The sequence below is a fragment of the Telmatherina bonti genome, assembly GCF_933228915.1.
Source record: "Telmatherina bonti genome assembly, chromosome: 9".
NCBI lineage: Eukaryota > Metazoa > Chordata > Actinopteri > Atheriniformes > Telmatherinidae > Telmatherina > Telmatherina bonti.
In genome coordinates, this window is record NC_136627.1 from 30,165,778 (window position 1) to 30,307,579 (window position 141,802).

Sequence of the window (141,802 nt, forward strand, 5' to 3'; positions counted from 1 at the left end):
AGACCACAAATAAACTGACAGGGCAATTAAAGAATCGTAAATCCCACACGGGATTGTTGGCATTTTCAGTGAAGTGTTAAAGTAGCAGTTATTTGTTTTCAGGAATGCCACCTTTGGTTGGAGCCCAGAGGCTGTGGCAAAGATATGCACGGAAGGCCATGTTTACTTTCTTTAAACTGTTTACTTTCTCATGCAATTTTTTTATGCAAGCTTCCAATTTTGCAAGGCCATTCATTTGTCATATTTGCTCTTTTTTTTCTGCTAGTGAATGAAGAATTCTAAAGAAAGATTTAAAATTTCATTTCATGTATAAATTCATATACTGCTGGCAAATATATATGCATAAAGATATTCCACAGTATAGCTCCAGTTCTGTAGGAAATTCATCTTTTTTCCCCCTTGAGGATCAAAAAAGGTGCTTCTGAGCAAACTTTAAATTATTCTCTGCAGCATTTCCTGGGCCATGCTGAGTTTCCATTTTGCTGTGTTAGTCCCAAATGAAGTGTTTTCATTGTGCTGACAAGGAGGTCTCTTCCACTTCAGACAAATGGCAACATAATCATCATGAATCCTGTGTATAAAATGCATAGGAAATTAATAAAAATAAAGTACACATTGAAATAAGGTCCTTAATTCCCCACTTCACAAGATAAAAGTCAAGTGTTATAATTCCAGGCTACTTAAGTCAGAATAAATAATTCTTAGTTTTTCCCAAAGATGCTTTATGTTCACACAGAGATAAATTATCATAATGCATCTGAGTGAGAGTTTAACGCGTAGCCTTAAAAAAAGTTAGGGGACAAATACTCTGCCTTTGTTAGAAGTCAGATTAAAATTTTACCATTCTGTAATTTTAAAGTCATCCAAATGTTCTTTTTAGGCCTAAAAATGTGTTTAACTTTAAATTCTATAATTTACAAAACAATTTTAATCTAGTTTTTGATCAACATTGATCATTTGAGGATTTCAATATTACATTACAGTGAAAATGTGGTTTCATGCAATGTGTTTTCTGACTTTCTTTCTTTTTTTCTTTCCTTATCATCTAAAGTATATTATTTTCAGCATGCAGTAAATAGATAACATATTTTGGAAGCCTACTCTCAAAATTAAAGCAACAGGCAGAATATGTAAAGCAGCTGGTTGAGCAAATGAAATTACTCTCCAACACCGCAAACTCACACCCCTTGAAATTTGCCTCATGTTCAAAATAATACACATAGTTTAACTAAAACTCATTGTGATACAGCTTGCTTCCTTGATGTGTATCTTTTGGAGAATAACTGACTCTAAGAGCATATCTGAACCTTTTCACAGCTCTTTCCATCTTTTATGAGGTACAGTATATTATGATGATTCATCAAATGATATGCAAATCGGTTTGAAATTAAGAATCTGACGCCTGATTATATTAAGAGTGACTCTGATGCAGACAAACACATTTAATCCAAAGGAAAATAAATATAATGGGTTATTTATCATGTGCACAAAGAGACTCTGATTCTGTCCTGTCATGTTAAAGACTCAGCATCCAACAAAATAAGTAAAGCCAAAGTCTCACATGTGCCATTTGTTGATAGATTTTGTATATTTAATGTACCCAAATGACAATGTTTAAGATTTAGTCATAATAAAATAAAATATTTTATGTTATATTGTCATCAACAGTAATATGAAAGTTATTGAGGGGCAGCTGTGCAGCAACTTATGATAGTTGTGTTGAGCTATTTCAATTGCTATTGTTTGTTTATTGCAAATTTGACTTGTAAGTGAGCCAATAGCTCAGGAGGAAGAGTTGTCTTCCAATCAGAAAGCTGCAGGTTCAATTTCAGGCTTCACCTGGCGACATGCCTAAGCATCATTGGACAAGATACTGAACTTTGCATCACCCCCCTGATGTGCCTATGATGGCATTGGTGTGTGTGTGTGAATCGATGACTGTGTGTGAGTGTTAAATTTGTCAATGGATAGAGAGAGAGAGAGAGAGAGAGACAGACAGACAGACAGACGGACGGACGGACGGATAATAAACATTTTTTAGGATTCTCCAAAAATTAACTAATATTGTTAAACATTTTCTAACTATTAACTCATGGAAAATTAAAAATGAGTAAAATATTGGAAAGGGAACAATGTCTTTATACATTTTCACTTCATTATCTTAAAGTGAAAAATCATGATTCTCTTTCTTCTCTCTGAATACTAAAGTATACACTTTGAAGTCTTAAACCACACTTGCAAATTAGAGCCCTACTTTTTCATCAGCATAATTCAAGACTGAGGTCTTTAACAACTTTAGGGAAGTCCAACAGATTCCTGGAGTGTGGGCTGCTATACCAGACAGATTCAAATGTTCATATTCACTTTCTATTCCTTTTTTTTTTTTTTCAATAAAGCAAGAGAGTCTAGATGACTTTTTTTTTTTTTTTAATTCTCTAAGTAATCTGTGTGTGAATTATTTTGCTGGGTTCTGGCAACCCCTTCCACCAATAATCTCTGCAGTAATGTGCAGTAAAGATGTTGTAACAAAACTGGTTTTCCTTTAAATTTTTAATAAAAAGAGTTTTATATAATTTAAAATGCAATTATTTTGCTCAGATATTTTTTTGAACTGTCTCTTGAAATATAACTTTAATAGGTATATATTCGATACATAATTTTTAATCTGGGACGGCTTGAATGGTGGTCTTTCAGTGTGGAGTTTGCATGTTCTCCCCATGTATGGGTGGGTTCTCTTCAGGTACTCCGGCTTCCTCCCACCGTCCAAAAACAAACATGTTAGGTTAATTGGTTACTCTAAATTACCCATATGAGTAAGTGTGAGTGGTTGTTGTTTGTGTTGACCTTGAGATGGACTGGCGACCTGTCCAGGGTGTACCACGCCTCTTGCCTGAAGGCTGCTGGGATAGGCTCCAGCTCCCCCACAACCCTTCATTGGACTAACGGATAACGGACTGGATAATGAATGAATGAATGCATGAATTTTTAATCTGAATAAATAAAAGTAACTGACTTTCTTGTCGCTCTGCTATCTATTATATGAAGTAGCTAGAATTGATGTCAGTATAGCACAGTGAATGACCTAATATAAGAATTGCACAGAAAAGAGGTACATTTCAGCCAGGACTAGCTTTAGAATTACATAACAGGTCACTAAACATGGACCTTTTAATGGGAATGAATGACTGAAGGAAAGACAGAATCTCTCAAGATAGATTATATTATTGCAGAATAATCAGTGACAAACAATTGCAAACAATTCATGCAGACATGAACATGGAGGGGCATCATCACTTGCAGTGTCAACAGGTTACATAGTCAGATAACATTGATGAAAAATTCAATCAGCTGCACTAACATGGACTGTCGAGTGTGATTGGTTAACCTTCATAGCACATGTTAAAAATGGCAAAAATCATTCCAGCAGCACAACAATTAAGCTAGGTTAGACATTTATTTTTTTATGTTTTCTCAGAAATTCTTCTCCTTACAAATTACCATGACCAAGCTCCATTGTCCATAAAAGATCTCATAATTCCAAATATTCCAAATAGAGCACTTCGCTCTCAGACTGCAGGTTTACTGGTGGTGAAAAACCTTTAGCTATCAGGCTCCTCTCTTATGGAACCAGCTCCCACTGTGGGTTTGGGAGGCAAATCCCCTCTACACCTTTAAGATCAAGCTGATAACCTTCCTTTTTCATAATTCTTATAGTTAGGATATGAGCATCTCCTGAGTTGGAGTCTGCATGTACGGGACCCAACTGTCCAGGTTATGCTCATTGCTCTGATAGTTATGGGTAGTCTAGCCAACCTTTACTTATGTAGCAATGGGGAAGTCACGTGATACACTAAGAAGTACCTCGCTCTATTTCTCTAACGTATGGGCAGCTGTAGCTCAGGAGGAAGAGCAGTCAGCTTGTAACTGGGAAGTTGGGAGTTTGATTCCAGGCTTCCCCTGACTATGTGCTGAAGTGTCCTTGGGCAAAACACTGAAACCTAAGTTGTACCCCAATGTGCCTATCGTGGTATTAGCGTGTATCTAAGTCGCTTTGGATAAAAGCATCAGCTAAATGACTGTAGAATAGAATTAATCTATAAATATATGACAATATTGCCGTCTCTAACTTATTTCTCCTTTTTCCGTAGGTCTTCCTGAATAAGTGCAGGTGTGCATGTTGTTCTGTCTTTCCTGTCGTCTCCACCCCAACCAGTCGAGGCAGATGGCTGCCCTCCTTGAGCCGGGTTCTGCCGGAGGTTTTCTTCCTGTTAAAAGGGAGTTTTTTCCTTCCAACTGTTGCTGCGTGCATGCTCAGGATGGGGGATTGGATCGAAGTCATGATTTGATGCAATCAGTTGGTTTCTATGCTAAGCAATGTATGAACTGGCTTGAAATGATGTATATATAAAGTGCCCTGTGAAGCTGAACTGATTTGAATTTAATTGAATTTAACTGACCAAAAATGATCACCTGTGGAGCTTTCACTTCTGCAAAGCCGCAGATCCCATTTGCACAACAGCTGTTTGCAAAATTGACGTTATATAATTATCTTTACTTAGAGGTAATGAAGTTGGAATATTTAGATAGATTTGAATTTATAAGCAATGAGAATAAAATTAATAATATTTAGGAGGGATTAAATGAACAGTAGGCAGAAGGAAGGCAGAAAGAATTCTTTGTTTGAAACTAAAATACTGACAAGATATTTCTATATGCATTTTAAATGATTAAGAGGTGGATATATGAGCAAATTGTGTGTGAAATTAAAATGAACTACTTATGTATCAGTCTTCCAGAAACATATTTATTATAACTCAGTCTTTCAGGGGATCAGTTACACACTTTTCTTATAGTGTCAAACTTAATAGTTTCCTACAAACGGTAAAAAGTTTTGCAATTATGAGCCATAACTTTCATAAGGTGCTGAGTGTGCGGCTCTAGCATCCAAGCAGAGGGTGTACATTGAATTATTTATAATAACGAGAGAAAATCTCCTGAACATCAATGCTTTTGAAGTGAACAACAGTAAGTCATTGGAGCTTTTATGAAGATGGAGAATCAAAATTATACGAATGGAACTGAATGCTTAAATTCTTTCCACTTGAAGCTGGACACTTGTTTTGGCTCAACCAAAACAAGTGGCTGGTGTTATTCAAAACATGACAAGAAAAGTGATGTTCATACTGCATAGATTTCATCATATTGTAATTTGGAAGTGTTGATTTGCGAATAAAGTTGAGAGAGATGAACCCTAAAGGAGAGATTAATACAGGCACCCATGAATTGTGCTGTCCGGGTACTCCTCCCACCGTCCAAAGACGTGCATGTTAGGTTAATTGGTTACTCTAAATTACCCATAGGAGTGAGTGTGGTTGTTTGTCTTTGTGTGGCCCTGCGATGGACTGTGGGCTGTTCAGGGTGTACCCTGCCTTTTGCCCAAAGACTGCTGGGATCAGCACCAGCTTCCCAGAGACCCTTCATCGGATTAAGCGGTTGGGAAAATGAATGAATGAGTTAAAGCTTGTTAAATCAACATATTGCTGAGCTACAACCTCAATTTTGATGAAGCAGATTCTCCTCTAATTTTCTTTGACAATGACAGCTTTAAATAAATAAATCCAACTACAGAGCACTGCTTAAGAAGCTTTATCTGAGCATCTACGCTACCTTTGGTCAAGACTGTAAAAAAGCAATCAAAGATTGAAAGCTTGGAAAATGTTAACTAATTTATCGGATATACTTTTAGGGAGTCTGACATCATCGGATGCTTTCACTTAAAGGTTGTGATAGTTTCTTTAACCCAAAATACCTTTGTCTTCATAACCTGAACTATACCCAGAAGAGCCTCTCTCCCACTGTAAGCCTACCGCTGTTTTGTCAGCATCATCCACAATCTAATTGTTTCTTCCTTCAAAAACTTTAATTAAATTCAGTTTAAATGTTTTGAGACTGTTTGCTAGAAGATAAACTGAAGAACTGAAATATTACCATTCTGCAAGGTAATGACATTTTCCAACAGGTTGAAGCATGACGATGTAGAGCAAATATTGTTTATAGGACTTTGCACCTTAAGCCTAAGGCTATTTTGAAATTTCTCTGAAAACATCCTCAGATTAACTACGTAACAACTTCACAGTTTTAAGTCAAAATTCAACAACCTCAGGCTCCATGAATAAGCAAGACCTGAGGAAATTCTGAAATACACAAAATCCACTTATTCTCATCCTCAGGTTGGAGTGAGATCTGATTATTCTGCAACAGAAGGTGACATTTATTCTCACTTACCTCACCAACCCTTGTAAACAAACAAATAACCTCATGATAATGATTCAGTTATGCTAATGTTGTTGAACCTATAAAAAGTTGCATAAAACCAGATTTATGCAGCAAAAATTGACCACAACAAATGCACACTGAATGAATTTTAAAGTTTAAGGAAGCGTTTTAAATGTTTCTGTCATGCTTGAAAGCTTTTGAAAAATTGCAAAATACACCTGCCACAGAGATTTTTAGTTTTGAAGATCACAGAACAGTAGTATTGTTGTCACTTTATACATACATATATATATATATATATATATATATATATATATATATATATATATATATATATATATATATATATATATATATATATATATATATATATATATATATGTGTGTGTGTGTGTGTGTGTGTGTGTGTGTGTGTGTGTGTGTGTGTGTTTCTGTGATTTTCATAATTTTTTAGCAGAACTATAAATAATCTGATTATCAGGACTTTCAAAACTGAAAGAAATCTGAACAGTGTTGCTGTATAACACATTTAGGAGTTTATTTCTAACAGGGATTTTGATGCAGCAACGTCATCATTGTTTTGTAGTCACAACAAGGGCTTCAAAAACATTGAACTATTTCAAACCTCTGATTTCAGTTAAATGCACATTATTTAGAGCCATTGTAAATCTATATTATAAACATGTGTCTTTGAAATCAAGTCAAAACAGCACAGACTATTTTCAAATATGTTAACCAATAAACACGTCATGCGCAATTTCTTGCATTCCTATCTCATCATCTCTGTCTTCCCTAAATCCCAGTACACAAGAAAAAACAAGAAAGTCATGAGGAGAGACTGGAATTTAACTATGGCGTGTGTTGTAACACATCCTTCTGCAAAGTGTCTGTTAAACACTGCTTGATGAAAATGAATTAACATGGGAGATGAGTTTAAATGCAATGATTTATGATTAATTCAAGACAAGCTAAAAAGAGTTGAAAGAAATCAAAACAAAGTAATGCTTGGAACATAAGCAGATGGCATTGTAATGGGAAGCAGGTTGGGTTTGTTGCTAAGTGACAAAGGCTAAGATGAGGGTCCGTAGTTTTTGGCTGTGGTTTTACAGAAAAAACACTTCTCCGCCCTAGTCTGAGCCACCCTCTATCCCGAGTGCTGTGGTTGTGACGCTTGTGGGGAAGGACAGAAGGCAGGCCTGGCCAAATGAAAAACAGACCCCCTTCACCCCAGTATTGCCTATTTCTCCCTGTGGCTTTTTTGTTTTCAAAGAAAAAAAATGCTCTCCCAAAAATAGATTTGGAGCTCGCGTGCCAATGGGTTTTGAAACCTTTTTTTTTTTCCACTCTTTCTAGTCACGCAAGTAGCCTGGCAAGACCTTGAAGAGAGAACAGGGGAAAAAAACAGAACTCATGAGAGACAAGAGAAACTGAGAAGAGAAAAAATAAAAAAAGTCTCTTTGTAGAGTTTGGAGTGAGGATCATGGTAAGCTGTGGATGGAGCATCCCTGGACTCCAGCCCTCAGCTGAAGGAACAAGAAGCAGAGACTTCCGTGCAAGCTCCAGGTATGAGGGGCTTATTGGTAATCCAAGCATGAGCAAAGACATTGCTCTGGTCTGGCCTTGTTTTTAACCGGTTGGGAGTGTGGGCTTTTCCAGAGAAGAGTCTGATCCTTACCAAAGGGCCTGCAGACAAAGCAGCTCATGCTCAAATGCAAAGATTCCCATTCCCTCATTTTACTCTGGACTGATCCATGCAGCTGGTATTTTTACCTGTCACATCATATAATGCAATACGTCATGAACATGAGATCACGAGAAAGAAAAGGAAACACCATTTAGCCTTGTTTAACTACCTTTGAAAGTCTGCCTATTTTGGCAGCTTTGTTGGAGAAAATGGTTTTGAACATCTGACAGTGAGAAGGAATCACAGCACAAGCTTTTCTGCAGAAGCAAAGCAAAAACTATTACATCCTCCAGTTGTTAAAGTCATTATTCCTCCAGAACTATTTAAGCCACTGCTAAAGAACAAATGGATGTTCCTTAGAAGATCTGAGTTAGAGTTCAATTTTCTTTTTTTTTCTTCTTTATTTTCTATTATGAGTAACTGATATACAACTCCCAAAATACACAAAGAACTTTTTACACTGAGAACTATATAATATGTAAGAAACACCAAAGTCAATCATTCTGCAAACCATACTGGTAAAATATTATAATCTGCTGGGTAGCATCAGACATAACATGGCTCAAACCATGAATAACGAATTGTGTCAATAATTTCTATCATTGTGCAGTAAGATTACATATGTAACAATTCTTTAAAAATAAGTATTGTGTAGTAATACAAATTAATATGTAGATGTACAATAAATTAGATGTTAAATATGGTGGAAGTATCATACTCTGTGGCTGTTTATTGAATTTGCAGTTGATATACTTAAAAAAAGAAGTGAGAATTTTTTAAACGATCAATTAGACAACTGAAACAGACAGGAGGCGCTCCAATCGGATAATAGATCATAATACTTAAAAAAAAAAAAAAAATGAGGCGATTAGCATAGTTTTTGATGAAAATATGTAGCTGATCAATATGAAAAACACTATGTATTGTTTTACAGCTAGTTTAAAGATTTCAAAGGCAGGATGTTTACTCTGTGGAGAAACAGCTTTAAGCTTGAACATCATGTACACATAAGTTAATAAATAGGCTCTGCTTAAGGGAATTTGTGGCATTTGTCATTTGAAGGATTATTCTCATACACCCGCATTGTATGACTGTATCATTGACTCTCTTGATGACATGACCTTGTTTGAAAAGATTTGCTTAACAAAAATGACAAGAATATAAATAATCATAGCAAAATTAACAACCTGTTTATGCAGCAAACTGCAAAGCATAACAGATCTTGTTTTTTGATAACTTGCTGGCGTAGGCATATATTACATTCTTTCTGCTTTATTTACATCAGTGTGAGTCTGTAGTTTACTTCTGGCTAATTTCTTGCAAACTAAATTGAGGAGAGTTAAAAGCCACTGGGAGAAAACAGCTGACTGAATAACATCAAATAATACCATTCAGTGCATTTCAGAGCAGTTATTGCTTTCAGTGTTTTGCTTTCAATAGATAACACATTTCTAGCTGCAGCTCACCTTAACTTACCTAAATACTTAAGTACGAAATGAAGTAACTGATTAATTCTCCAAAAACAATGTGGTAAAGATTTCAATGACAAGTAGTGAAGAAATAGCAACTCTACGAAACTAAGGGTAAGGATGTCAATAAGGGGAAAAGGGCAGAATAGTAAGCTCCTGTGTATTCATGTTGTGTTGACGGGAAAATGATAGATTTCATTTGGTCTGCGCAGAAGCCTTTAATTTAAGCCTGAGTAATGACTTGGCTTTTGCCCTCTTACTCTTATGATCTGAGCTCCGCTGTGTATATACTGGCCACTGAGCCTGTTTGGTTTGGGTCACAGCATTTATCTCATAACCTGAGTCTGCTATGACACTCAGACTTAAATGTATCATCAGTGTGCAGTGCAGTTCAGCTGGATCTGTCTGTGTCGAGTCCAGAGCCCAAACACACACTCTCTCTCACACACACACACAAGCACATTCACACGGATTCTCTTTTATGTGTGAGTGCAATTTCTAAGAATACCACAAGGTTTAGGTTCCAGCTCAGTAACCAGTCAGAGGCAGGCCTTGGCACGGACAAACAGCACTGGCCAGTTTCAGCTCTGTTTCACAGAGCCTGCTATTTAGCCTCTGGTAATGTAAGGCAGACTATTTACTTGCATTTACATTCATTCATTCTGAAACATGAAAGATTATGGGTGCTTACGTTTTACATTTTTGGCCACTCAAAAGGAAGTTCCCTCTCAGCATGGCAACTGCATTTCCAGCATCAGTTTGATAGGTTAAATGTCAGACAACTGATTTGTACAATATTTGATTTGTTCAACAAGTCAGACATGTCAGAGATGTTACATATGATACAAAAGAGAAAAAAATGAGTGGCAATTACTTGAAACAGTTATATAGACTCAATTTTTGACAAGTGAAGTGAAAATAACAGAGAAATAATAATTGGAAAAACTGTCGAGACACCATGACAGCTGCCATCAGCAAAAAATGATGGGATATATGAAATAATATTTCATAACATGTTATGAAATTGTCAGTGTGTTACATCATATATGCCAATCAAGCTCTAAATGACATATAATAGGTATCATTAAACCAAATATTGCTAAATAAAAAAAAGAAAGAAATTCTCTTTGAGATTGGGACAATACTTGGAAAAAAATGGGAAATTTAAAACCCATAAATTTGATTCATTCTTTTGACTTTTGAGAAAATGGTGAACTTTAAGATGGACTATTACACAAGCTTTTGTCATATTTTCATGAGGTCTGGGACATATTTCAACATTTGCTTTGATGCAGTATAAAACATCTAAACAGCAGTGTTAAAAGGATTTTTAACACTTTTTTTTAACACTTTTTTTAACTTTTAAGAATATGACATGTCATATTTTCTGAAACTGAAACAAGTTATATACAAGACATTTACTTAATATCATTCTTAGCTGACAAATGTTACAGAGGCAACAAGGTGATCACAAGTACTTTAATCAGGCACTTTTTGCTCCAAACATTTTTCTGGACAAGCGCAGAATGATACGTGTGAACATTTGGGGGGATTTTTCATCTGATTAATCTTCAGTCATAAGAAAAATAACAGGTAAGCAGCAAGGTACATCTTAACAGTTGCTGTGTACAAAACAATACAAACATGGTTGTTTTTCATGTTTATTCTAGTTGCTAGTTGTTATAAATAACCTTCCAAGCTTCTCTGCCTTAAAGGAATTACTGTAGAATGCTGGGTAAACTCTATTAGTCTGAAAGTCTGCAGTAAACAAGATTAATAGGTGGTTATTGTTGCAAATGGACACATTACTTTATTTTTAACATCCTATGATGGAGGCATTAGGGTGAAAGCACAGCATGGGAAACATTCTCAGGTGTTTAACATTAGGTAATATTCACTTTTTCATCACCAATATAACATCAAACCATCAACATAGTTGATGCTGAAATGTTGTCCAAAACTTGTTTAAACCTGTTCAGTAAATGTATATCAGACATTTTATCTTGACAGAAATGAGCTGAGCCTGCTGCGCATTTCTGTATTGCAATCATGCTAAACTATGGCTTATGTTGTTATTCTCTTTTATGTAACTGCGCAACAATAAACAATATATTTGTCACATAGAGACTTTTTTTTTTAACAATGCAAGATGAAAAAAACACAAGGCTTGTTGATAGAAATGACAGCAAATGCATATGACAGACAATATATGATAACAAGGTTCATTTTCCTCTGCACAGTTAAAAGGAATGTATGTTAAGGACAACTTTTAGCATTTCACATTCATTATTACCTTTTGATGAGAGATCAAAAACTGATTCTAGGAACACAATACTCTATTCTGACTGATGTTTCATTGTTAAAGCAAATACGTCTCTGCTTTTATTAATATTTACAATTATTTCATACAAAAATCCCAATTCATAAAAGCTTGATGAGGAGCTGAGTTTAAAACCGCAAGGCTGAGAATGAGCAGAAAAACTACAAACACACAGTACAAACAAGTATACAGTAAACGCTACAAATATACAAATATAGATTTATTGAGGTTTTTGCAACCCACTGACACCTAAATGTAATGTTTCTGTCAGAAACCACACTGAAGTATAAAAATATAGACAATGACTTTGTACAAAATATTGACATCATGTATTCATTTGAATGTGCAAATTAACAGTAATTAATACAAAAAGTTTTTGCCACACATATACAAACACACAGGGAGGCGTAGTCCTTTTTTTGGCCCGTAAATGATGCAGTTTCTCTTCAGAAAGCACCACAGCTTCAGCTGTTTAGACTTTGTGTGTGCTTGACTGTGCGCTTGTTCTCTTTAGAGATTAGCGCTCATTTCAAGTTGCAGCCTGTGGTCATACAGTAGAAAAAGTTTGGGACAGCAGTTATTCACTTTAAATCCACCGCATCAAGAGTTTAAATTCTCAACTCTGCCTCCTCGCTGTGCTCCAGATTGTGTTCGGTTGTGCTAATCATGGAGGCAGAGGGGCCCTGTGAGACACTGAAGGGCGTAATTGCAGGAGAACGTGCTGCCAGTGGCGAGAGAGACGGGGAGAAACTTGGAGACATTGCTACTGAGGAGATAGAGCCCTCAGCACTGATGGGAGATCTTCGTAAAGACGCCAACTGAGGGAATGTTCTTGATACGGCAGGCTTTGGAGGTACAGTTTTGGCCCCTGGGTGGGCCACAGAGGTAATGAGAGGTGGTGGGTCAATTCTTGACTCTGCTTTTGCTTTGTGATGAAATGATCTGCGAGGATGAGACGGGGCAGATTCATCTTTTAAACGTGCTATCTCAGTAAAAACATTAGCTAACGGCTGGAACTGGGGGCACCAGTTCAGGAGGTAGTCCCAGTTATAGCTGCCCCTTAGCTCTTCATCACTGGCTACAATAGCTGTAAGGGAGCCATCTACGGCGGGCTTTCCATTTTCAGGAAAAGTATAGTCTTTAGGATGGGAGATGCTGAGTCCCCGTCCCACACCGACATACCCGCCTCCTTCATCCCTGTACACTGGCACCTGGCCAGCCAATAAGGTCCCATTTAAACTGCCCATTTTCTTCCCTTTGAACCAGTCTAAGGAGGGCTCACAGGACACATCTGATAACTGATCTGCATCCTGCTGGATTCCAGAGTCTGGACCTCTGGCAGAGATTCGTTCCTGCATAGAGGAAGAGATACTTGACACGCGGGGATATTCATTAATCATTCTGATCTCATCATCCTCTGCTGCCTCTGCCGAGCCACGGCCACTGGAGTGGGAGGGATCCAGGGATCCTCCACGAGTGAAGGGACCCCCACTGTTCCCACTCTGATCAGCTGCATATCCAGGAAGAGCCTGGTGGTAAATTATCTCACTGGCTTTTAGTTTTGTTTCATCTAGGTTGTGAAGCAGGGTGCCCGACATTGGTGCGCGTTTATGTGCTTTTTGCTCCCTTTTGTGGCGTCTTAGTTTAACAAAAAATAGAGCAACAGCAATCACTATTAGCAGGACTATAGTTCCCAGTGAAACTGCGATGACGCTGATAAGCAGCAGATTCATGTCTGTGGTGAGACCAAAAGATGTGTGGCTCACATCTATGGTAACTTTGGTCACTGCTTTCCGAGAGGTCTCCAGAGGACTGTGAGCAGTCACATCCAGTGTAACCAGACGCACCTCTCTCTTAGAATGACTCACATGTCTGCTATTACTGTCCATCTTCAAAGTAATTGCTCCAGTTGATTTATTAACCTCAAAATAAGGCGATTGATCTGATAATGAGTAAAGCACAACACCGTCCACTCCTCCGTCCTCATCTCTGGCTTGTACCTTGCCGATGATCTGACCTTTCGTTGCTCTCTCAGGCACTTTAAATGAGAATTCTGGAGAGGTGAAGACGGGATCATATTCATCTTCCCCTGTCACATAGACTTGCAATGTTACAGTGGCAGAATAGTTGCCTGCGTCCATGGCAACAGCCTCCAAGTGGAAGGAGTTTACTTTTTCAAAGTCAAACGTGGAACGGGTACGCACTTCACCTGATGTCTGGTTGATGAAAAAGCCCTCTCTTCCCTCTCTAGATGTGTCTAACATGTAGTACTTCAGCTGTCCAAAAGCCCCCCTGTCATGGTCGATTGCATGCAGCTTGGTGACTAAGGCATTCTGGGGTTGGTTTTCCCTGACGCTCACTGTTACTAGCTTCAGGGGAAAGAAAGGCTTGTTATCATTGATGTCCTTGACTTCAATGCTGACTGGAGCCAAAGCATAATGTCCTTGACCATCAGTAGCCTGGACCACAATCATGTGGAAAAATTGTGTCTTGGCATCCAGAGGTTTCTGCAGCCTCAAAGCTCCAGTCCAACGATCCACCTGGAAGAGGTGGGCCTCATCTCCTGAGCTTATGAAGTACTGCACCTCTCCATTCGGGGCAGAGTCCAGGTCTGTGGCAGATAAATGTAAGATCTCTGTCCCTGCTGCAGTGCCCTCATTCAACGTGACACTGTAATCTGTTCGGCTAAAGGCTGGAGCATTGTCGTTCGCGTCTGTAACACTGATAAGGATGGGTACGCTGGAACTGCGCTGAGGGACTCCACGATCTGAAACCACAACTGTCAGGTTATAACTCGGAACAGCTTCAAAGTCCAGCTTCTCCACCAGCATCAGGCTGCCAACTGTCTGGAAGCCCTGCCCCTCTATGAAGCGCACACTGCTCTCAATCTGGAAGGCATTACCAGAATTACCACTGGCAATGGCAAAATCAAAACCACAGTTGTCCCGAAACAGGTCTCCATCCACAGCTTCTAACGTCAGAACAGTTGATCCAGGAAGCCTGTCTTCAGGCACAGAGGCTCTGTACTCTGACTGGTGGAAGATGGGAGCATTGTCATTGACATCAGATACTTGTAACTGGACAGTGGTCATGGAGGACAAGGATGGGCTACCCTGGTCATGTGCCTCAATAACCACCAGAATAGAAGGATGATCAATATCAAACTCTATCTTTTCTCTGATGAAGAGTGTGCCTGTGAAAAGATAAACAACACAGTCACATAAAAATATGATTTCTTATGAAACCATCAAATTAATTGCTGAAATAGTCAAATACACAGAGTGTTTAGGTATTAAATACGCCATTAGTGGGGACATTTTAGGTGTACTAATTAATCTGAAAACACTAGAAATTTTTTAGACAAAAGCAATCTCCTGTTACAGTCCATCTGAAAGCAAAAGAAAATGACATAAAAACTAGTTTTCAATTAGCTTTAAAAACAACTTGCTCAAACAGGATTACATTACTAGTTGAATATATGCCCCAAAACCCAAATAAGCATCTAAGGACAGACTTTAGAAGTAAAATCTTTTACCAAAGTTAAATTTCTATAAGCAGCCCGAAATATGCACATAGTAATCTCACCGTTGCTTGGATCAACGTCAAAAACACCCTTGGATGATGACATTACTTTATAGGTGATTTTTCCATTCTCCCCTGAGTCACGGTCAGTAGCTGTTACAGTGATGACTATACTGCCTGCGGGGAGTTGCTCTGATACGGTCACCTGATAAGAAACACAATGTAGAACTTTATGTCTATTATATATTATATCTATATAAATTATAGATACTTCTAAAAATGTTATTAAAATTACGGAGCTAAAGATGTGATGACATGCTGGCGTGATGGCAGGTATTCAAAGATAAATGTACCTGATACAAGTCTTGAGTAAAGATTGGGGCATTATCATTCACATCGTCCACCAACACAGTGAGGTTGGCCTCGCTTTGATGTTTAGAGTCAGATGAACGGACTGTCAGCGTGTACCATGTCCTTTCTTCATAGTCGAGTGGGCCTGTCAAGGACACCCCTCCTCCATAATGATGAATCCCAAACATGCCTTGGCTGTTAACATCCAGATGTAGTGTGTAGGAGAGTGGTGGCCCTGAGTCCACATCATTTCCTGTCACTTGGGTGATAACTGTGCCAATGAGAGTATCTATGTATGAAGACAGTAAAGAAAAGAGGGGAGAGAAGAAGAGCAGATGTTTAGATTGAAGTTGATATGAAGCAGTGTGTCTCAGTGATGAAAAAAAAAATCTGCTCTTCATGAAGAAATATCCTGTTCTTCAAAGCCTTGACCTAACAGACAGGAAATGAGCAGAGAAACGTTGGCAATAACAAGTTTCATAAAAAGGTCAGACTTTTCTCGCTAAGCCCCGCTGAGTGAACTGCCAGCCAGAGTGATGTGAGGCTTTATGATAATATCACTGGACTAACTTCCGCAGTGTAGCTTACCCTCAGGCACCCGGATCTCCCGAGGCAGAGGAATCATGGGACTGTTGTCATTCAGGTCAGTGATGATCACAGTCAGAGTGGCAGAGCCAGCCAGCCGTGGGGTTCCCCGGTCTGTTGCCGTAACAACAAGCCTAGTGCCACAAAATGAATATCAGTATCTGAACTTTTTTCTTTTTTTTAACTCAGCGGCATAATGTTTCATCCTCAATCCAATCAAGAAAAACAATTTGAACATTGTTTATTTAAAAACCTGATTGTCCAGTAATGCAAGGAGATTTCTTTTAAAATAACAACAGTCACAACGTGTGTGAATGAAAGGCAGAGATGATCTGATGAAGGTCATTTCTGACTCACTTTGTTTGGGTCCAGATCTCTCTGTCCATTATGGCAGCAGTGGTGATGCTTCCAGTCAAAGGGTCTATCTTAAACAGGCCACTCATGGATGATGACCTGATAGAGTAGGTCACCTGACCATTTTGACCCTGGTCCAGGTCATCTGCAGCAACCTGGAGAAATTACCACCACATTTTGGAAACAAAAACACAGACATATTTGCAACAGCTGTTTTAAGGTAATTTAAACTAGTGAGCAATATTGAACTTGGAAGTCAAGAGTTCATAAAAAAGAAAAAAAAAAAGAATAAGTATGTGGACCTGGCTTTAAGACCCTCATGAACATAAACTACTCAGTTAGGCCATTTAGAATACATGTAGTTGAGCAGAGTAATTTCACTGAAAAATATCCAGGGTTTCTGAGGCTTGAGTGTGTTATTTTAATTCTATAACCTCACTTTAAAAACAAATTATTCATAATAAACATGTGGATGAGAGGCTACTGCACCTGGATAATGGGAAAATCATAGCCCTGTGCTTCCCTAATGTATGCCACATAGTTCTGGAGCTGGAAGCGGGGCAAGTTGTCATTTACGTCCTGCAGGATTACGTTGACGGCCATGTAAGAGCTGGAGGACGCAGTCTCAGCTTTCACCACTAGGCGGAGTTTTGGCGTCTCCTCATAGTCAATTCCTTCGGATTTCTGAACCCGTATTTCCCCTAATTCACAAAAAACATCAGAGTAACTTTGCAGGATTGGAAAATATTATCTTGGAGTTTGTGCAGCAATCGGTGTGCTTACCAGTAATTATGTTTATTCCAAAAGACTGCATTCTATTTCCACTGAAAATGCTGTAGCTAATCCCAGTTTTGGAGCCATCAGGATATTGGGCCTGTGTCTGTGTTACCACTGTGCCTGTAGGGCAAAAAATTATACAGTATTGAAACTATTTCAGTTCAATTCATTATTTACATCATATATACAAAAAGAAATGTAGTGAAAAGTTTAAAAAAAAAAAAAAAATGCAAGTCAAACCTTTAGCGGCGTTCTCCTGTAGACTCACATCCCTTGCTGTGCGTGAGAAGCGAATGCCCATGTAACTCTGTTCCTTAATATAAATAATAACCACACCAAGAGAAGACTGAGCTGGGTTTCCTTGGTCCATAGCCTGAACTATCAAAGTCCGCTGGCTTTGGGTCAGAGTCTGCAGATTCTCTGTGGCTTGGATGTCTCCTGTTAGGGAATTAATAGTAAAGCCCCTCACAGGGTTGGCAAAACGGTAAAAAACTGAGCCATTAGCCCCAAAGTCCTTGTCCTCTGCCCTCATAGTTGCCAACACTCGCCGGCTAGACACACCACTGGCAGAGATGTTCACAATAAGTGGGTCTTGAATGAAGAAGGGGGCATTGTCGTTCACATCCTGAATGTAGATAGTTACCTGAGCAGTAGCGTTATGAGGGTCTGCAGGGGCGTAGTCAGTGGCACACACCTCAAATGTGTAAGAGGCTGTCCTCTCTCTGTCAAGGGGGGCTGCTGTGATAATACGGCCTGTGTTCTGATCTATTATGAACATGCTTTGAGAGCCGTGGCTCAGAAAGTACATGACCTGACTGTTGAGTCCATAGTCCAAATCTATGGCTTTCACCTCAAGAACCAGTGAGCCAATGGGAACATCTTCAGAAATGTCTGCAGTATAGCTGCTGCTCTGAAACTGCGGACTGTGGTCATTGATGTCTAGAACTGTCACCTCTACCGTGGCAGTGCTGCTGAGGGGAGGGTTGCCTTGATCCTGAGCAATGACTGTTAGAGTATATCCAGCTTTCTTTTCCCGATCCAGAGGCCTTGACGTATACAGGACGCCTGACTGTCTGTCCAGGTGAAAGTCTCCGGATGGATCTCCAGCTGCCAGGGAAAAAATAGTGAACAGCTGTTTGAGCATCATCACCTCCACACAATAACAATGTGTAAGCAGCAGTTTTACTGAACAATTGGAAGATATGGCAAATAAAAACAAGTTCATACATGCGATTCTATAGTTTATCTCCCCATTGTTTCCCACATCTGGGTCAGTGGCTCTGAGGGTGAAGAGAGGTAATGCCTCCATGTTTTCAGGCACCTCAATGTTGTAATAGACACGTCCAAAGACAGGGGCATTGTCATTGACATCAAGCACCTTGATCCTCACTGTTGCTTTGGCGTAGTTGGGTGGAAGGCCTCCATCTTTTGCATAAACTGCCAAATGATGAAAAAACAGAAGAGATTAACTATTAATCTCACATAATGAATTAAACACATTCAATGCAAATAACAGTAAACAACTCCTAATATTATGTAATACAGTATAAAACAGCAATCTTTAAAGGGGTGCTATTATGGTATTTCAAGTTTTCTGAGCTTTCTACAGTGTTAACAGTGTTGAATCCTCATCAGACATGTGAACGGCACTGGTTTTTATCACCTAAACGCATGTTTGAGTTTGAGTTTGAGTTCCAGCACGCTCTCCGTTCGGTTTCCATGGCGACAAAAAATGCGTTGTTTTAGAGAGTTTTTTTCTACTTGGAAATCCTTGTGTCCCGGGGATAAGGTTCGGTGATTGGTTACCTTCTACTGGTTAACAAGGGCATGTACAAATACATCAGGCGGGTGGAAAACATGGGATAAAGTTATTTCCAACGATGGCTGGTGAGTTTACCAAAGAGAGACATCCTGCTGCATTCGTTGCTGTGGGTTGCTGTTTTCCACTTCGTTTTCAGGGTCTGATTCAGGTTCCAACATGTAGGGCTGTATGCTATGTGTTGACATTGTATTTTGTTTTTTTTTTATTGAGTTCATATTAGCCTAATCCTTCTGTTTATGAGATGTTACAATGGCAGTGAAAGCAGGTGCGGTGCGCGCTCCCGATGTAGCGCAGTGGCGGGAGGCGGGGCTTAATGCGGAAGAGTCTCAATCCACTCGTTTTGCCCACAGGCTGATCTGACAGCCTACGGAGAGGGTTGGTCTCAAGTAAATAAAGCGATTTGTGACAATAACTCGATCAATCCCAGCCCTTCTGGTCTCAGAAATAAAAATAAATTAGCCTGAAATGCTCATAATAGTTCCACTTTGATCTGACGATAAAAGGGTAATTACCTGTCACAGAATAGTAGTCCTGAGACTCTCTGTCCAAAGTCTTGCTGGTTGTAATAATGCCTGTGAATGGGTTGATACTGAAACTTCCTTGTGAAATGCCGCCATATGTCACATGACCATTGGTTCCTACAGAGACAGACATAGTTTAAAGATTCCAGTCCAACAAAAGTTTGATTCTCATAACCTGCAAATCCAAGAGAGCAGAACTGAATTTTCACCCCATAGCTTGTTTTCTTGTTTGTTTGTTCAGTGTGAACTTTGCTGTCTAAGTATTTGGCAATGATGGACCTCCCTCAGGTGTCTGAATTTTCAGATTGCGTGCTAAAAGCAAGCGGTTTGGCAACCTCACCTGTTGACTTCGACAAATTGCTTTTGAGTAGAAAGTTTATTATCCTCCTGTTTTATGTGCTTCTGACTAACTCCAAGGGAATGCATCCTTTGTGTGTCTCTATCCCCCACCCTCCTGTGTAGCCTGTGACACCTCCTGAGTATAATGGCTCTAGGCAACTTGGATTCCTAAAACATTGTTTTGTTTAAAATAGTAACATTTTCTTCTACAAATGACCAAATAATAAATTTTAATTCAATTATAGGATTGCTTTTTTTTTTTTTTTTTAAATCAACAAAGTGCATCATTTACCTTGGTCTAGATCAGAAGCAGACACAGTCAAAACACTAGTTCCTGGAGGCTGATTCTCAGAGACTTGGGTTTCATAGTGGCTCTCCTCAAACCAGGGCACTTCATCATTGACATCAATCACATGGATGCACAGCATTTGGCTGGATGAGTGCTGAGGTATCCCATGATCTTCAGCGATTACTGTGAGGTTAAAGATGTCCTGCTCCTCACGATCCAGAGGTTTGAAAATAGACAGTGAGCCTGTGAGGAGATGAATCAAAGACAAAATGCAACAAAAGATTTTTTTTATGTGTGCATGCACTGTACTACTGTTTGCTTCATGGAGTCAGCTGCATACAAAAACTACAGCAGGTTATCAGTGCAGTAAAACCAACCGCATTCCAGGATTGTGTGTCTTTAGCTCGTTTAAAAGTAAGTGTGAAAGGTTGACGTGTGAGGGCCAAATCAAAGCTAATATCCTTCCCACATACATCTTTGCCTACCTGAGTGCTACCACCAAAACTGCTGTAAGAGCCCAAATGGTCTGGCCACAGTTTACGAGATTTTCCGCTGGAGAATGCCGCAGCCATCAAGAAAGAAGCAGTAAACACACATTCTAGACACGCAACAGCCAGGCCTGCCGTGCTCTGTAGGAATTAGGGGCGCCCTAGCCTTTTCATTATCCCGCCCTAAGAGGGTAGAGCTTGCATTGATTCAATTTCAATTTCATGCTTTAAAATGAGATGCAACTGTTAAAGACAGAGAGGGTCAAGGCTGCTCTGCTTTTAACTTCGTTGTGTATATTTTTCACTTTGTGTCTTGCAAGGACTGAGATAACTTGCCCCAAAGCTTTAATCTGGTAGAAGTTAAGAGCTGGAATTTTTTCACCTAAATTTGATTCCTCTGTGATCCTTCCATATCCCCAGTCACTGATAACATATGGGTCGAAAGAAAAAACAGACAGTGGGATATTGAGAAAAGTTTTTGTTTTAGATGCTTTCAATTCCAACATCTTAATCCGGTGTAGGGTTTGAGGCACCAACACTTTGGATCGGGAGATATTGTTTTGACAACACTTTCTTTTTATCTTATTTTATGCAGCTATCTATCAATATTTGATGTGTTAATCCCAAATTCTGTTGCCTTTTGCAGAGAAGCTATTCTCGTTATCACCAGGACACTCTTCCTTTGCTTCTAAAGTTAAATGAATGATCTCCTTTCTTACCATGAATGGTGAAAAAAAGTTTCGCTCTGTGACTTTAGAGATTCCTAATAATGGCTTGATAGTCTTCTTTATTATGGATAACAGTGACACCAAAGTAATAAAAACAGTGTGCAGACTTGGTCTCAGGTCTCCAGTAACTGACCCCAAAACAGGAGCTGACCAGGTGCTCAGTGGATTAACTCTGTCATTATTCTAACAAATAACCAGTGCGCATTAAAGCACTTCAAGATGACTACACACCGGGTTGAGGAAGAAGTGACATGCATGACAGACCCTGAATGTTTCCATCCTTGAGGTGCTCCAGGGGGCATCCTGGTTGGGACTTGAAGCGGGCAGCGGAGCAAATGTTGACACGCGTCTCAAACACAACAACAAAGCCCACAGGACCAAATAGCCCAAAGTCAGTGTTGACTAAGTGACAGTCTAATGCAAGTACACACACGAGCATGTGCATGCCTATATAGATGCGCACACACACACACACACACACACACACACACACATACAAACATGCGTAACTGATCCCTTCTCTAATGGTTCCCAGAAGCACGAGCAGGAGGTTCTTTGGTCTTTCATGGGAATAGATCCACAATAACAGATGATGGGTTGTTGTGTGTGCGTGCACGTGTGCTTGCACATTCTCAAGTGAGTGTGTTTAATATTTGGCAGGGTGCTCTGTCTGGCTTTCAACCGAGAGAAATAAGTCATGAAAGGTGGAGCAAAAGGGTTTTGTGTGTAGTAATAAGCAGCATTTTAACAGTCTGTGGATGAAAGGAATGGTTTGGTGAATACAGTTGGTGTGCAGTAAGCATGTGAAGCAAAATTAGATTTAGAAATTCCATAAATGCTATAAAAGTGTATTTAGGGAAACAGTTGAAGAAACACAGATTATCTTGAAATATTTTAACTTAAGTTGGAGATTCCTGTGAGGCAGCGGTGGCTTTGCAAATATAAGTTCCTATAATATGCCTCAAATTAACTGCACTTGTATGTTTTTGCAGGACTAAAAATGCAGATATTTTATGTAAATATGAGCTTTATTCATTTGATATGTTAACGACTTGGGTCCCATAGGGGAAAATCCTAAATACTGTATGCTAGATAAGACAGCCTTTGGTAAAACTTAGGACAGTTAAAGGCATTTCGGAGGTCATAATAAAACTGTACGCAGCATCTGATCACACACTGAACAACGGAAGTTATGGTATTTAAATTATCATGAAATTCATGTAAATAGTTCCCTCGGATGTGGTACTTAAACAATTTTCTAACCGGTTTGAGCAAGAACTGTGAATAACCCCAAATTATATGTAATGATATAATCTTTTTAAATGGGTTGAATAAGCAGATAGTTATGGGAGGCAAAATATTGCAGTTGTGGTCATACATACAGTAGAAAATGACTAAATTGTCAGAAATGAAGACTGATATACAGTAAGTAAGTATTTTATAGAACAAAGATGCTTTTCTTGCCTTGTGGTCATTTTTGTACTTATTTTGAGAGGCATGACAATCAAATCACTTCCTAAACTGAGACTGAGTTGGACTCACCTGTACTAGGATTCAAGCTGAATGTCCCCCCAGTGTTGCCTGACTGGATTCTGTAGGTCACTCTACCATTCTCCCCTTGGTCTGCATCTCTGGCCATGACAAAGAGCACCACAAAGCCCACCGGCTGGTCTTCCATCACACTGACAGCTGTTGGCGATATGAACACCGGAGGATTGTCGTTCTCGTCGGTTACGTACACCCTTGCTGTGACAGAACTCCAGCGCCTCTGACTGGCATCAAGTGCAGAATCAGTTGCTTTTACAACAAGGAGTAGCGTGGAAGTGACTTCATGGTCCAGCTCACAGCCCAAAGAGAGAACACCGGTGACTGGGTTGAGGGTTAAAAGGCCAGGTGTGTTTGGCCACTGGTGGAGAATGGAATACGTCAGCTCGCTGTTGGGCCCACTTCCATCTTTATCTGTGGCTTGGAAAGTATAAACTGATGAGCCTGCCTCCATGCTCTCAGAGATCACAATAGTGATGGGGTCCTCCATGAACTCAGGGCTGTGCTCATTGCTGTCCTCTACGTCAATGTCCAAGTGGACAAGGATGCTGCTGGGAGGGACCTGGGAGAAGTCATACACCTCTATTTTCAGATTGTACCGTGTGTCTCGTTCATAATCAAGTTGACGAGCCAGGTAGACATCCCCAGTTAGCCGGTCCACAACAAAGGTTCCATCTCGATCTGTACCCCCGACTATTGTGTAGGTCACCTTGCCTTCCTCTAAGTTTCCTTTGTCATGAAGACGAACTGAGCCAATGATGGAGCCGGGACTGGCCTCTTCCACAGAGTTGAAAGATAGGGAGTGAGAACTGGTCTGGGTGGTAGGCCTGTTAATGCTTATGACCTACAAAGAAGAAACACACACACACACATGTATTTATGAAGAGAAAATCCAAAAATGCTTCTCTTAGATGCCTTAGATGGCAGCTCAAGTTTACAATTTTCAATGTGGAGTGAAATAATTTAATGGATTTCAGGCAAAGCGACAACAGATTTTGTCCTCTCCTCTTACTTGTGTTGTATGTGTGTTCTGGGAGTATATGAAACCATTTATGAGAGGTTTTATAGACTTGAATAACAGGGGTTCTAACATTAATCAAGCTTAATCTGATACCCATGTCGCTGCCAGCAAAAATAATAGATGACAAAAGTAACACAATCGGGAGGAAATGGTAAAAGGATTTGCATTAAGCAGTGGGCATAAATTTAGAGCTTCACACTTCTTTTGATAAGCTGTTTCAGCGTCTTCGAGTACTAGAACACTGTATGGAAACAGCACATGACACTGATTAATAAAAGGAACACAGTAGTAAACAGGAATGAACAAGTGAGAGTTTTCAAGTTTTCAGCAAAAACTACAATCTTATATCATCATAAATAATAATGTGGATGCTTATTAATTCCTACAATATGACTTGCTCAGTTGATAAGGATAAAAAAAAAAAAAAGAATTGTTGACAAGCTGTAAATTGGTTCCACATTAGATGGGAAAGAAGGGATCCAAAATTAAATTGTATAGTCACATGATTTTACTGACAGACAGACAAAAATCAATCTGAAAAGATGATTAGAGGAAATTACATAAATATGTTGGTGGACAAGAACAACACAGAGCTGTTTATTCCAATTAACTAATAATTATTCCTTTTTTTTGTTACTGGAAGGGAGGAAAAACTGAAGTGGTGCTTACTGCAGCTATTTATATGTCATTCTTATTTTCCTGGAACTTACAAATCAGCATTCCCTTCAGTTTTCGTCCACTGTGTCCACTTCTGTTCTATATTAAATATTAACTATAATTACCTTATAGGCTGCGTTTTACATTCAGTGAAAGTAAAGCCCTGCTACTCTTTGAAAAAGGGCTACTGTATTAAAAAAGTGTTGAAGTCATTGAGTATGACCTTGATCAGAGCAGTCTACAGCTGGCCCTCATCATAAGCCAGCTGGGAGTATTTGATTCAGACCCACTTTTCCATTTCAGATAGAAATTTCCCTTTTGAAAATTCACAGGGGAAGAAAAGGGAGGGAATGGGAGGGGACCTTGTCAGAAGTGAGGCTGATATGTCGGCAGCTAGTCTGAGGGGCCCAGACACATGAATCCTCTCAGCCCGAAGACTATTCTTTGATATTAAATAGGTGTGTAGTGAGGGTGTTTGCGCTGGCTGGGATCCAATGGGAGTCTGACCTGAATGGTGAGGGAGCAGGAGGTGCTGCGAGGGGGCAGTCCTCTGTCAGTAGCTGTCACCGTCAGAGAGTACTCGGCTCGCTCAGAGTGGCTAAGAGGGGATGATAAACGCAGCTCCCCGGTGATTGCATTCAAAGAGAAACGCTCAGCCCTCGGACCTTTAGGAGACACAAAGTCCAAACTTAGGTGGAAAGATGAAATGTGTAGGAGTGTCATACACAAACCCCAAATCCTATGCATAGCACGTCATAAATCACAGCAACCATGGTGTCCTTTGTTGCATTTAAATATGTTCTATTAATAAAGTTTGTGAATCCCATTTACAAAAGTTGGAAAACAAAATGCGAAGTACAGAGTAAAGCAGTAAAAGCAATGTTAAAAAGTCTTTTCTCCCAGTGTGCTGAGATGTACTGCTCCTTTCAGACCATTTTGCTCAAAAATACAGCTATATACAATACTACATACATACAAATATCCGCACTACATGAAGCTAACAAGCAATTAATTACACAGATAAAAAAATATATGCAACTTTTGTCTGTGTTTTATTTATAAAAGTTAATAATAAATACTAAAAGATAATCATCTTGCGCAGATTGCTTTATTTACATCTTGTGTGTAATTGTACCTGACAGAGAATAGATTATGGTGCCATTCTCCCCTTCATCTGGGTCTTTGGCCTGCAACATCCCCAGCATGACTCCTGGAGTCTGACCCTCTGTCACCTACAGAAAGACACACACACACACACACACACACACACACACACACACACACACACACACACAAAAACAGTCACTAAAAACATGAACATATTCACTTCCTTCTACATGTGGTCTTGTGCCGTCACCTGTATGATGATGTTTTTGTCTGAGTGACTGTGGCTAAAAGCAGGAGCATTGTCATTGTCATCAAGGACAGTGATGAAGACGGTCCCTGTTGCAGTGCGAGGAGGTGAACCGCCATCCTGTGCCACAACCACCAGCTGGTAACTTGACTGTTGTTCTCTGTCAAGAGTCATTCTTGTGCTGATTTCGCCTGAGGAGAAAAGGGGATGAATGAGAGAGAGTGTATGCAGAGATACTGGTCCACCAGAACAATGATGAGCGTCTCAGAAGCCAACAGGCTTTGATCAACAACAGAAGTCATAGACATGCACAGTGTGCAGGTTTATGCTTTCATATGCACACACACTCACGCATAAATAGATGAATTTTGGAGGGTTGGCAGATGCTGTATAGTTTCACAACTCAGCCAGACACTGATCACAAAACAGAACATGTGTCCCCACCCACAGGCTAACAAGAGCAGCGGGCCAATTAAGAGCCCAGCAAGACTCGGAGTGCTGCTCTCACCATTATCTGCCTTATTTATAGCACTGAAGATGAGGCAAAATTTCAGTCTAGTGTCATCTTTAGGACATGAGTCAGTGAGTTGACGAAACAGTGATCTCCAACATGTAATTTCTATTTTTATGTAACTGGAAACCAGTGAAATGGAAAATTACAGGTGAATCTTAAGTTGTGTGGTTTAAAGCTCATGTATAAACAACTGATTGTTCAGGTTTTTTAAGTTTAGTTTTGGTTTACATACTAACTTTTGTAATAAAAATATTATGAGATGACAACCTGTTGTGTCAGTATCCAGAAAGGATAAAAAAAAAAAAACGCTTCTAAAATTTAACATTTGTTTAACTCCAACAATTGTAATATTTCAATGTGCATACATGTTTTTATTTTGTTCATATTTTTATTTCCTGTAATCTTCTTCTTAGTTTTAAGACTCATCTAACTCACTACTATCTATTAATAAAATTTCAAATTAACCTGTGTTAACAGGTGCTAACTCACTAACCTGTGTGGGAGTTTATCTGAAAGTGGCGATCTGAATGCAGGAAACGGTAGCTGAGGCGTCCATTGGAACCGCTGTCTCTATCAGTGGCCAACACGTGACCAAATCCTGTTCCTGCAGGCAGGTTCTCTCTCACAGCCATGAAAACCCTCTCCTGTGTGAGCCGTGGAGAGTTGTCGTTCTCATCAGTCACAGAAATCCGCACCGTGGCGCTACCTGTCTTCTTTAAATGTCCGTGGCCGACACTGGCCAGCACTGTTAGCAGGTACATGTCCTTCACTTCCCTGTCCAGAGCGCTCTTCACAAACAGCCAGCCACTTTCAGCAGCAATGCCAAACCCTGCAGCATCTCCGTCTGGACGCAGGTGATACGTCAGGGGTCCGAACTGACCAGAGCCTGGGATCTCTCTGTTCAATGCCCTGACTTGCAGGAAGCGTGTGTTTATTGGTGTTCCTTCTTTGAGTTCTACCCGATAGGTGAGTGTATCAAAGACAGGTCCCTGATCATTCTCTGCCTGGACATGGACTCCAAGCATGAGTGTTGCACTAAGCTGAGGAACTCCACTATCCTTTGCAACCACCTGGAGGTCATAACGGGGGTTAGTTTCATAGCACAGGCTGCCAACCAATCGTATCTCTCCAGTGCTGCGCTCTATGCTGAAGATCCTTTGGAGACCATTTGGAGAGGAAAGATCAAAGCTGAGCTGTCCATTTACTCCTGAGTCTCTGTCCTCAGCTTGAACCCGATACACCACTGTTCCCAACTCTGTGCCCTCAAGTAGCAGTAAGGATTCTGATGAAGAGGGCAGAAAAACAGGTGGGTTATCATTGATGTCTGCAATGGCGATATGGACACGGGTGTGGCCAAAGGCGGGAGGATTGCCACTACGGGCTTGCACCTCCACATCGAGAGCTGATTGGGATTCATGATCAAGAGGCAGGCTAGTCCTTAGGACTCCAGTGTCAGGATCCACAGTTAGGTAGCCTGCAGGGTCACCTGAGCTGATGGTGTAGGTAATATCTGTGGAGGAGCCTGGGAAATGGGAGGAAAGACCAGAAAACCAGATAAGCATAACTGAAAGCCCAGGAGTCAGAGCTAACATGTTTACATTTTATTTTATTTAAAGTCAAATCAGTTGAACATGCTGATATGTAAAATGATCCAACTCCAGTCAGATCAGAAAACAGACTGTCAGTCTAATCCAACGAGAAAAATGCCTCCTTTGTCCTCACCTGTCTTACTGCTGGCCTGGACAACGCCAATAACTGTCCCCCGCAGGGCATCTTCTGATACCGTGAAGTAGTACTGGGTCTGCTCAAACACAGGCGGTGCCACCAGCCCTGCCACCACACTGATATTCACCTTAGCATTAACTAAGGCGAACAGACCACCACCATCTTGAGCGGAGATGACCATAGGAATGATGGAGTTGGCCTTCCCATAGACTGACCGAGACAGGGAGATTACTCCTATGCAAAGGTTGCAAAGGACAAGAAAAACACAGGCTATTTTATATAATTCATCTTTATAATTATCTATTAAATTACAACTACATGTGACTATATGAAATATGCCAGGGTGTGTGCAGGAAGACGGTACATTCTTGTGCCAACCTGTGTCTTTGTTGAGGGTAAAGTATGGAGAGGCCCCTCCAGGTACTATTTTATACGTAATTCTGCCATTCTCGCCTGAGTCTGGGTCGTAGGCCGTCACTCTGACAACAGATGTCCCAGGGGCACTTTGTGTACTCAGACTAACAGCATAGGTGAGTGGGTAAAAGGTGGGCCTGTTATCATTAATGTCGACCAGGTCTACCCTCACATAGGCTACTGAGCTCAGTCCACCCTGCAGAGAAAACACAAAGCTCTTCTGTTATACATTCACAAACATTAAATCATGAACAGGGGAAAAAAAACAAGTGAGAGCAGGATTTAGGCCACATTATTGGTGCATGTGCGCAACAGTAATGGTGAAAGAAAAAACCAGCAGTAAACCAGGTTAAAATTTCTGTGTGGCACAGCCGCTAAAATATAGTCCCAGCAGGTTTGTGCACAAGCACAGATTGATAGTTTCCCTTGGGAAAGAGCAATATGTCATGACCCATGTGGGGTGAGAGGGCTTGCCGCAACCCAAGTCTGTTTCATAGGCTTTTCATTTGCAGAGAACACAGTGCAGGCTTTTCATTTGGACCAGGTGGCAAAAACGAGGGAGGCGGGAGACCAGCTTGTTAAAATATTACAGCCTGACAGTTGAGGTATTTCTCCATTTGATTACTTTAACATACCCCAAGTAATTTTCTTTCATTTTTAACCTTTTATTCTTTAAGTATTTTTTGGCAGCCAGTGAACGGGTTGGTTGAGTAAGTCTACCTACCATGGAGAGCAATTCAAACTTTTTATTTTCTACTTGGCTATTTGATTCAAAGTTGTTGTTTTTTTTTTTTTGGAAAGTTGGCTCTGTATTTTCTTTCCTGTCAGTAGGGAAAGCATTGCTGCTGTGTTTATAGGATTACATTGTGGCTCAATGGATTCATATTAAGCAGGATTTCAAAAGACACTGGCTTACCCCATCCATGGCAGTAACAGTAAAGTCGAAACTGGCCGGCCCTTGATCCCTGTCTAGAACAGCACTAGTGCAGATCTGGCCAGTCTCCTTGCCAATGGTGAACTGAGAGGGAACAGCGTTGTTACTGCCAGAGCCAAGGGAGTAGGTAATGGAGCCAAAGGAACCATCATCAGCATCTGTCGCAGTCACCTACAGACATGAAGACATGGTATTTAATAAACATTCCAACATTGCACTAACTAATTTCAATAAACACAACAGTTTCTACAGTTGATAATCTCTAAAGTGGTAACAAATCTAATTTATATTCAACAAAAGACACATAAGAGTGATGGCCCTCCACAAACTGAAACAAGAACTGCACACCAGGTGGCTTTGAGAGCATCTTTGGACCTGTTCTTTGTTGTTTATCTCAGCCAGTACATGAGCCAAACAGGCTCTTTAGCAAAAACGGACTCGGAGTGAAGGATGGGGGTGGGCAGGACGGTGCCTGACTTCTATAGTCTCTGGGATGGAAGCCAACAGGAAATACTACTTGCTTCAGGAGTTGTGTCAATATAACTAGTACAGTTACAGAGGTGAGAAGTGGGACACCACACATTGTGCTTCAGTGCATCACATTAGATTCTGATGCAATGTCACAATAATGGTTGGGCTTTAATAATTCTGCACATCCAGAGAGATATAGAACCACTGGAGCTATAAATGCAGCTCACAAGCCATTAGCCAAAGGGCCAACTTAATTACTGTAGGATCTCCCAAGACGGTAAAAGGCAAACAGACCAATCAGATTGGGCCTCTGGGTACCAACAGTGTAATTGTTAGCAAGTGTTGGCTGTAGATGGCAGATTACAGTAAATCTGAACCTCACAAGCTGATTAGATTTGTCCTTCCTTCCATGTTTTATAAATGGATCTTTTTAGCAAAACACTAATTGGAAGAAATGCTCTGGTGCTCCAGACTCCTCTGCATGAGACAACACAGCCATCAGGATCATCGCCAAGAAAAATAAGGGAAGCCATGCTTATCATCAAACGTCACCTTTTTTTTAAAAGATGGCATTCATATGACTGTGAGTTGTTGGAAATCATTCATTCGAGGTGATGAGTTTGGCTGCAGTAATTGAGCCTCCATCTCTTTCCTGAGCAGATGGCAGACGGGGGACTCAGCAGAGAGCATGGCCCACACTCTTGACTGTAACTCCTCACAGAGGGTGAGTGGTATGTAGGAGTGAGAGAGCTGTAAAGCTGGCAGACATGCAAGCCAAAAAGAAGAATAATAAAATGCACAAGGAAAGAAGAAACCAAGAGAAATCCAAAAAAGTTTTTTTTTAAGTTGTGGAGGCTGCAGTTTACTGTAATTTTTTTCTCATCTCTCTAGAGATGTGTTTATATGTGTTGTGTTATTTATTACAAGCATAAAGCTTTATACTGAAATTCACTTTTGTATAATGAGTGTCAACTGGAGAAAAAGAAGGAACATTTTGCTTCAAATACCTGAATCTTTAGTAAACAAGATGACAGGTAAGTAAAAAATGTTTTCTAAAGATCTACAGAAAAGCAGCCCTTCTTTTCTTATGATTCACTTACTCAATGCAGCCATTAAATGTAGGGTTCAGGGGACTCAGTGTCGCCTCTTCTATTGTAGCCACAGTCATCTATATGAAATGCCTTTTTTAAGATCCACTCACAAAGAGTGCATTCACCCAGAAACCTTCAAATTTCTGGTAAGAAAACTTGAAAGACAATGAAAATAATGATGAGAAAAGCCAGATGACAGAGAAAGTCTGACAGTTACAGTTTTAGCTCTTTTACTACATAATTTGTTCAGTAGGATCGTTCTGTTCATGTTGATCCAAGATCCTCTTTGAATTTAAAAAGCACCAACTTAAGAGAAGCGATGAGGCACAGCTTGTGCTTCAGATATACTGAGTCTCTGTTCTGTTAAGAACCAGTTGAGGAGCAACAGTCGGCTGATCCACAAAATTATGTTACAACAGAAGGATTCAGTACTCCTGTAGACAAAGTGGTAAGGATATTTGCAGCCATGTGCGATTTGAAAACCGTAAGATAATATGTTCCATTACATAAGTATATCATTGTATTGGGAAATATCCTGCATACTAATAAACCCCATAATCACATTTGCATAATCCACCAGCAGAATGCCTGCAGCTATCTATTTTTAATCCTCAAAAGAATAAAACTTTCATTCTCATATTAATAGGTTAATAGCAGAATATCAGCATCATCAGGCTGGAAAGCAGAGGGTTTGTCTTTTTTCAGGAGAATATAATTTCCAGACTATCCATATGAAGTAACACAGTAACGATATGCAAATTTAAAAAAAAAGATGAATCCTGAAAGATGAAGACAACCTAACAAAATGCAGCATCTGACTGCAAATACCTCTGAAGTAAAAGTGAAATAGAAAGCTGAGGATGACTCAGCGGCACAGCCAGTGAAAATCTCAGCAAATGAAAAAGGATTTTCACAAAGTTATGCATAAAACGGCAAGCTGCTTGCATGGGACGGTACAAAATGCTCCACCGTAGCAGCTAAGTCACAGCAAAGAGAAATTCTGCATTAATTTCAAAATACTGATGACAAACTTGTAGATTTTAGTCTTTTTTTTTTTTTTTTTTTACAGATATTTTGTGGTTAACATTTTTTTTTTCATTAATACTTGAACTTGCAGAAACCTGCACCACTTATCCATCCATGCATATGAAGCTGCTCTGTTTTGGTATCTCAGTGATATTTCACTAAATCCTCTGTAGTTTATTTTCACAATTCTATTTTCACAGGATTAAAAATGCAACAGGATGAATAATCTCAGATCACCTGCAGCAACCAGAAGCATTCTCCCTACACTTCATGAGTGTGACAAACGCATGATGGAAGCTGTGTTACCAGCAGGGAAAAGCTAACATTTGGCTGGGTCTTTTACTAAGCAAGTGAGGGAAATCCAAAGAAAACTGGGGCACTCTGTGGTTCTACCATCAGATTACAGGAGCCTTCCAGAATACACTTTCTGGCCGACTGTCCAAAGAGGAGCAGAATCACAGTAGAAAACGTGCTGTTGCATGTTTATGTATAATATGTCCAAATGGAACAATGATCCCACAGCTTCTGGATGCTCCAAGTGTTCTGCTCCATCTAATGTCTTAACTGCGTGGTCTGAGAAAGAGCCAATTCTCAAAAAGAACAAGACCAGAATTTAGCTGGTTTCTATTTTTGAATATGAATTTTACAAAAACCCAGTTAGGACCACTGCATATGAATGATAACTGTGGCTTTCAAGTGTTGTACTTACATTTCTGTGGAGAATGCAAACACATACATGCCAGCATGACCTTGTTTGCCTAAGTTACTGCTCAATAGTCCACCACTATTGTGCAGCCATGCAAAAAAGTCCCACTGCTGAACTAGCACAAAAAAAAAAAAAACCTGAGCAAATGAATGATGCAAAGCCAAAACCACTGAGGCCAACAAGGGGTGAAATGAAGGAGGATGTAGTTTTTAATCATGCTCACCATATTTTAGAGTGCCCAGTCAAACAAATCCATCTAACGTAGTCTTCATTGAAACCAGCCAATCAGGATTGTGGCACTGCCAATCCAAACAAGCTACAAATGACTGAGCGTGCACATAAATGTTTGCCAACTGAGTAATTATCACACACATTTATCAAACTCTGCGTGCACACATCCTATGAGTGCACCTTAGATGCGTAAGCAAAGACGGAAACGCGCAAACACTGAAGACAAAGTACACGCTTGCAGCAGTCTTCAGATGTCTGTGGAACAAAAGATCAAACACCCCACTAATTCTGTGGTCTGGGATGTCAAAATGAAAAAAATCTCCTGTTTTCATTCTGCTAAGACATCAAGCACTGATGAGTATGCAGCTGAAGGTGCTGTGATTCTGGCTCAAAGTGCAACTCTTTTTTCAGACCATATTGGATGACATTTAGCTGACATTTCTTGACTGACTTTGCTTTACTTGGAGAGTGTTGTTTCTCATATAGATGTGCAGACAGATGATGCAGGTTTATTAGATTGATTATGCAAGACAAGACATAGTGGGATGTGAAATGAGAACACATTTTCATCACAGGTGTTCTAGAAGATATGAGGCCTAAATTATTTTAGTAGAAGGTAAGTGAACTGGAAACTCCTCCCACAACAGTTACCATATATATATATATATATATATATATATATATATATATATATATATATATATATATATATATATATATATATATATAATAAACCTCATTAATAAAATTAATGAACTTCCCGGTTATAATTTGATAAAACCAACATAATGGCACAGCTTCTGCAAGCATAACTGCAAGCATCATGTGAAAGATTGATGAGATGATACACAGATCATTAAAAGACAGAGGCAAAGAGGAAAGCGTAGGCTCAAAGAAATCAAACGTGAGGGTGAGCTGTAGAAATCTGGACTGAGAGACGCTTTGAGCTTTCACAGCTGGTACGAAGCCGTGCTCACTGCTCTCTCTATTGTCCTGGCGTTACTTCAGAGGGAAGCAGAGATGGAGGAAAACAAGGTGGAGACCTCCTCAAGGCCTCTTTCACTACTTGCTAAAGTAACAGATAGGCAGGTCAGAGACTTTTTGACTTTTCCTTCACCGCACAAAAGATCCAGATGCAGACCACACTGGCCAGTGGAAGGAAGGAAGGAGCCCACACATTGTTGACAAATATATCAAAATACAAAACATTTCCCAAACAGACAGTGTTGTCTGGATTCAGACCAACCATATGTGGAAGATTTGGTTGGTTACTCAGGAGACAAAAACTTCCAATTTTCACGGCATAGTTACAACATGAGCAAAGTTTAGGAAACAGTGACATGGAAGACTATCAGCATTTGCCTTGTGATGTCTGCCTGCATTGTGCAAGCGAGATGTGTGTTCTCACATTTTTGTTTCTGAAAAAGAAAAAATTAGAGGACAAAACATGAGATATGTTCAAGCGTAATCCCAGCTTCCTTGCTGTGTTCCGTAGCAATCATACATACCATGTGCAGGTCTACATAATATGAGAAAGCCAGAGCAGAAACCCCAAGGCACCACTCCAAAACTGAAACATTATGCTTTGCTCAGTGGTATCCTGTACTGTTGAACATCACAGGAATGAAAGTTTTGGGGTTTGGGGTAGTAGATTGCCTTATGTATTCCTCCAGCTTCAGGTATGTTGAGAACTTCTTAAAAGCAACAGTTCATAGGAAGGCCAGAGGTAATCAAAAACACCGGGGTTTACCCCTGGGGACCATTAATATCCACAGCAAATTTAATGGAGCCAAGAGACAGTCAAAAGTCTCTGAGACACCTTATCATTTGCACGTGTTGTTAAAGACAAAATGTTGACCTAAAACAAAGTGCCGAGGGCCACACACCACCACGCATACACTTCACTGCTTTCTGGAAATGATCCATTTGGTCAGAATTTAATCTTTTAGCGAGGTCACCTCAGTAAAAGCCAAGTACTATTTAACCAGAAGTATATTTTTCATTGGATAAATGATCTTTTTCAGGATTTCTGTTGTGAAAGTCTAAGTAACTATATGAACACTTGCAGTGCCGCATATTATTCATAACATCTGTCGAGTTTTATTCACACAAAAAATCCATTGGTATCCCTGCATGACTTGGACATGAACAATCTATTCCAGATATGTCAAGTGTTTTGTCTGCCCAGATGTGCATTAAGACACATCTGTTGGTTTGGGATACCCTGGTGAAACATAGTATAACTGTCAAGGTCAGTAACCATCTTAATCATCCATATTTCTCAGGAAAAAAAACATGTTATGTGTGATTTGCCAAATCATATCATCCCAAACTATCTTTCATTCGCAAAACTGGTTCCAACAGTCTCTGAAGGGGTAATGATTCGACCAGATGACAAGTGTTTAAAAAAAAGTTTCCAAGCTTGAAATTTTTCAAGTAAGAAATTTCAAGCTTGGAAATTTTGGCTGCTTATCCCAAAGTTACACAAAGCAGCATTTACTTCTGAGTCCAACAGTTCATGCCCACCTGGCTCCATGGAGCTGGATCTTGTCTGCTGTTTTAGGGCATAAATGAGACTATATTCTGCCATGAGGAGAAGAAGAAGTATTTATTTCTAAACAACCGTGGTTTTATAAACTGTAGCCATTTATCTTTAACAGTGTAATGCAGTGACATGAATGAGGAGAACAAGGTTTACGGGCACCATGTTAGAGCTTAATATTGTTAGGTCAACAATCTGGCCAAGAAACAGAAGGGAGGTCATATAATAAAAAAGGGATTTAAAGACACTTGGAGCTAGACTGTCGCTAGAGAGAGATAGGCTTTCATACATCAGACAATGTAAATACAACACTGCTGGAAAAAAAATCTAAAGCATTGTGACATAGTTTGTATTTCTCCATGAGTTAGGATTCAGGTCAGTGTGTCAGTCCCTTTTTCTTGCTCTTCTTGGATAAAACTGAAGTGCTCCAAACCAGAAAGCAAATAATTTTCAATCATTAAAGACATGTGATTCAATTTTTGCAGTATCGAAATAAATAGAACAGACAATACAGCAGAACAACATGTTACTCTCACACTGAAAATATACAGCAGTGTTTAAAGAGCTACGCTTTCTTGGTACTACTGTACCTACCTTCTGTTGACATTCCCTGCTTAAACAAAATAGGAAAAAAACTGCTGAAAAAACTCACAAAAGGACAAGAAAGAGAAATAAAAGCACAGTCTAAATAAATGTAAGACTGTTGACAAAAAAGGTCAAGAATTTCACGTGTTAAGTGGGATTATGGTTTAAATTTTCAGCACAAGACTTAACTGGTCTTTCTGAACTCAGTCCATAAACAATCTATAGCTTAGTGCTCAGTTAGTAATTACATAATAAAAAATATATCTTTTTAGTTATTGTTGTGTTGATCCATTAATTTTTCAGTCTCAAATGAGAAAATGTTGAGCTGATAAAGCTCAGTTTAAGTTGGACACCCATGCTATCTGATTTAATCAAGAAACATAATTTGTTCCTAGCTGATGCAACCACAAAGGCAAAGGATTACTGTGCAAAAATGTTGTCAAGCTCTATGATGTAATATTAAAACTACAAACACAGCCTGAAACTTTACTGTATAAAACACAAACATTATGTTAACTTTTTGCAAAGGTGGATAGACATCTGCTTTAAGAAATGTCGACTGTGTGCCTCAGACTATTGACTGTTTAATGCATGAAAACATTTGTTTTTTTCTTAATTTTTTTCATTTAGGAAAATATTCAACATAAACCACAAACAGGCATTTATAGTCTAGGTCTATACATCTTCTTCTTAAGAAGTTGATACTGTTTTAATGCATCCAGGCTCTCTTTGAAGTTCAAGAGTTGTTGCAAACTTCAGTTGTTGAAAGTTAGGAGGGCTGCATTTTCAAGCCTTCATAACACTCTTTGCAAAAACTAAAGTGTTGGTTTCTCATCTGGATCTTGCATCTGGAAGCAGTTAAGCATCTAACAACTTAAGGAGAGAAGGACTCTAAAAAAAAGGCTAAATGAGCAGAGAGGAGAGATATTATTCATCTTAAGAAAAAAAAAAAAAAAGCCAGAGCAGAGTGGAGCAGGCATTCATGGCCAGACATGCAATACAAGCTGTTATTTTCTTTTAGTTGTTAAAGAATCTTTGCAGATTGATCTCCTGCAGGAGAGTGAGTGGCAGCAGAGTGTGAAGAAGTAAAGATGTGGCGTGGATGCACAAATGCAATGGTGGTAAAAATTTGAGAAGTTCTGTGTGTCTACAAACATGTTCCAAGTCATCAAGAAGGAATGTGAATTCACCACAAAAACAAAGCTGAAATGTTTTTCAAACCAGGTAAACTAAGAAAACTTGATTAGGAAGAAAGAAAGAAAGAAAAAGTCCTGGAGGAGGGACGTGGTTGAAAACTCACATTTTTACTGAAAAGGCAACATGTGCAACGATTTGCAGAGAATGCTGAAAAAAGCCTTCATGGCCAGAAACGTTGCTGATCTCCATATAGGCTCCCAGCTGGAGCGCTTCTGACAAACTCTTCACACACAATATCAGGGATATTTGTCGTGTAAAGTTTTACACTGGTGAGCAAAATAAACACGACAAAAACTCTGCTGGATGTGTTAAGTTTGCTGCTGGTGAGGCATTAACCCCTGACCACCTGCAACGACAGAGACTCCTGCTCAAGACATCAGGCTATTTGTTTTCTAAAAGTCAAATGGGAGAAACAAATCTGTCACTGTGTTTTAAAGTAAGCTAAACACTAGGTAGCTGATGGGGAAAAAAAGAGACGTTTCTTAGATTGATAACCATAGAGAAGAAAGTATTTTTAACAAGATGATAAATGTGGCTTGTTGCTGTATTTTACTGTACTTCTGCATGGCTGTAAAAGTGTTTGCTAATAGCTTCACATATTATATTTGTTTTTTTTTGCTTGTATTATATATTATATAATACAAATATATATGTATTATATATTGTATTGCTGCACGGTGGCACAGTGGTTAGCACTAGGGAGGGGTTTGGTCAGTGGCCTTTCTGTGTGGAGTTTGCATGTTCTCCCCGTGTATGCGTGGGTTCCCTCCGGGTACTCCAGCTTCCTCCCACCGTCCAAAGACATGCATGATAGGCTAATTGGCCACTCTAAATTGCCCCTAGGAATGAGTGTGAGCATGAGTGGTTGTTCATCTCTCTGTGTGGCCCTGCGATGGACTGGCGAGCTGTCCAGGGTGTACCCTGCCTGTCGCCCAAAGCCAGCTGGGATAGGCTCCAGCTTCCCCGCGACCCTGAATTGGAATAAGCGGTTCAGAAAATGAATGAATGAATGCTTGTATTATATCTAGACCAACAAAATGCAATATCTAGAGGAATTTATTTTTTTAAAAAAAAGTCTATTTCTGTTGTCAAAATTAAATCTGCGAAAGTACCTTGATAAATATCCTGACATGAAATGACGATTGTGTCTTAATAATGGGTCACCGCAAACTTTTAAAGTAAATAAACCCAAAGTCCAACACTGGGAGATGAACTGATGATAGAAGGTTGCAGAGTATATCCACACACAAGACTATAGGAAGCTGACCTTGTACCAGACACCAACAAGGCAGACCAGTCAGGAACTTACTTGGCAGTGTTTCAGCCTCTCATCCCTTTCACTGGATCCAATAGCAGTGCTAAGCCTTGGTCTGGTGAGGCAGACCAGACAGTAAAACCCAGCATCTGGGTTGGTGGGAGGGGAGCTAATATGAACCATGCACAGCATGGGGATGCAGGAGTACTGATGTGGGTTAGGCAAGTGCTACAGCTGCCTGCCGTGGGTGGGAGAATGCCCACTGAGCCTGGCATGCACAAACAAAGTGCAGATGCAGTTGCAAAGCCAAATTCAACCTGGTTACCATATATCCAAGAACCTCTTTGATGACATAGCTGGTGATTATTCATTGCTAGAGTTTCATCTTTTCAGAGGCAGGCAGCTACATTCCAGTGATCAAACTGTCTTTGGATAAATATGTGATCACAACCAAGCAAAAAAAAAACCCAGAAGTATTCCTTTAAGAGATGGTAAACATGGGGTTTTGCTCGCTAGTATAGTCACTGCAAGGAAAAACCATATGGCCACATCTTAATTTTATCTTTCAGTGTTCAACATACAGTAAATGAGTGCATATGTTCACTGTTAATGACTAACATACAACATCAGATTTTAAGTGTTAGTGCACACTGACAGCAGATCGTTCCAATGGACTTTGATATTCTTTGAATCAGATTTAAATTTGCCCAAGCTCTCCCTGACAACAGAATCACATACAGATGCTCACTTGTGTGGCACATGTGGACACTGATAAACACATGTAGGAATAATACAGAAGCAGCATTCATTTTGTGTACTTTTTAAAGATTTTCCCAAAGGCTGTGCTGATGTCAGCAGTTAAACTGGGACAGATTGATGGAGTTTCCAAACACAGCAGATGGAGCCTGAGGACTGGCATAGGGTCAGCATCTCTTACTGGAGACAATAGTACCTGCAGTTCACTGGCAGGACCAGTACTCCTCAAAGCTTTCCTTTTCTGTTATGTGTCAACAAATGCCCCTACCTGCTCTGATGGTCTGTTTGTTTAACGTTTCCATGGCTAACCCTCCCTCCATCTTCTCTGTCCTATCTCACATGAACTCGGACGTCGGCTGATCCTCAGTAAAGCTTGCACAAACTGCCTTAAGCAGAGCTCTATTGTTTTCATATATTTGTTACCATACTGACTTTCACAATCAATAAACAGTCTGAACATAACTGAGGTTTTGGCCCTTCCTTCTGAACTGTCTATTACCAACAAAACTCTTATGAAATACCAATAGACCATCTCTGATTTCATTGCTTGTGCTAGTTTTTCTCTTCCAGTTGTTGTAGAACTGCCTTTGTGTATGAAATATGTGATATAGCAACAAACTTCCCAGGTGTTCAGAGGCCAGAAAATGGGAAAAACATAGCACACAAGGCAGCTACCAAAAACACTGCCATTTTAAGGATTTAATTTTTAGGTAAAGATTTTGTTTGCACAAACTTTGAAAGATATGTTTACTTGCAGTCAAAGTGGCACGGTTATTTCATGCACCAAAACAATAATTACAATAGACAGTTTGGGAGGAAGAGATAGAGTTCTCCATAACATCACGTTTATTTGCTTGTGTTATGAGTCTAGACCTGCTCAGTCTCAAAAATAAACTACAAACCAGAATATTTGCTGCAACGAATCCTTTGGAATTCTTCATGCTTTAACACCTGACTCCTATCTTGAACTCATGGTGCTTTAAACAGTTTTATTGTTACACAAAGAAACTGTAATGTTATAGGCTTCTACATGAAGTTTGAACATACACTTGAAACCTCTTCGGTAAATGCAAATGTAAAACAACAAGGCAAATACAGTTTCTCTTGGATCCACTATGCACCAGTCTATCCACAGTGGCAGCCAGCGACAGTTCCACAAAACGATGAAGATGACGGTTCTTTGAGGCAGTTTCAGATAAGCATTCATCCACATGGCACCAGCACTCCATTTAATGTTTACTGAGTAAAGAAACAATCGATCCATCAAGCAGCATTAATGAAGCCTTGATTGTTTATCAGAGATCTAAAGAATATTTTTCTTAGCAGCTTGGCTTTGCAGGAAATTAAAAGAAACTTATGTCTAGTTGTTCCAGGCAGACTTTCCAACTCAGTTTAATCATCATTTCAACTTACTGCCATAACAAATATAATATTTAGTTACTACAAGCCAGCCCAACTTCAGTCTCAACAAAACTGAAAACACTTTCCTTCATGCTGATTAAGTCAAATCAGTGTTTCTCATGCAAATTAGCTAAATTTTCCCATTAGCTTAATCATGTTTTTCAGGATGAATTCTAGTTTGAGATTAAGCGATTTTCATGAGGCACATCAGAGAAGTACATTTCCCATTTTAACCTTTAATGTCTTTCTCACATTTACCTTTTAGTTTGGTGACACCTAATCGTAGTTTGTATAATGATGACATAACAGTCACTGAAAGCACAACAAAACAGAAACTAAATGCTAAATGACTAGTCAAAGTACTTCAGATATCTAAAGTTTTTAAGAAAAAAAAAAAAAGCCGCATGCCCTGAAGAGTTTTCTGGCACACCTTCGGATTTTTTTCTTTAAAAAAAGAGATTAAATCCTAGTTTTGGCTGGTAAGAACCTCACAAGCCATTGCCTTACATGCGCTACTCGTAGTGACATAAGCAGTCCTCAGGGAAGAGAACTGGATCATTCTCCAAACTCTGCAAAAAACCGAATGGTGGGGAAGTGAAGAAAAAAAAGGTGTGTGTGTGTGGGGGGGGGGGGGGGGGGGGGGGGGGGGAGCAGGACGACAGGGTCATGAAGGCCTACTGGAACCATACATATAAACACACTCTGTCACCGACCGATAAACACTGCAAACAAACGAAGACTGCTCGGGCTGGGTTCTGGCGTGTGCACCGTTTCTCCAGTAAACTGTGTTTAACTGTGAGCCCAGTGCTGAAAGTCATTCCCAGTTCAGAGCTGGGGGAGACACTTTGGGACGTAACGCTGAGGCAATGGAGACGGTCCAGAAAGTAAACAGTCTGTAGTTTCATGAGTCACATGGTTGCAAACAAACAACAATTCATCCAGAGTGGACAGAGAATAATGTCCAGGTAACCAGATAAGTCCAAACAAACACACACACACACACACACACACACACACACACACACACACACACACACACACACACAAAATGTACAAAGAGTTTCTAGTTTACTATAAACAACAGCTGTTAAACTAGTCGCCCATCGTCATTGCAAATTCAATTATAATTTCAATCTTTCTAGAAAAGTGATGAAATTTAAAATTTTTCAAGCTTAGATTTTATACAAAACTCACGTTTCCTACTAAACTCAGATGTTAATGTTGTCTTCTTTCAATTTTGCACACTTAATATAATTTCTACAAAATATTTGTAACGCTAACATCTGATTCACTAGTAGTTTTTTTTTTTTTTTCATATAAATTTTTTAGTCTGCAAAGGCAGGCTTCATTTCCTCTCGAAGATATTTATTTAGCTTTCAGCAAAATATTTAGGTGATAGAGTGATTATATTTTCTCGTGTATACATGTCCAATCCCCTCCTTCATGTGATTAATTTCAAACAATCCCATCTGAGTATACTTAAGGTAGTCAGTGAGCACTTCAGTTGTTTCTCAGAGCAGAAGGGACCTCCACAGTAAACATGTCCTCCACAAGATTACACTCATGCAAGCTCTTAAAATGAACACACACATGTCTGAATCAAGCATTTTTAATCTATTTAAAAGATTAAAACCTGTTTGGGTTACAGAGAGCAAACCTCTGGCAAGGACTTCCCCTTGCTCCATGAAGTATACTCATGCACACCTCAAATGCACCTCAGACAGAACCAAAGAGCACTTCTTCACGAGCCAAAATCTGCTCAGTGATTACATTTCCTGCTGTCTGCTTAGCAAGGAGACTTACATAGGATGGGGTTGTTATCATCAAGTGTCTGGAGATATGCTTCAGTATTAATTACTTTCCCAGCTGTGCAGGGGAATGTCTTCCATGTGCAGTTGGTCGACAGAGAGGCTGTGAAGAATTTCTACAAGCTTTCCGCTACATCGGTAACATTCAGGTTTAGGTAAAAACAATTCAGAGACCTGAGTTAGCTAAATGTAATGTTTATTAGGAAGTACAAAGAACTGTGTTTTTTTGCTTTGCTGAGATGATTAAATGTTTCTCTAAAAGATTGTCTGTAGCTCAGGATTTTTAGAGAAGGCTCAAAATCACAAATCCATGACGGAGGGGGTTTGAGTTTATAAAGCAACCCCACTCTAGCACTCTTATACTATAAATCGAGCAGCGGCAGTGCTGCAACCCCAGACTAGTACTTAACCAGCTTATTGTTCTACTTTGATCACTGAAATGTGTCTTTGAATAAATTTTGTGAAAGCTAAAACTGCATCTAATTAAAGAACCAAAGTTCGTATGAGAAAGTTTCAAGAGGATGCTTAGTGGATTCATTTGTGCAGAGATGATAGAAAGCTGAGGTCTTCTGCTACATGTGCCTCAGTAATTACCTGATACGTTACCAAACTTTCACAGGATTAGAAGTTTTGTCTTATTCTCACCTCAGCTTGCTAAATCCTCACCAACTGGAAGATACCCACAACAACATTGTGAGAAAGTTGCACATTTTAATAATATTCATAACTTCCTCCATAGCTGAAATGTGGCACTAATATCCACTATCTTCAGAGTGTCTTAGTTTACTTTCGTTACAGTGAGCGATGCTCTGTTTGCCCCTGTTGCACAGTTTAAATGATCTGATTTAAGTCTTCAGCAGACAATCTCAGAACAACTCTAATTTCCTTTTGCTTTTGAGATTTCTTTCTTTAATTCACTTAGGGTTAGACTGGTGGTAACATATTTGTCTAAATTTATAAATTTGAAAAAAAAAAAAAAAAAAAAAAAATTGTGCTTTTAAATTTGCCAAACAACTAGTTCGTTGCCAGAAGTGTCCCAGGTAGAGTTCACATCTGGAATGAACTTTTTCTAAAAACTAGGAAATGAAATTAAGCGGGGGGAAAGTCAATCTTGATGCCTTATTAAACTGGGACTACAGCTTAATATTATTTCAAAAGCTATTTCAATGGTCACAAAAACCTCTCAAAGACCATGTGGCTGAAGTACTATAAACATGAAAGTGTGACCTGAACGGAGTAGCTACTATCATGGCCTGGAAGCAAAGACTATAACCAGCCAGGCTCAATAAGAAGAGCTTAAAGTGAGTAAAACTGCGATGCTGGTGCAAGGAGGAAGGCATTAGCCAAGCTGCAAACGGCTGTCATTTTGTTTTACTAATACTCCTTAAATCATTGCAAATATTTAAAGTAATCTAGAAATACTCCTAAAATGTTACAGGTCACTTTGACCCATTTCCACTTTTGAGCTGTTTGAAATTGTGCTGACTCTGTCTCTTCCTCCCTGAAATTCTTTGACTTGCCTCTTTGTGTAAGGTATAAAATGTGGACTTAGTGATTTACGATTGCATGCGCACAGTGAATATGTACTCTTTTCAACCACAGACACACACACACACACAAAAAAGCATCTATGAGGTCATCATTGACTCATGATAAGACTGAGCTTTCCAGTATTTTACAGCACATAAAAAATACCCCACAAAGCCTGCAATGCTTTGGTGGGCAGGACATAATCAAAGGGAGTGTGAGAGGTTCTCTCTAGATGATTGTGCACCCAGATATCTCCACTGGTTGGTTGCATGCATGTGCATAATCCTGATTTAAACACCAAAAAAAAAAAAAGTTTGTGTGTGTGTGTGTGTATGTGTGTGTGTGTGTCCACAAACTGTGAGAACAGACTAGCAAAACTGAAAGGTGAAACAAGCTCCAAACCTTTATTAAAATATATTCATTTCTTCTGCAGAATCCCCTGGTCCTCTGATCTGGTCTTGAGTATCAACCCTGATGAGGGTCTCTGGATGGCTATATTGTACAAATAACTATTTTTTTTAACAAGATCAACTCCAGTTGCAATTTCGTTGCTTAAAGTAGGTCAAATACTCTTTTATTTTGCAATAGCATGAGGTTCTTATTTGTTATTTGGAATAAATAACTTTTATTGGAAGAATCGTAACTAAATTTCCAAATAGAGTTCATGATGTCTTTACTGTTACAAAAAATCAAACTACAGTATGTGGAAAAATACATGTAAACCAGGGAATACTTCTATCAGCTTGTGTTTGTCCTTATATTCAACACAAGCCTGGTATTTTTACCTCCGCCAAGGAGGTTACGTTTTTACCCACATTTATCTATTTGTCTGTTTGTGTTCAAGATGACACAACAATTTACAGATGGATTGTCATGACATTTTCAGAAGTTGTTGAAAATGTGAAAAGAAAGAACCGATTGAATTTTAGTAGCGATCTGGATCACTGGAAGATATATGAAGAACAGAGGCCCTTGGCGAAAGTTTGCGCTTAGAGTGCTTTTCTATTTTTTAATAAGACCAACCTAAAATTTCTCACTCTGTATGTACACAGAGTAAAGAAGTAAAGAAGAAAAGACGTGAAAATCTCCTTAAGACTGACACTTCTTCGTCAGTCAGTAAGATACCTGAGGTCTTAAAAGATCTCAGGTATCAACTCCAAACCTCAATACACAACAATTGACAGAGTCTGTGAGACAAAGTATCTATAGGCGAGATTAAGGTTTTTATTCATGTCTGTATCTCATGGTGACGTCCAGAGTATAGATATTAGGGGATCTGCTCAAGGCCTGTGGACCAATATAAACTCACCAACTTTCAGTGACCTTCTAAGATTGAATTACTTAGTGCGCATCCTGAAGACATTTTTCTGAAGCTACCGTCCACTGCACATAAACAGAAATTGGTCCTTTAATCAGATTCTAAGTATCTACTATAAAAAGAATTGCTGGCCCTGCAGTACTGCAACTGTCCATGTGCATATAATTGGCCTGTTACGCAGAAAAGGGTACAAAGAGTACCAAATCTAATCCAATCAAGTGGAAAGTTCTGACTAACATGCAAGTTCCTGGGTTACAGGTCAGCCAAACGTCCAGCTGCCAGTTCTGACCTTCGGCCTGGTAACCATCTATTCCGTCTTTCATGTGTTCGCCAGCCATCCGCCACTCGATAACGATGACTTTGAGGCAGACAAGTGAATTATGGTGCAAGAAAAGGGAAGGGTAATGTAAATCACAGATAGATTGGCATCTAGTATCTCCCTCAAGCCTTTTGTACTCTTCCATGATCCAAATACATTTTGTTTTTACTTTGTAATTAAAGACTGAACTGATGTCCTGAGGTATGATATTATAGGCCTTCAAAAAAGCCACAAACAGTAACCCACTTATTAAACAAGAAAGTCAAGCAAAAACTACACTCCATTTAATGCTTTAATATGTTTTGCTGCGGTCCTGCAGCATTCATACTCTGTCATTTAGATGTTGGCGTCCACGCTTCATTAGCTGTGTTGAAATCTCATTTCCAGGCATCATTGGCGTTTCATTTAATCTCAATTTGTGGCTAGTAGCTTTATGAGTGATGAAAATGAAAATGGAAATCACACAAAATGCTAAAGTGACCTTAAGAACACAGCAGAGAAACAACATCACTGTAACTGAATGCATGCGATACCCACATATTGTGGATGAAAGGGTCATCTAACGCCTTATATGCAGCCAAATTCAAGACGTTTCATGTGAACTTCTGTCGTTAATGCAGTTATGGTATACAGTTATGTGTTCCAGCACAACATATTTAATCACTCTATGCTTAATCTCAAGCTTTTCTTGCGTGAAAACTGTTAATCAGCAGCCAATTTCTTCAAGCTGGAAGTCAAACGGTTTCGTTCTGCTGATGTCAGTATCTCCGTTAGTCCTCTGTTGCTGGATTCGCAAAAATCTTGAAATTTTTTTCCATATTCACTTATGCTCATCAACTCATCCTTGGAGAACATATTTTTGTGCAAATTATAAAATTAAATAATTACTTGCATGCAAGCTGAGATCAGTCAAGTTTCTAATGACAGGCAGCCCCAACAACAAAACTTCAACTCAAATCTGTAACAACCTCCAGTTTTTTTCTTATTGCCAGCAGGTGCACCTGAGAAGTTAGCATGTTTTCAACCCTGTAACGTTGCACTATACTATATATCAATAATTGAAAGTGATTTTTTGTGCATCTGCTTTAAGGGTAATTAAATACAAGGCATTAAAAAGTCCTAAATAAAAATAAAAACACATCAAATCTTTGTTAATATTTGCATTGTGGCACATATGTGCTAAATTAAGATAAATTAACTAATTCTGCAAGAATATTCCATGCTTCACTGATTTGTTGCTAACCATTTGTTGAATTACCCAGTTACATGAGACCCAACAAATGTCAGCAGCTCAATATGTGAAAGAGAAACTAATTATTCTGCATTTGTTCTTGTGTCTAAAACGGGCCATTGTTCAGTTGACATTATTTACTGTGATGCATATACGTCTTTCAAACCTGCCCATAACAGTTAAACTAATGAGCCCATTAGAGCTGTATTACACAGGAACTGAATGGGGTAATGTGTTGCATCCTGCTGGGAGACCTTGTGTCCTAACCCCTCTGACTCTGTAATGCAGTTTGACTCTAGACCCCTTTGACAATGGCAGAAATAAATCAGGGTTTGAATTCTGAGGAAAGATTTATCAGAGGACTGGAATGTGTCTCATGGTAAGGAGACTAGCTGCCCAAACAAACACAACAACAGCTAAAGGTCACGGTCTTTCTTCCTTTTCCATGTAACAGGAAAATGAGGATGATATTCAGGATTTTACTGTATGGTCAGTTTTCCTGAAATGGTTGCAGAAAAAAAGGGAAAAGATAGAAACTGAGACATAAAAGTAAAGTCAATCTAAAAGAGGTCAGTTTTTGGTGCAAAACAAGAAGGCAGTGAAGCAGTCCTACTTTCTATGGATTGAATCAAAGCTTGCTAATTTTTTAATGAGACAATGTAAAATGTCATTTTACTGTTTTCAGTCACAAATCAGATATTCATTTGGCAGATGTGGATTAGAATAATAGGAACATGTTTGTCCTCTAAAGGTTTCTTTTGTTGTGTTGTTTTTAAACAGCTTAAGAATAGTTTCTATACCATTTGGTTTTTATTAGGTTTCTCTTCAACACACAAAGAAGTTAACTGTAATCAAATGTGTTTCTGCAAATAGTTGCATGCTCTTGCACCTGTAATGACATAATCATCACATTATAATCACAATCATGCATGTTAACCCTGCATGTTAGGCAGAAATACGAACAGATTCTTTTGGCACCTGCTCCATGAAAAATAGTCTAAGCATGTGAGACGCAGCTTTGTTCCTCTGCATGGTATACTCCTGATATAAAACTATATAAAACTGTCAGTATATTTCAAGTTACATGTTATGGTAGAAACCTAAGTGTATCATCATTTGGATACAGCAGCGCTCATGGTGAGATTTAAGTATAGAAATACAAGAAAGGTCATGAAACAAAGAGGAAGGAAACAGTTCCTGACCAGATCAAAGACAGGTTTACTAAGAGGGGCTACCATGCAATTCGAGTCCTGTTGTGAGAAATGTAAATTGCCAGAAAGACACATGCCCTTCTGTCTTACATTTCTAGTAACTCTTGAAAACAGGAGACAAACCTACGATGCTGCTGGGGGGTCAGCAGTTTGGTGGACAGAGGATGACATAGTTATATTGGCAGAGCAGCTTTGAGCCAAGCAGACGAAAAGGTTGAAAGAGTGACTAAATATATAACCCAATGCAAATAAACAGCAAAGATATTAAGTGAGCTGAGAAGATGTTAAGAGACTTGTTTATCTATTTGTGACACAAAAAGGATGGTTATTAAGCTTTCTTGCCAGTCATAACTCAAGCATTCTCTTTCATGTGGCATTTCTTATCTCCAGCACTAAATGGTGCACTTAAAGCTGAAATGAACTGAACCAACTATAACAGAGGAGCAGAGCTGGTTCAGGGAAGATAAAGAGAAAATTCAACCAATTAAAATCCAGTGGTAGCCAAAAAGATGTACAAGAAAAGCAGACTGAGTACATGGCCTCCTTGTGTGTTTGTTGCTTAGTCCTGTCATGTCAAACAAAGGTAATAACAAAAACTCATTACAAGCCAGTGCTTGGGATCATATTATGTAGACCAGAGTGAAACGTTAGCCAGGCCTCCTTGAGAGGCCTCTAAACATGAGGAAATGTTACATTAGTTATTAAGAAATGAACTTGAATGCTAATCAGTTTAGTTTGATTCTGTCAAACAGAAACTTTGGTTATCTTGGCTCAGTTTCTAAGTGCGTATGTCATTAATAACACAATAATGATCCAATAGGCAACCGAGAGTTTAATAAAAACCAACAAGTTGATATGAGTGTGGTGATTTTTCCAAACAAAATCTCAGAGAGAAAACTTAAAAGTCTCTGGTGTAATGTATAACAATTATAAAACAATTATATATTAATTATAAAAAATCATATGGACGTAGTCTGAGACATGAGAACACTGTGAATTTTTGTGCTGATACCATCAGTTTGTTGGCATTGATCTGGAATAAAAATTTTGTTAGACAAATACTTTTGTCTATGGCATTAAAAAGCCACTTACATCTGCCCGTCATACTTGGCTGAATGTGTGAAAGGGAGCATTGTACAATGGGGCCAGGAGCAAATCTAGTACTCTCTCACAAAGAAAGGAAACCGGGAAAAGTTGTGAAGAAAAAAGTGGAAGAAAAGCAAAGTCTTAGGAATTAAAAAAAAAAAAAAAAAAACACTTGAACCCCCCGGTCCTAGTTTCCTCTAAGGCAGGGTCCGACCAGGACTCATTCAGCAACAATACAGTGTTTTTCTTTCTGTTAACAGATTACATCAGCACGCCAAGTCCAATCCCTTCAACTACAAAAGCTTGTCGCATCTCACAAAACAGCAGCTGCTGAGAGGGGCCATGGCTTTCCCAGATCAGCATGATGCCATGGACACATAAGTGTACATAAAAAATGGCAGAGGTCTTTGCAAAGCGCATCTAAAAATGTATTTACTACATGTACTACAGTGCACTGCAAAGTCTCTGCAATGAACTTGCTGAATCCATGACTCCAGTAAGACCACATACAAACCTTGCAAATACTTCAAGAAATGGCTAAATGTGGGGTAATGAGAGATTAGTTGTGGCTTCCATAAAGAAACCCATAGCCATGTGGGCTATTTCAGAGTTAATGAAAAGGGGGGAAAAAAGTGGCACAAAGAAAACATATTGTAATCCAAAAAGCCAAGGAACTGTGGATTATTGGCAAGTCATGGGATCTCTCTAACTTTGCCTCACCAGTATAACTTAAGCTTATTTAACAGGTTTAAGATTCAGATGTCACATGATAGATTCTTTGGAGAGGAAACAAGCTCAGGGCATAGTGATAGGATAAGCTGACCGAGAACCACTCGAAGAGATTATGTCTCATTTTAGAGGTCAAAAAAAGGTATATATAAACCAGAGAACACCAGGTACATGGTCAAAGTTAAAATACTTTTCTATTCTCAATTTACATTTAGTTAAAAGTATAGTCTCATACTAAACAGATACATGACACTATGAGAAACGCTGCTGTTGTCTTGTTGCCTAACAGGCAGATTCTCCTCTTTTAAACCACAACAGAAAAGAAATGTTCAGAAAAATGTAAACTGGGGCTCTGATCTCTCTTTTGACAGAGCACAAAATTCACCCACCATAAAAGTTTTTCTCTTATGCTTATTCTGAACTGAGACAACACAAATGAGCACCCAAATACTAGTAATCAATTATTTATGTAAAATGATAACAGCATCTGTTTAAACTTTATGCACATGATACTTCACCATGCCAACAAGCTGTTTAAGTGCTCACGGATGATGATTACTGCCTTTTCTTATAGCCCCATTAGGCAGATTTGTGGGGAAACAGCTATTTCTTTGCCAAACACTTGCTTTAGAGATCAAAGGCTCAGTTTTAGAGATATTTTCCCTTTTTGTTCTGCACACTGTGTGGCCTTTGCTTGGAGGTTTAAAACACAATACTGCTGAAAACACACAATTATCAACTGACATAAGGCTTTTTGGCTGACCAGGGAATGGCTTCTTGTAAGCTTTTCATTGCTTGATACTCCACTGCTTTTTGAGAAAAAAATTATTTTTGCTTTTTTATAATAAGAGATTACATGTAGACATTTCATGAAGCATTAAATGGCAGAAAAGATCTACTTTTGTCACTTTGATTGAAATGAATGCTAAAGTTGACTTTTTTTTTTTTTTTAAAAAGACAATGCCCAGCTATTTGAGCTTATTTCTCCCAGGTTTAAATATCTCCTCAGGTGTAGACTTTTATTTCAATTTCTTTCGTCATTCATGGTGCGTCAGATCACCATCACTGCAGAGACAATGACCAGGCAAGTTGAAGGGTGACTGTAAGCTTTGCCAGACCTGACCTCAGCCAAGAACTTTGTGTTAATGAGGTGCTTTTTGAAATGTCAATAAGTCATAGGCCGGCTGTGAAAACATGTTCAATTGGTCATAATGAGAATATTAGCTATGCACAAGCGGCAGTATGAAAAGGATCTGAATACAGAGGCATGGATCTGAGTGTGTGGCCTGGGATCACTAACATCACAGCTGGGCAAAACCAGAAACCTGAAAAGCCATTTCATGGCAGGAAATCTTATCTAGGATAACAGTTAGATACTGAACTTACATTCAAACCTCAGGTGTTTTAAATCACATTATATGACTACGTCATTTGGATCCCTGACATGGCGATGAGCTCAATAAAAAACAATAATCAACTGGGTGTCTGCTGACCTTTAACCCTTGTAAAAGCTAATTCAAATCTTAAGTAAGGAACCCAAAGTTCCTTCAGTGTGACGTTACTTTATGTGAGTATTTCGGTTTTCAGCAAGACAAATAAAGTCAGAACAAGGTGGCAAGGTGGTGCTGTGGGTAATGGGTCCATTCCCACAGTCCAAAGATATGCAGGACAGGTTACATGACAACAACAAATACCACACAAAAATAAGATAATGTAGATTTCAAAGGAAATCATAAAAAATAATTGAATGAATTCATGACAGATGCAGCCGGGGAGACAATCTAACAGGATACAACGCAAATTATTAAGAAGGAAGAGGCTTGAAACCACACAAATTCAGCTCTAATTTGAAATATAAGGAGTTTGCACCGAGAATGAAGCAATAAAATGTCCCTGAAAATCTTTTATCTTGCAGGACATTCAGTTCCTATTATGTATCTGAAGACAGAAAAGAGTTGAGAGAAAAGGCTTTCCGAAACAGATGACTAAGAATATGTAGGTGTACCCTTTGTCGAAGTCCTTTAGCAATCCATGATGTAAGAATGGGGCACAATACATAATCTCAACCTATATGCCAAATTAAAAGTAAATATGCTGCTGGATGGCTCATTATATAATATACTTGTTACTTTGACTCATTTATATTTCCTCCTCTAAATAGAGGGACAATGAGGCAAGTAGAGAAACCAAAGATACACAAGACTGCAAAAGGTAAAAGAAAAGAAAAATATAAAAACAAATATAAGAGAAGGGAATAAATGAGTCAATCACTAAACTAACAGCATTTTAATGATTTCATGAGCTGAAAGTATGACAACACAATGAATTGGTTGTTTTTATGAGTGTGTCGGCTCAGTATGAATAGTGATCTTATGTGGAAACGTACCAACACTGCCTGCTGTTGGTACATGTAATTGTTCTAAGGTCTAATAAATCAGACATCTGCATAAGAAATATGTCAGAGATCACAGGCAGAAAGTTTACATTTAAAAGCAATAATTTTCTCTGCTCTCTTTAGATTCCAAGGAACAGGGAACATTAGCTGTGGCAACTGTTTATCTTTTAGTCACTTTGGCTAAGGAATAAGAAGAAACTGCTTCATATCCACTTTGATCTGCTGCCTTTAGAGCATGTACCTTGAAAGCTGCTCAGATGTGATTGTTTTTATGAATCAAAACAGTACATGTCTGTAATTTAAAAATTGTAAAAAAAAAAAAAAAAAATGTATTTATATACATTTATATAAAATGTATTTATAATACATGAGGCTCCAACAATAATAAAAAAATAGACTTTATAATTTCAGATACAATGTTCAAGTCACCACAGTCAATCTAAAATAAATTTGAATCTTGCATCAATACAGATTCAGAGTCAGCAGTATCTTATATTATTAATATTTGTGATTTATTTTTTCATTAACTCCTAAGCTTCAAAGACGCCCCTCTTAATTTGGCTAACCTTGGCTATATCATTGTTGTAATTTTTTCTGTCTTTAAATACTGTGTTTTATGAGATTTATACACAAAACTGACTGAGTGTGCTAATTTTCCACTTTCTTAGCATATGTCACCCTTAAGGCAGGAAAGCTTGTCTGCGATTTAGCTATAAAACATGTTACTTTGACATGGAAGGACTTTGAGTGGACCTCAGAGAGTGAACACATGTGCCACTAAAAACACAACACCTGCAAGCTATTGGTTGCCTCTATTGGGTGGTATGTAAACGTTTCAGCTCTGTATTTTATTCTTCTTTTGTGTAAGTGTGATTTTCACACCGAGAGTCACACTCATCAACATCACACTTTGGTTGTAGCTATTTAAAACACTGCCAAAATGTGTCTGTGTTCTTGTCTAATACAGATTAAAAAGGAACAATAATTAACTATGATACTATGTGGGATAGGTTAATAGCTCCCATACTGTGTTGAACACTTAAAACTGTGAAGCAACCTCCACATTCTGGATCCACTTATTTCTCGTATGTTTTCTGTTGGAAATCTGTGAAAAGATAAATGCCCTTCCTTTAAGTGACATTTTTATGATGTACATTTTTAAACAGTAGGTCACAGCTAGGCTGTGCATGCTTATCCAACAACAAGTGCACTGCAAATTTAAAATGACCGCCAGGGGAATAAAGCCTATTCACTGTGCTCATCTTGACAAGGTTGGACACAGGCTGTAGAGTTCCAGTAGTAAAATCCATTTTTACACTTTGTCTGGACATCACAGTAGACAAGGGCTGAGGTTAGACCATTAAGGATGGTTATGCAGCATCACACAGTAGAGTAAACTGCTTGACTTATAGATAAAGTGACAGATCATATCAAGGATTTTCCCTTTGAGAAAACACTTGTCAATGGTATGGAAGTGGGGGAAAAATCCCGTTTATGAGGCAGAAACCACAAACAGACGCAGGGTGGCCAATGATCTGCCTAAAGTAGTTTAGACAAGACTAAAGACACGATGAACACTGGCAAATAATAGTCTGCAAACCATAACAACCGTGCAGATATTGTCAGAATGCATGTATGTCATTTTTGCAAATTTAGTAGCAGTTCAAGAGTTGGTTTTGAAACTGAATCCAATGTTTGCAGGTTCTACAACTATGTACCACAGAAGTGACTATTTCCAGTGCAGTTTCCAGTGAATCCTGGTGATTTTGACACAGCCAGCATGCGCCAGCTAAAGATTGACATCTGATGGTATCTGATTAGATGCAGCTGTAAAGCAGTACATGAGTAAGGACACCCACCAATGTAAGGGGCTCCTGACAAAACTCATTAATATAGGATGAAAATGTTTAGTCTTCTAGCATCCTCTTTTTCTGTAATAGTTGTGATTTTCTTTCATAGACTGGAATCAATTTTTACTCCAATGCCTCAATCAATGCACACACACATATACACACTGTACCAGTCCAGTTTGGAAACACTTTGCCATTAAATCCAGTGAAAAGGAAAACTTTTAACCGCTAGCTTACATACATATAACAATTGTTCCACCTAGCTATTGGTGTCATGCAACATGTCAGCACTGATATAATCCTACACCCCCACTGGCTTTGTCACAGTTAAACCTTAATCCTCGCATTGATATAACTTCCAATCAACTTAAAATCCATGTTTTGACCCTTAAAGGCCCTTTAAAACTTGTGAGGTCAAGCATTTCTGTTTTCACCAGGCAATTGGACCCTGCGAGAATAACTGGATCTCAATTTTTCTGATACTTATAACAGGAAAACAAGTTCAAAACCTCACACTTAGTCACCAGCACCAGGCAAAAACAAATGTAGACTGATTAAACCCACATTTGCCTGTCTCTCAATCCAACATCTTATTTCACTCACTGGTTGCAACTAATCAAAGTAAAAAAAAAAAAAAGAAGAAAAAAAGCTGTCCACTTACTCGTGTTGATAAAAATGTATGAAACACTTTAGTGTGCTTTGTGTGCACAGACTTTAGTGGACAGACTCACCTTGTGAAACAAATAAACAAACAAACTAAAATAAAAAACCTTAGAGGACAACCACAAATGAAAAAGAAACAGTGGAGGAATCAAATTCTCACGCATGGGGCCAGGCAGCGTTTGCAAAGTTGCATTAAGTTCCATTTTTTCTGAGTACCCTGTTGTCTAGTCAAATAATAATCAGTGATTGCATCTGTCTGCCATGTACTGTTGAGTAAAAAAAGGGCAAAAAGGGAAAATATGGGAGAGTTCAGAGCTGCCACCGTGAATCCATAAATATTTTGATATAAATTGAACTTTGTAAGCCACTGAGAGACAATCGCTTACTCGCAGTGACCGATACTGTTAATGAGCCTCGTTAACAGTATCCAATAGCAACTTTGAAAACGCATGTTTTCAAAGTTGCTATTGGATGATTTAAGACATCATATGTAATTTGATAAAGCATGAAAACTTCCTCTTTCTTCTCAGTGCTCCTGGCCTTTTGTTATTCTTTATCCCCCACAAGTGCTCGTGGTTTCAAATTTCTCCTCTCAAAGACCAGGATATCTGTGAGCTTTTGGCTCCATCTGGAACACTTCACAACTCAGGTTCTAAAATAAAGACTTTGTTTAGTCTTAATTCAGGGAATGTGTCGTCTCAGTTGGATTTCTGTAGAGCTTTCATGATTATGAACCGAATAACATTAAATATTGCAGTAGGAAATCATTTAAACAATACAAAAAGGGAAGTGATACATCAAATAAAGTCTCCTTTTATATTCATTTTGACCACTGTTGAGGCTTTTGTGTTGCTTCCTTTCAAAGTAGTGTGGTGTCCCAGGTTACTTACAGCTGAGCTTTTCTCTTTAGGGAAGCAAACAACAGCTCAAAGGCAAGTTATCTACTTTCTCTGCAGAACTATTACCAAGGGTTCTGGCTTTTTCATACAAGTACATCTCTACAGGTCTTTGACTGCAAAACAATTCATGAGAGGTTTGTGTGTTGGTGGAGTGTAGTTTGGGTTGAGAATTTAATTTTTAATAAAATGGCTAAAACAATCAAAACCCAGATATATGATGACTGGCAATTTTACAGGGGAAAATAACAATTATGTATATATTCAACAAGACTAATAATTAGCTTATTCCTTCTTTGCAAAATAACCACATAAGTCAGAAAACTTATCATGACTCAAGCTTTCGAGATTCATATATTTCTTTGGGGTCAATTGTTTCCATAAAACCATCACTTTGTTGGTCAGTAAGCATGTATGCAGTGTTGTTATTCTAACAACTTAGCTGGCCGTCACAGAATGGGCTTGTTTGACTGATCCCACTGAGATAATAGGAAGAAGTCTTTGATTTGAAGTAATTCCAGGTAATAGTTTCCAGCGAGCCACTCAGCACTGAGGAATGCGAAGTAATCTGCTGAACCTCTCAGAAGACCCCGCAGGGTCATCACTCTCATAACACCAGCTCACATTTACATCCTCTACTATAGAAGGTTAAAGGAACAGGGATAAAAGGAGATTGGAAAGACAGAAGGGCTTGCTTACCATCCTGCTTACTGTGGCTACTGTTCATTTGTATAATGGATGCAAGTAAGAGTTCCAGGTTCTGCAGGTATACGCTTCTGCATGGCTTAATGGAAGTGAAGGTTTAATTACAGGAAAGCATTTTGCCACAGACGTCGAAAACTGAACAAAAATGTTCTGCTTCTGCTTGGCTGAGACAACAACAGCCACGTCTATGAATAAGTGGTATTTAAAATTCGATTTCTTTTTCATGATGCATATTATATTGGCTGGCATCTCAAATTTCGCTGTGGCAAAGAGAAGACAACTGTTTAGCTGCCAAGACTGTTCTGTATTGATGTAAGCCAACAAATTAAGAATGCCTGGCATACTTTGTGAAATCCTGTTAAGGATACTGCTGATGGACTAGGACTTTGTGACTGTGCACACAATGGCTCCACTCTCTTCTCATGGGTCATTTTCATTAATTAAGCAAAGTGGTGCTCAAAAGTTAATCCAATCACACAGTTGTCTTTTCTCAAGGTTTGATGCCTGACTTCTGGGGGATGCTGGTGGGATTCTGGACACCACAAGTAACACAACAATGTGCAATACCAAATACAAGTATGGCAGAGAATAGAAAATGACCAGGAGGCAGAAAAATAACCTAACAAACCATCCAAACATAATAGCAAAAACAAGGCTCATTCAAATGATTCCATGTATGCAACACAGACATATTTGATTTCATATTTAATTGCTCAAACAAAAAGAAAGAAATACCTCCTTTCATGGGTTACTTTCTTTTTAAACAGTCACAAAGTGCCGTCAACAAAGACTAAATGGATTCACAGTTATTGTGGTTTATGCTGAAAAGAATTCAAAGGTCAAATCAGTTTTATTGTAGCTCACCGACCTCCTTCTTATCTTCAGTCTCTGGTGTAGTCATTTGGACTTCAAGGCTTTCCTTTAGGTCAGAAAATCTGTCTGCCACCTTTTCTGTTCAGCCACTTCCTCTGAAGAGAACAAATGCTCTATGTATGGCCATGTCGGAGGCCACCATGTCGACCCAAACACTCTTCCAGCTGGAAATTTTTACAACCTCTTTTGAAAAATACCAAAATATTCAAACAGGTCTTTATGCCTTATAAGATAATACAACATTGGGATTGATATTAGAAATATGAGAAGTGGGTGACTGAAGGTGCTTTCTGGCACATTTTTTTAGGATTATGTGTAATTTGGTAAAACAGTGTTTTGTCTTTTGTTCTCCTCTTGAGCTGTTTAGACACCAATATTGTCCAGTAACAAAAATAAAACAAATTAAAAGTAATTGAAATTTCAATCTTTCTGTCAAGGAAATCGAAAATGCACAAAAGAGAAAAAACATGATATTTTGTCTGTTGTTAGGGAAAAAGTCGTGACAAATCAGCATTTTTATTATTATCTGAAAGACTATTCACTGCCAGTTTCTTGTTCTTTTCAGACTTTTTCTTTTGAAGCACATGCTTTAATTCTCTGCATGATGTTATGAGCCAATAGACCATACTCTGCTAACAGCTTGACATATTTCTTCAGACAAAGAGCTTCAGGCCTCCTTGGGCTAATGGATCTAACAGATCACACCAAGAGCAGAAAAAAAGATAAAAGCTGAAGTGAGGAAAGCAGCAGAGGTAGAGACCACTCAGTGTTGTATTTCTTCTTGTTCCCATTTGGAAAAACCTAATTTGATTGAGAATCCTGGTGCACAGCTTAAAGAAGCATGCCTTTAATTTATGAGTCCTGGCTCTGGAGAGCTGCTTAGCCTGCGGTTGACCATCCTTTGACCCCTAACCTTTGGCCTTAACCACTGATGATCTGCTTTCAAGCAAAACAGAAGTGTGTCTGACTTGTATCTTTGCTATTTAAAATACCATTTCATGTCTTCGTCTTTATCATATGCATCATGCATAAACATGTATTTTCCAATTATCTTATACCTAATACACCTTATACAACAGACTTTTCTCGTTTAAGAATCCTAAGCAACCTCTCCCATAATAAGGGACATGCAACCATTTTAATTTAAATGGATAAAAATCTTATGTATATATTGCTGTTGTGAAAAACTTTGCTTTCACTAATGATAATGTTGAAAGTGGATCCTATTTTCAATCAGGCAAACAACTGCAGGCCTAAGCAGACTTTCATAGACTATGAAAATGAAGAAAGATCCATCATCTAGCAGTACTATTTTTACAACTGTCACCTTTAGATTAATGCAGCTTACAGGCAATATGTGGGTGCTGATAGAATTTGTGCTCGAGTTACAAAGCGGGCACGTGTGCAAATGTGTGCTGCTGTTGTCTAAATGCCCGGTTGCTAAAGGCCTATTTCACAATAGCCAAAAGAAAGACAATTTCAGGCTTTTGTCTTACTTTTTCTGTAGTTACTGGGGGGAAAATGACATAAAATAACTGCAGGAGTCACCATTTTTGATACTTTCGTTTATATCTGCATTCTATTTATGGAAAGTTCCATCCAGGTATCGCACAGTCCTCAGCTGTCAGAAAAACTTATATAAACCAACTCAGTTAGCCATTGGAGGTGTGCAGGTTTGCCCACAAAAGTATCTAATTTTACTGCTTTGAAAATCAAAGCTCACACACAAACACACACACACACATATTATTAAATTTCATGGATGGTGTGAGATAGGAGGGACTGCCACCTAAAAAAACAAAAAAAACAAAATTGAATTAATTAAAGTTAACCTAAGACTCACATGAATGTTGGATGCCTCAAATAAGAAAACAAATAAACTGTTTCTTTCTCAATTAAACATTGTTTAGTCTCTGGTCAAGAAAAAATATTTCTATTGCTTCTTATTAATTGATTTTTAATGTTTTGCAAACAGCAAAATCTGCTACGGCTAATTAGCTCAAGAAAGGTAAATGCACTTAGGGAGGAGGAAGGAAACGCAAGTGGGTCGTGATATGAGAAACTGCACAAAGCACAACTGAAATCAATTACAAAATGATACCAGAGAAATTACGTGCAGGAGATAAATTGCTCACAGTAAAAGCACCACCCTTCAGTCAAACCATTCCCACAGCTTGCCTGGTGCATCCTGCAGATAACGATAACACATGCAAGCTTCACTGGAGCTCACTGTGTTAAAGGGGTTAAGCGAGACTAACAGGCAAAGCACAGACAATTTGTAATTATAAAATGTAAAATATGCCCATTTTTAACCCTGTGCAAGGATGTAGTACAAGAAAGATGGAGAAATAGAGTATTATGCAGCTAAAAGAAGGAAATGGAAGAAGCTTAAATGCTACAATCTTTTTTCTTTTGGCTACTGGAACTTTAGGACAATCTTGGAAAAATATTTTTCTCCAGTCTAGCCAGATCTCAATACGCTGCTGGACTAACTCACTGTGACATCTACTTTCGAGCAAAAAAACAAAAAAAAGCGAAAAGACCCATACTCAAAATGCAATCGTTAAGTCCACGTTCTTTTTCAGACTAACTCTCATACAAGAAGTTTAAAGAGCAAGAGAGCAAGCCCACTGTTCATAATGCCACTGGGGACTCTGCAGGAACACAGAGGTGAGGGGGGCTGCAAACCTTGCCTTCTCTGTTATGTCCCAGAGGGGTCCTGTGCTACTTCCATTTCACAAACAAGCTAAGGACTGCTGTGCAGGATGCGGGAAGTGGAGTAGCCAGCTTACAAAACAGAGAAACAGACACAAGTCCAAGTCTGGCATGAGACCAGGTTTATATCTGAGTGACTGAACTCTGACAAGAGGGAAGGGAGGAAAGCTCTCAGCAAGCTCAGATAACTTAGCATGGAGATATCAGGTTAAATTGTGGTTAAGCTGTTGTTTTCCAATAACGATGAACTTGAACAACACAGCTGCAAAACTGTGTCTCTTTGGGCTTCAGTTTGAATAAGATTATCATTTTTTTCATAATGTTTCTGCCAAACAAAGATGGAAAGGTTAAAAAATGTTCTAGTATGAGGCCAATTAAAACATTACACAAAAGGCATTATTAAGAAATAAAGAGTTCATGATTACTGTACTTGATAGAAATATAATGCACGAGAAATCTTATGGACTCAAATATGTCCCCTTCTTTTATTTTAGTTAAAACAGCAATTAAATAAAAAAATAAACAATGGACCTGCATTGAAAATAGGAGCATCTGTGCACTTAAGTGCATAAACCTTTGTGGAGCTTTAATAAAACAAGTAATGCTCTGAATTTAGCCTCAAATAGGTCAGAAGATATAAGGAGGTTATGTGATATCCAATCAGAGCGGAGCCATAACACTCATGCTTGGAGACAAAGATGAGAAGCAGCTGCTTACTCCTGACTACTCACTGATGGGCCCTAACTTCGCCCTGGAAAAAACACTCACAGGACAAAAAGAAAGGATTTAAAAAGAAACCCACATTGTTCAATCAATCTATAATCATTAAGAGATTTGTACTTCTAAGTTTAGCAGTCGCATTTAGCCAAACAGTAAATGACATAACAGCATACACATGCTTCTTCCAAATAATTACATCTGGCCATTATCTGACTTTTTTATGTTTCTGACATGGCTGAATGTTTCTCAGCGAGTATAACCTGTAAAGGTACTGTATGTTTAGTAATTCTCCCACGCAAATATTCTAATTACAACAAGACAGGAAAAAATCAATTCTGAAAATGAGACATTTAACTATTTATGAAAAATATGTGCCCATCGTGAATGCAATGAACAGCACAGGTTAAGGCCAGAGAAAAGGCAATTTATAAAAACATGATTCAGAGAAAACTGCCCTCTTTCCAGCACAAAAGGTCATTTGAAAAGGGCCAAGGTCAATTTGAAAACTGTTTTTTAGTCACAGAAATCTGAATTTTAAATTTTTGTTGGGAATGGTGGAGACTGCATCCTCTGATGCAAGATGTTGGTAGCTCTCAGGTTTAAATCCAGCATCTCTTATAGCACTGGGCTGAATTATTGCCTGTGGATGGGCAAATTGCACATCTGAAGTCAAAACATCAGTTTGGAAAGGTTTATATTAGAGCAGGGCTTCTTAGTTCAGTCTTACTAGGGTCGCAGTCCTGCAGCTTCCCAATGTATCATTGCTCCAACACACCTGACTCAAATGAATGAGTCATTGTGCAGAAATGCATAGCGTTAGATTAATATAATTTGAGTCAGGTGTGCTGAGGCAGTGATACACTGAAAACCAGCAGGACTGCAGCACTTGCAGTAGCCCTGTTTTAGACCAACATATGCTACTAACTGGACAAGTTGGACTTTTTTTTTTTTGTCTGTTTTATTTCTTCAGGCAAGACAATACTAATCTGCATACTGTATCTATTACAACAGCATGTTTTCATAGAAGGAGATGCCAGGAGGTGCTGGGCTGCCTGCATGGCCTGTTGTCCTGACGTTTCACCAACTAAAAACTTTTGGTTTAGACCACAATGGGACACCATTCCTTTCCCCAAAAGTCCAGCAGCTGGTCTCCTCAGGTTCCCAGATGTTCATGAACTGTTGTTAAAAGAAGAGGGGATGCTAAACATTGGTAAGCACTTTAAATAGCATCACAACTGTTGGGAATTTTTTCTTGTTCAAAAGCAGCACAATTCAAAATCTACAGCAATAAGAAGGTAATTTTACTAAATTAGGTATTTAAAATCCTTATAATTTTAAAGGATGAAGAAAATCATGTCAACCTTTCCATTTTCTAAACCTGATTACGTTGAGCAAGGTCACATGCAGCTGTGGTCAATAGCCAATGTGCAGACTGAAACTTGATTTAAAATAATAAAGTCATCCAGAATTAAACTTAGTAAAAGAAAAAGAGTAAATTCTACAAAACCTTTAAATAGATCAATACTTTTTCACAACTGTGTTTCAAAGGAACACTTTGGCTCTTTTTGCTGTACATTAGTTGATCTTCTTTCCCTCACTTTGTCTCTCCCTTCTTCCTTTTTTCTATCCATTTTTATCCTTTTCTAAGAGTGAGTTCATCTCATATCAAGCCACAACAGAGTGGAGCAAGATGCTTGCTCATTTTTTTGTCTGCCTCATTTTAACCAGCTTTATTTAGACACCTCTCATTTCCTTTTTTCCATCTGGTAAAAGTAGAGATCATGCATCCCACAGTCCCATGATGCAGCCCTCCACTGACCTTTTTGAGAGGATGCATTGCAGCTTGCCCAGTGCTTGGGGCAGAAGTTAAGGGACCACGTGCCCTAAGGCTGCTTTTCATCTCTTCAGACAGACAGTTAATATTACCTTTTATCCCAGGTCTTAGTCTTTAAAATTGAGCAAATATGAGTTGTTTTAAGTGTGCTATATAGCTGACGGCTGTCCCGTCTTTCTATGACCTGCTGTGCTGTTATCATCTGACCACAAGCTCAAGATGACTTGAATTGAAAAAGCATGGAACCAGTTAGCCAGTATAGGTAAATACCCCTCCACTTTGAGATGACTTTGGGTGGAATTCAGAAAAATGAACATTCGGTTTGCTCTCTTGAAGGAATACATGTGGTGCATATAATCTGGCAACAATCACTTGCATTGCATGCACAAAGCACCCCTTTTCTCTGTTTGCATTGGAGTTTATGCAATCTGGTGCTCATTTTCCACATCAAACCCAAAGTCATGACTGTCTCATGAAACATAAAAGAGGAACCAATTACAACCAGTCTGCTGTATATGTATGAAATAAGCACATTTAACTGTAATCCCATTGTTGTCTTAGCAGTAATGAACAGGCACCAGTTTAAAAGAGAAAACATGCTTCAGACAAGCCTCAGTTAGTGCTTGTGCTAAAACAAATAGAGAGAATTTTGAACTGATTTCCTTATTTTCCTGTCTTCCCAAAAGCAATTATGCACAAATGAAGTTTAAGCAGGTATTTTCCATTTTAAAAGTACATTAGGCCTCTGTGCGCTTACACTCCCTTTCAAATTTCATTGCGGCACATGACAGTGGCTGATGGATGGGGCTTTTGGTGACTGAAAGCTCACCAGGAGATTGCTACCAGATGAAAAGGCCACAGAGAGCAGACTGGGCGGTTTTGGATAAAGCTATAAGTCTTCACTTGCTGAGCTGTGTTATCAATGACTACACCAAGAAGAACACCAGTATGACAAGGGCAGAAAAAACACTTGGCTCCAAATTGTCTCATGATGAGGACTTTTTTTTAAACATCCACCCATCCTGTACCTGCTTATTCCAATGCAGGGTCATGGGGGGAAGAAGGGGACTGGATCCTATCCCAGGAATTATTTTTAGCAATAGTCTCACCTCTTTTCTTAAACCATCAACATATTAGTAAATGCTATTTATTACAAGGTAGAGTTAAACAGTTGTACTGTTAATATAAAAGGAATTTTACATCATTTTGTTTCTTAGCTTCATCATTTCCACTTTGCTCTGGAAGCTGGAAGCAGGAGGCTGAAATCAGTCTACAATTCTGCTGCAAATCAGCTTAGAAAGTCCTGCAATGGGCAAAGAAATTTATTCAACGTGCAAATCAAACTCTAGACATTTGCAGCTCCTAAAATTACATGTATTTTATTGTATTCATATTCTTTGCAAGCACTCTGACAGTGACAAATCTAAAGCAGCATATACTCTAAGTAAGACATAACTAATGCAGCCCAGATGTTCTTTTATGAACTGGAAGGAAAACATGCGTGTATTGTCTTCTTAATCTATCTAATATGTAAAACTGAATACAGTTAAGAAAATATTTTTCCTGTGAATATCCTCCAGATGAGGGAGCATGTTGAGCTGTCTAGTTTGCTTCGCTTCTTTGTCTGTCAATATTTCCCAGATGACAGCGCAGATATCCTGATCAAAATTTGTTTTTGCACGGCAGCAAAAAATGGAGTTTTCTTTTTTATCTTTCTGTACAAAGACAAATTAAAGCAGAAAGATGCAATAAAAAACAGACTCAGATGACGGATTACACATAAAAAGTCCAACCCAATTATTCAGATCAGAACTCTGGATTTCAATTTGATTTTCTTCACTGAAAGTATAATTAACATTAACTAAATCTTCCCATTTAAATAGAGGACAGCAAGCAGTCACAGTGGGTCACTGACATCCTGCCAGGCTACACTATTTTACTTCAAACTCCCACCTTGCCTCAACTGGGACATAAAACAGAGAAGCATTCATAAAGCCTGACCAGTTCAAATGTCAGTCATTTGAATCAGTTGCAAACATCTTCTATTCTGAGTTGGCACCATTTGCTAAACAAGCAGAATCAACCAAGGAGTCATTTGAAGAAAGAGCTGGTAGGCCAACCTCAACAAAGTAAAAGAGAATATAGCTTCACTGTTTAAACAACCCATGTTAAAGTTGTTTCAGGAAGGCAGTGATGCTGGAAGCCCTTCCTTCTGTGATCCAAACAATTACAAAGCAGCTTTTGCAGACATGATATAAAACAATAAATGTAAGCTTAATATTCATATCAAGCAAACAATGTGGCGACTCTACATTGTCCCAAGGAGTGAGTGTGAATGGTTGTTTGTCTCTCCATGTTGGATTTGTGACGGACTGGTGACCTGTCCAGGGTGTACCCTGCCTCTCGCACAGTGATTGCGGCGATAGGCTCCAGCTTCCCACGACACTGAACTGCACTGCACAGTTAAGAAAATGGATGGATGGAAGCTAACAATGCACATAACAACAGTATGACTTCTATCTTAATTGAATATAGCATGTTTTGTGGTCATTTTGACTTCTTGTACATACATCAGAGCAGTGTACTTGGTTACATGATGAGTCTACCATCTTTGTTTGTATTTATGCCTCATGAATTCAGACTAAATGGATCATGTGTTTTCACCACATATAAGACAATATAAACAGCACTTTCAACAAGCAATATCACGATGGTGCCACAATTAAATGTACAGTAACACAGGGTATTTCACATCTTATGCTACTTCACATTTTCACTTCATGTATTTCTGCATTTTGAGTTTTAACTTTTCCTGAGTCCAAAACTCAGTGCAGTTTGGGGTTAAGTGTTGGTTTAACAACAAAACAGTTTAACTAAATTAACCAAATGTAAAAAAGGGAAAAGAAAAGGTGAACAATGTTCTTACCTATGACCTGGACTTGGTAAAAAAAAAAAAAAAAAACTTTTCAATTACTCTCTTGCATAAATTTGCAGTGAAACATTTTAGTGTTTGAAAACCTTTGGTGAAATTGACTAAACGGATGCAGATATAGGCTAGAAACTGACAGCATTCGGTTTTTCTGATTTACAGAGAGTTGCCATTTGCAGATTATTGCTGATTGATCCATTATTTGTGACAAAAAATTGGATCTGATTAGATTACATTTCCTTGGGTGCAGATTCAAGTTAATTTGTCCATAATAATAAATCTGTCCACTGAACTTGAGTCTGTTGGCTTTGCATTTTACCACCTCTACTTGTATCTGTTTATATATTTAAGTTACAGCGTAGCTGCCAATCACCCTGTTTTGTTGTTTGGTTATGACAACATGTTTAGCAAAAGACTGGAGTCCTGAATTGTCACCTGGCTGAGACTTTGCCAGTTTTCTGCTCTGAAGCAGGAGGGGCCACCCTGTCACACCAAAATGGCTGCACTGCTTTGTTGCCTTTCACAGTCTGAGATGCCTGGCCCCCCCACGACCAGCCTGAAAGAGAGAGAGGCGGCTTAACGCTGGAGTCTTGGCAGTCAGAAAGATCTGTGGTATGGCCCCTCCTTTTCACTGGGCTGGGATAAGGCAGGGAGTGTGGCGCCTCTGAGGTTAGTGGGCTGCCTCATCGAGACACCATCTCCATCATGAGCCTATTTTTATTCCATATTCTTGCATTGCCTTTTTTTCCCCCTTTTCCCTGTTCAGACTATTCTTGCTCTTTTTTGAGCTGTCGCATATTCCACAGTGCTGAGTTGCATGTCAATGTGTACGTCTGATGACGGAAAACAAAAGAAAAAAAGGAAAAGAAAAACAAATATAAAAAAAACCAACATGGCTTGGTTTTTGGTTTGGATCCCAAAGTTCTCTTGTCTTTTCTTTTTCTATCTCACAGATGCTTGCCAAGACAGAGTTCCTTGTCACTGGTTTGGCAGTATCACTGCACTGTGTATACACCGCTGTAACCCTTTTTCACAGACGGAGGCAATGTAAACCAAAAAAAAAACAAAAAAACATCCAGTTTCTTGTGTTTCCATTCAGCTTGGATTCAACAGATGACCTCTTGCATAAATTTGCAGCGAGATGCATAATTAACATGCAGGATAAGCAAGCCATGGAAAAGACTGGACAGTCTTTGTTGGGATCATAATACCCGCAATGTTGTGATTGTACTTCTGATGGAAAAGATCTCCGCATTTAACCAACTAATCCAACATGTTGAGTCAATTCACATGCAATGTGGTTATGCCAGCGAGTTAGCAGGGGGTCCCGCAACTTTCAGGAAAAGAGTTTACCATCATAAAGCAGCTGTCCCACATCAACAGTCTCTGCAGACACAGACAGCGCTGTGTTTGTGCCATAAGCCATTATATACAAACACATTGTGGCAACTCCTCTGGCATTTTTAACAGCCTGGCAACAGTGAGATCACAAAGCGTCTAGACCAGTCTTCTCAAGAGACTCTCACTTCACATTAGCACTTGGAGTTAAAAGAAACATTGCAAAAAAGGATACTAATGTGCTTGTACATAATCCCTTAATTAGGACTGTTACGAGGCTTGTTAAATGAAGCAAATAGCAACTATGGTCAGTTTTGCAAGTAGTGTTAAGAGTGGAAATGGGGTCTCCTCAAATGTCCAAACCCTATAAGGTCTTAAGCTATCAGTATTTCTTTGCCACATCAGACAGTGAGACAGTTAAAGAAATAGATTTACTTTGACTTAATCTGTTTTCCACTCAGAATCACCCGTCACTTGCCTAAAAACCATGGTCAAATGGGCTCTGCATCTAAAGAAAGTATTCTGTCTGTTGTTTTGGTTGAGTTGAATTCATTTGAATAACTTACTTTGCAGAATAGCATGATTCTGGGGAAATGGTCGATCCATCAATCTAGTCTGGCACCAAGCTTTAGAAAACTGTTTCCTCTCTATTGTTTGGTTGTTGTTTTTTTTTATATCTAATTAGTTTAAAAAAAATAAACAAATAAAAGGAAAGAAGAAAACAGCAAATAAAGGTAGAGTGTTACATAATAAGTTCTTCTTTGGTAAGCCTGAAAGGAATTCAATAGTTGTGAATTAGTTTGTGCTGTATGAGCGTGCAGTTTCCTCTCTGTCATCCACAGAGTACACCACTGCCACAGTGTTAATTTCCACTGGTTTCCTTCAATACCCACATCTGAGGTTTCCAGGCTTAAGCAGAGACTGGAAACTAACATACTATCAGTGTGAAGACAGCTATGTGTGCACATCATGCTGCTCTTTCCAGTCGGAGCACCTCTGACGTCACACCATCAATCCGTTTGCCTATACCACCCAAGCCTCAGGAAGACCGCACCAAATGCTTCACTCACCCACAAGCACAATAACGTGTACTCCTCGGATTGCGTTAATGAGGCTTATTACACCCAGTAAACTTGTAATGAACTTCCCAGAAGGCACAGAACTAAAAGCTGCATCACAAAACAAGGAGTCATAACAACATGTCTGTCCAAATTTGTAGCCAACTCATTTAAAGGCAAATACCCAACCACTTAAATATTGTTTATTACAAATCCGCAGAGGTTTTAATATGTGGTGATTTCTGCCACGCACTTGGATGAGCTGCTCCTTCAGATGACAGGAGGCTCTCAAAAGAATAACAAACAATCAAAGTGGTGAAATGTTTTACAAGGAGCCGGGAGCTGTAAGTATGTACCCATTAAAACAGATGGATAAAATGTTTACTGGGAATATATTTTACCCAACAAAGATCATTAACAAAGATGGCACAACACTGTGGTCCAAGATGATGAATAACATTAATCTTTATATACATCATTTATATGAGATTTTCTTGGGAGATTATTGGGTTATTTGATTTTTTTAATTTAAGTAACACTCATTCCTCTGGCATTACATTGGTAGTACATAACAGATTCTCTCTTAAATGGTTTTGCAACTGCACATAATGTTGTTATGAATACAGCTAAACAGATGTCATACAGAGTTCAGACTGTGGGCTACTCTGCCTTACTGGCAAACAGCATAACAAATATGTAATACATTTTACTTGTTAAGTATTTGTCCTGGTCTTATAATATCATTATTAGGCCAATTTTATGACTTCAACTCAATCACAAGAACATAGAAAAGAATTAGGTCAGTTTAGTCAGACTGCTTTCAGCTCCCAGTGGTACTACCGTCTAGATCTGTTATGGCTGAAGCGTTGTCTCTTGTATATCCACGCCAAAAACATTTTCAGCTTATGTGCTTTGGCCTCGTTTTGATGCACCCTTCTCCTATGGTCTAAGCCAATTCCTGCAGCTTTGTTCCACCTTCCTAAACTGGGAATGGAAGGTGCTGGCAGACAATGTTGTATAGTATGTCTCTCTTTTCACATTAACACATCCTTTTCATAATGTCCAAAGTGTAACTGAATTGCTAAAATGCATCCGTAATTTCAGTAAATCTGTGAGGAATTTTTATTAGGAGCAAGTGTTTTAGCCAGAAGATGGAAAAAGCACATTTTCCTAAATTGTCTGTCATCCAGAGTTCAATGTGCAGGTCTTACACTGCTGAACACAAAGCCAGAAAAAGTGGTCTGCTGTAGGTTTATTTCCAATCAGTTTGGTGGTTCTACTGGCATGTATGCAGCAATTAGTGCTAAGATAGCTTTCCTTTTATTCCTTTAGAGTTCATGTTGTTGCCTATAGGCTCTATCTGTGTTGGGATAAAGCGTTTGTGTTTCTTTCTTTGCGTAGATAAAGGATGAATGATAGCAGCGGTCTGGCAGCTTCTGGCAACATAGAAACAGACTGTAGGTGTGGGATAAGTCTGTGTCTGATGAGAAGTGTTTTTGAAACTGATAGCGCTTCTTTCCCAAGAAGAAAAACAGGACAAATTGAATCTAATCATCCTGGCACTTCATTAAGGCCTCCTCAATCTCTTATCAGAACCCAGGAGAGATGGAGGGAACAAAGTAAATGAAAGTCCCTTTAGTGAGACACTAAAAGAGTGTGTCCTTCATGACAGATTTGGAGGCCCAGCCACTGACGACACATAGGGTCACGGTTTTAGGGAGGGAACATGCTGAATAAACATATAAGCCTCTGCCACTCTCATGATGTCCCCTCCAAATAACCTCAGTTGATATACATTATACTTTTGAGTGATATTTCAGTTTATACGTTGTGTTTATTCACCAGAATAAATGTCACCCCTCTAGTCAAGGGATCATGATGTCTCCGTCTCCAAACAAACATCCCACAGACTCTGCTACATGTTCTCCAGACCTCTAGGATGTGTTGATAGTGTCATGTGATAGCTGAGACAGCAAACCAGTCAAACAAGAAACTGGGATGAACTCAGAGGGGGAAAGGACGGCTTAACTCAGAGCAGGCCACTAAATTAAAAGAAAAAAAAAAAGGGAAAATATAAATAAATTATGTTTGTAATAGCTGGGCCTTCCAAGTTTAATGAGTTCACCCCTCCTCAATTCATTTAGTGACTAACCATGCACTTAAATACTTCACTGCAATTACAAGAGAGAAGCACTCACTTTGGCACGATGACTTGCCCAAGAATCGATGGGACTTCTTATTTAGGCCACTTTCTTCTCTCCCTTGTTTCCCAGCATTACCATGGTAACAAGCCTGCGCTACAGCTTCATACTCACCACTTTTGCACTCACACTGCATGAGGTAAATAGCCTCCTTTTTCCTCTCAGCATCCAATTTGTTTTTCACTCTTCTTTCTTCATGTTCTGCATATCTTTCTATCTTTTTCTGCTTGCCTCATTTAGTCCTAAATTCTGTGCAGTGTTTTATTTATCATTCTGTTTATGGTTTGTCTGCTTCACAATATCAACCTATTAAAGATTGTCAGAGCTCAAACTTTGTGTATAATAAACACTTGTAGGTCATTTGGAAAATTTCAAAAGTGATAAGTTCAATTTGAAATTTAGGAAAATGATCAAATCTTGTGTTATTTTAAAGCTTTACATCATAAAAATTTAATTAAAAAATCATTTTAAACTATAATAACTGTATTTTATTCCCTGTATGAGACATTTATCCTGCAGGAAAAAAACACAAACCAGAAGAACTTTCTGCAGTGTGTAAGAGCTTGGCCCAGTCCCATAACAGCAGTGGAGCCCTTCCCCCAACTCTTCAGTAAAAACATTCACTATACTTCCATGTGGATGTGTGTCAGTGTGATGAATAAAGAGCGGAAGCAGGGCATAGGGTGACTTCACACTTAAACAGCCTGTTTACAAGTCATTTACAGAGCTGCAAGAAGGGCTGGGGGGGACTCAGAGGAGTTTCCCCAAATAAAGCCCCTCATTCAGAAATGTGTAAGAATAGTAAAACAAGACTGCAGAGAACTTCAAACAGCTTCACTGTATCAATGGCTGTTTCTTTAAAGCATAGCCTCTTGCTGAAGAGGATGTATTTCCATGCAGTTTATTTCAAATATAAAAACTAAAAACCTACTAAAGCTTATAAAAGTGCAAAATCAGTATGCTTGAGGTTTAAACACACACACACACACACGGAAGAGAAGGCTCATAAATAAAAAATGATGCAGCAACAGTGATGATTGGAGTGATGACAGAGGAAGAGCATTTCTTGAAGCTGGCTTAGATTTAAAGCCAGAAAAGACCAATCATTCTCTCATTTTCTCTTTACACTGTCACGATACTGGGTTAAATGACTGCTCATTAAAACGTCTCGCTCGAAGCATTTTGGGAACACATTAAACTTCGAGAATTTATCCTTAAACACTCATGAATAAATAATGGTCGGAGTTAAAGTTTTGTGCTTGCATATGCGCACCGTGACAATGCTTAAAATAATATTCCTTGTCATGCTTCAGGCTCACTGAGTGACAGCTTACAGCAAACACACTGAATTTTAGAGATGCACTGACAGTAATGTTAAATATCCGGCATGAGCTGCAGTTTCTGTAGCATAACTAGGATGTGTAAATTTCTGTTGAAGATAAAATCCTGCAGTACATTAATTAGGAGACTCTCAGATGTTTTATCACAGCTTCTATTTTCTTTGGAGCCCCAACATTTAATAGCTTTAACAGCAAACTTTTAACCTTGTGTCATCTTTAAACATCAGTCAATGGCTTCCTGTGGGTTGAAAACTGTTTTAATGAAAGCTTTTGTTATGATAGTGTCTTGTATTGCTGGTTCGTCTTTCAGGAGACTGCAATCATCACAGCCTTAGAGCAGCAGGCTCGGTACTGATGTGTGGCGGCTGTTTTCTCATTGGCCTATTAAAAATGTGAATAAAAATGTGACTCAAGTAAATCACTCCTCCTTCGATAACTCAGAAAATGTGTGGAACAGTGCTTAGTGGCGAGCAGGAGAATGCTGTGGTTGTTGTGGAAAGCTACAATTGACGCATAAGATGGGAATTGACTAATCTGTCTAAGGCCATTCCAGCATGCAAACATGACACATAAAACTTTCTAGTTAACTCCAGGTATCAATCGGGAGGCTTTCGCATCAGCACAACCCAAGTGAGATTACATCTGAGTATCAACAGTTTCTGGAAGGTAAGCTCATTATGAAGACACTATGCCAACATGCAGAAAAGAAAAATCTGCAGAAAAGCAGACTAGAGCTGAGAAAATAGATGATTCTAATGTTTGTAAGAGCAGATGAGTCTATATTAACAAACGTTCAAAGAGGAGATGATACAGTATTCTGGGTCACATGATAGAAATATTATACTGGCGATTTAGGATTTTGTAGTTACAGTAACATCTGATAAAACATATGTATAATTTAGATTTCAGTGAAGATGGCCTTTCAACCCAGATGCCTTTAGACCTGGTAATCATCCATTAACTAGCTGAAATCCTCAGCAACTTCTGTCTCACTTGTTCTGCATTGAGCTCACTAGGGCTGGGCGATAAGACCAAAATCTCATATCCAGATATAGCTCATTTATTTCCCCATAATGATATACATAACTATATAAAATATCTAGTGTAATTTTATCTCAGCCATCAGTTATTTCTCAGATGTGCTTGGCAACGGCAGTGATCTCCTTTCTGCAGGAACTATGAACATTGGACGGGTAACCTGTTGCAGCGTTTGCGTCTGAAGTTTATGAACACTTTCGCCACCACCTGACGCTGATTTTGCAGGTTCACTCTATTCTTTATCCTGTATTCTATATCCTGATTCTTGCGCAGGTGTTAAAGCGAGTTAGTTGTGTCGGAGTCCGTTGTCGGGACTGTGAGCTAGTCTGGAGTCGGTTCCACGTTGGTCTTTTTATATCCAAACCTCATCCATGTGACAGAAATTTCCCCTTTTTTAAGAACAAGCTCATCAGTTTTTGTTGGAAAGTCATCTTTTAGTGAATTATCCTGCTCTGAAACATGTCTGCTATCATTTTTCCCAATGTTTATTTATTTCTTGCAGCATGCATGCCGTAAAGCGCATCTTGACGTAACATATTGCAGTAAAGCACCTTATCGTGGCATAAACAATAAAGCCTCATATGAAACAATCAACATTTCCTATCGTCCAAACCCGTGTTTTTCAACCACTGTCCCATGGCACACAGATCATCAGGTGTGCCCTGATAAACGATCCAATTTCACCTGATTGGTCTAAAAAGCAGCTTTGTGTTCATCCAGGGCCCAGGTGAAAGATAATAAAATTCATTTTTTATTGTGTTTATCTTATTTATATTGAAGGCCACTTTGACAAGATGGACTTCATATTAATAATATGGACTTTTTTTTAACAAAAAAACCAAAACAAAACATTTTGGTTTGTGGTGTGCCTTGTGAGTTTTCAGTAAAAATAAGTGTGCCTTGGCTCAAAAAAGGTTGAAAAACACTGGTCCAAACGATATATATTGCAATATAGCCCAGCCTTAGAGCTCACTATTGAGCTCACTTTGAAGTAGAAAAAGCCATTTCAGATTAAACCTATTTCTTATAAATGTAAAAAAAAACATTTATCCACTGAGAGTGAACAAATTCACTTGAAAGCTTGGAAGAGAGCCTCTGTAGTGTGTGTGAGGTCAATTACTGTTGAACACAAATATGTCAGGTCACATTTCAAGGTGTTGCATCGCAGTGAGGGCAGACGCAGCCTCTGCTGGTGATGAGTGGCTGCATATCGAGAGTTCAACCTAGAGTCTACAGTGTTGAAGCTTTAAATTCCACAAAAAGCATTTGTGAAGCAATGGTGGCACCGATTAAAGCGTTTCTTCCACTTTAAAACTTGTCTTTAAACCTTGTCATCATCACATGCACATACACACAGCCCATCCATTGCTTTTTCTTCACCTGATGTGATATCACATCGTAATGCTGAGCTCTAGCTCTTCTTAATTACAGCAGAGAATCCTACTGATCCGTATACTCCAACAGCACCAGGGCACACACCAAGGTCTAAACAAAGATTTGCACAGTGCTTAAAAGAAGCAACACAGAATCTTCAACATAAATTCAATAGCAGCAGAGCAAATTAGCTATATTTATGAGGTGCATAACTGTGTGATAATTAGTGCATCTGCTAAATCTTTAAACCACCTTCTTGCACTCAGAGGAAATCACAATGAAGTCAAGGAGTTGTCTTCTTATTACAGCTAATCTATGGGATGGATGCCTTACAACAGAGGGAGGGAAAGCACAATTACTCCTTTATAACACAAGCAGCAGAAGATTTGTCCATATGCAAACAACAGTGTGAGGGAGGGCCACCATGGAGCACGGCTAAACACATACTGGGAATTCATTAAGGCCTGGACGCATTTCTGTCTGAAGCCAGGACTGACAACGCGGGTGAACCACAGTGTAAAAGTGGAACATCTCTCCCCCCAATTTTGTTTTTTGTGTGGCATGTCATTCTTCCCATTTTGCCCTGGCTTACAAAGGTTGGAAAAACTGCCAACGTTGTAGAACCGGGTTAAGTACAAGGATAGTACTTTTCTATATCTCATTCATCTAATTTGGTCTTTTTTGGCCATGGGTATCTCAGAACATTTTTTCCACATAAAAAAGTGCTATTAAGTGCTATTAATTTAATAATGTGTTTGTATTAAATGCAGTTAAAACAGCAAAACAATTATTTTAATCCAAAAACTTCAAGAGGAATCAAAGAAGTAATTTGGAGACCCGATGCTTCAATCACAGTTTACTCAAATTAAGAATAAGACCTGTGGTTCAACGTTAAGCTTCTAGTACTAATTTGGTGCACACCAGAACTGTCCTGTACAACCAGAGTCATGCAGGTCCCACATTTTCTTGATCACATTGACATCTTGAATGTCTATCACAAATCCACTACCTCGTCCTTGAAATACTGTTCTCTACATTCTGTTTCTCCCTCGGGTAGCCAAAGTATTGACCGGTTCTAATGCTCAGCAGTCCTGAAAGCCTCATTAGACCTGGCTGTACACCAAAACATTTTCTGAAGGCAAATGCATGCGTTGTAACTCAATGCACCACTCCTTCACTGAGTTTGCTCGGCTCAGTAACATTCTTTTCAGTCGCTACTTCAACTGGCAGCCAGTGCAGCAGAAAGGCCTGAGCAAAAGGGGGTTGAGGTTGCTGGCAGACGAAAGCGATGCATTCTTTGTAACAGTTCTGGAGCTCTGGAAATGGAGACATTTGCTCAGTGGTTACAATATTTTAAGGCTGTGTAAATATATGCACGCTCTTCTAGGAAGAAGAACTTCTGTCATGAATGTAAAAATTGAACTGCTTTGTACCGATGCAAAATGTGTCCATCCTCGTGTCGAAACCGATTAGCTTCTTTTTATTTGGAGTCCAGTTTTGTGGTTACTGATTTTTGTTACCTGGCAAGCTGTCACTCAGCATCTGTTTTCCAGTCTGGTGCTTTCTGATGGACAGCAGGGGCCTGGATGGATGATTTAGCTCAGATTTGCTTTGGAACAGAGAGAATATCATGAACAGATGATGCTTCCTGATGCCCAGCTTGTTCAGCGGTGCCAACTGCCTTGCACATGTGCAGGGGTACCAGTAGGGGTGAGAACAGAAGGCCTGGCTGCTGTCACCAGAGCCGGTCTCAAGGTCTACCACCCCCCTTCCCATTAATTTGTCTCAAAGGAGCGGGCAAAGTGAATAAATGCCTCTATTTACAAAGGTCAAACAAAGATGCTCCTCTTGTGCTTGAATGCAACACTTTGACAATGTGACCAAGAAGACACATGCACCTGCAGTCTGACCTCACTTCGCCGGCACCGTGGACTCTCTCTTTCTTGCATCATCAAGCTGGATAATTCTAGGCCTCATCAGACTGAGATCCACAAGGTAGTCTGCTCAAATCTCTCAGGAGAGGACCAGCATCTGCAGATGTGCTATCACCTGCTCTGATCCACATGTCACCACACCACAGAGACCGACGGGAAGCGAAGAGGTGTAACAGGGTCACAAAGAGAACACAGCATTGTGGGAAGAGGAAGTGGGAAGAGATAAGACGTCTGGTCAAGCAGAGCGAGCAAAGAAAGACAAACAGACTACGAGACAGGACACCCCGGTGTCAGAGGAACAGCTGGATCCAGCTGTTGAGTCCAAGCTTTGTCACTGTTGCCAGAGACTGAATCCCTCTGTGGATACTCAAATGTTTTCTTTTCTGTCTGTCTGTCTTAGGCCTTTCACTACACTCACAATGTCTCACAGAAACTTGGAATTAATACAAGGAGGCCTGTCTCACCTGCAGCATGCAGTCTGGGCGACGGACCGTACAGATGAAATTTTGTTCCCCATGAGAGATATATATAAACCCATCTACCTTCCCTGCCAGATGTGTGCAGGAAGCCCCTGCAGCTGACTTTTATTCTTTACAACTTTTGTTTTACGGGCAGCACTGCGTGGAACAACATCACAGCTCTGAAGTCTTGTAAGCACTGCTGGCTTTACCACTAATGGGTAAAGCAACCAGCAAATTCTGACAGCATGATGCTCTGTTGCTCTGGTTACATCTGTATCACACAAATGTAAATGTTTAATGTCGGAAATACAGTTTTATATGAGAAAGAACTGACTATAAAAAGATCATGCCTACATAACTGACTGGTTTATCATTTTTTGACGGTGCATGCACAGTGCAGTTAAAAAATATGGGGAAAAAAATCGAGTTTAGAGCTTTTTGTTGCATTATTTTATAACAACAATCCAAAACAATCCACCATAATCATAACAAAAGGTTCTATTAATATAGCAGAAAAGGTCACTGTAGCCTAATAATGTCATTTAGTAATTACACGTATAGGCTATAATCCTAAGTCCAGTAAAAATACTGTTCTTTCATTTTGTTTAACAGTTTGGTGTTAAAACAACTACATATTTGGTTTTACACTAATGAATGGTATTTCCTCCGAGCTTCTGTATTCAGCCAGTTGACACTTAAGTTTTTACCACAACCTTCTCCTCTTTCTGTGCTGCAGGAGAGAAAGAGGTAGCGGATTTGCTGATGGATGTCTGAGCACAATAAAATGCGTTCAGCTGTCTCAAGCACAGCAACTTTGACCTGAACACCCACATTCTATCCAGATGTACATCAGTGTTTATGTTCACTTCACTGCCCCTGCAAGGCCCAGAAGTAAGTGTTCAAGGAAGTATTACATTCACGAACACATTAAGTAGCACATCCAGTTTCCTGCAATTTTACCATTCCCTGAAAATAGTGTTATACCGCAGAGCCACAATGAAGATTGGTCGTTGGGAGGAGGAAAAAGAAACAGAAAAAAGACCAAATGCAGAGTCAGCTTCCCTCAAGCTAAACCAGTCTCCCAGTGAGACAGCCCTGTCTGGTATTAAAACAGACAAGTGAACATTTCACTTGACGTGCACAATCCACAGAAAAATGCTTGGTGAGAATTGATTACATGCTTTGTCTACCACAAATACCAGTCTCAAATAGTCAATTTCCCTCATCCATAATTAGTATCTTATTTTTAGAAAGCAAGAGCCTAATTTGGAAAAGCTTTATTTAAGATACCGTTATTTGTATGTGGAACAGTGAGGTTTCTTTTCTGCCATCCAATCGCTGCATTCTGAATGGCTGCTCTGCAGAACTTTAGTTTTGTAAAAACTAAAAGTTATAATGAGCAGGTTTGATGCGCTATCCTGAGAAGCTCTGGGAAAGAAAATGATGTTATTCATGAGTCAGAGAGGAGAAGCTCTTTGTGAAAGTCCAGGATTTCTGCAACTGAAGATATCAGTTAAAACAAACAAAAAGAGTTGATTGTTTTAATAAACTAAGGAGTGTGTGTGTGTGTGTGTGTGTGTGTGTGTGGGGGGGGGGGGGGGGGGGGGGGGTTGGGGGCTATTCTATTCTATTAGGCTATTTGCATTTATCAACTTAATCAAATTTTATTAGATTACTGCTCAAGTCTATTTCAGATTTATTACAGAGTCATTTCCAAAGAGGGCACACACAGAGGAGCAGAAGGCAGACACTGAGTGCAAGACATTAAAGAGTAATGAAACAATGCAGACTATTTCAATTTCACGGAAGAGATTTGAACAAAAGCTGCTTCTGCAATTAAAACAGTGAATACCTGAATCCTGATACTTCAAGCCTTATGAATTTTTCTAAATTAAAGCAAGTCTTCTGTTTTTTCCTAAACTAGCAGAGGATTGAGAAAAGCATGACTTTAAGCACTGGAATCTTTATAGGAACCTGCCTGGTGGTCAGCAGTGGGTGGTCACTAAAGAACAAAAAGACTGCAAAAACTACGAGGGGCTAGTGTGAAAGAAACACATTCTTTCAATCATTCATACTTTCTCTCCGGGGCAATTATGAGTAGTCCTTTTCCTCAATAGGCTGGCTGCTTTTATGTTGGCGGGAAGGGAGAAGTGAGTCAAAGTGTCACTTCAATGAGGTACCTCTTTCAACTAGGATTCCTTTAAAGAATTCAGTGTAAAATAATGAATATGGTTCAGAGGTACTGTATGACCACTAAAAAGGACTTTGTATCCAAACCTATCTCATCTGAAAACTAACATGATCAAGAAATCTAAGCCAAAGCACAACAATCCTTCACACATAATGCCAATGTTGTTTTAAAGGGGATATATGTTTGAGGTCAAGCCAAGACACGAAAGAATAATCTGAAGGCGACTGAGTCTGAGTTACATTTTAAAGAAAGAAAAATGGCTAAAGCTTTGCCTCTTTTATCATAGCAATCAATGTTTGTCTCATGTTGCTGAAGGGGGCTGCAGCATTGACAAGAAGTCCATTCTGACATGAACATTGGGGTCGCTGGGCTTAAAAATGAAGTCTAGTCTATCCTCACACCTCACTAATGAAAAATGAAGGGAAATCAGATAAAATTTTGGAGAGGTTCAGGCCAACGGACAGAAAAGGAAGCCCCCCTGCTTATTTCACCTCCGCCACTCCAGCAAGCACTTGTCAGGGTTCATTTCCCCCACAGCTGCCAAGAGACCCCCTCTCGCCTTTCTACTGGAGCCAGAGCACCCCCCATGACAGACAGAGGAACAATTCTTAGCAGAGATCCTCTAAATTAACCTAAAACCGTAATGATACGTGTAAGTTATTCCCTCGTGCATGATTCCCTCACAACCAACTGAAAAGTTTCATTACTTCATGAGTAAAATAACACGTAGTAGAATAAATGGCTAGCTCTCAAAGCCAAGGCAACCATGCTTTGCTTTACTCCATTTGGAAATATTAAAGCTGGCTCATGTGCTTCATCCCTCACAACATTTTGCACAGGTCTATTCCCTCCCATTTCAGGATTTAAAAGTCCATGGGCTTAACAAACCTCATGAAGTGACCACAAAGTAGTTTCCATTTTATTACTTTCCAATTATTCTGAAAAGTCTTCACACAATTAATGTGTAGTGGCCAAGCAAAAAATGTAAAAGCTTCTATGTGTTTGCATATCTAGTGTAAAACTGATATATATACTTAACAGTGAGCACAAAACATAGTTTGCAACAGCAATTTGGTTTCTTTATGGCATCAGGTCTCTGCTCCAACAAATGCTTTTTGACCTCCAAAACATTCAGATAAGCTGTAAAACAGGACACAGTTGGAAAACTAATCATGGTGAATCAAATTAGTAGTGCGTCACAAAAAACATTCCACTGCGCAGCTTGGAGTTTGTAAAATTTTGTTTCTTGTGTTATATTTTGTCTCCTCCCTCAAGCATGACCTATTTTCTTTGCAACAGATTTTACATATTAAATTACATGATTGACTGCTGTTAATGGGCTTATTTCATTATCTTTATTTTTAGTTATCCCCCTACCCCCTCATGTCTAATTTTAAAGTAATCTCAAAACCAACTGATGTTTAGAAGAAAGTGACAAAATATCACAGGCACAGAACTGTGGAGCCTGACTTCACTGAAATAATCATGAACTGCTGTGCTGGTGACCCACAGAGTAAAATAAATAATGGAACTTCAAACTTCTGAATTAATGATCGCAATACCCATACTGTAATGGTTTTTTTGGAAAGCACTCTGTATTGAAAGGGAGACATAGGGAATGTTATCAACAAATAGAAAAAGTCAGTCATCAGATGTCTTGCAGTGATGTTTGGATGTAGAGCTGGCACCCCAAGTAAGAGCAGTCTGTTCTCACATGGCCTGCCAAGCACACGTCTACAGCATCCAGGCAGCCCAAAGAGATGCAGAGAGCAGTGGTTTTCCAAGAACTACTTCAGACTTGGACCCTGAGGGGCAACTGATCAAGCATATCATACTATCTGGTTAATTTTCCAACTTCCATATTCAGTTTCAGGATGCTTCCATTCATTCTTACTCTTATGATCCTTGTTATCAATAATTGGTGGAAGCCTTCCCAACATGTATAGCATATTTAAGCCAGGTGTTGAATTACAGTCTGCATGTTCTCTAACAACTCTCTGTCCTCTACAGCCCTCCTTGAGCCAAGATATCATCTGCTGGATGCCTTATTTGGACAACTCCTTGATCCATGCAGTATTACTGCAGACACTTGCAAAATAGATTTTATTTAAACCTCTATACTTGTAAAAAGAAACACAAGCCTGCTGAAATAAGAAATTATTTGTACTGTTTTTACACCTGATGAGCTTATTTTCCCTTTCTGGGTGCTGTCTTTTCGATAGGAAACTGAAAACAACTTGAGAAACAAGACAGTCTTTGAATAGAGCACTGTAATTTGTCTGAGCTTTAATTAATCGTGTAACCTGTGGTCATTTTTCTCACAATAAACACCCCTAATGAAGGTGCCTTTTAAGAGTGAAGTGACATACATTTCTTGAGATAAAGCCCTGAATTTGTCTCTGTCTGTGAACATGTGAAAACCCCTTTTGTGTCTGGGTTGACAGAGTACTTTAAGCTGCCTCTGTTACCCTGGAAACTTTTCAAAGGGTGAAGGAGAGGACAGCCAAAGTGGAGATCTTCTTGGCCTAAAATTGCAGGTAAATTCTCACTCAAGCCATCCAATTTCAACAGCTTCATCATTAAAAAATAACTTCTCTAAAAAGAATAACAGGACTAAAAAAAAAAAAAAAAAAAACAGACAGAAAACCATTTATCTAATGAATTTAGTTTTTTTTTTTTTTTTTTTTTTTTTGCTCCTCACATTTCCCCCTGAGACAAAATGCTAAATCTTATGAGATCAGGGCAGAGATTTAATGCAAAAGTGTTGATGAAAATAAATCAATAAACATTTTTTTCAATTGAAATAAATCTCCAAGAAAATGTCCTACCTCAAGTATGCATGTCTCTGGAGCTGTGTTTTCCTTGATGGACACATTGTAGAAGTTTCTTGCAAATACAGGTTCATTGTCATTTATATCCTGAAGTAAAATGTTGACCACTGCAGTGGAAGAAAGAGGTGGTCTCCCTCCATCTGTGGCCACCACAGTTATACTGGGACTTGGATTCTTTTCATAATCCAGCTGGGATAAAGTGGTGATAATCCCCGTAATGGAGTCTATATTGAACCAGCTATAATAAGGACTTTGGTCTTTCAGGATTCTATAGCTAATGTCCCCATTGGGCCCTTGGTCTTTATCTCTTGCAGTTACCTGCAACACAAAGCTGCCTGGAAAAACCACTTCAGGTATGATTTGCCTGTAGACAGGCTGGTCAAAGAAAGGAGGGTTGTCATTGACGTCAGTCACTTGGATGATAAAGGAAGATTCAGCCCTGAGAGGAGGCATACCTGAGTCTGTCGCCATCACCCTCAGCTCATAAGAATCTCTCTCCTCCCGGTCCAGAATCTGATCCACACAGACGAGATAGATGATGCTATCTTTAGTGGTTAGGGCAAATTTTCCATCCCCTCCCTCTAGGGAAACATTGACATTGGCATATTCCCCATAGTCTGGGTCTGTAACTGAGATCCGAGCAACATATTGGCCTGGTTGTGCCCCTTCAGATATTCTTGGAGACCCATCCTCACTGAGAAAGATGATGGTCATTGTGGGCTGGTTGTCATTGTAATCTCTGACATGGATGGTGACAAAGGCATTGGTCACTTCTGGCTGGGTTGCATTGTCTTGCGCTTGGACCACCAGTTCATGGACTCTCCTCATTTCAAAGTCCAGTGGCTTGTTCAGTGTGATGATGCCAGAGCGGGAGTCAATGACAAAGTAGCGATCCGGGTCACTTTGTCTCCTATTTATTTCATAGAGCACCATCCCATTGTCTCCCTCATCAGCATCTGTGGCAAACACCTGCAAGATGTTGCTTCCTGGTTGGAGGTTCTCTGATATTATAGCATGGTAGCGGCTCTGGTTGAAAACAGGAGCGTTGTCATTAATATCTTGCACGGTAATATCTAATGTCATCTGATCAGTTCTTTTAGGGGATCCACCATCAAAGGCCTCCAAAGATAAGGTATAGGCTGATCTTTTCTCTCGGTCTAGAATGGTATTGACCACCAAGTCCAGAAAGAGAACCTCATTACTTCCCCTCCTGGTCTCCAAGGTGAATGCCTGGCCAACATTTCCATCCCTGATAAGATACCCTTGCGTTGTAAGCTGCCCTTTATCATTATCAACAGCTGGCTCAAGAGGAAACCTAGTTCCGATTACTGTTTGCTCAGGAATTTTAAATGTAGCCCTTTTTCGGGGGAACTTCGGGGCATGATCATTTATATCATTAACCTTGACAGTCACTTCCACTGTCACACCTGTCATGGTTACAGCAATGAAGTTATATCTATCCCTCAACTCTCTGTCCAAAACTTTAGCAGTTTTAATTATGCCTGTGCTTTCATCTATATCCAAATCACTACCCACCCCGGTGCCCTCGTGGTCTGAAATGAAGAATAAGGAGGCTGTGACTCCAGTGGGAAGTCCTGCGTTTATGTCACCCACAATCGTGCCCGCTGGTTTTTCTTCATCTAGCTGCAGCTCAAGAGTCCCAAGGACCAGAGGTGAATGGACTGTTATAAGCTCCAAGGCCACATACAATATTAGCACTATCCTTCTGCTCCCCCAACACTCACGGTGCAAAGGATCCATTATAGACTTTCCAATTCCCTTGGCAGTGGTCTTCATTTTTGCTCCTTTGTTTTAAGCCTGCAGACACACAAAGAGGAAAACCTAAGTAAAATGAAAACCTTACAACAGCAAGAACTGAAAGAAATATTTGTGGGATATTTTCATAGTATAGTTTCGTTTCATTCATTCATTAATTCATTATTCTAACCACTTAGTCCGATGAAGGGTCGCGGGGAAGCTGGAGCCTATCCCAGCAGTCTTTGGGCGAAAGGCGGTGTACACCCTGGACAGCTCGCCAGTCCATCACAGGGCTAGTTTAGTTTCAGTTTAAGAAAAATAGATGTATGTCTAAAAACACCTTCCCGTAAGTTGTATTGGCACTGCTCCTTACCACATCACTTACAATAGGCCCAGGACATAACATTTTCCAACATGTCTTATTTTAGCTAAGAACCCAACACCTTGTTCTTTTTTTTATACAAGAAAGCTGTTCTTTTCAAAAGAAACATTACAACCCCAGGCCATAGCATACCATCTCAGACAGGAAGCCTGTGACTGCTGCTATTCAGCTCTAATTAAAGAGGTGCAAGAAATGCTTCTGCCTGGATACCGTGCATGTTCGCTATAACATGCACGATATAACAGCACTCAATCATGTCAGACAGGGGGGGCTACCAATGAATTCTACCAAGCAGTTTTAAATTGCGCCTCTCATAACATTTAAAAAATGTTACTCTTATAAAGCAAACATATCTTGAAATCTTTTGAGAATTAAATGCTTGTGTGAAAAATCAAAAAATGGAAAAAAAAATTACAAAATCCTGAATAAAGTAGAATGCCTTGCATAAATAGTAGGCAGACTTTGGCAGTGAACACCCCTACAGACGTTCTGCAACAGAGATGGAGTAATGTGGAAACTGTTCAACAAGACTGCCACCATCTGCAGATTAATCCAAAACCACCAAGTGTCTGGCACGCATTAAAATAATAGTGTCGTTTTCATTAAATAAAAGAGATCTGCTTGTGTGAGATTCCATCTAAATTTGTGTCAAACTGCTTCAGTTGTTTCTGAAGTAAATTTTAAGGGAAAATTGATAGAAGCCCAGTAAACTGTTAAAATTTGAAGAGTTGAACATCTTAAGGAAATGCTGCAAGGCTCCCCCCAGTGGTTTAACTGACACCAACATGGAAACGTTCACAAAACATCTGTGTGTGTGTGTGGGCGTGTGTGTGGGTGTGTGGGTGTGTGTGTGTGTGTGTGTGTGTGTGTGTGTGTGTGCGTGTGTGTGCACTCGCCTAATGCCTCCCATGTGTCCCTGAACGCAGTGTGGTGATCTGTCTTAGCCACGGTAGAAGCAGTGTGTTTGAGTGACAGAGTAGTAGGCTACAGCAGAATTGAAGGGCTCCACACAGTCTACCTCTTTCCCTTTTTCTGGCTCTGCAGCATTGTAATTGAGGTCTTCTGGAAGTTGGCCATATACACACAAGAATCCAGGGCTAATTTCAGTCTGCCGCGATTCAGAGCCCACAACACGGAAGATGCTAGCTTTAATGTCAAATTGGCTTGAATTTAGCATAGGGTGAGTAGTGAGAAACCTATGAGTACTACTTGTTATAATGGAAGAAACAGAACTATCAGGATGTTTACTGATCCTAAATCTTTCAAAAGTTTTTGCATAAAATTTTAACTCTCGACCAATTTGTCGTATTCATTTTGAATTCATATTGCTTTCAAAGAGACTAATATAACTGCAAATGACAGGACCATAAAAGGCAAGCGCTAGAAATTCACCATTACATTCCATATCTTGACTTGTTTTGTGAGTGCTGTTCTTGCCAAAAAATATAAGCACATCCATGACGGCCTGAAAATCCTGACAGAGCTTGAACTTTAAAGTCTCAGTATTGATTTACTTTATTGCAACACTGGGGATGAACTTTTAACAAAGCAGACTCCAAAGCACAAAAGATGGTTTTTCAAGGCCTAAATCTTTGACCAAATGCCATAACTGAAATAATGCATTAACTTGTGGAGCTACAGTGGAGGACCTCTGCAGAGCAGTGCAGCCTAATGGACATAGCAGACACAGCTGGGTAAGCTAATTGCACAATAACAAGTTAAGAAGAACATGTGATTTAAAAATATTTTCTGTGAGGCAAAAGAAGAACAATTCCTGCAATTTAAAGCCAGCAAGCACCCCAAACCATATAACACAAACAGCCAACCACAACACAGACACTAAGTGTTTTACTTCTGAACCTTAGGAGAGTTTTTTCATACACATGATTTAAGGGACAGAAATTTTGGGGGGGGGGGGGGGGGGGGGTTAAAGGAAAAACTGATAATGGTTGAAAGCTGTTTTGTTTGGCTGATCTCACTCTAATCTGGATACAAATTATTTTCTTGCATCACTGCTGTAGATCATCCTGAGTAATTCCAACTTGTGGTTAAACATCGCTAACGGGTTTGGTTATGGTGATGTAACTACTGGAGGATTAACACCCATGCACCTACTACCTTGATATCAAAATATTTAATTTTCAAGTTCTACAACATCACTGAGGTTATTTTCTTTTGGATGATACTGTTGGCAATGACTTAAGCATTGACCCAGTTTCTTATAAATACTTTTAATCCAATCAAACGACCAAATCCAAGTGTTTGCACGACGTGCAAGAAAACTGAACCCTCTGTTTAAATCCAAAGCACATCATACTGAGTGCTTTGCTAATTCATCTGAATTCAAACTATACTGGTAACACTGTGTTTTACTCTAAAGGGTTGTCTAGGATGTGTTTATAAAATGGGACAGATGTGATTCTGAACATGTATCTGCCTATTTGTATCTGACTTCTTAGTTTTCTTGGAAGTGTTTTTGTTAGTCTTGCATCACAATCAAGATAAGTAGATCACTGATTTGGCAAATCCTACAACAGATATGAAAGAAAATAAACCATCTACCTTGTTTATAAGCCATTTCAGTCAATTACATACAAGAATACTGACTCTCACAACGACATTAGCAGATTTTGTCAAATGTTATGTTGCCATTCTACCAATTCAACATGGATATAAGCCAACAAGAGTTGAAAAGATATCTTAATTAACTGAAAACAAAACCATGATCCTCAAAAGCAAATGTTCAGCTGCACAACTTTAATCAACACAAGAACGTCATTCGCAACCAAAAGGCCAAGAGAGACAACTACAGTGACAGTCTTTGTAAAATGAGCATGTCATGATTCGAGTTAACTCAAAGAAAACGTCTGTGGTTTCGAGACCATGCCAGCCTGCCTAAGGCTCAATGGAGCCATAATGGAAACCACAGACAGAACTGCAGATTGCCTGGACATGAGGATGACAGGCTGAGCACAAACCAAACGAAAATGCTCTCAACTTTTGCCAGACTAAGTGCTGCGTTTCTGTGCCTTGCATTAGGCTTTGAAACTTTGGTCCCTGGGCATGTAAAAAGACCAGGAAAAGCCATCACAGGCCTCAGATACATATGCACTTCCTGGTCATAACAAACACTGAGTTGAAAGATCTCACTAGCTACTCTTTTTCTGGTGAAGCCTTTAGTCCAGGGTTCTGAAGGTTCGTGACAAGCAGGATCATTTCTTTCCCAGGCACAGTAAAAGCAGCATGGGTTGGCTCAGCTGTTTGTGTAAGAATTTTTGGATAAAAAAAAAAATAAATAAAAATAAAAAAAAAAAGACAAACACCTCATATCTTTGAAGATGACACCATCTGGCATTGCATTGGCAGCACTACTGATTGCATCACTTAAAACATGTGCGTTAAGTTACAGTAGCTGTGGTGCAAACACTAACAACTAATGTAAGTCGTAGCTGTTGTTAATTCAGAAAAGAACAGGAATTATTGTGATTTTCACATTTCACTTGGACACAAAGTTTCTTGCTTACAGCTTTGATGTAGAGTATACATTAAAACAATTAATTAATTGATAAATTAACTCTAAAAATACCAGCAGCTCAACACCCTCAAAAGCCATCCTTACACACACTTGACTTAGTTGCCTGCGATGGTACTGCAATGGGATGAATCCAACCATTGTAAGCCTTGTTAGAGGGAGCAAAACCTTTCTTGGTGGTGTTGAGGTGGCTATGATGAGAAAACTTCTTTTTCTTAGCTTTTCTTATTTTTAAAAAAAAAAATGGAGCGCAAGCTTCATCAACACCATACACACACCACAAAGAGAAACAATGACATGGTTACACATTCCATCGCATCAAGGTTTAGTGGAATCATTTTTACAAAAGATGTGGTGGTACTAACCCCCACCCACCCACCCATCTCTCTGACATTGCCCACTCATTTTAAGCAAACCCACAGCCTGAAAATGGCAGTCATTAGAGGAAAGTTCTCCACCAGAGCTGCAACAAAACATCTAATGAAAACTGTCATCGAAAAAGAGAAAAAGTAGTCTACTCTCAAAACTAAGCAGACAAGCATATCTGAGTGGGAGGGGGAAAAAAAACAGAAAAAAATCTGGACTGGAGGCTACTGTTAGGATCTGTTAAGGTAATTCTCCTCAAACTGGTGGTGACAAAACAAAGGGGAAGACTGCAGTCGGTTTGCGGCTCAAGTTTAAAAGGGAAACGCTAAAAATGACGGAGCTTCACCGCAGCAGCAACAATCCCACTCACAACGTGATGGAACCCACTGGATATATGATTCATTTATTAATTTGGAGGAAGGAAAACATAATCACTGTCCCTGAACACAAGTCTGAGATCACATTAACTGTCATGTAAGAAAGCATTTGGTGTTAAACTGCGGTGAAAAAGCTCAGCAGCTACAGCAGCGTCGGGACTGCAACACCATCCAACTCTAGAACTGTTCTGTGAGGAACGTTTCTGCCTTTTAGGACAACTTTCATCGGAAGCGACAAAACAGGCAGTTTAGTTATTCTGGCTGCATCTCAAAGGCTCGTGCACAACAAACAAAAAATGCACCAAGACTAAAATATGCTAACATTCAACGCAAAATGCAAATATATCTTTTTTTTGTCGCGCATTTGTCGCTATAATGCCTGAAAGAAAGAGTCATTAAACCGCAAAATGTTCCAAAATGATTTTGGCTCGGATCGTAGCAAACTAACTTTCCATTGGTTTTTAAAATGAAAGTCAACTTTTCAAGGTAATGAGAGAAGATTGCATTAATGTAACCTATTCACTAAGTTATACAGCGTATTTGCAAACAATAAAAGTTGCCATCATAAGCCATCATGTTTCCCATCCTTTCCCGAACAGCATCCGTCTGCATCCATAGCAGCTGCTTGATCGGAAGCTGTGAACAGTGGTTCAGGATAAACTGCACTAATGGTTAACTTCACCCAACCAGTATAGGCTACTGGTGGATTAGTGATGGATACTCACATTCATCTGTTCTTCTACGTGTTTTTAGATGACTGGTCTCAGCACCTTGTTCTGAGGACCAAGTACAAAGAGAAAGTTACATCCATCTCAGGGAGGGGAAAAATCGCTGTCGGCAACAAAGTTCTTTCTTATAAAACGGCAAAACGAAGGAAAAATGAAAAGTTGTGGTGAAACTTTCCTCTTCTAGTGAACGACATGAAGTTGTGTTGGAGCCGCTGTCTGGTGGCAGACACGCTGCTGCAGCACGCGAACTGAAAGCAAACGGTGCCGCGGACGTCCGTCTCCAAAATCTCATTTATTCAACACGTGACGGGGTGCAACAACCTCCTGCTCTTCTCCTCACTGCTGCTGCTGTGATTTTCTCAAAGAGCCACACTGACTGCAGGAAGGCAGTCCAAGTTACTGCTGAACTTTGGTGCCCTCATCCTATCCAAAAGGGAACTGTAAATTATGCTTTTCCACATTGATGTTTTTCCTGTTGGAATTTTAGGGAAAAAAAAGAAAAAATCAAACATGCCATGTGTCTTTAAACCATAATACAGTTTCACATGGGACAAAAGGCTACATATGGCTATTAAGAACAGGGTCCCTGGCTATTTCTAAACTGGATTTGAGAGAGAAATCAAAGCAATTATCAGACTGATTTAATGAAAATGTAATAGGAAATGTTCAGACTTTCAAGCTCTGAAATAATGAAACCAGGATCAGTTTATGCATTTAGTACCCATAACTTAACAAAGTCACAGCAACAAGCTGAGACCAAGTCTCAGCTCAAAATCAAAAGAAAATGCCTGTAACTTTTTCTTGTATCTTGAAAATCTTGAAAGGAACTGAACTAGCATCTGTCAAAGCTAAAGAGGAACCTGGCTTTAATGTCTCATTGTGCTGAAGTCATAACCCTGCTTTACTGTCTTGTCAATCGCTGAATTCTCTGAAAGTCATTGAACTCCTGTCACTTTTTATTTAGAGCTGATAAATGAGTGCAATAAAAAAAGAAACACCCCGCTGAGTCAGCATCCTACTGAGAAACATCTGACAGAAATGGGATAAATGTATACAGCTTAATGATTTATCTTATTGTCACCAAATCTTTGAGTTTTGAGTTCTGAAATAGTGGCAACAGGCTGCATGGACAGTGCCTGGATAATGTCTTTGCCACCATATTTCCTCTATAGGTCTAGTTATGCCTCCCCTGTCTGACTCTATGAACTGCTCTATCGCCAGGAAATGGTTCTGGTAGGGACAACTTCTCATTATAACTGTGAGGGTGAAGCTCACACACATCCAGGCACTAATCAGTACACTCTGATGGCTGCAGCAGCTTGGCTTTCCACTGGGATAATCATCTGGTTCCCTGCACTAGTTGCCCCGGCCTTACTGCCAGACAGGCTGCACAACTTGAAATGATGTTTGATTAAATAAGTTTGTCTTGTATAAGAACTGATTTACTATGTAAACATTCATAGAAGAAAACCACAAAAGTAAATAGAAATACAAAATACAATGCATGCATCAGCAGATTAGTGAATATTTAATAAACATGAATGTACTACGATAGCAGTAGATAAGAAAGCACTGTTGCTTTTCTTTTCTCACAACATGGAACTTTTTGATATTAAGTCGTGTTATAGCAAAGGCAACACTATCTGTCTGTGTTTGATTAAGGAAAGCAAACTCCTTGCTTTATCAAGATTAACTGTTTCGCAGATATATTTTCTTTTTTTTTCAATTTGTTAAAAAAAATGACACAAACACTGTCTGTTGACAAGATAACACTTTTCTCAAATATCCTGTAGACAAACTGAAAAGGCAAAAAAGATACAGTTATTAGAGTTGCCGCTAACTTTGAAGCATGGTGAAAGGTGAAAAGATGTCCTGAAATTAAAATGTCAAACTGATGCATTATTTATGGTTGTACAGGCAACGATGGACCGATTAGGTATTACTCAGTGAAGGATGGGAGCCTCCTGCTTGTTTTGCATCAGTGCTTCAGTTCTTCACAAAAAGTACTACTTTGATTTTCGCAAATGCCTCAATCTGAAACTTAAAAGTTAATCTGCATCCATTCTACTCAGGGTCACTTCACATTTTCGATGAATTTTTCATGTGCCTTTTCATGCATATACTTACCGAATGTGTATAAATGTATAATGCAGTGAGTTCAGCTTAGATCCTAGCTAAACTTTAGACCACTTTTTGATTGCACCTCTGAGTCACAGCAGAGCATGAATAAAAACCAAGGTGCGGTAATAATGGATAAATCTGCAATTCTACTTTGAGGCTAGGTGCTGTCCACATCACAAGGTTGTAATCTTAGTTGATTTATTTTTTGGGATGCTTATTTCAGTGACACTTGACCAAGGAAGGATGGGTGGAAAACTACATGGCTCGGCTCCTTAGACTTGCTTAAAGGCCATTTAAAAAATAATAAACAGATCGGATTTACTCAAGATTAAAGATAGGTGTATGTGACAGGCCACTAGGCCAGAGGAATTAACATCAACCAGACCAAAACAACATCCAACCTAATACACATGATGTCATTGAATGATACTTAACACATGTGCTTTAAAATCCTCATAGATTTAGTTTTCCACCACAAACAGAAGCAGAAGTTGACATTTATGAGTTGCCACATGCCAAGTCAATGCTGTGGGAAGAGGAATAAGATTCAGCTGATCCTACATCTTCCTACTTTGTATTTCTTCTACCATCCAAGAGCTGATGTGTCATTTTAATTGACCTTTTTTAATTTATAGCAAATCATGGTAAAACTACCCAGCTGAATTTTTATTAAACTGCTTGGAAATCTGGTGCAGGGGCAAAAGAAGATCCCTTTTTAATTTTACAACCAGGTTGTGAGAGAGGATTCACCCCATGGCAGTTACAGAGTCAGGTAATATTTTGCACTTCTTGAGAATTAAATGTTATGTTGAAAGTTGAGCATAATCTTTTGAAAATACTCCTGGTTTACTCCAGCTTGTTTTTGTCATTTCTAACTAATTCAACTAACATACCATAATAGTGAAACGCCTCATTTTTTTGAACAGATTGTTTCCCAATAATAATTTGTTAAAGCAATCTAAAGTTTAGCTCCCTTTGTGCTTTTTAAAAGTAATTTTGTTTTTTTTGCCAGAGGTTACTAAGGATACAGATTTCATATGGCTGCTCTTTGGGAGTCCCATCTGGATTAGAACATGACGGGATGTATGAGATATCTCAGAGGAGGACTATGCATGTTTTGAGGAATTTGGCACTTATTTGAACACGTGGTGTGACGTAGACTGTCATTGAGACGAAGCAGCCAGGAGCACTAGCACACCGTTCCCCTCAAATTACCTTGCATTTGAGGGAAATGTGACTTTTGGTTTGCTTAACAATACCTTGAAGAGATGCAGTTTAAACAAGTTCATAAGGTATTAAACACTACATAAATAAAATTAAGAAACCTGAGATCAGTTCACTACATATTTGTGCTCTGTGTACATGCACTGATGCACTGTGCTGATTTAGTCTATGTAGACTGACAACATATGAGCCTTTCAAGAGGATATTAGATGTTGGTTACACAGATGGTTTTAATTTAGTTAAGAAAAGCTCTGGGAATACCTAGCTCTTTGTCACGCTCAAATTAATTGTAATTTGAAAAATATGATTACTGCCTCCTGTTTCCATAAATTGCCTCAACACATTATTTATAATAGGGAAAAAAATGTATACTACTGGCTCTGATACTCGCTTGCCCCCAGCCTTCCTCCTTCCATACTGGCTGAGATGAACTTTCTTGTTGCATCTTCATGGTTGTCCCTAGCCTGTAGTATCCTGAGGTACCTCCAACCAACCCTCTGATTTTGCCTCAAATAGTTCACTCTCGGTTGTTGCGATAATCTTGGCTCTCTTTGATACCATTCGACCATATTTATGCAGCCCGAATGACATACCAATGTCCTTGCTGGATCAGAGAGTCAATATCCCCACTCAATCCTGGCGTACAGCTTGATGTTTTCCATGTAAAGGAGATGCCTTTCAGTTGCTCCATACCAGTATGCATAGCAGCTGTGATGATCTAACAAACATTATTACAGAACAGAGGGGGAGCAGGACATCTCTTTGGTAAATATTGCATTTGATGGTGACTTATGCAATCAGCCTCCAGGGTCATCTTCCACATCCTCAAGGAGTTCTCGATGAAGGCTTTCAGTGTTCTGTTGATGTTGCAGAGATCCAAGCATTCCAGTATCCATATGTGCTGCATTGAATCAAAGGCCTTCTTCTCAAGGTGGTGCACAGATATGTGTGTTTGATCTTACAGTTATATAGCTCTGTGGTTGGTGTTTAGCCTCTGTGGTGTTGTTCTCAATCCCCTTCTAAGCCCTGCTCATATACTGAGCTATGTGCCAACTCATTTCATCCAATAGGATGGCTGACAGGTGCTGGAAATCAAGGATATACTTATTTACAACATATTATACATTAAGATGTTTATTTATATGCTGTATACTTATGTACATTCTGCATTAATTGTAACTGCTTTCTCTTTTTACCATGCTGACACAGGACAGAAAGTGAAGAAATAGTATAGTGTACACATATTACTATTTAGAGATTTAATGAATTCAGCAAAGCCAAAGTGTGAATGTGTTTGACTACATAATTACAAAACAGGGCTTGAGTTTAAAAGGTCCTGTATGCACCATTCACAGTTACGTGGATTAAATCAGCTAAAAGAATAAAGTCTTAATCATCAATTACATTATATTTCTTATGCATTGTGACAACAAAAATAGCAAGATTGCCTTCTTATTTAGTCTAATTCTACATATTCCATGTTAGGAGAGATTAAGTGTTTTACTATTTTTGTACCACTATGCCCTTTCTAGAACCGTTTGGTATACTGTGTTTTTCTGAACACACCTGGAGAACATCAAGTTTAGAAAGAAATTGCAATAAAATCCCAGCGTAGTTCAACTGTTTTGGTACCAAAATATGTCAGGACTGACAGAATTTCCTTTGCATCAATTTGTTAGTTGTTTACAACTGTTTTTTTGTACAAACAGCTAAAGTTAAAATGAATAAATCTACAGTATTACGCTTCTGACAACAGCCTCAAGACACGTTAAATAATGCATAGAACTGTGGAGTAAAATCAATGAAACGGGCAATTTTTCCTCAAGCAACACAAATAAGAAACCATTTTTAAACCAGAGAAGTTGAACTGATCTCTGCTAAAAAAAAAAAAAAAAAAAGATGCACTAGTGCTGAGAATAATTTAGCATGTCAGCAGAAGGATCTTTCTTGCTGGAAAAAAGCAACTCAAGTGCCATTTGAATAGCAGAGGCATATAAAGCATACAAAGCCAAGTTATCTCTTACATACAGTGAATATCAGAGTTATTTCTAAGATTATTATAGATTTATGGCTTCCATATACTGGTCAGGATCACATCTTTGTCCAGTTAACAGCAGTCTGGCTTCTAACAAAGACACCTACTTTAGCAATGACGACTCACTAATTAATACACTATCAATCACACTGTCGACACGCTGTTCTCCTGCTAGATGGAATTCCTGAGACATTGTAGGGATCCTAACGAATTCTGATGGAGATCACTTTTATTCTCTAGGAATGCATTGTGTTGTGGAGGAAAGGAATGCACAGCATTGAGAGCGATGCTCTGGAATTCCCAAAACAATTAAATTGCTCAAGCAAACGTTGCTTTGAAGGAAGAAAAAAACTTAAGAAAAAAGTTCTAATCCCATTACTCCACACTTCACAACCCTGTCACTTGGGAACGCTTTGAATTTGTCGATCTGTCATTTGGAAACAAGTCGCAATAAGCTTTGACACTGAAGCAAACAGTGGCTGTTTTTCACAAATAAGATGGGTGAAATGCTACCTCATATCACCATGGTAACCTCACTGAACTTTAATACAACTGCGTATCCATGGTGGTTACATCACACATCTCAACCAACAATACTAACAAAAAGGGTGTTCACTGAGAGCATCATGGAGTGACACAATAAACTAAAATAATACCTGACCATGGAAACAATTTTTCCATGCACTAAGCTCGTTTTCTTTGGCAGATGTGAAGCTTTTGGTTGATTCCACAGGAAACATATTGGGCACACCCTCCTATCAACAGTTAATGATCTTCCTTCAGTGGGAACAAGTCAGCTCACTTCACAGTTTTCTCTTAACCTGTCAGTTGAAACATAGTAAAACAAAAATATATTATGAAAAGCATATTAAAACATGTTAAAAGATGTCCTAAGTGCTGCTTAAACGCATGGAAAGATGGAAAATTTCAATTCCAGAGTGTTGTAATAAAGCTGATCTAAACACGGCATCAAGAGGTATCAGTCCTATTTGCTCCACATGGATAAAGAGTTACCAAAGTTCTTCATACACTAACCTACAACCACAAACTGCCTTGTTAAACATAGAGTCAAATACATTTATTTAATATGTTTTGTTTTATGGCTGAACTTTCAGAAAGATTTGTGCAAATAAATGTTTCACCATATGTGTTTTTTTGGGTAAGACTGTTCAAGGCTATTACCCAAACTAATATCTATGATCACATGATCGATATGCTTTATAAGCAAACAAATTACAAAAAACATAACTAAATGGTTGACACACTTCCTGTGGAGATACAAAGCTAAAAGAGAAAAAACTAAAATGAAAGATTTTTGTCTTTTATGAATGCAAATCTCACTTTGGTTATTTCATTGTATTAGTTTTTCACAATAATACTTTATGTTATGTTAAAAAAAAAAAAAAGCAAGTGTCAAGATTTGGCCTTTTTACCCTTTAGAATAGGGTTGTTTTCTATGAAAATATTTAAAAAACAGTCAGACAGGTCTTCAGAATGAGTCATATCTATATTTGCACAAACTTACATTTGTCCTGTAAAGTAGGCCTACAGCCACAAGCAGCATGATGGTAAAATATCTAATATAACTATCTCCACACAGGTGCAAACATCATTTCCAAAAATATTGTTCAAAAAGTCATAAAGTCTTTAAAAATAAGGAAGGAGAGGTTTTGTAGAGCAGAAAACTAAAAGGTCCTTTGTGAGACGTGAATCTGAATCTAACATATTATGTTATGTTAGTGGCATGACAACAGTTTACTAAATTACTAATAACCTGTTCGGCTTGAGACAAAAATGTTATTTAGATAATTATGGTAGTTTCAGCAAAAATACATTCTTTTTGCTACCTGGCCACGACTAGATGCCATTTAACAGGTTGCCATGGTTACATTTAAGCAAAACATGGAAATTTTCATTTTCTGGATGCTTTTAAGCTGTAAAATTGCTGCGTTATGGTTAGAAAAGAAACATACAGTGCTAAAATGCATTCTTTTCACATCCCTGTTATGAACGCCACGTTTATTCTTCATGAAGAATTGCGGTAATGTTTACTACAGGTAACACATTTTTTAAAAAATTATTGCTGTTAATGTCTACCTGGATGGATGCACATGCGTCACAAGGACACTTTTTGGGGAGGAAGATAGATGGTGCTGCTCATGTCCTGATTACTTATGTATGACAACAAACCACAGCATAAATGGTCAAATTCAGAAATTAAAAAGAGTATTTCATCATTGTCATGAAGTGCTGTACTGTAACATAACAATACATTTAATTGAAAATACAGTGAACAACTTAAGAGAAATGTTTGGGGGGGGGGGGTGTACATGAGCTGTTGTTAATAACTAAATATCTTTGAAGAAGATTGATAAAAATATAGATACATTGGCTTATAGTCTCTTGCAGAAGTTTATTTTGTTGCGTACATTTTCCTCCTGCTCATTTAAACTTAGGCTGACATTGTAGTGCTGTGGTGAGTCCCTTTGAGAGCGATACAGAATTTTCTGGTCAGCTGAGGGTTTTCTTCATGTGCTCTACTTTCCTCCCGTGGCCCAAAAATGAGTTAATCAGTGATTCTTAATTCATCACAGGTGTGTGTGTGTGTGTGTGTGTGTGTGTGTGTGTGTGTGTGTGTGTGTGTGTGTGTGTGTGTGTGAGTGAGTGTGGTTGTCTGTTTCCCTATGTTACAGTGCTCTGATGTTCTATTTCTAGTATTTACTTTGCCTTCTGCCAAACATCAGCTGGGACAGGCTCCAGCTCACACTGGGATAGGCTGCCACTACTGGTAATAGTGGCAGATAGTTTATTATTTAAACACACACTCACACACACATACACAAACACTTGGGATGAGCATTTTTACCCCCCCAGACTAAAGAATCATAGTGTGGTTTATCATTCAGATTTTATAAAGTGGCCAGTCTCCAGTCTGTCATGGGCAACATCCTTTTCCTTTTCTTTATTGTATCTGTTTACTTGATATCAATAGAAAAGACAATAATTAGACTTTTTACAACAACATTCATGAATAATTTTTGTACCTAATTTATCCATTTTTATTTTATGTTTTTAAAGTAAAAAAATGGTCAAAATACCTAAAGAGCAGATGTATTCATTTATTTTCCAGACCATTAGTTCATTGGTCAAATCTAAACCTAAGGAGAATTTGGAGAAGAAACTAACCCAACATGCATGTATTTAGACGGTGGCAAGAAGACAAAGAACATGACAGACGCCGCAGGGCTAACATGCAAACTCCACACAGAAAGGCTACGGTTTTTACCCTCTCCCTGCCAAGACCTGTATTAGTGACTTGTTAACCACCACAGTACTGTGTAGCCCAAAATACATTTTATAATTTCATGAAGAGAACTGTACCATGAGCATCAACAACATGTGAAAATGTTTCTCTCATGCTTTTTATCATTGAGTTTCTCATTTTGCCAAAGAGGTTTTCAGAAAATATGTATTTAGTAAATGATGAAGAGGTTTTTTTCCTTAGTTTAGTTTATTCTTTTTAATGAAAAATGTTCAGAGATGTGTGTGAAATGTGCAAAAGTGACTGTGTCCTGATGGCAGACCGGGGTTGGGAGTGCAATACATGGGTGAGCAGCAGCAACCACAGAGCATGAAATCTCAGCTAGCCCAGCACAGTAACAACCACGCATGAAGCCAGAAGGTGAAGGCTCCATCCAGAGTTTCATAGACATGGAGCACAAACACCAAGGGACCGAGGGTGACAACCATCCAGTTACAAGCAGCGTAGAAGGCCCGGGTCCCCAAAGAATGATGCGATTTAAGATAAGATAAACTTAGATCAAATAATTTCATCTTGCACTTTCAAACTCTTTAGTGATTGATATATCTACTTGATAAATAATACAAAACATTTTATGTCTTCTGGGGCCTGTCTTCCTAAGGTGTGCTTATCTTTCAAATTATTAAGACTTATGTTTTGTGTGGTGGTGAGCACACATGGGTGTCATGTGGCTCAGGTTGGCCCCTCCCTGCTAATCAGCAGGTACCTATAAGACACCTGCTGATTTTCTTCTCTGCTGGCTGGTTCTGTGTTGGTGGTGGTGACTGGCTGCCCTCTGTGCTCTTCCTCCTGGCTTGGTTTTACTCAGGGTGGTGAGTAGAACAGGAACTTGAAATGGAAAAAAACTAATTTTGTAGTTTTACTAATTGTGTTTTCTGTTTTTATAGATCCACCTGCTGCTGTTTTTATTGGCATAATTTTATTGTAGTCTCTTTTAATGAGTTCTGTTTGTTTCTTTTGCTTTAGTTTTGTAAGTTGATTTTTCTTTTGTTTGTTTCCTTTAGGCAGCTGAGAACCATTTGGTGGATGGGCTAGGCACCCGTGGTTGGGGACCCTCACGTTTGGTTTGGTTTGTTTGATGCACTGGGCATAGGAGGGCTCCACAGTTAGTTTGCAGTGAAGTGTGATTGTATTTATAAGGTAAGAGGTGGCAACACACCGGGACACTCCTTCCCTGTAGGCTGCCCTCCACTGGTGGTCCCAGCTGGCCTGGTTGCTTTGGTTTATATAGTTATTTGCTTTTAAATAGGTCTTAACAGTGGGTTTTATACGCTGTTAATTTTAGCTTTTAAATTTTTGTATTAAATCGTTTAAACTCCCTCCCACGTCTCTTATTTCAACAGGAGCGACCCTGCATTTATTTCCTGGAGCCCTGTGCCCCAGGTGGTGTTGTCTGGCATTAGTATTAAATAAAAGTTAACTTTCTCATTTTACCTTTTGTTGTCCAGTTATATTTGTTAAGGCCTTACCACTCTACCACATTCGCACTTGCCAGATGTAGCTGAACACAGGAATCCTACCCTGAATTTAAACAGTGAAAACCTCAGAAATAAGCAACATCAGAGACCAGAAACAAACGGCTGTGACCACGCATATCCATTCTCTGGAAATCAAAACGCATGATTTTAAATCATTCAGCTGAAAAACGCTATGTCATACAACACAGTCTGTTGTTTAAAATAAGTCCGTCTCGGGAAAACATTAGAAATGCTTGTCAGAAGTTTAAAAATTGTGACTAAATTGCTAAGCCAAAGAAATCCATGACACATTCAGTAAAATGGATGGAGTACAAAGGTGATGGGGAGTAAATTTAACGTATGAAGGACCCAAGGGAAGATTCTCCATCAGTATATCATGTTATAGTATTAGTCATGCAGAGATGTTCAAGAAGAAAGCTGTTATATTGTCAAAAACCATATGTGCTTCAGTTTGCACCGTAATCAGTAGCACTCTAAAAACCAGCTGCTGAGCCCACAGCTGGGGCTGCACATCCAAAATTCAGAAAAAAAAACAACCTTTATAATCATTTTAATGGTGGCAGAAATCCTTTTATAACATCATATATGGTAAATAATTACAACCTGTTTTTTCATTGAGGTTAAGAGCAAAAATCCTTCCCCGAAGCAAAGGGAGCCCGACTCTTTTTCCAAATCCAGTTCATCAGCTCAGGAACCTACAGCCAAATAATCAACCAATGGCAAAGCTGTCATAACACATAAAGTAACTGTATCATTGCGGTATGAAAGAAGCTCAAGATGCAAAATATAGGCAGTCCATGGTTGCTTCATGTTGAGGACGTGGTTCAGTTTCCAGTACAAAATCCCTTTCCAAGGCTGATTTGCTTACATTTAACTTGACACTTATTCACACACTCGTGCCAAGCACACACAGCTGAAGAGCTTCCAGGACAGAAATATGACTTTCAACAACAGTGAGTTAATTGAGTAAGAGTTCTTACTGAATAAAAGTGTTATATATTTATGCATTTATTGTCCTGTCATGGGTTTTGGATAAAAAAAAAAACTGAGTGTGTCTATATATCATTAGTTGCATTTCACCTTGTATTCATTTTTAAAAACTATCAAAATTGAAAAACTAAACTCTGAAGTACATTTAAAGTTTTTTTTTTTCCATCAATAACTTTTCTGTGATGTCAGCAATTGCAAAATTGATTAATGAATAAAACATTACTCTCTCACGGAGAAGCTTCACAGGGATTCACCAGGACATGCTGTTACAATACTTACAATGACTAATGTGCAAGAAAAACTCCTTGTTCTTCTCTGTACTTGCAAACACATCCCATTGGTCCTTTTCTAGTGTGAAGTTATCACAGATGGTGAAGGCCATATTAAAGTATGTTCTAACAGCTAACAAGCCAAGTTTTGTGCCATTTTTAATTAGTCATGGTACCACATTTACCTCATCCTTTAGTTTTATCATTAATGATCATTCTTTTCTGCTAAACAAAACTGATAAAATGGGTTAAATGCAGAGTAACAGCCAGTAAAAACAGAAGACCTACCTTTGATGTAAGGAAGGAAAAGCATTTTATTCATTTGAATTGGGAATGAGGAGGTTATATTGAGGTTAGTTCACCGAACTTTGCGTCTGATGTCGTGGACGTTGAGTCTGTGCTGAAGATGTTGTTTTAGTGGAGTGCAGAGAGAGAAGAGACAGCAGAGGGAAAGAATAACAGGTGAAATATCCACCAAAGTGTTTTTTAATCACCGCAGGGAGTCTGAAGGAATGGAAGACTCTTCAGACCCTCTCAGGTCTGGAATGAACATCATATCCACTGCATTAATATGTCAGCTCTGCAATCACTCTGTGGGTGTCTTCTTGTCTATGAATAGTAAGCTTTACTTGTTCGGAGTGGACTTTAAAACACCCTGCAAAAGATATGACACACATATGTAGCAAGACAAATTATCATTGTTTCTGTGATCGACTTGCTTTTGGCAATATTTGTACATTTATAATGTGGACGTACACTGCCTACCTAGTAGCTGCTGGGATAAGCTCCAACCCCCCTCAAGACCCTGATTTAGAACAGGTGGCTACAGACGATGGATGGATGGATGGATGGATGGGTGGATGGATGGATGGATGGATGGATGGGTGGATGGATAGATGGATGGATGGATGGATGGATGGATGGGTGAGTGGTCTTCAATTTGGTAAGCCAAGTGACAACAGGCTGGAATTCTTGGATTCACCATTGTAAGATTATGGGACATTATGGGAGTCATGTGGTAAACATGCTGCTTCAACATTCACCAAATTTAGGCAACATATTTATAAAACTGCAGAATATGGGTGCTTATTATGTGAAATGTACAAAATAACTCTGGAGCATTCTTTTTTCTATATCATCAGATGGGTCACGGTAGGTGATACTTAGTGGCTCAAGCTCACTTATTTAGCAAACATCCCTCTGTTTGCACTTTTTTTTTTAATTTACCATGAGCATTTTTCGTTCAGCACTGTTTTAAATCAGCTTGCTGAATAGTGACAACCCACAAGCCAGTGGCACATCCCAAGGCACCAAACCCAATCTGGGTGCAGTACAAACAGTCTAAATTTAATAGGACTTCAGAAAGTATTCTCCACGTCCTTGTGGTGAATGACTCTTAGGAACAAAAACATCTGTACTTTACGTGAGATGATCTCCACATCTGGTCTGATTGTTTCAGGGGTGGGGGCATTCACCAACAGCTGCAACCAACCACTCCCAGATGTTTCTGATAGGCAGAGTGTCTAGCTGTTTGTTAAGCAGGAGGTGATCTTTGATCCTTCAACAGCGTTGGCTGTACTGTTATGGTGAGGAGGGCTTGAAATGCTCTCAGAGGCACACAACGGAAGTGCAGCAACCTCACAGAAGGGCCTGTGGTTCTCTGTGGTGAAAACAGGCATGGTAAAGTGGCTTCAGCTGTGGAAAAGAGCCCCATGGAAACCACCCAGCATTTCTGTCCAGACCTAGTAGTGCTACTGGCATCGTAATAGAAGAAGTCAACACAAGAATAGTATAACCATGTGATCTGGAGGAAGAGAAAGAATAGAGCAAATATTTTCCTTTTCAAGCTTTAAGTAAAGTATATGTATCTGAAACATTATGATAAAACTAAAAAAAAAGGTCAATGTCTCTCAGCTCAGTCTCTAAATGCTTATTCTTATCAGTGCTAAGTGCTGTAACATGTTGTGGCATGGAAAGAAACCAATGGCATAAATTACCCCATCCCTTTCTTTTGACTGTAGAAAGTGGAGGGAGTTTACTCTAACACACTCACACATGGTGAAAATCTCTTTGAACTGCTGAACAGCCTACCCTGACATCCCAGAGCTATAAAGACCTAACCATCCCTGTCAGTACTGTGACAGGCTTTGTACACCCACCATTTTGGTTCACACAGATGGTATTTTTGGAAATGGTGCAGAAGGGCAGAACTTCAAAAATGAAATCAAAATTTATGGATCACTACCACTGCTTCCTCTCTTATCTAAAAGGAAAAAAAAGGTCTACCGCGAGCTGCATTGCCATCGAACTGGTAAAGTCTCAAAGAAACTTTTGAAGAAACAGTTTTCAGAAAAATGGCACAGGTGAGATTATGACTGCAACAAGCACAGCTTAGCATAGTCTTAGTCTATCCAGAACAAAAACAAAACTTTGAGGAAGATCAATAAAACTTATTGCCAGCGCTATTGATCATTCATGGATATAGCATGCTTTGTTATGTTACTGCTTGTGTTTGGAGCAGCCCACACACCACTTACAACTAACTAAAATACAGTTATAAATCATTTCCTGCACATCTGAAATGATGAGAAAATGGGGGAAACTGATGAGGGGTCCTTGACCAACCAGAATGTGATTCAGTGCTGAGAATTTCTTGGTTTTTCCGCTCACATTAAAGTAATACATTGAAAATGCTTTTATGATTTGAAATGCAAGGTACGAACAAACATTTATAATTGTATAAGAAAAGAAACAAAACCTGGACAGTTTAGGAGAAACCTCCCTTGGGGGAGAGAGTAACCTTTGCAACCTTAGTAAAGATAGTAAAACTGGGACACAGTATCTGTCAAGCTGCCACTGATGTTTCCTCTACTGTCATAATGTAACAACACAAAATGCCCAATGATGCTTGATTTAATGATATCAGAAATTTCCATTCTGGACAAGAATATTAACACCATATCAAAGGGAAATAAAGTGGATCACCATAAAACACTCAATTTCCAAGTGAGAGTTATCTGGTTCTTCAAGAAAAGAGATAAAATGGCCTCTATACTACATGACTGTAACCAGCAAGGAAGACTGATGCTTAAAAAGAATCATCAGTATTTGTTTAGCATGAGATGTCCGCTCCACAAATGTTTGTCTGGAAAATCTTTATCAAAAGTGCAGCTGTGGCTGTAGCATCAGAAAACTCACTTGCTCAGTAAACACGACGTGCATGTGCAGTTCTAAAGAGTGAGATGTGAAATCAGATAAATCAACATGAACTTACTTATTACACATTTAAAAATCTATAGACAAGTTTGTCTGTCTGATGTATCATTTCTTATATTTCTGAGACCTTTACATCACTACATAGTAAAAGCCCTGTTACATATCTTGGTGATTAAAATAATAATACAACGATGCGCTACAGTAATTTTGACATATCTCACAGTGATATAGTAAAATGATGGAAATAAGATTGAACTTTTTTTTTTGACATGTTATAAAAATGTCTAATCTCTAATTTGACGCCTTTTGGAGATGTTCCATCTTTTGTTAGCTTCTTTTTGGCACATTAAAATAAATTATTACCAGGGGTGCCCAAACTTTGGAGCCCCACTGTATATATATAAATATATATATATATATATATATATATATATATATATATATATATATTTTCAGTTTCAGTGTTCTTGACAGCTGCTTAGAGGAACCCATGGTGCCGATTGTTGAGGCAAGGTCAGATGAGTCTGAGCATTTAAAACCTTTGAGATTGACATCACCTGGTCTTTCCAGACACTAACTGTAAACAATCCAGGACACTGTCAGGTCTCTGTTGTCAAATTGGGGGCGTACAAGGTACTAACTCTGCAGGGTGCCCAAACTTTTACAGACGCCATCTTTTCTTTTCTGTTATTTTGAAGGTTTAAATGATGGAAATAGGATGTAACTTTTTTTTTCTTTACATGTTATAAGAATGTCTAAACTGTAATTTGATGCCTTTTCGAGATTTTCCATCTTTTTAAAACTCCTTATTTGCACATTGAAATACATTTTTACCGGGGGTGCCCAAACTTTGGAGCCCCACTGTATATATATATATATATATATATATACATATATATATATATATATATATATATACATATATATATATATATATATATATATATATATATATATATATATATATATATATATATATATATATATATATATATATATATATATTTTTTTTTTTTTTATATATATATATATATATATATATATATATATATATATATATATATATATACACACATATACATATAGATAGATAGATAGATAGATAGATAGATAGATAGATAGATAGATAGATAGATAGATAGATAGATAGATAGATAGATAGATAGATAGATAGATAGATATTTTTCTGTGGTTAAAGGAAAAAAAACTGTCAGTCACTTTTAGACTAGCTGCATAAGGCACTCAGATTAATAAGATAATTCATGTGTACTGTCAACATTTCAGCTTGGTCAGGGGTTGTTAAATGAGTCCTGGTGTTTCCCTTTGAGGAATAAAACATTTGGGACACTATTTCTTTCAGTGAAGGATTAGTAGAAACTGCATTTTTATTATACTTTTGGAACAGAAGAATACCCTCAGATTACCCAAAATTTAAGTTTAAGTAGTTCTTGGTGATTTTTTTACACCAAATGGGTTTCACAGCATGCAAAGCACTGAGCTATAATTAAATTACCCTCCCAAGTAACATTCCAGACAACAGCCGACTTGGCTGGCTTAACTTAACAATAGATGTCAGATAATCATGCCTTACCCACAGTGAATCTGGAGGTTTCACTAAACTATGCATCAGACAACAAATTATACCGTCTTCCAGTAATTCACAAAAAAAAACTGACTTTCTGGCTAGACCGTATCTGATCAATGGAGCCTTTGGATTAACTCTAAAGCTGCTGTTTAAATCAGTTTTCACTGCAAATTTTGCACATTACTCTTGATCTCTCACGTCAGGCAAAGGCGGCCTCTGTTGGTCATATGATTTACCAGCAACTGGAGTTGAAAAAGTTTTGGTATCATCATGAGAGGGGAAAAATACTGTTTCTTTTCTCCCTCTCACATTGTTTAAATTAGTTTCCTTCAAGTTCAGCTTCACTGGAGGCAAACTGTTCTCTTTCCAGCATTAACCAAAAGAAGAGTTGTATCCATCCATCTTCTACCGCTTATCCATGGTCGGGTCATTGGGGCACCAGCCTGAGCAGGGTAGCCCAGACTCTCCCCAGCTGAGAGATATAATCCCTCCAGCGTGTCCTGGGTCTCCCCCAGGGTCTCCTCCTGGAGGGATGTACCTGGAAGACCTCACCAGGGAGGCGTCCAGGAGGCATCCTGACCAGATGCCCGAGCCACCTCAACTGGCTTCTCTCAATACGGAGGAGCAGCGGCTCTACTCTGAGCCCCTCCCGGATGATCGAGCTCCCCATCCTATCTCTAAGGGAGAGAAACCGGCCACCCTGCGGAGGAAACTCATTTCAGCCGCCTGTGTGCAAGATTTCATTCTTTCAGTCACGACCCACAGCTCATGACCATGAGAGTAAGAGCATAGATCGACTGGTAAATCGAAAGTTTTTCTTTCTGGCTCAGTTCCTTCTTCACCACGGCAGACCAGCGCAAAGTCTGCATTCCTGCAGATGAGTATCACTTGGAGAAATTATGTGTTAATATAATGTCTGTGTTATGTACACGTCATTGCATTTTCTCAGTGAGCTTTCACTAAGAAAATGGATCAGTTTACGTTTTTGTCTATATATCAATTAAAACACAAACAAATTAACAAAATCCCCAATATTCTTCAAGATAAAATGGTAAAGATGGTTTTACAAATATAGTAACCCAGAATTTTTTTAATGTTTTATTTAACACAAGTTGACCCTTATCACTTGGACACCAACAATTAGATCTGGTCAGGCAAAATGTGCAGAAGAACTTACAAGTTCTAATTTGGGTTAAAACCACACACCCTTCAAAAAGGCAGCAAAACAAAACCACAACTATGTCTACATGGTTTCAGTAAAATTTATGTTTCTCGAGCATTTTATGCTGACTCTAAGTGAAGACTAAAACATGGCATGTTGCAAACTGATATGCATAAAAATAACAAAAGCCACATTGAGAATATTTCTCCAAACTCAAGTGTTGGAGTTACTGTCAGGACATGCATGTGAGAGACATTACCATCACTAATTCCCACAGTAATATGATAAATTAATATTTATTACGTTATTGTGATACATATAGATATAATTTCAGCCATCATACATATAATAACACATAACATCCCCTTAGGCATACTCTAGCTTTTTTGTCTTTGAAGAGCGCTTCAAGAGATGATACATAAATTAGTGATTATAACTGATTAATATAAAAAACTTCTTCAGTCAGACAAGTACATAATGTCTACTGTTTATACTATTATAGATACTCTCAACTTCAATGCAAGACCATGATCTAACAGACTTTAATTGACCATTTCTACAACTTATGCAATCCAGCTTTTACAACAGAGATAAGTAAACAAAGACACATATTTACAAGTGAATAATATACATTATTCTTTGCAGATTACTGTGGAGGCTATCATTTCTCAATTGTTTTTAGTTCTGGGTTGAAATTATAAATTTGACTCTTACTTTATTCTTTAAACCTTTTTGATTCCTTTGAATAACATTACCTCCTGGTGACTAGCGTACCACTACAGGCTCATTCCAGTTTATTAAAAATGATAAAATTGATTTTTATGCTGATGAAATTCAGCTAGACATGATAAATATACCAACAGATCCAGTCAGCATTGTCTTTCTTATATTAAACTATGCATGGCTCATGATTTATTGTTGGTCATATTGTTGTTAATATTTTACTTGTTAATTGTTTGATTCAAGCAACTAACTTAATTAAGACTTCGTAATGTTGGGTCTATTCTATTCTATTCTATTCTATTCTATTCTATTCTATTCTATTCTAGTCATTTAGCTAACGCTTTTATCCAAAGCAACTTACATTTGAGTGAGAACAACACAAGCACAAAATCAAACAAGAGAGGACATTATAGGAAGGCGCTAGTGGACTGTCCAGTTGGTCATGAGCTGTGGGCCGTGACCAAAAGAACGGAATCTTGTATACAGGCGGCTGAAATGAGTTTCCTCCGCAGGGTGGCCGGGCTCTCCCTTAGAGATAGGGTGAGGAGCTCGGTCATCCGGGAGGGGCTCAGAGTAGAGCCGCTGCTTCTCCGCATCGAGAGGAACCAGTTGAGGTGGCTCGGGCATCTGGTCAGGATGCCTCCTGGACGCCTCCCTGGTGAGGTGTTCCAGGCACGTCCCTCTGGGAGGAGACCCCGGGGAAGACCCAGGACACGCTGGAGGGATTATATCTCTCGGCTGGCCTGGGTACACCCTGGGATCCCCCCTGCAGAGTTGGCAAATGTGGCTGGGGAGAGGGAAGTCTGGGCTTCCCTGCTTAGGCTGCTGACCCCGCGACCCGACCCGATAAGTGGAAGAAGAAGATGGATGTACCGCCAGTTGGACACAGGGACATGAAGTGCTACAAAGCTTTTTTTTTTTTTTTTAAATTTCTTTTTTTTTAAGGATTCTCAGTGATTTCCAAAAGACTTTCAGTTTTGTTATTTCTAATCTTGGCAAATTTTTAATAATTTAAAGCCAGGTTACAAGGAATCTTGGAGTAATATTTCAGTTTTGCCTCAGTTTTGATGCTCAAGTTGAAATGTTGTACAGAAAATCTCAAATATTAGGTAGTTTTATTTAAACTTTTGACTTTTAAAAATCTATGAATGTTTTTTGTATTCTCACCATGACTACTGCAATTTACTATAGCCTGGTATTAGCAAGGATTTCATTTATCACCTGCAATACACTCATTTTATATAAATATCATAAGCGGAATAAAATGAGACAATTACACTACCACTGTGTCTGCCTCTGCACTGCTTCCTGATAAAATCTTGTACTCATTTTAAAATCCTTAAATGGATTTGACCCTTAACACATTTCACACTGAACGACCTGGTAGCTACGATTCCAATAAGTGACAGCCACTTGTAGTGCTCTAATAACAATTTCCAGACCTGTTTTCTGATAAAGGCCCTTCCATTGGGGCCCCTCCTGAAAGTGTTTGCCCTCTGAACTTTGGCACACTATTTCTTTAACTGCATTTAAATCCACATTCTTATTAATGCGCTCTTTAGAATGTCCATTTAATCTAATTCACTTGCTTTCTTGTCATTTAAGACAAGAGCTGAATTTGCTAGATGCTAGACTTTTTTCACCTGCGGAGATACACCATTTGTTTTGTAAAGCGGAACCACTATGCGGATCTTTAATGGCCGTGGCAAATGTTTCATTACGGACCACTATTTCGTGGGACAGGTTTCTGTTTATAATACAACATGTGTCGGTTTGATGCCAGTTGAGGAGAACGAGTAATAAAACATGTCAGACGTGAACAGCTAAAAGTTAATAACTTTTTTGGGGGGAATAAATGTCAGAATGGGTAGAAAGCGCCGCAGCGACGTCTCCGCGGAGCCGGAAGTTCCGGAGAAAAAAGAAAAATCTCCGGAGTTCAATGGGACTGAATTTAAAGCCATGCTGAAGAGTCCCACCACAGCCATGAAGGGTGAGCATCTTTCTAACTCTAACACGTGGAAAGGGGTTTATACAAGATATAGTAAAAGTAAAAGTTATATTTGTCTCTGTCTTGCATTTTTTATTTGGTCTTTTGATTTTTACGACCGCAGGATTGGAGACATTCCTAAGTGTCGCGAGGAAGCTGCCATGCTCCGACCTGTATGATGTGGTTGAGGGTTATGTTAAAATCTCAATGGAGTGTGCAGAAATATTCAAACTGCTAGAAGGAGAAAAGCACACAGAGAACGAGGTGAGTTGAAGTGCATGCCCATGTGCAACTAACCTCCTCCAGATTTCTGTCTCATGAAACCTTTTTCTGCCCAGATGATGCTGATTTTTGAGAGCTTGGAAATGATACTTCTCAGGACAGCCAGTGACCTCTCCCACTTCAGCGTGGTTGGCAATACAATAGTGAAAAAGATCGTTTCTAACAACATGAAACTTTTACAAGGGTCTTTTCATTCAGCAAACCACAGGTAGACCTTATGACATCAATGCAATGTCGCTTCTTCTCTGCACATTTTCTGCCATGACCATAATGTCGTGTTAAATGTTGCAAACAGGTTTGTCCAGCAGTGCCTCAGTCTCCTATCTGCCATGGTGTCTCAGGGTGCAGAAGCTGCAAGAGAGGTCTTCAGTCAGATAAACATTAAAGCTTTGTCTGGACTGGCAAAAAGAAAGGACAAAAGGGTACACCACAGCTTCTATATTGTGTATCACAATTCATTGAATACTGTAAAATATGAAGTCTTTTATTTTGTTTTCCTTTGTTTAGGGTAGACCTGATGTCCGCCTGGCTTTTATCCAGTTTGTGCTGTCCTTTTTGGTGTCTGGATCAGGTGCAACTATTGGACAAATATTAGAAGTTAAAGGTAAGAATTATACACAAGTTAAAATTGACACAGAGAGCTCTTTTACTAAAGTGTGCAGATAACTTGTTGATTTTATGGACCAGAGCTGCTGCCACACATCTTGAATACGGGTTTAAAAGAGGACAGGATTTCCACAGTCAATCTAATCTTGTCCACATTAAAGACTAGAGTAAGTAATACACAGGGTATGCATTTAAATTTAAATACTTTTTGACACTTGTGTAAATATTTATTGTTTTCTCCTGCAGGTTGTGCTTAACAAAGCCATTAGTAAAACACAGAAAGTTCGCTTTTTCACTGCTGCTGTATTGGCCAACATTGCGTCTCTGTACAAGTGGAATGGGATCGCAGATGCATGCGTTGACGATAAGGCAGTAAGTTACTAACTTGCTCTCTCTCATAGAAATGCTGTATTTGCTTTACAAATTGTGAATCTCATATCTAATCATGTCTTTACAAGACAAAGGAGTCCTCAGATTCTGCTGGGTTATCAGTCGTCCGGGAACTTGTTCACAGCTTTCTTCTTGACCTTTGTTGCTCTCGGAAACATGGAATCAGCTTTCATGATGCCAGCCTTGGCACAGCTGGCAGGTAAGCAAGCCACGCTTCGACTTTGCATTTTACTTCTCTCAAGACTTCTTATGCTGACTGTAATATTTTACTTTTTCTGCAGAGCTGGCAACCTTGTGTTGCTTCAGTTCTTGGTTGGGCTGAAACAGGCCAATGAGGATGAGCTGGTGGCAGACCTGGTGGTGAATGTGCTGAAAGCCAGCCCTGACATTTTGTCCAGATACTTCAAGGAGACTCAGTATTCTTATACCCCACGGCTCAAAAGTGCTTGGAAAGACAATGTCAATTTACTTAAAAAGGTAATTGTTGTTTGTACATTTGTCTGTTTGCGAACATCTGTGGTTTTGATATTGCTCTGCAAATTTTCATCTAAGATATACGAGGCCCAGCCACATATTTCCACAATCTTTCAAACTCGTGAAGTGATCCCTCTGCCCCGTCTGCTCTCCATGATTATGGTGATATCTCTGCCTCCAGTCTGTAACAAAGCTTTTTTCACTCAGGGCCTCAGTGTAAGTAACTTAACTTTGTATTGCAGATCTTATTTTAGTGGTTTGAAGTGAAAATGTTTAATATGTCTCTATTTGAATGGCAGCTTTCCAACCCAGCAGTCCAGCTTACAACTGTATCCATGATGAATTTCATCTTAAAAAGAGCCAAAAAGAATGTGGATTATCTTCTGGACAAGTCTGTGTGGTACAAGTCAGATGTGTACACTGCTGACATGATGGAGGAGTTGGTACAGCAGTACCGAGAGTCACTCAGCAAGGTGAACTCGGGAAAACGGTGTGTTAATTCATGCTAACTTTAGCATATCCTTTTTCAGAAGATTTAAATGCTGTTTTCACTTCTCTGTTTTAGATTTTGCCCGACATGACAGGCATAGTTTCATCATGGCAATCACTCAGCAAAAAGGAGAAAACTGATAAGAAAGAGATTAAAAGTGGAGGGAGTGCTGAACTGACAGATGATAAAAATCAACTGCCTGGTAAAAAATTGCTTGTATCTTATTTGTTCCTATAAATCTCTTAAAACAATATGGATCAACGTCATTTGACTGGCTCATGTGCCTCATGTTAAACAGTTACTGAGACAGCTGAGGTCATTCTGCTGAAAGCGTTGATTCTTCAAGTCGTATGTCTCTACCAGAAAGTGGTTCCACATCTGGTTGTTCAGTGCAAATTTGACTTCAGCAAACTCCTGAAAGGTAATGTGTTGCATTGATTATTGATGTGGTTGTTAAAAAAAACAAACAAAAAAAAAACAGGTGTTTACAGCTAAATCTTTCCAACTCTGTAGGTATTGTATCAGAGAAGGGAATAAGAAACGGAGTTCCTCCAGTGCTGCAGTATCAGATACTGCAGTTGGCCCTGGATCTACCTGCTAACAAATTTTCCTGGTTCCGCATACAGGTGAAGAAGTTTTGTTCTGCCATTACTGTGTCGTTTTAAAGGGGATTTGTTCTCTGTGATGTCCAGCTTCGTATTTGGTTTTGTCTCTAATTTGTTCTATAATCCTTCTCTTAAACAGGATGCTGCAAACACAGAATCATCATCCGGGGAGAAGTCGGTACTTTACCTGCTTCTCAAGATGTTTGTTAACAGCTGCAGCAGCAGCGACCTGAAATCCTCAACACAGAGGCTGGTAGTAAAAGTAAGGAGGATTTTCTCTGTTTAGCTGCGCTTTGAGCATCTACTTCATGCTATTTAAATATAGACCTTTAAATAACATAAATAACCTTAACTGATTTATCTTCAAGCAGGAATTAGTCCTGGAGATTTGTTTTGGTTGTTTAAAGCTACTGGAGTAAAATCTTTATGTTGCTAAACGCCTGTTTTCAGGAGGAATAACCATCCTTCTTAATTTCCTGCGAAATATTTTCAGGTGCTTAAGGACACTGGGGTATTTGAGCACAATTTGGCTGAACTTGAGCTCTGGCTTGACCAGCTTGCCAGACTGGAACCGAACCAGCAGGAGTCTGCTATTCAGTTCTTGGAGAAGGCAAGTCTGCTTGTTGTGACATCTGTGTTTCTGATATGTTCCTCTTGCGCCACTGGCTCGACAAAATAAAACATTTTGAATTTAGTAAACTATGCTCGATAATAACATGTCTGCCTTTTATTCTAGGTGTTGGTGAAATTAGTTTGCAATTCCTACGAATACACAGATAAAGTTGCGACCCTCGTCCAGGAGGCAGCTAATCTGCAAGCCAGTATGAGCAGCCAGGAGGGTGATGCAACCAGTATCCCAGTCTCACACATTGATGGTGAGGATTAAAATATGGAACTAAACTTTAAATACTTTTTTTAAAAAAATCTTTGTCTTTTGAAATCTAAATATCTTATCTTTCAGATATCTTGGACATGCTGGACGTCATCATGGAGGGTAGTGATGGTGACATGGAGGAGTTTGGGCCATCTCTGAGTGAAGACCTCATTAGCCAAACATTTCCATTCAGTGCTTTGGTGCCGGCTGCTCTTGAGGCTCGAAACAAACTGTCTGCCGACAAGGGTAAAAAAAAACTTTACCTTTACTGACAAACATTATTAAATTAGAAAATCTTTTTATGATTTACTGTAGAAAAGCTGTAACACTGATTGGCATCATATTCATAGCTTATTTAAAAAAAAAAAAAAGGATCGTGTGTTGTGATGTTTGTAAACATCTGTCTTCCTGCCACAGGGGTGGTATGTGAATACTTGTCTGCAGTGTTGTCAGATGTGCTGCACTGTCAGAGAGAGCCCCTCCCTCTCTGTGTGGCTCTGCAGCAGTACGATAAAGAGTTTGTATCCTCTGGACTCCCAGCTTGTAATCATCCATCTATCAGGCACTTTCATCACTATTACTCTAGATGGCTTCCACAGCAATGCTGTGAGGAACTGGTAAGTTTTTACTGCCACCAAGAAGCATCACAAACATGTTATTTTTATGTTCAGACAGATTACAGTCATTCGTTTTTATTCCCTTTTTTTTTTTTTTTGCAGTTCAAGTCCTGTGAACACCCGTCAGTCGGGTCGTCTTCCCCTGCTTCATTCTCTGCTCTAATGCAAGCAACGTTCACCCAAGAGCCCAGCTCTTTAACTACGGATAGCTTCAAGAAAAATGCAAAAGAAGCTCTCGCATCAATGTCACTGGACAAGTTTACAGTTGCAGTCAAGCAGATTTTACTTTACATAAAATCAACAGTGGAAAGCTTTGATGCAGTAAGTGCACCAAACAAGCTCCGTAGTCAGAGAGTCGTTGAGCGTAACGTATAAACGATTTATCTTGTTTTCTTACACAGTTTTCCAAAGATGTTGGAACTGCTCTCCTGCAGACCTTAATGGGAATACTCCAAGATACAGTGAGCAAACTGCAAAGCTTTGATGAGACTAAAAACTCTGAGCCAGGACCAGAAAAAGCCCAAGAAGGATCTGATCTCTCTGTGGAACTCAGCCAGTCACTGACAGTGGAAACCAATAAGGAGCAGGTTTGAGAAATGCCTTCTTTTTTCTTCTTTTGTGATTTTATTGAACAGATTTTTTTAAACTGCATCAGTTATAACTCTGCTGTTTTATCTCTGGATTCTGATAGGAAGCTGCTTTTTTTTCTTTTTCTAGATCCTTGTTTCAGCTTTAGCCTCCATCTTCCGGCATCCATGTTTGGAGCAGTGGTTTCTTGCCCTGGAGCTATCTGCATTACCTCCTCATTCTCTGAACCCTGTTCGACTAAAACACCTGTGCGCTCAGCTGACTGAAAACATTTTGACCCTGCTGAAGATCAGTGCTCCCACTCTTGGTGAACTGGGTCGCCTGGAGCTTCTCTGTGGCTACATGGGGTCCCTGGAAAGAGCTGCTCTGAAAGAATTAATGGAAAGGAGTGCTCAACCTCCAAAGACACTTTCCAGAACTTTTCAGGCACTCTTGTCTTTGCACAACTATATGGACCCCACTAGTCTGAGGGAAGTGGTCTCCAGGTTGCTCCTCCTTCCACATGACAGCCTCATCTGTCGCAGCAGCGCTGGGAAGCAATCTGAGCTCAGCAGTTACGGCCGCGTGGTTCTGCAGATCCTCACAGAGTGTAAAACCACATCTTACCAGGACCATGGCATATTTCTGACACAAGCACACCTCCACGGCCTGGCCACGCTTTACCTGTCCTGCTCCAGCCCTGAGCTGGAGGCTTTGCTTCTCCAGACTCTGTCCAGTGAGCCAGGATGTGCTAAACTTATCCAGACAGATGTGCTGTTGCATTGCCTACAAAAACCGCTCCCAGATGCTGTGGGTGTCAGCTCTTTGCTGCTGCACAACTGCTCCTCTCACCGTCTCTGCTTTGAAATGTGGTGCCTGAAGCCTGCAAACATGGAGAAGCTGTCGAATGAGGCAGAAGGCTTTCTCCCTCTGATTAATACGTATTTACAGGAAGCAAGTAAAGATGATCCAGCTCGACCCAAAGATGGTGCGTGCTTTCAGTAACTCTATTATCTTTATGTCACTAGCACGTGGATTTCTGTCTGTCTTTGTCTTTTCTCACTGCCACTTCTGTATTCATTTGGATGTTTGGAAATGTTGTTTTTCTTAGTGCAAAACGAAGTTTTAAAAGCGATGAAGCAAGCTCTGCTTGGCAAACTGTCCAAGAGTATTTTGGGAGACCTGAGAGAGGACTCCGGAGCCCTTCTTGCAGAGACCGTCTCAAAGCTGCTAAAGTTCTCTGCAGACATGCAGGACATCCAAGATTTGATCAACAATCTTCCGCATCTTCTTCAAAATGTGGACAGTTTTGAAAGGTAAAATTGACATTATGACCTTGAGAAAATAGGTTATTTAGAAATTTTAACTAAATATGTTTGATGTTTTTTTAGATGGCAACTAGTAGATGTGATCAAAGAGAAACTTGCTGACTGCCCAGAAGAACAAGAAATATGGAGGAAGTCTGTCACTGCTGCAGCCATGAAGTGTCTCATCGCCTCATTCTGTCACTCAAAAGAGCATGCTGCTTCCCCATCAGAGCAGGAGCACAGCATCTTAAACAGACTGCTGCACCTCCTTGTGAGTCTGTTTTCCTCAGACATTGTACATTTGTGAGTCTACCTTGCATTGTGTCATTTTGTTTTTTCTTGGACAGACATCGGCTGAAGACGTGACCGCAACTGAGTGGAACAGTTTTGTCAAAAATGGACTGAAGTAAGATATTGATCCAAAGCTATTCATTTTAATCAAAAGTCTAACATCAGATTTAATTAATGAGCTAAAATACACTCCAGGTATCGCTATCGAGATCACCATTTCCTGAACACACTGAGTAGCCTGTTGGAGCTGGTATATGGGACTGATGAAGTCCAGAATGATCTGATACCTTTATCCACACTACACATGATGACCACAAACCATTCTCAGTTCCTGCTCAGCATGCTGGACTCCAATGAAGAACCCAGCAGGGGTCAAGCTAAAGGTATATTACACATAAATAAAGAGCATTTCAAAGTTGAAATCTTTTTCTTTTTTTTTTTTTTTTTTTAAATATATACTGATAACAAACACTTATTTTGCTGTCATTTCAGAGGCATTAGTGTCTCTTCTGCTTTGTCTGGTGAAAAAGTGCCCAACAGTTTGTAACATCAGTCACTTTGTTGTCCTTTTGGGAGCATATGGAGCTACACTGTCACCATCAGGTGAGACCGATCCCCCAGAGATAAATCAGAAAGTTCTTTTTGTCTATTTCTTCTTTTGTTTTAATAGCATCATTTGTTTTGTAGATCAGAAACTTCTACTGCTTCTCCAGGAATATGAAAGAAATCAAGTCAGTCTGCTTAAATTTCAGTAAGTTATCTTTACTTATCCATCATGAACTTCAGGGGGAAAAAAAACTCCACTTGGTTTGGTTCCCTCATGGTGTTTTTCTTCTTCTGCAGGTCATTTATGTGGGGCCCAGCAGCTGTGGAGCAGCATAAGACCAGGAGAAGCCTGGGAGCATCTCTGTGGAAGCAGACGAGCTCAGACGATGTGCTGGCTCTGCTTAAAGTAGAGAGGATGCTCCACACTGTTTCAAAGTTTCCACAGCAACGCTGCATCATCCCGCAGGTTGATAGTCTGAATCACAATCCTTCTTTTAGAGCCACACCTTTTTTTTTTTTTTAAGTTATTTAAATTAATAGACTCATAATTATCAAGCATATGTTATAAAACAGTCACCCGTGCCCTGCCCTAAACTTTTCAGATGTCTTTTGAGCATCATAAAGTGGTTTTTTATTTGATGATGAAGAATTAATACACTATTTTCCCAACTTTTAGGACAGAAAGGAGCAGCTGTATAGTAACAATGCAGTGAAGGATCTTGAGAATTTGTACGATCCCTGCTTTCTTTTGCCCTTATTCAGTGTCATACTGAGGCCAGGTAGGATGTCTGAATGCATGCCATCACTCAGTACAATAAGCTGAAATCATCAGTGCTTTTATCTGTCGCATTCTTCTTCCTCTTCTTCCTCAGAGTGTGTTATTGACTGCCACAAATTTGTCTCCAGCCACGCTTTTGAATTCACTGTAACAGCGCTTAGTAGCTATGACCCAAAAGTGAGGGCGGCAGCGTACCATGTTCTCACCTCTTTTTACCAACATCTGGAGGCGGCTCGGTTCAGAGAGAAAAAACAGGCAAGTTATCATCAATGTTTTGTGTGAAATCACCAGAAATCTCCTCGTAAAACCACATTGATCTTGGTCTTGTCAAACAGCTGCTGTACTTGATGGACATGGTCAAGCATGGAGTTCTACAGCAGAATCAAAGACTACCGTTCATTATGACCACTTACATCTGTAAAGTGGCTCAGCAGATGCTGAAACCTGGTGAGTAGTTGTAGACTTTCTGACTTGTTTTAAATCAAACAAACCAGGAACTCCCTTTTTGTGTGCCTTATAGTACTTTTTAGTAGATTATTGAGGTAAACCACCTTTCCTTATAACTGACCTTTGCCTTGTCTTTCCTGTTGTTCTAGAGGGCCACATGTACATGGTGTTGAATAGGTTTCTGTTATCCCACCAGAGTTTGGATTTCAAAAGAGTCCCTGAATTCTTCAAGCTATTTTTTAGCTTTGATTTGGAGGTAAAATCTAACAGGAAACTCATTCATTAGGGCTGTGACGATATGCTTTTGTCCCGATTCGATTGGAATCTGATTTTTTTGGGTGCTGATTCGATTTAAATTGCATTTCTCACAATTCTTTGATATTGCTGATTTTTATAGACTAAAACCCTCCAAAAATGTACAAAACTTTTTTTTTTTTCTTGTCATTTTTCTTTATCTCAGTTAAGAAAAAAACAACACAGTAGCCATAGTGCCCAAGAAGAAAAGTAAAAAGACCAATAAAAACAATAAAAATGTCAAAAATGTTTATAATGAATTTTTTTTTTTTTTTTTTGAAAAAAATCTAATGTTTTTAACAAAAAAGATATTTTTAAATTGTGAAGCAAAAATCCCAACATTCAATTTTTTCGATTTGATTTCTCACCACTATTATTTATCATAGTAGGCAGATGTTTGATTTAAGAAAAAATCCCTACTTAAATCAACCTTTTTTGTGTCAACGAAATGTAACCTTTCATCTGTTTGCTCGGGTAGGGCATTTTTAGACTGATGTGTGTTTCTGTGATTGGGGTGTAAGCTGTGCGAGTTTGACTTTTACTTTTCTTGCAGCACAAAGTGGAACGTGAATGGATCCTGAATGTGCTTGAGGAAGGGATAAGCGATGGACATTGTTACGAACTGTGCAGCCAACAACACATCTTTCAGATCCTTCTAGGCTTCAGTAGCACCCCCCTGTGTGATGAACACTTTGAGGTACGCAGTTGTTAACACAGATGCTCACACGAGTCACGACTGATACTAAAAATGAATTATTCAAATGTAAAGTAGGCAAAAAAATTAAGACAAAAGACTGAATGTGGAAAGACAACAGCAGTTCTGTTTTTCTCTGAAACATACCCACCTAGGCGCAGATCTTCAGGGTGTTGTGTCACGCTGCCCGTGTAACAAAAGCGACCTGCAGCTTCATGAAGAGCTGTGGACTCCTGACTTGGATAATACAAGTAGTTGAAAAAAGGTAAGGTGTAAAATTTTTGCTGTTTTTTTGCTTACAGCATCCAGTGATCTTCCTGGTTTGTTTCATATTTGCCACATGATTTGTGCTTCATGTTCTGCTCAGGAATCTAAACCAGCAGCTGCTCTGTGCCATCATTGAGCTCCTCCATGCGCTATGGTTTACTCTCCTCGCGCAGAAGGAGAAGAAGGTTAATGAAGCCAAAACGTCTTCGACTGAGGAGAAGCCTCTCTACTTGCTGAAATGTCTCCCTTTCATTAATGAATTCCTGTGCGTGGCATCAGCTGTTAGCAGACAGCTCAGGTAAAGCATCATAACCTCCACATACTGAGTTTTACTCGAGACTCTTCAGACCGATTAAAACTGCTGTTGGTCTTTTGGTCAAGGATGCTCGTGTTTGCTGTCCTTCTTCCAGGTTGGGTGTGAAGGCCGCTCAGCTCAGCTTGTTTGTACAGACTCTCTGCTCTGTGCTGATGCATCGTGGGACAACTGTCAGTGTAAACAAACAAGCTGGCCAACTCATACTCCATCAGCAGCCCCTCTCCTGTGCTGAAACTCTCACTCCGCTACGCTGCTGGGCCTCCTTGTCCAAAAACACGGCCCTCATTACCCAAATACAAGCCTTGTCTGAAAAGCATAAAATGAGGGAACTAATGGGTGAGTTACTTCAAACTGTTTGTTTCTTTCCAAGTGATGGATAGAAAAGTTTAAACAGTCATAGAGTCTTCTATGTTTGATGTGATCTTTTAGTCAGACTTGCTTCTTTGTCACAAATACAAAATAAAATGCCTATTTCATGCTTACACATAATTGTGGAGCTTTTTTTTTTTTAGCTAACCTAACAGTATCTTAACTCCAGTTCACCACAATAAACGCAGCTCTGTTCATTAGAATATATTGAACCAAAAAAACTGAAGTGAATTTATTTCTTTGCAGTTTATGATATTAAACCTAAATGTTTTGCTGCATGATGTGACTGATTTTATATTTTTTCATATTTCTATTAATCTGAAATTTATTGCTTTGTTACATAAAAAATCAGCCCATTTAAATATAAAAAATGTTTTATCTTCCTCTTCAGGGATGGGGAAGTATAAGTTCAGAGCTAAAAGCCACATTTCCTACAACCACGTTCAAGAAGAGAATCTGGCAAAGACCAACGAGACAGAAAAACAAGAGGAGAGTTTCCTGGGAGAGTGTAAATCTTACCTCAGCAGGATCTTTGCTCACTGGGAACCCGTGTTTCACCTCTCAGAACCCCAGTCATCTGTGCCAAAAGACAAACTGGATTCCAGTCAGTTGGCCAGTGATACTGCTCACCTGCTTACAAAGTGGTCCCTGAGGTGGCTGGTGGAGGACTTTTATGATGAAAACAGAGTAAAAGAATTTTTGCAGTGGTTTGAAAAAGCAGTGATAAAATACAAGGAAGTCGTAAATGCTGTGATGCTCGATCTTACCGTGAAAGCAGACCTCCTTCGTCTCTACCATTATGCCTGCGAAGCTCAGTGTTACTCCAGCATTTCAGCAAGAACCGAAAGCATCCAGCTTTTTACCAACATCCTGATCCACTTACTGGAGACACAAGGCCACCTTCCAGAGCTTCATGGGGTTGTTGTCTCTGCCTGTGTGTCAGAAGCTGCTCATGATCCATCTAGACACGGTAGGAGCCCGACAGCTTTATCCCAAGCTCTGTCTAACTGCATCATATCTGAACTGGGGGTGTTTTGTACAGTAAAATAAAAGAAAGCACAAAGTCAGATGCTTAATTCAGTCACTGGAGTTTATTAAAGAGCAAAGTTTACATAACACTGATAGTTTTAAACACAAAAGAAGCTTCTGAAAGGGTTCTCAAACATGTGGGAACTTATTTGATACAGATAGAAAGAAATATTTTAATAATGGAGTAAATACTAATTCAAAAATGAAAGAAAAAAAAATCAAATTGATACATGTATCTAAGATTGCGTAATGCCACACAATGGCAATTTGGGATGCATGTGAACTAAACTTTAATTCTCTTGTTTCCAGAAGCGGGACTGTCTCTGTTGTCACTGTACATCCACGAGTTGTGGAGTGGAGCAGCTTCACCAGAGCTGTTCCTGTCTCATGTCCATTCGGTGGTTGGAGCCAAGTACAAAAGAAAGAAAGCCTCCAAATCACAAAAGAATCGAACAGCTGTCGAAGCCATCTGTAAAGAAATCATCACTGTCAAGAGCTCATTGTAATATCTGGATACAATATCAGACTTCACACATTCTTTTTACTTTTTGTTTTATTCATCTTCATTTCAAATTGATTGAATACATTTAGTAAACATTTATATAAGATGAAATCTTTTACATTAAAAACCATTTTGTTTTGTGCTTTTTAATAAACAATACATTTATGACCTGATATAAAAATGTACATGTCAGCTCTATAAAACAAAAACTGAGTCTTTTGATAAATAAAAAGGAGAAAAGAGTATGACTGCCTTTTCAGTGAGTGACAATAATAAAATACTTATTTTGCTCTTTGGTTCCTTCATTTTGGAGAGGGGGTGTCCAGGCACCATATAGTCTATGCCAGGCACACTAAAGTTTAAAGCATAAGGTTAAATATTATGTAACATTTGTTTAATGTAGATGATAGCTGGCACTATGTAGGTGAAATGGTATGAAAGATTAATCATTTGCTAAAACATTTTTAGCAGACTTGTAAATCTTATTGAAAACTTTTTTTCCCCTCATTGAATGTGATAGGGAATTTTTGGCACCTAAGGTGTCACCATATGGACTTAGGATTGTTAACCATCAGAACGGGCCTCTGATCAAGCACATGCTGCTCTGTCGTTTCCCTTCGTTTTCAATCTGTGTTTCCTGCAACAAAAAACAACCAAAATAATCTTTTATGAATACATTAAAGCACAGCACTGTGGCTTTGGTAAAATTCAGACTACATGCATAGTTTTTTTTTTTGGAGAACACTCCTAATCACTTTCACTCCAATGAACCTTTGATGGAAGATGTATTAAACTTACTTTGTCAAGGTCCCACTGTGGGACATTAAATTCAAGCTGAGAAACAGAAGTCCCACAAAAGCAGCGAGACTCATCCAAAGTATTATGACAATCGAGTCTGAAAAAAGAGAGGAGGGGTTATCTTTATGTAACATAAAGGAAAAACTTAAAAACAATCCATGACATACAAAAACTTACATTTATTAAATTTCAAATTGCTCTCATCCACAACCACGGGATCAAGATAATCATAATAGTACTCCCATTCATATGAAATATCTGTAGAGTTCCCGGTGACAGTCATCATCTGTTCAGTGGAAAAAGGTATTCTGTTCACATGAGAGGGTATTTCACACAAAATCTCCCACATTCTTTAGAAAAATAAAGAAAGTTTTGGGTTTACTTCTCACCTAACACTTGAATTGGTGTTGTCCTCTAGTTGATCTTCTCTCAGCTCTAACTTGTGTGTACTATATGTTAATATGCATGCAGTATAGAGATTTGGCCACAGGAGGTGTGACGCAGACCGAGATATCTGGAAACGCTTGAGAAAATGGCCAGGCTGATAACTACTGCAAAAAAGGCGAAAAAAAAGGAACGCATGACAATTTCCAATCCTCAGTTTCCAATGACTCAGGTAAATTATTTGATCAAAAAATATATACTACTTATAGCAGAAATATTTTACTTCTAAAAAAAGGACTGAATCTGTGATATTTCCTGAAATAAAATAAAAAAAACAAACCTACAACACTAGAGGGCAGTAAAACGGTAACCATAGTGAGGTGCGACGTTCAAGTCCATTGAAATTCCAGAGACCGTACATTTTTTTGGGATTTGTACCAATTTAAAAAGTATGTCTTCGAGAAAAAAAAAACTTAAGTTAAAACACAAGTAGTTAGCATGTGAACACAACTAGTTCGTTTAATGTGGTAGCAAGAATTACACATTGATCTCTACAGCAAATTTCGTTGGATAAAATTTCCAATAGACACGAAGGCAGCATCTGTGCGTTACGTCACACGCTGTAAAACATCTTCAGGGTGGAACCGCGAGGCCAGCTGTAATGATCCTTAGCTTAGATACGTGTTGGGTAACTCTCCGTAAATAAAGCCATTCGACGCGACTTGTTGTAATGTTAGCTGCACATAATTGCCTTTGGGTAGAGTGACAAAATATACACGCTAGCCAGTCTGTTTTCATCATTAACAATTCGTGATGGATGCAGTGAACGCGTTCAACATGGAGGTAAAGTTTACCAGTGTTTGTCGAGTTACGGCGGCTAAGTCTTTAAGCTAGCTCAATGCTACATAATGCCGTTCCTTCTAGTACTGTTTTTTTAGTGCATTAATGTAGTTATTTTAATTTTAAAGACTTAACTTGACTGTTTTGGGAAAATAGTTGTTCCTCTTAGCGTATACAATTGAAAGAGAATTTTTTTTCTCTGATTGTATTTGTTAGCAAAGTAGCCTAAATGGTGGTTGGTTGTTATGCTAGGACGTAAGTCACGCATATGGTTTGTTAACACAACACAGCTGAATTATATTAATTAAATATCCTGGGAAACATTAGTTGTCCATGGATTATCTGTATTACTGTTAACGCATGGTGCTCGTTTTAGCTTAGATTTGAATCAGTTTGGCGATTTATTAGTAAATTGTAAACCACATGGACACATCGTGGAGTTTTTCTGTTTTTTGTGCTGTAAAGACGTAGAGATGTTAACAGCTGTGACTATTTTTAATCAACCTTTTCTGCTCAATCTACAGCTCGTTTCTGCCTTTTTTAACAGGGAAAAAAAATCCTTCCTGTGTTTATGTTTAGTGATTGAAAATGCCAAAAAGAAGTCCACCCTTTTCCTGCTTAGCACTGTTGGTAACAGTAAACACGTGAAACATGAGCTAACTCACTGAAGTTGACCCATTATTGTCTGAATGTACTTGTAGACTCACCTAGATAAGGGTTTCACAAGTTTATTAAAGAACAGACTGTTACTGTATACCGTACAGTCTGAAGAAATTATATATATATATATATATATATATATATATATATATATATATATATATATATATATATATATATATATATGTGTGTGTGTGTTTATATATATGTGTGTGTGTATACATGTATATGTGTATATAAATTTATATGTGTATACAATTAAAATTAGTGTTTAGATTCCAGAAAGAAAAGATGGTGCTTTTGCTACTAATGGGGAGAAGAGTTTGAACTAATGTGTTATTGATTTCTTTGCTTTAAACCCATCAGCTGTTCTCCATGATTGACGTGAAACCTCCAATATCTCGTGCTAAAATGATGTCTGTAACCAAATCAGCCATCAAAGCTATCAAGGTAAATCATGTTATTTACTAAGGAGCCTTGTAGACCAACATTTTGACACCATAATATATAGATTTTTATTTTAAGATTGGTGGTAGGAACTGATTGTGATGATTTAAAAAAAAAATCATAGCATTAATTTATTTATACTTGACTCCTAACTGAATTTTACTTTTTTTTTTTTTTAGCAATAAAATGTGTGTTTATCTTTTCTCCCTACAATGAGATGAAAATAAACATTCATTTTTGAAAGGTTAACGTAGCCATACAGTACTGAGAAAGCCTTGAGCCACCTCACATCTTTATATATTTTCAGGAAATCCTGGGAAAAAAGTGCAGAGATTTCTTTAAATGTTTGTAACACAAATGAATATATTAATAATTCATATAATATTTTTTAAAAAAAAAGCGTAAATCTGAAAAGAAAAAACAAAAGAAGAAATGTGGTGTGGCTGAGGGCTAAGTTTCTACATAAATGTTGCAGCACTACCTCGTACATTTCTGTTGTGCCCTGCCTGCTCAAAGTAGGAACTGGGCTTCATTGACTAATATTTATTTTTCTCTTTAACCAGCTTTACAAACATGTTGTCCAGATTGTTGAAAAGTTTATCAAGAAGGCAAGTATCATAGACCCTCACTATCCAATTATTTAAGCTCACTTGAACAGATATAAACTGTCAGACAAGAGAAATTAACAATCTTTTTGTTGTTGCTGTTTTTTTCAGTGCAAGCCAGAATTAAAAGTCCCTGGTTTATATGTGGTCGATTCCATTGTTCGACAGTCGCGCCATCAGTTTGGTGTTGAAAAGGATGTATTTGGACCAAGATTCTTAAAAAATTTCCCAGATACTTTCCAAAACCTTTACCGTTGTCCAGAGGATGACAAGGTAGTTTATGATTTTTATATTTATGATTTTATTTTTTTTAAAAAAGAAGTTATTAATGAATTTTTTTTTTTTTTCTATACTTATCAGAGTAAAATAGTCCGGGTCCTCAACCTCTGGCAGAAGAATGGTGTGTTTGACATGGACGTCATTCAGCCTTTGATGGATATGGCTAATGGTATCCCTGCTGCTCCTCCTGCCCCAGAAGGTATTGAACTTAGAGTTCTATGTGCCATGTTCTTTTATAGTATTTTTATATTAAGAATAAAGAAAAACAATTTAAGTTTAATGTCTGCCTCTTTCATTGTTTTGTGGAAACATATTTTTCTTGTGTCTTAACAGTTCATGTTGATCCCAATCAAGAGACGCAGCTTTCTGTGAGTAATTCTTCAGTTGAGCCTGGTGTGCCCCATCTACCCACTTCTGATGCCTTAGCTGCTGTGGCACAGCTGTTTCAGTCCCCACATGGTCAGGAGGTAAACACTAAATTTGTTTGTGTTCCCCTAGTTCTTGTGAACCTTTATTTCTCAGATGACACTCTTTATCCCCCCACCAGCTGCAGAGGATGCTCCAGAACTTTCAGCAAGCAGATAAGAGACTGACGGCTACAACGGTTGCAAATAACATACACAATCCACCCCAGATGCCAGTGGCCCAGATCAACCCATATGGTACACAGACTGACAAGAAAAGCTCTTTAGCTGAGGTAATAACACGACTAAGTAGTGCAAAAGCTCAAAATGATTTAATCCAAATATGTGCTTTTTTTTTTTTTTTGTTTATGGAACTTTGTACCACATTTGTCCTCAGAAACTTCTCGATCGGTTTGACTACGATGACGAACCCGAGGATATGCCAGTTTCAGAAAGCAACATTCATTCACAGTGAGTTGAAGTAGTAGTGTTTGAAATAATCTTTACATATTTTTATTTTAAAGATGTAAAGTTCATGGATTGTGACATGTGTTGACATGCTTCTTAATGCTCCACAGATTTTTTTTTTCTTTTTGTTTCATGGCTTTCTGATGACTTAGGAGTAGGTTGAGATATTTTTTTTTTTCATAAAATCTGCACAGTGCAACCTCCAATAATGTAGTTATCGCTCACAGATGGTACAAAAAAGCGTGACCACTCCATAGAATTAAGATGTCCCTATGGACTATACTGCTCAAAGGTCCGTTTGAAACTTGGGTTATGTGCAGAGCAAAAAGTCTAATTATCAGTCAGCAAAAGTATTGAATTTGGACCATAGAGGATATATTTTGTATGTAATTCTGAACCAAGCAGATGAGAATGTCAGGAGCTGGTTTTTAAGCAGAAGTATTAAATTGTTGTAATGTAACTGCATGGACACCAATATGGTTTATCAGATATGTGGCAGGATAAAAACCATTCTATCTTCTCCTTTTTGTTTTATAAAATGGATATGTTCAAAGGTAACTCTTTTATTCTCTACCATCTTAATGTGTTAAGTTGCATGTTTGTAATACCCAATGTGCATTTTGTCTTGACAGGGATATTCCTGAAAATGTGCTAAACCAGTTTCATGGTTCAATGCTGAACACAGGTCATCATCTCGATATCATTGGTCAGACTGGGGAAACAAAGGTATTAACCTATAATCACTCTTTATTCTTGAATATTATCTCTTTTATGTTTGTTCTTTTAACTATTATTATTATTGTCTGTTAAAGAGACAGTAGACTGTTTTAGAAGCTTTATCAGGCAACATTAGTTTGGGGGTGTGTCGGAGTGTGTGTGAATGATGATCTGTCTATTTGTTTTTACTGATGTTTTAATAAATGTAAAAGGCTTTGAACTGCTTCTTGTATGAAAGGTGCTATATAAATAAACTGATTTGATTTGAATATAGGAGCTCTGTTATGCAAACCAATGTTCATAGATTGTTTTGAATAAATATTGTTCATGAAATCATAAATACTTTTCTAATTCTAGGGGGAAACTTTCTATTTATATTTTAATGTCTTTCAACATTTAGTAATCTTTATTCATGTATTCTTGGAATTCTTCTCTTTTAATCTTTTTTTTTTTTTTTTTTAGTTGTAAGCTGTAAACTTGATTTAAAATGTACAATTTCTGTGATGCCTACTTACGTTTTCTGTGACTTGCTCCTTGTCAACCTTTAGCAAAGTGGTGGATTTATTCGGGGTGAACATAATTTCTTGCCAGATGGGCATCAGTCTACAAATGAAGCTTACTCTCGGTCTCGGGTAAGCATGTTCATGCAAAGTTACTGTATTTCTCTTTCCCTCATGCAATTGAAAACAATGCCATAGTTAATTTAAACTTTTTTTAAACTGAATTTTTCAAATTTTATGGTTATTCTCAGAAAACTGAATAAATAAATAATGTAAGTAGTAAATAGTCTTTTCATCATTTATCTAATAGGAAAATTCAAGAGAAAACTCATCCACAAGGCGAGAGAGCAGACATGGAGGTTATGGCAGAAGATCCAGATCTGGCTCAAGGTATCTGTTTTCTCGTCACAGATAATTGTGCTGCATTGTGCGATAGTTTAAAATGTTGAAGAGGATGCACTAGCTTGCTGTGAATGGGGCTGCTCTGATCCACACTAACTGGAACTGCCAAGCTAACCCCAGTCGATTTTATATGCTAAAAGTAAATAACATTGGGACACATAAGGAAGCATGAGCTGCACCGTTTCAAGCAGTTGGTTATAATGTTGTGGCGGGTTGGTTGTATGTTTCACGTACTAGAGTTCTTGTATATTGTCATCTTATTGTGTGACGGAATATTTATGAATGATGTGATTATCTGTCATGTTGTAGTCAGTGCATCTTGTAGAGTAAAACTGCAAACAGAAGACTCCAAGGACGATGATCATGCTGTCATTAGTGCCTCATGTCATGGCAAACAAGATTATGGTTCTCTAGGGCAATACTTACTTAATAAATACTTAATAATAATAATGAAAATAATAATATATAAGTTAATAAATAATAAAATACTTAATAAATCCAAAAATGGAAAACCATTTGATTAATTCACTGACATCATGGTAAAAACGTTTAATCCTTTGTATTTCAGATCTCCTCGGAGAAGAAGATCAAGATCTTCATCTCGCTCAAGAAGATCAAGGTATCGACGCTCTGACTCCAGAGAGCGGCGCAGGAGATCTCGTTCTAGATCTCAAAATAGGTGCGAAAGGGAGAAGGACCGAGAACGCAGACAGAAGGGTCTTCCCAGCATCAAGAGCCAGACACTAAGTGGTATGTGTTATGATTGAAAAAACAGTGCATTTACCTTCTTTTGCTGTAAGACATGAACTGGATTATAGAAAGAAAAAACACTGATTTAAAGTAATTAGACACATTTAAAAACTTGGCACACCATGCATGTCCTGGACATGCAATTATCACACTAAATGTTTCTTTTAGTAACAAAGTGTTATCTGTTTTAATAATGTGCTTTTTCAAATTGCCTTTTGGCAGATAGCTAAACCTTTATAAGAGCAGATAAAATGTCAGCATGGGGTCACAACATTTCTCTGCCCTCTTCTTCGCTCTTCTCTTGCACATCCCGTATTTCAGTGTTTTACTGCCATGCAGAGGCAGTAATCACAAATACATTAAACAACCTAAGCTGTTGGCTGCTTTTAATTGTGTCGACTCTTTAGCATTGCTCTCGCGTTAAAGTGCATAAATATCTGCCTGAATGAAACTGTTGTATAAAAATGATTGTTCAGTACAACTGCTGTTTTATACTCGCATTTGTTTGCCAGTTATCCTTTCTGGCATTTGTATCCTGTTTGTTGTGAAATTGGTTAGCATATAGTCTGCTGTCAGGTGCACTGAAAGTTAGCTTTTGCTAACTTTTAGCCTTTGACCAATGTGTAGTATTTGCTCTTTGATAGGTATTTGGCTGATTTAAATTTTGGAAAACAATTTGTATCCATCACATTGATGCAAATATGAAACCGTCAGACAGCCCTATCTTGTTAGCAGTGCTTTTTTTTTCTCTTTTTTTTAAATTTATCATTTCATTTTTCAGTGGTTATTTGCGATGGCAGATTTTAAAGGCGCTCTTTATTACTGTGACCATGTGCATGTGTGTAGCATATATAAAGCATTCAAGTCTGTTTTTAAAAGACTTCTTTGGTTGTAATTGCGACATAAAGTAGTTGGAGACTAAATCTGTGTGTGAGTTGAAAACCTACTTTAATATTTTCTTTTGCTTGTAGTTTGCAGTACTACACTTTGGGTTGGACAACTAGACAAAAAAACTCAGCAGTCTGATGTGATGTCCCTTATAGAGGAGTTTGGCCAGATTGATTCTGTAAATGTAAGTTGTTTTTTTCTTTTATATCAAAGATACTTGTTAGTTGCTGTGATCAGACACGAGAATCCCCCTCTCACCACCACTTTTTCCTTTTTTTTTTTTTTTTTAAATTTTATTTTTATTTATTTTTTTAAATAAACCTTTTGCTTCTGTACAAAGATGATTCCACCCAGGGGTTGTGCCTACATTGTCATGGTTCACAGACAAGACGCCTACACAGCCTTGAACAAACTCAGCAGAGGGTCGTACAAAGTTAATCAGAAACCTGTGAAGGTATGTATCATTTGCAATGGTAACTTGGCTAACTAGAATGTGTTTAAATGGTGCTTGAATACTTTATAATTACACTTAATTTAATTCTTTCTTAGATTGCTTGGGCTTTGAACAAAGGTATAAAATCAGCACACAAAAAATTCTGGGATGTTGAGCAGGGAGTCACTTATATTCCCTGGAGCAAAGTCAAAGTTGAAGAGCTGGAGAGCTACCAGGAAGGGGGTATGGTGGATGCAGAGACACTGAATCCAGGTAAGACCATAAATTTTCCTTCAGCATGAACTCATCTTATTTTGAGTTATAAGACAACATTTTTCTTACTACTTTATATTTTTCATTGGGCTAGAATGGAATGTTGTTACGGACCTAAACAACAGGACAGCTCTTAATGGAGCATTGGAAAGGGTACCAGATAGGACTGTCACTACTCTTGTTCAGGTAATGCTGATGCAATTCTTAAACACTTTTTTCTTAATGCTGCAATGTTTTTATTTAGTTGGTTTAATGGCTTTGAGGAGAGATTGTTCTGCAGTCTTTCTAATAAAGGCTGTGAAGAAAATAACTTGTTGTTGCTTATGAGTGGTGGAGCCTATCTGAGTGAACTTTCCTTTCAAAAGTCAAGTCAACACAATTTAAAAGAAAAATAAATTGGTAGTAAAAAAAAATAAATAAATAAAAGAGCCACATATTGAAAGGTTGGTTGCTTGCATTACAAAACTTTGGTCAGATTTAGCCTATGTTAGAATTTAGCAGTGAAATAGCCTTAAACATGATTGTTTTACATTTTGGATGGCCATAAAGGAATACCGTTAAAATTCCTCAGACAAAGAAAAATGTTTGACAAAATAATAAATTTACACACAAGAAATGCGTTTATATTGGTTACAACATCCTATATTTTACATGTCTCATTTTCTTCTTCTTAAAATCTTTCATCAAATAAGCAGCTCACTGTGTCATTATCAGATGTTAAATGGACTTTCACTTAAATAACTTGCATAACTTGTACCACTCAAAGCTGACCACACTAGATTTAACAGTCACATTGGTGGGCAATGCAGGGTTTAGTGTCTTGCCAAAGGACACCTAGGCATGTGGTCAGGGGGAGCTTGGAATTGATGCTCTGACCTTCCACTTGGAAGATTTCTGCTCTTCCATCTGAGCTACAGTCACTCATTGATTGCTTATTTTCATTACATAGAAATAATTGTCAGATTTTCTAAGGATGATAAATAAAAATAAAAAATCTGTGAAATATTTGTGTTAGGTCTTAAGTACTTTATTTGATTAAAACACATTTCAAAATAAACCAAATTAACCATTTTAGCTTGAACAGGTAATTTAATTTCAGTTATTGTATGTATAAACATTCTGTCTGGACAATGTAGTTCCAGTAACACTAACTAAATCATGCAAAATAAACCTTTGGTTGTAAGAGTACAACATGCTGTTGTCTAAATCTTAAGTTAGTTGTGATGTTGTTCCTCATTGATTATTGATTGATTATTAGCACTGTTAGTCTTTTTTAATAGCAGTGTCATTAATATATTGTTATCTTATAGCTTATTTGAAAAGAGTAAGAATCCACATTTGCCTTTTCTTTGGGTTCATCTTTACATGTTTCTTCTTGCTGCTTTGTGAGCTCCGCTTGTCAATTACATTATTTAAGTGCACCTAAAGGTTACAGATGAGATCTTGCGTTCGAAATTCATGCATATTTGATGGGCTGTCTTTGTCTGTCGTATTAGTTTTTATTCATGGCTTCTTTTGTCTTCAGCTCTGAATGGTGCATACTGGCAATAATTCAGCAATTCATTTTTTTTGTGTGTAAAAGAAAATGGGTCAAAATAATGTATTGAATTTTACAGGAATTTTTGATTCCTTAATCTAGTATTAAATAAAAAAAAAGGGTAAATTAAAGATTACATTTGCCAAAACCCTTTTCTACATATTCTTGCACTGAATAAGAATCAACTGGAAAAGTGTGCTTATAGCTGCACATAAAATAATAAAGTCAAGATAATTCTGAATCACTTACAAAAATAGGAGTTTTCACAACTTTCTTCTTTTATGTGTAATGAGCAGCATCACACATTCACTTTTACTGTTTGGCGCATGTGTAAAGCTAGCTGCCTATCATCTGTAATAAAATGCACAATGAAGGTGGTGTAAGACTATATAATGTATACTCGGGCGTCAGATATCTCACAAACTCTGATCTGCCTGTAGCTAAGGGCTATCTGAGCTAACCCGTAGCCAACAGGATCTAACCAGCTAAAGGAGGTAAGCGGGCTAAGAACTACAGTTGTTCAACATTCCTCATCCTTGAAGTGGGATATCAGGTACCTGCCAATCAAAAGGACCTCCCCCCCCCCAATGATGCTTAACTTTGAGATGAAATTACTTCTAAATAGAGGAGTTAGGAAAAAAAAATCACTGCCCCCACAGTTGTCATGAAGGTAAACCCGACCTATCAGACCTAAAATGTTTTTTTGTACCAGGCTGTAAACATTTTTAGTTCTGCTGTGAAGTTTCTTTTTAACATGGGAGTCTATGGGGATCTGCTCTGTTATGGAGCCCTAGTGGGTGAGGGGGGGGGGAACTGCAGTTTTTGGCACCTCTGAATAGGTTTCACAACTGCTGGAGGTTGTCGGCTTGGTGCAAACCTAGTATTTGGTTGCTCCTGTTTGCCAGGTTTCCAAAATATTTTAGTTTCATTTTGTAGATGTCAATTTGCTTCAATATGGTGGCTTCCAGATTACCATGCAGCCATGTTGTGCACACTTTAATCTGACTACCGGTACTTTACTTCTGCTTTTTAAAGTTTCGTAATTTGCATTTCATCAAAAATTGTATGTAATTTCCCATTTAAGGTATCGAGTTTTGACATCTGTGAATTCATGTAGAATTATTTGTATCTGCAAGTAGATGCAGACAATATTTGATCATATTTTATATGATCAATGTTAGACTTATGCAGTAATAGTTATATTGACAGTAGAGAATTAACAAAGAAAGATGGTAAAATCATAAATCAGTTATTTGTATGACCATTCGACCTATTGTAAACAAAATGCTGTTCCTGAAACTGACTGCTAATGAGAAACTATCAAAGTTCTGTTAGGTTGTTATGCTTATTATTTATAATCCTGCATTCTTCAGTTTCAAAACTGTGTGATGCCAAATTCCTCGTGGCCCATCCTTTTACTGTTTGCTTTTGGGAAATACAAAGAAAAGAAAACAGATATAATGGAAATGTTCGATTAATTTGCGTTTGATGGCAGGTGTGGTTTTGTAGCCTGAGAAGTCAATGCGATTTAGGTAGTCCATATTTCTGAAAAGTATCTCAAGAGGTTTGTGGTTTTATTTTTAATTTCCAAGAAGAACTTTCCACTTAACATGCATATAGTATGTCTTTCAATTGGCATTTAAATTTGATCTGACTTTTGATCATGGTCACAATTCAGATAGGCTCCTCTGCTGATAGGCCTTTAACCCAGCAGTGTTTATTTCTCTATTTCTTCTTTCTTTCCTGCAAACTATTTGCATTTCCACTCAGTAACCTTGTACTGTCTTTTAACTTATTCAAATAAAGTGGGAATAAAAAAAACTTTAATTACTGTGGTATGTGTGCAGGAAAGCATTTCTGTTATCCTCTCTGTGTTCAGTAACTAAACTATGAAAATGTGTGAAGCATGTGTGTTGGCAAATGAAGATTTTAAATTATTTTTTTGACCACGAAGACATGATTAAACAGTCAATGTTTGAATAGTTAAAGATTAAGTTCCCATTAAGTGGAAAGTCTTATTTTAGGAATGTATAAACAGTTGGTGTGCTTGCAATAAATGGAATAGCGGCAGAAAGTAGTATGAAAATGTCATAATTTTAATCTGAATCAGCAGTTTTCAAACAGAACTTTAAAATTCCATAAAGGGATTGACAAACTAGTCAATAGCCATTAAAGTAGCCAAAATGAAATGGGCTGTCTGCCATGTTCGATACAAAGCAGGACTCCTAAACGGAGCACATCACATGGAAGAAAAGTTGTGCTCGTGGTCAAGTGTATGTTGCTGTTGGCTGCTGATGGGACTTAAAGGTCCAGTTTGGAAGAGGACTGGCAAAATGGGAGACAAGGTAAGCCAACAGTGGTATTAGTTGGGGCAACCAAATTGTTATATTACAGAAGAGACTTTTATTTCATTTTTGTTTGTTTCAATAAGTGGCATAGTTTAAACAATAAAATAAAAGCTCTGATTATGTTTTGCAAACAAGAACATTTTATATCACACTGCAGTATGTAAAGCAAGTGTTAACTTGTTCTAGTTTCTGCTGGACATGAGACTAATATAATCGTGGGTGGTAAAACTCCATCTCAGCTCTTAACAGGACTACTCAACCACTTTTGCTATAGTTTTGTCAGACAGATATGTGTGAAAAAATCTCTGGTACACATCTGTGTGCTTAATTTCAAGTGTTTTTGCTTATTTTAGTTGCATTAACTACCCTAAGTGAACCCAAAAATGCAACAAGTACCAGACCAATCATTGACCAAACATGGTCGATTACTGTCTGCCTGTTAGCAATGGAAAGTTGTAATATGTTTTGAGATCACTTTCTGAAAAGTGAGTCTCATGTCGCTGCAAACTGCAAACCTTCAATGACGCCATATGAAATCAGGAGTACTGGTGATATTTCTGACATAAATTCTGGTTAATTAACAACATCCTTTCTCATTAGCAGCATACCTGTAAAACTGGCTACAAAACTGTTTAATACTTTTTGTGCTTTGCATTGACATAGTTTTATATCATGAGCGGTCATCAGAAGATGACTTAGGCTGTTTGACATTGACAGCAATAAGCCCAACCCTTTTTTTGCCTATGTAGCTCTTAAAGTAGGAATTAAGGTTTTTTTTTGTTTTTTCTATTGCTGATGGTGTGTAAATATTTCATTTTCTCTTTCTATGTTCTTATCTTTGCTCTTGAAAGTTGCTCATTGACAACTTGTTTAGGAACAGATGAGATATAGGTAAAAGTAGTGTTCAAGGATAGATTTGTGGTTTTTGTAGAGTTCAGTGTCATAGTTCTGCACACTAGGCCTGTGTCTGCAGGGGGGGAAGTGATTGACAGTTGTGCCCTTAACAAAAATTCCTGAAGCAACAGCACCACAACACTTGCCTTCCTTACTGACACTCCCAACATTAAAACAGAAGTTTGCACAAATTGGCTCTAAAGATTCAGCTCAAGATGCAAAACCTGGAACCACCAGAGTGGACCTGAAGCTTTGGTACTGCGCTGGACATTTTTTTTTTTCTTAAATTTTTCTTTTGCCATACCTGACGTCAAGGTGAGCAGGAGGTTTGCTCTGAGTAATATATCCTTTAAGAGGGGACTTGCATAATTTCTTCTGTGGCCTCTGGAGGGGAAAGAGAGAATTCATGACAAACACAGCAGCTTGTGTGAAGACATGTCAGGTGAGTAGGTGGTCCTTCAACGTATCGACACATTTGTAATAACACTGTTAAAAGATTGTGGGCTTGTGTCCCAGACCGTCAAATGTGGTAGTTTGTTCTTTGCGTCTTTAATCCGCCATGGGTGCATATACATCGGAGTTGGAGCTGCCCAGCTGGAGAATGCCCTAATACACCTCAAATAAAGCATGTCGTGTTTCATTCAGCATTAACATGTACATAAGAGCATTTACAGAAGCTACCATAATGTCCTGTGACTCAGCTGTCTCTTGCTATGCTTGCGGTAAGACTTTCATGAAAGCACTTCCACGTTTTTTCCTCCAACAATATTGTACGTATCTTAGGAAACGATGCTGTCCTCTTTCTACAGTGAGCCTATATTACCTATCCAGAACAGGCTTTTTGATTGCTTTTGCTCCTTTGATTAGTGCAAATCAATATTCTTTTTGAGCATGACATGTTTCGATTTAGGTAGGGTGTACCAGACGGTACTGTTGAAATGATGTAATGGCATGATTGTCCATTGTTCCAGTTTGGCAGTGTTTCACTGTTGGCCATCCTCAAGAGCAGCTGCAGAAGGATAGAGAGAAGCGTTTCTGTAAGAGTGACACGGAAATAAAATTAAGGCTGAACGTCAACGGTTAATGAGCTAAAATAGCTTTTGAGCACAAGGTTAAACTTCACTGTTGAGACCATGCTGAGCAGAGAAGCTTAACGGGCCTTTATAGCAGCAAAGCTGGATAAGGGCAGCATCTTCACTTTTAATGCAAGATGTAAGAAAATTCACAATTGTTATAAAGATGAGGCTGAAAAAGTGCACTTCACTTAATGTGTTGTATTGAATATTACATTTCAGCTTGACCTTAAAAAGATATTAAAATTACAAAATTGTGTACACATGGTTCTTAATCTTAATGTGAAAACACTTTGACTTACATTTGTTTAGTTCTCTTGAACTTAGCAAAACGAAACATCAGAAAAAAGTTAAGTCCTAATGAGGAAACCTAGAAATCTAAACACTGAGAAGTGTGCTTATCTGCTGGTCTCTGTATTAGGATTTCGGTTTGCTCTGATTTAAGCAGACATTTGCACTCCCAAGGCATCTGCAAGTTTCCCCAAAACTAGTATTGCAGCCATGGTTATAACAGCTGCTCATTGGCTCACTTGTGCCTAATTTTTTTATTTTTTTTGTTTTATTTACTTTTCTGTCATTTTATCAGCCTTTACATGTACATACATGTACATACATACATTTTCTGCACATACATGTGCAAATTCTTCAGGTTTGAATCCTGAAATATTCTCATAAAACCTATTTTATCTGACCTATGGGCACATACCCCACATGCCGGGGTTGGCCAGGTGTCACAATTATCCAGATCTCCAGTAGATCTAACTATTGCTGAGTGTGTTGGAAAGAACTCAGCCCACAGAGGTCCCATCTGGCAAGCCACAGGGCCTAACGGGTCTCATACCAGTACAAGCCATCCAGTCAAGAGACCCTGTGTTCATGACACAGCAGGCCACAACTGTATACTGCTGGGAAACCGGGTCAGGTCGTAATGTTGTGACTCGTCAAAGTACATTTTTGATGAAATACCTGTGTAAAGACTTGTTGTCCACTTAGACTAAGTCAACATTTATTAAATGTTTAATCAAAACATCACAGAAAAGTGAAGATGTATCTACACTAGAGCTACAGCATTATGTTTTAAGTGTTGGGACTGTAAATCTGATAAGAATTTGAAAATATTTTTAAGAAATCTAACATTTGGAAAGGCCATAGCATTTATAATGGAAATGGATTTTATTTTGTAATGAAGTTATTCTAAATCATGTTAGATAAACTTAAGCTAGTACGGCAATTTAAAAACGCTTCTTGCACAAATGTAAAAATTCACTAAGTGTTTTGCATTTTTACTTTCATAAAACTGGAAAAACCACATCCATGAAAGCATGAGAGCTGGGAGAAAGAATTTTAAAAATAAGTCACTTTATTGGGGATCGTGCCAAATGTCAAACTTTGTGCTTGATGAATAAATTTATCAATGAATTATTTATATATTTTTTTAAACAAGTATCTCAGAGTGATAACTAGACTGAACACTGATTGTGTGAATGCAGCTCTAAATTTGTTGGTAGTGTTGTTCTGTCAGTCATTTTTAAATAAGGTGACCTTCCATGGAAAGCTGGGAATTCTTCAGTAACCCAAAGCAAAACAACAATGATCTAGGTCGGTGGACATCAGACCCAAATGAGGCCTCATAAAGGTGAGTTGGGGAAAAAATGGCTGGATATTCACATCATTAATCTGGCGTAATGGATTGGGATGGTGGAAAGGTAATGAAAGGCTCATTCATTCATTTTTTTTTTTTTTTTTGTTTCAGTCATCTTGCAATCTTAAATCAGATTTAGTATCTAGCTTATGCATCTAAGATCTAATGTCTGGCTGCCTGCCTTGTGGGATTTCCTCTTCAAAATTAACTTTGCTAGGAAATAAAGCAACCTTTTTCCAAATTTCTACAGAGGGAATGAAACGAGTCATCAAGCAGGCTGTTTAACTTGTTATGCAGATTATTTTTGTATTACCTCGTAGTTTGACACATATTCCCCCCCCCCCCCCCCCCCCCCCCCCCCCCCCCCTCTTTAGTTGCTGTTGTAAAGGAGTCTTCAACAATCAGCTTCTCATCTGTTTGGAAAATGCTTTGGTGTTCTTTTTAGCTGTTAGGTGAGCAAAACAAATGGACTCAGGCGTTAACATTTGGTTTAGAACTTCAGCAAACCTGCACTAGCTTGCACTTAAAAACCTCGCAGGTGTTTTGAGAAACAATTTGTTGTTACTACTTCAAGACTTAATGTAACATGAGCCCTCTTCTCATGCTTAACTTGTGAAAGAGGTTGCAGCAACTGTGTTGAAATAATCAGCAGCAAGTGAAAGGAGCAGGAGCAATGTTTGTCATCAAGCAGACCTGAAAATAAATGAACAGATATCTATTTCAAATAAATGACTCCTATAAACTGCTATTAAAAAGAGGAAATTTAATTATTACAATAATGTAATCAAAAATAAGCCCTGCAGATGTATATATTTGTCATATCAGGTTTAATCTCCAGCTTCAGTCCTTTGCTGAGGTGCATTTGCTTCATGGTCTGAAAACACCTGGTTTGGTCATTAGAACCACATGGTGAGCATGAAGCTTATGCACAAACCAGTGGGTCTTAAAGCTGTTGCTACATCTACATTGTTTGTAAAGGGAAAAAGTAAATGAATACAACATGGCCGCACATATTGCGTTAAAACAAAAAAAAACACTTCTGGTTGGTGCTGTATGACATACCAGTGTCTGTGCTGCAGAGACTGGGTGAGTCTTATCAGATCCCCAAAATGAGTGGATGACACAAGGAACATTGTTCGTGTACTGTCTGTCAAATCAATTATGAAAGATGTCAATAATAATCAAACTAGTTACAACAGCTTGAACTTTGATTCCTTTGTGTTTGTAAGTCAGTGATATATTATGAAACATTAAGTCTTTTTAGGTCCTGTAACATTACTGTACATTGTTGCTATGCATTTTTGCCAGTCAACAAGATTTATGCCATTTTTCTCTTTTTTACAATGTGAACAAATTCATGAGTATGAATGCCCATTGGCTGTCATTTGATTTTACAACAGGGGTGCCCCATCCCACCATTGTAGAAGGTGCTAATGAGAAAGTACCTGCCAAACTCAAGTTGGACTTGAACATTATTCCTTTGCAACAAACTATGTGGAATAAGGGTTTATTTATATATTTAGTTAGCTTTAAAATGGTAAATGAAGAAGACAGAAGCCATAAGCCACACAACAGTTGTGTTACTGTCGTAAACGCTTAACACATCCAATGGAAAAGATTGAGAAAAAACTCAGTTCAGTCAAGCTCCAAAGTTGTACACCAGATTGAAAACAATTCTGTTTTATGACAAAAGCCTTGGTTCTTAACTAGGTTATGTTCACACACACATATGATATTGATGAATGACCAGCAAGGTGTTGCATTTATATACTGTCATTTCTGGGCTACAAACTACTACCTTTTTCCACACTTTTTGAATCCTGCATCCTAAACAGTGATGCAGGTCCTGTATAAACGTCACTTGCTAACAAGTCATTTTATGCTTCATGTACACACCCTCATCATGGAAAACAAAGAAATGCATGTGATACAGCCTTCAAGTAAAGTTGATCATTGCTGCTGTTGAAGTAGGAAGTAGAGCTACTGCATGCCTTGTGAAGGTACAACTTAGATTGAAGTACGCTCGATAGATCAGAAATTATGGGGTGTATATATAGATGTGGATATGTGTAGGTATCTAATTTTTCCAATACAGTTGTAATGTCAGACCATTTCTAAATACTTAACATTCTGTCGACAGTTATTCTCAAATTTTATCATAGTCTCCCAGTAAAGAAGAATATACAAGTATACATATATGTGTGTGTGTGTGTGTGTGTGTGTGTGTGTGTGTGTGTGTGTATGTGTGTGTATATATATATATATATATATATACACGCACACACACACATAATGCTCAAAAAAACAAAGGGAACACTAAAGTGACACATTGTAAATCTGAATGAAATGTTTTTATTAAATACTTTGTTCTTTCCATAGTTGAATGTGCTGACAACAAAATCACACAAAAATTATGAATGAAAATCAAATGTATTAAATGGATTTTGAGCTACACTCAAAATTAAAGTGGAAAAACACACTACAGGCTGATCCAACTTGGATGTAATGTCCTTTAAACTAGTCAAATTGAGGCTCAGTAGTGTGTGTGGCCTCCGCGTGCTTGTATGACCTCCCTTCAACACCTGGTCATGCTCCTGATGAGGCGGCAGATGTTCTCCTGAGGCATCTCCTCCCAGACCTGGACTAAAGCATCCACCAACTCCTGGACAGTCTGTGGTGCAACTTGGCGTTGGTGGATGGAGCGAGACATGATGTCCCAGATGTGCTCGGCTGGATTCAGGTCTGGGGAACGAGCGGACCAGTCCATAACATCAATGCCTTCGTGTTGCAGGAACTGCTGACACACTCCAGCCACACGAGGTCTAACATTGTTTTGCATTAGGAGGAACCCAGGGCCAACCACACTAGCATATGGACCCACAAGGGGTCTGAGGATCTCATCTCTGTACCTAATGGCAGTCAGGCTACCTCTGGCGAGCACACGGAGGGCTGTGTGGCCCTCCAAAGAAATGCCACCCCACACCATTACTGACCACTGCTAACTAGTCATGCTAGAGGATGTTGCAGGTTGCACAACGTTTTCCATGGCGTCTCCAGACTCTGTCACATCTGTTACATGTGTTCAGTGTGAACCTGTTTCATCTGTGAAGAGCACAGGGCACCTGTGGCAAATTGCCAAGCTTGGTGTTCTCTGGCAAATGCTAAACGTCCTGCATGGTGTTGAACTGTAAGCACAAACCCCACCTGTGGACTTCAGGCCCTCATACCACCCTCATGTTTCTGACTGAGCAGACACATGCACATTTGTGACCTGCTGGAGCTCATTTTGCAGAGCTCTGGCAGTGCTCCTCCTGTTCCTCCTTGAACAAGGAAGTAGTGTTCCTGCTGCTGGGTTGTTGCACTTCCACGGCCTCCTCCATGTCTCCTGATGTACTGGCCTGTCTCCTGGTAGCGCCTCTATGCTCTGGACACCACGCTGACAGACACAGCAAATCTTCTTGCCACAGCTCGCATTGATGTGCCATCCTGGATGAGCTGCACTACATGAGCCACTTGTGTGGGTTGTAGACTCTGTCTCATGCTACTACTCGAGTGAAAATGCTGCCAGCATTCAAAAGCGACCAAAACATCAGCCAGAAAGCACCGGAACTGAGAAGTGGTCTGTGGTCATCACCTGCAGAACCACTCCTTTATTGGGTGTGTCTTGCCAATTGCCTAGAATTTCCACCTGTTGTCTATTCTTTGATTGTCAATCAGTGTTGCTTCCTAAGTGGACAGTTGGATTTCACAGAAGTGTGGTTCATTTGGAGTTACATTGTGTTATTGAAGAGTTCCCTTTATTTTTTTGAGCAGTGTGTGTATATATATATACTCAATTTCAGTTCAACTTTATTTGTATAGCGCCACTTCACAACAATGTTGTCACAGGGCACTTTACATACACGAATCAACATACACATCATTTCGAGCCAATTCATACATATCCTATAATAGAAACCAACTGATTGCATCGAGTCATGGCTTCGATCCAATCCCCCATCCTGAGCATGCATGAGGCGACAGTTGGAAGGAAAAAACTCCCCTTTAACAGGAAGAAAACCTCCGGCAGAACCCGGCTCAGGGAGGGCAGCCATCTGCCTCGGCTGGTTGGGGTGGAGATGACAGGAAAGACAGAACAACATGTACAATTGCACTTAATCAGGAAGACCTGCAGAAAAAAGGAGAAATAAGTTAGAGACGGCAATATTGGCATAAATTTATACATTAATAAATTTGAGTAATAGAGCGAGGTACTTCTCAGTGCATCAGATAACATCCCCATTGCTAAATAAGTAAAGGTTGGCTAGACTACCCATAACTATAAGAGCAATGAGCATAACCTGGACAGTTGGGTCCCGTACATGCAGACTCCAACTCAGGAGATGCTCATATCCTAACTATAAGAATCATGAAAAAGGAAGGTTTTCAGCTCGATCTTAAAGATTTTGAGGGAGTCTGCCTCCCAAACCCACAGTGGGAGCTGGTTCCATAAGAGAGGAGCCTGATAGCTAAAGGCCCTTCCTCCCATAGTACTCTTTGAGACTCTGGGAACCACCAGTAAACCTGCAGTCTGAGAGCCAAGTGCTCTATTTGGAATATACGGAACTATAAGATCTTTTATTTACAATGGAGCTTGGTCATGGAGAGCTTTATATGTGAGGAGAAGAATTTTAAACTTTATCCTGGATTTAACAGGGAGCCAGTGTAGAGAGGCTAAAACTGGTTAAATATGATCTCTCCTGCTAGTCCTCATCAGAACCCTCGCCGCAGCATTTTGGATCAGCTGGAGACTTTTCAGGGCATATTTGGGACAACCCATAAATAAGGAATTGCAGTAATCCAATCTGGTAGTAATAAAGGCATGGACTAATTTTTCTGCATCTTTCTGAGACAAGATGCCCCTAATTTTTGCAATATTACGCAGGTGGAAGA

The 141,802-nt window shown here is 38.7% G+C and overlaps 3 protein-coding genes across 3 annotated transcripts in view; 2 read left to right on the top strand and 1 right to left on the bottom strand.

Annotated features, from left to right (window-relative positions):
• Positions 1-12,349: 12,349 nt before the first annotated feature.
• On the bottom strand, positions 12,350-88,680 carry LOC306760982 (protocadherin-16-like). The gene is made up of 21 exons (XM_079247042.1): positions 88,669-88,680; positions 81,526-83,346; positions 29,672-29,860; positions 28,720-28,951; positions 28,339-28,575; positions 27,110-28,138; positions 26,106-26,293; positions 25,884-25,980; positions 25,256-25,413; positions 23,068-23,914; positions 20,313-20,552; positions 19,673-19,798; positions 18,566-18,775; positions 17,579-18,445; positions 17,345-17,458; positions 17,051-17,262; positions 16,565-16,716; positions 16,211-16,341; positions 15,625-15,911; positions 15,335-15,476; positions 12,350-14,942 (listed from the first exon to the last, which is right to left on the bottom strand). The coding sequence occupies exons 2-21, from the start codon at positions 83,323-83,325 to the stop codon at positions 12,358-12,360; spliced, it is 9,843 nt and encodes a 3,280-aa protein (XP_079103168.1). The 5' UTR covers positions 83,326-83,346; positions 88,669-88,680; the 3' UTR covers positions 12,350-12,357.
• Positions 88,681-108,659: 19,979 nt separating this feature from the next.
• Positions 108,660-120,840, top strand: urb1 (URB1 ribosome biogenesis homolog; the record flags this gene model as incomplete). Its single annotated transcript, XM_079246749.1, has 39 exons — positions 108,660-108,786; positions 108,908-109,047; positions 109,122-109,273; positions 109,361-109,487; positions 109,573-109,669; positions 109,753-109,838; positions 109,918-110,043; positions 110,130-110,260; positions 110,343-110,538; positions 110,614-110,751; positions 110,835-111,008; positions 111,101-111,227; positions 111,324-111,446; positions 111,539-111,651; positions 111,770-111,892; positions 112,124-112,240; positions 112,367-112,505; positions 112,592-112,750; positions 112,922-113,121; positions 113,224-113,442; positions 113,523-113,708; positions 113,839-114,676; positions 114,800-115,004; positions 115,080-115,266; positions 115,343-115,401; positions 115,482-115,669; positions 115,779-115,889; positions 115,974-116,037; positions 116,130-116,298; positions 116,509-116,611; positions 116,705-116,865; positions 116,946-117,057; positions 117,207-117,313; positions 117,905-118,048; positions 118,201-118,310; positions 118,413-118,610; positions 118,723-118,964; positions 119,389-119,967; positions 120,336-120,840. The coding sequence occupies 39 exons, from the start codon at positions 108,660-108,662 to the stop codon at positions 120,530-120,532; spliced, it is 6,774 nt and encodes a 2,257-aa protein (XP_079102875.1). The 3' UTR covers positions 120,533-120,840.
• Positions 120,841-122,374: 1,534 nt separating this feature from the next.
• Positions 122,375-141,802, top strand: part of LOC306760026 (SR-related and CTD-associated factor 4-like) — a 27,712-nt gene continuing 8,284 nt past the window's right edge. The window contains exons 1-16 of the mRNA XM_079245780.1: positions 122,375-122,553; positions 123,577-123,660; positions 124,221-124,265; positions 124,374-124,535; positions 124,623-124,740; positions 124,875-125,008; positions 125,089-125,238; positions 125,343-125,416; positions 126,046-126,139; positions 126,679-126,762; positions 126,941-127,020; positions 127,601-127,782; positions 128,754-128,854; positions 129,011-129,124; positions 129,220-129,376; positions 129,471-129,562. Of these exons, the coding sequence (XP_079101906.1) occupies positions 122,524-122,553; positions 123,577-123,660; positions 124,221-124,265; positions 124,374-124,535; positions 124,623-124,740; positions 124,875-125,008; positions 125,089-125,238; positions 125,343-125,416; positions 126,046-126,139; positions 126,679-126,762; positions 126,941-127,020; positions 127,601-127,782; positions 128,754-128,854; positions 129,011-129,124; positions 129,220-129,376; positions 129,471-129,562 (1,701 nt within the window). The 5' untranslated portion in view covers positions 122,375-122,523. The remainder of the gene's footprint in view (positions 122,554-123,576; positions 123,661-124,220; positions 124,266-124,373; positions 124,536-124,622; positions 124,741-124,874; positions 125,009-125,088; positions 125,239-125,342; positions 125,417-126,045; positions 126,140-126,678; positions 126,763-126,940; positions 127,021-127,600; positions 127,783-128,753; positions 128,855-129,010; positions 129,125-129,219; positions 129,377-129,470; positions 129,563-141,802) is intronic.

Bases quoted from the DNA above. Each gene is read 5' to 3' on its own strand.
- LOC306760982 (XM_079247042.1), bottom strand. From the start codon at position 83,325: ATGAAGACCACTGCCAAGGGAATTGGAAAGTCTATAATGGATCCTTTG. The intron at 20,553-23,067 runs GTGAGTCCAACT...ATCTCCTCACAG, and splicing joins CAGCTTGAATCCTAGTACAG to GCTCACTGTCTATTTTCAAA. The intron at 19,799-20,312 runs GTAAATGATGCA...CTGTCTCTGTAG, and splicing joins TGCTTCTGATCTAGACCAAG to GAACCAATGGTCATGTGACA.